This window comes from Panulirus ornatus, chromosome 73 (assembly GCF_036320965.1).
Source record: "Panulirus ornatus isolate Po-2019 chromosome 73, ASM3632096v1, whole genome shotgun sequence".
Lineage (NCBI taxonomy): Eukaryota > Metazoa > Arthropoda > Malacostraca > Decapoda > Palinuridae > Panulirus > Panulirus ornatus.
The window spans coordinates 6,869,074-7,004,718 of record NC_092296.1 but is presented as its reverse complement, the minus strand read 5'-3'; the positions used below and the strand labels follow the sequence as shown (position 1 = coordinate 7,004,718).

Below are 135,645 nucleotides of genomic sequence, written 5' to 3'. Positions count from 1 at the left end.
TTCAAGGTTCAAAACGTATTTCATCCAAGTTCAACAAACTGACAAGTTATTAAATAAAAGAGTTAGTGCTTTATTCATTGTTTAGGAAATGATAATAAGACAATCCCACTTTGAACAGACGAAATGACAATGACGAAAATAGTTGAATTTATGGCTAACCCAAATCATAACTATTAAAGTTTGAAAACATATGATAAATTATAATTCACAACGTAAGGATAGACGAACAACAACGTAGAGAAGAACTTTTTCAGAATCTTTGTCTACAAGTTTATTGAGTATATGTAAGTTCAGAATACATAACATCATCGTATCAAAAACCACACCACCTCTGCTCACACTGATACTTGACACTGCATTCCACACCCATTATGATCTGTCTTTTTGATGCGTACGGTACGACCCTTGAGCACGAAGGTACGACCTTTGAGCACTAAGTCACGACCCTTGAGCACGAAGGTACGACCCTTGAACACGACGGGACGACCCTTGATCACGATGGTACGACCATTGAGCTCGAATGTACGACCCTTGAGCACGATGGTACGACCCTTGAGCTCGAATGTACGACCTTTGAGCACGAAGGTACGATCCTTGAACACCAAGGTACGACCCTTGAACACGAAGGCTAAGTCATCATACCCAAGGGTCGTACCGCATTACTTGACGAGGTTCATGTCGTACCTAATGATACTATTGTCGTGCTCAGAGCCGTGCTCAAGGGTCGTAGCTCAAGAGTCGTAGCTTCGTACATAATGCCAGGACGAGTCGTGCTCAGAAGAAGTTGATTACTCGTTTCAGTTTTACGTTTCACGTCCTTGTGTCACCACTGGTCTGGGCAGCCTCGGTTGTGCCTGGCTCTCACTATCACCAACTTTTTTTTTATGAGTTTTATGAACTGTCTCATAAAACTTAGAAGCCCCTCGAGAATACTCGTGAGGAGAGAGAGAGAGAGAGAGAGAGAGAGAGAGAGAGAGAGAGAGAGAGAGAGAGAGAGAGAGGCCAGAAGTTGGTCGGATGTGCCAGGTTTTCTCTCACCTGGAAAGTCATTTAAAATTGTCACTGGATCCACCGCAGACTTTCTGCATTTTTCCTTTAATAAGTATTTACTTCACATCACTAATGGTGAGAATTTCCACCAGGATTATCAGTTTCATCAGAACTTTATTTAACATATATATATATATATATATATATATATATATATATATATATATATATATATATATATATATATATATATATATATATATATATATATATATATATTCCTATGAGTCCACGGGGAAAATGAAACACGACAAGTTCCCCGTGGACTCATAGGAATATCTTGATCACGCGCAAAATTGTGATCCTTTCCAACATATATATATATATATATATATATATATATATATATATATATATATATATATATATATATATATATATATATATATTCCTTTTCTTGGGTTTTCTTTCCATTGCTCTTTTGCTTGTACATCTTTTTCATCTTTGCTTCGTTTACACCAAAAATCGTAACTTCTCGATCCGTCTCATGTTTGTATCTGAATGTCTTAAGTTACAGTGGAATGGGATCAGGACGGAGAGATAAGTGACAGTAGGACGGGGATGGATGGTAGGCCTTTGAGAGTCGGTGGATGAGGGTATGTGGGAGGGAGAGAGGGATGGAGGGAGAGAGGGGAAATATGGATGAGAGTGGCAAGGGGCCAGAGTGAGAGAGAGAGGAAGGGTGGTTGTGTGGTTGGGATAGTGGACTGATGGAAGGGGAGTGTGGGAAAAAAAAAGGATGATGATTAGAGAGAGAGAGAGAGAGAGAGAGAGAGAGAGAGAGAGAGAGAGAGAGAGAGAGAGAGAGAGAGAGAGATTAACAGTGAAAATCAGACACTTTAATTACACGAGAAACGAAAAAAAAAAAAGAATCGTGAAATCAGATTTTCGTATTCTACTGAGCACCTTGTGTACAAACGAGGCCTTAAGGCTCACTACTATTAATATTCAGTAGCGTAAAACATCATTAATGCCGGTCTGTCCCCGGTGATCAAAAGAGGTGTATAATCAGGCTTGGGTCTCGGGTCCGAGTTGTAAATGAGCCTTACTGGTCTCTGTGTTGAGGTGTGGGGATTACAGTGCAATACCAATGTACCAAACGGAGTGAGAGGTTTAACCAAATATATTTGATGTTTGTTGAAAACACCATTTTCCTTTCTTTGTTTGTATCACTGAAAAGGATGAATTCTACGATCCTGAGTTATTATTTTTCTTTTTGAATTAATTGTATATTTTTATTTTCAATTACGAGATTGCATGAGGTAAGATTGTCACATTGTGACTACGTAAATAGAAAAATAGAAATTACTTGATCATTCATACTAAATAAAGGTTTGTTTTGTTCGATATTCAGGGTCAGGTCTGAAGTCGTACCGTCGTGTTGATGGACTGTACCACCGTGTTCAAGGGATCGTACCGTCGTGTTCAAGGATCGTACCGTCGTGTTCAAGGATCGCACCGTCGTGTTCAAGGATCGTACTGTCGTGTTCAAGGGTCGTACCGTCGTATTCCAGGGATCGTACCGTCGTGTTCAAGGATCGTACTGTCGTGTTCAACAATCGTACCGTCGTGTTCAAGGATCGTACCATCGTATTCAAGGATCGTACCGTTGTATTCCAGGGATCGTACCGTCGTGTTCAAGGATCGTACCGTCGTGTTCCAGGATCGTACGGCCGTGTGCAAATACCATACCGTCGTGTTCAAGGATCGTACCGTCGTGTTCAATGATCGTACCGTCGTGTTCAAGGATCGTACCGTCGTGTTCAACCATCGTACAGTTGTGTGCAAAGGCTACCACCGTTTTCCACTCCTCTTTGCTTGGTTGTCTGCCTGGCAGGCGAAGCGGGTCGCCTTGCATGAACCCGTTTGACGTGACAGAGCGGCCAAACCCTGCCAACACATAGCATCTCACGCCCTGTCGACCCAGATCAGCTGGGAATCGAACCCACGTCTCCTGCACTCAGAACCGTTTCAGATAACATTCACGCACCTGGAAATGGACTGGAAAAGAGGAGGTGGAAATGGATTGGTGTGTAATGGGGAGTAGTTGAGATGGAATTGTAGATGAAGGGGATAGAGGGAAATTTGACTAATACATGCATAATGTAGCACATGATCAACGTGTTTTAGAAGGGAACTTGGTGAAAGAATGTTTATATCAACATGGCTCAAGCCATTTTGTGACATATATAAACGCAAGACATAAAGGGATTTTCAGATTTAGATACCTAGAGAGATGATTATATCAACATGGTTCAAGCCATTTTGTGACATATATAAACGCAAGACATAAAGGGATTTTCAGATTTAGATACCTAGAGAGATGATTATATCAACATGGCTCAAGCCATTTTGTGACATATATATAAACGTAAGACATAAAGTGGTTTGCAGATTTAGATACCTAGAGAAATGATTAGATAACGAGGCCTTGGTGTCTCACAAAAGATGGTATTAGAGAAGTAATTTGAAGTCATAAGCAGACGAAACGTCTCATAAGTGAGAGAAATGTTTGTGCAATGAAAATAACGGAATGAACGAGTAAAGAAATGTGATGCAGCTTACAGTTAAGTGTGATCTCTGCTGCTGCTACTCTCTCTCCCTCTCTCTCTCTCTCTCTCTCTCTCTCTCTCTCTCTCTCTCTCTCTCTCTCTCTCTCTCTCTCTCTCTCCGGGATATTAAAGATTTCCATCACTATGAATCAGGTAAATGTCCCTCTCGAGCCGAGCAGTTCCAAATCCTACTACCCACACTAATTGCCTTTGGTCAGGCTGCCAGCCTCCTTCTCGACTCTCTGTCATGAAACGAGCGAGAGAGAGAGAGAGAGAGAGAGAGAGAGAGAGAGAGAGAGAGAGAGAGAGAGAGAGAGAGAGAGAGAGAGAGAGAGAGACAGACAGACAGACAGACAGACAGACAGACAGAGAGGAAGGAGAATAAAAGAGAAAAGAGAAAATAGGATGGTAATTGGTATCGTAGTTTGCTGGAAACAAGTGTACCCCAGCAGGATCATCACAACACTGTCTATTGCCTCCCCCTCCCACACACACACAGGCTACCGACGTATATTGCTGAGCTCATTATTCCCAACAACCTCACGTGCTAGCGTAGGAAGGCATCGTCCCTGGGATGACCCTACAGCACTGATATCATACAGAGATGATCATCATGGTCAGTCTTTATAGATGTAACATAAAGACATCATCTTTACCAAAGGCTTGATCTTTGTGTATTTCAGCGACCATCTTTTATGACTCGATTCAACCAAAATGTTTTACGAAAAGGTGAATTTTCTCCTATGTTGCCTTATGTATTGCCATGGTCGTCAACTTCCAGATGTCTTCTTACAAACGAATAGGAGGAAGGGAATATCTAAGAGCAAAACATATTAATCAAATCCCTCTGAACTTTTCTAGTTTCTGTGATCGAACCCAGGGTTCATGAACCACCTCTGCATTGCGATACCTCTGCGCCACCGCAGGACCCTCGTGTAAACATGGGCTCGAAGTGTGTTAAAAAGTTAGCAATACTGAATTAGCTCGTAAAAACTTTTAATGAAATAATCACAACAAAAAGTTGAAAAGGCAAAGGGGTTAAACTTCCCAAAATATTTTCAAATATTCATATTTTGTTTTTTATATATGTATGTATATATATATATATATATATATATATATATATATATATATATATATATATATATATATATATATATATATATAATATATATATATATATATAAAGAGAGAGATAAAGAGATAGAGATAGGAAGAGAGTGGTTTGATGAATTACTAGGCAAAATATAAAATCTGAAATTGCTATTTCTCGAGCGGTTCGAATCTTGAACAATATTGCTTTGTTATGGAGCTGGCCCAAGTGCTTCCCCACAAACGCCATCTTCGGCTGTGTGTATCATTCATGTATGTTTCATGAGAGGAAGTCCTGGTTCAGAGCAAATTCTATTCCAAACACTGGCTATTGTGTTCGGCATTATAGCCTATACCGAATCTCCAACCTGGTATATACTCTCTCTCTCTCTCTCTCTCTCTCTCTCTCTCTCTCTCTCTCTCTCTCTCTCTCTCTCTCTCTCTCTCTCTCTCTCTCCTTACACAAACGTATTACAATTTCCCCATAACCCAGTTTTCCCCTTCGATCCTTCTTACCCCTTATCAAACCCTGGAGGAAGGGAGTAAAAGTCCTTAATATGCAGCCTCGCTCCTCACTCATTACCTCCACACTGCCCCGCGCCGACCTCGCCAGGTGGAGGAGGAGGAGGTGGTGGTGCATTATGAAGGAAATCGTAATAAATTTTCACCATTCTTAATCCGCAACGGAGAGAGAGAGAGAGAGAGAGAGAGAGAGAGAGAGAGAGAGAGAGAGAGAGAGAGAGAGAGAGAGAGACAGACAGACAGACAGACAGACAGACAGACAGACAGAGAGACAAAGACAGAGAGAGAGAGACAGACAGACAGAGAGACAAAGACAGAGAGAGAAAGAGAGAGAGAGAGAGAGAGAGAGAGAGAGAGAGAGAGAGAGAGAGAGAGAGAGAGAGAGAGAGAGAGAGAGAGTGTAACGCGAGCCAGCCTCAAGGGAAGGAGACACACACGGTGATGAAAACTATATATTGATTACCTATTCTCGTAAGGACGATACCAGCGGGAAATGTTTAGTTCTGTGTTTTGGGAATGACACAGCGACGTCGCTTTGTGAGCGTTTCTCATCACCACCTACGCTACATATACCCGTGGTGTGGCTGGGTTACATCCCTGTTACCACAGCTTTGTTAAATGTACCTAAGGAGAGGGGTAGAGTGCCTATGTTATTACATTGACTACAGTATACATTCTTAAGGTGGTACTGTATTTTGCGCTCAATACATCAGCTTCACTAAAGTAAACAGGAATGATACTGTTTTGTATTGCTAGACCATCTGCAAAACATAGGTCACTCATCCAAGGGTCGTACCGACACGTCGTTGTCAAGGATCGTATCATCGTGTGTGTGTGTTCAAAGGGCCGTAACGTCGTGCTCAATAGATCGTTCTATCGTCCTTTAAGGTCGTACTTCCCTACAATTTAATATAGACGCAGCCGACGCACCAACTTCACCAGCCAACACTATATTACCTCCACCAACACCATCCCCCAGCCAACGCCATCTTAGCCAACGGCATCTCAGCCAACACCATCTCTCAGCCAACACCACCCCCAGCCAACACCTTCTCAGCCAACACCACCCTCCAGCCAACACACCAACAAGCCACCCTCGTCACTATATTGGAATCCAGATGTCTAAACAAGATTGCCCGAAAAGCTGTCAGTTCGATCCGTGTCTAATTATGTGAACAAGTTCTCCCCTTCACCCAGCACAGAACTTGAATATATGATACACTATATGTGTGTGGTGTGTATGTGTGTGTGTGTGTGTGTGTGTGTGTGTGTGTGTGTGTGTGTGTTGTGGTATACCTATGGATATGATCGGTTCACTAATTTTCCCAGATACATTTGTCAGGGGTTTACAGGATTTTAGTTGGGGATCTACGTTCCCTATGTGTACACCCATCAATTGCTGCCGGGATTCGAACCCCCGAGAGGCAACAAAAGAATCCAGAGTTTTCCTCCTATGATTTAAGGGGTCAGCGTTAGAACTGGGAGAGGAGAAAGAAATGCGACGATCAATTAAGAAAATACGGTTCTATTTGCACGAGACGAAAGCGAGTATTGAGAGTAATCTGATAGATAACATTAGAAGAAAAAAATCTGAACTTCTTTTGGCATGGAGAGAGAGAGAGAGAGAGAGAGAGAGAGAGAGAGAGAGAGAGAGAGAGAGAGAGAGAGAGAGGGTTATCTTTCAGCTCATTCTTATCTTCATTATATTCTCAACACAAGTGACCTTTGGCCTAACCTCTGCCGGTCAGGTCCAAGGCTGCTTTCATTAAGTTCCATCTTCACTACACTTTCGACACCGATGGCCCTTCACATGACCCTCACGAGTCAAGTTAAAGGCTACTTTCAGTGTACCCTCATCTTCACTACACCCTTATCTTCACTACATCCTTATCTTCACTACACCCTTATTTTCACTACACCCTTATCCTCACTACATCCTTACTTTTATATCATTCTTTCAGGGTCAGATCAAAGGCCATAATGACCCCACCTTCATCTTTAATACAAATCTAATTTTCTATACACCTTTATCTTCGTTATACCCTTGACGCAAATGATAAAAACAGAGAGAATCTTGAAGATAGAAGCTTGGCAAGTATATCTGTTGCGTAATAAAGCATTTATTCCTGTAAAATTTATAATGATTTTAGGAAAAAGTTTTAGGGTGATTTTGAGGAAAGTGAAGGAATGGATAGAGTTAATGATGACAGACGTAATGCTATGACTGAAGAGAACAAGTACCAGAGGCTGGGGGGTCAAGCTGATGGACATTGCCAGAAGCGAATTAGAAAAGCAGTGTAAAGTAACAGAACTTGGCGAGGGTAATTATGGCAAATGTTGGCGAGTCTTTGGCGAGGCGACTAGATTATGTCATTAAGGAGTTCCACAGCCAGGAAGACCCGGGAATAAGGAAATGATGAATGAGATCGAATGGTTGCAGGAGGTCAGGAATGTCGAGGGAGTCCAGGAGGTTATCGGAGTAGACGTAAAAAATGCACTGATGGTGTCTGAGTACTGTGTGGACTTTCACTGCACACGTACGTAAATAACCGCAGACTATCGAGTAGAGACAGCTTGCAAGAGGCTGTCGAAGGAATAGCAATGTGTCGCGTGATGCATAAGGACATCAAGAGCTACAATGTCTGCTTGATTAAGAAGGGAAGATTTCTGAGCGTTAAGGCTGATCGATTTTGGTTTAGCTTCGCAGATCAACCGTCCAGTGTAAGACGGGCCGTCGGTCATCGACTTGGATTCGTTGGCTCCAGAGCTGTATAGTGGAGATATCTGTTCGATATATTCCCACACCTACACTTTCGGTCTCATGTTTAAGAAAATAATGATCAACAAACGTGTCAAATTGTCGAGAGAGGTTCGTGTGTGGCTTGGGGCGTCTACACGAACTGAACCTGATGATCGAAGACCACTGACTGATCTCATAGAAATATCTGTCTGGCCTTAAGCATAGCACGACGACTCATCCACGGAAAAGGACACGGGATAGAAAAAAGAATGAGAGGGAGGAGAGTGACTGAGGATGAAGGTAAACGAACCCTTAGGAAAAAGGAAACAGACTGAGGATGATAAGGTTTCTAAGGATGAGACAAAGAGAGGAAAACGCTGAGAATGAGGAAAAATATCTTTCTCCGTTTACCATCTGCCAATATTGAGTTGTGTGTCGTTCAGTGTTTATTCAGTAAACAACATCTCTCATTACTAGTCCAGTTCCTTGTACTGTTTCCCCTTGCTTCACGCAGGCTTGAGATTTGCTTCGAATTCTGTGAAATCGAATGATTTATTCATGCGTAGTGTACTCTCTCTATATATGTCTATTTGGTCTATCTGTTGAAACTGTATGTCTCAACTATGTTGCATCTATGAACACAAGCTGCATATATATCTGAATTACCCTTGCTTACAATCGTTTGAAGTACTAGGGCGAGATATTGGCCAATATACTACAAGCCAACTTGAAATCAGAGATCTCAGAATATTTCCACGTCTGTTCACATGTCTCATCACAACATACAGAGTCAATGACCACTTCGTTTGACTCAAGTCCACTCACAACACATCGACAAAGTTAAAGAACCGATTCAATGCCGAATCTTACAAAACGCTTAGCCAAATGTACCTGTTCACTTTTTTCCCCAGTCCCTCCCTGACTTCTGTGTTTAGTGTGTTCTTTGATTTTTCGATGTTTACCTCGGAAAATGGACGATTCCGTTTAGCTTATCAATCGCGTCAGTGAGGGGCCATACATACCCCCCGTGGCACAAGCATCCATGGTAGGTTCATTATGTCTGTCAATGAGGCCATGTTCCTGGGAGAGGACACCCGAGAGAAGAGAGAGAGAGAGAGAGAGAGAGAGAGAGAGAGAGAGAGAGAGAGAGAGAGAGAGAGAGAGAGAGCGTGGTTGCAGACCTGTTACAGTAAGATGTGATATATCTTCCCTGCCTGTAATCGTCACAGATATGGTGTATTCCCCTTCCTTCACCTCATCTCTTTCTTAGATTGTCTCTCATTTCAAATCCCCGTTTGAATCACGCCAGTGCCATCACCGTATTGCAGTGCTATCACGTACAGTGCGTCCCTATGTTGTCTGTCACGCAGTTCCTAATTTGACGTCACTATATGACGTCGTTTAATGACTTCATGGACATCTAAGTTGTGACCAAACACCTAATGATGAGACAATTATCTCCTCACTCCCCACCACACACCCTACCTTATATACCTTATATATTATATACTTTATATGTCATATTCGTTTTTATTATCATGCTCTACCATTCAAAACTATATGAGAAAGTATACCAAGAGAGGAGTCCCTCATAGGTGAATACTGGCACACACTCTCTCTCTCTCTCTCTCTCTCTCTCTCTCTCTCTCTCTCTCTTCTCTCTCTCTCTCTCTCTGCAATAACCTATGACTTTTCCAAGCCTCATCTGTCCTACCCACCGACGTCAACCCCAGCATCAATCAATCACCGTTGCTAGGCATCACATCTGAACAAAGACTTTATTGCCTCGACATCCAGACGAAGCGGAAAAACATCGTCTAATAACCGACCCATCCAACATTCTCTCTACATTCTTGCATTCTTAAATGTTCTGCACTGGTGGATAGCTCACCCTCGCTTGGAATTATTCCAGGGACATTTTTTTTTTCATTATCTTCCAGCCCTGAAGGGAACTCTTGATTTATCTTCCAGCCTTCCAGGGACCTATTGGTTCACCTTCCAACCTTCCAAAAACCTCTTGCTTTCCTTCCAGCCTTCCGAAGACCTCATATTTCACCTTCCAGTATCTCAAGGGCCTCTTGTTTACTTCCAGAGAACTCCCATTTCTTCTTCCAGCCTTCCACATAACTCCTTGTTTAGTTCCAGGCTTTTAAAGACACTTTGTTACACCTCCCAGTCCTCTATGGATTCAATGGTCTACCTTCCAGCCTTTCAAAAAACCTCGTTTCGCTTTCCAGCCTTCCAGGGACTTCGTGTTCTAGATTCAAAGCCCTCATTGACTTCTGAAATCCACACTCCAGCCGTCCTGGTTCCCTGTGGCCCACTAGCTTGGCTTGAAGCTCATCTAGGCCATCTTCCATCTCACCCTTGAGACTGAAGACCAGTAGAGAGAGAGAGAGAGAGAGAGAGAGAGAGAGAGAGAGAGAGAGAGAGAGAGAGAGAGAGAGAGAGAAGCAATCATATGAACGGATACATTAACATTCAAACCCGATTTATATCCAGTATTTAAAGACTAAAGTAAACAAATGGACGCTGCAGGCATGTGCCTGCAAATTCATTCAGGGAAAACAAACTCAAGCAGAAACATTCCTGGTAAATGCAAAGTTGAAATAATGAAGGTTTGCGTGCGTGAAGCAAAGAGCCACACACACGCACACACACACACACACACACACACACACACACACACATACACACACACACACGCACACACACACACACACAAATGTAAAATCATTCCCAATTGTGGTCATGTCGGACGAAAGGAAGAATAAGAATATGAGGAGAAAAAAATTACTGAAGAGAACAGTCTAGGCATCTCGGGTGTTTGCAGACTTGGTTCATAAGAGAGAAAAAAAGATACAGGGGCAAAAGTCCATGGCTTCTGTATCCGTGATATCATAATCGTGTCATTACAAAGAAGACATAGAATCGTTATCTAACATAGAGTCTTTATCTAACATAGAGTCTTAATCTAACACAAGGTCTTTATCTAACATAGTGTCTTTATATAATCATCTAAATATGTTCTGGAAATTTATCTATCATAACCTGAAAATACGGTATCCGTTTTAACGACATAGAACGTAAGCATGAAAATGTGATAGCCGTTCTAAAGATATCAAACAAAACCTGTAAATTAGATAAACATTCTGATAATAGTGTGCAGATAACACAGACCTGCTCTTCCTTCCTTTGACAAATTAATGAACTGTGAGGAATTTACGTTAAGGTAATTAAAACAGAAACTTTCAGGCCCCGGTCAGCTTACAGAGATACACAACCCTCAAATGGAATCTACATTAACCAAACAAAGGATTACATTACACATTCCTCCCTCCATTGACAACCTCTTATTGCATGACTAAATGACACCGTTTCCCCTTTCCCTTTACATGAACCTTTTTATGCAGTGTTTCATGATGAAGAGTTATCCGTGTACTACAGTGTACAACCTATTTACTGCCATTACAACATAGGAATATATATATATATATATATATATATATATATATATATATATATATATATATATATATATATATATATATATATATATATATATATATACGGTAAAATTCGTGTGAACGAAATCAATGGTAATTCGCTGAACATTTTTTTCACAATCTAGGAACAAAACATCAACTGACACGCGAGTGAGCAATAAAGATTGTGAACAATGCAAAGAGTGAATCACACCAAGCCACTAACTACAGGCCATTACCTAACTATCGGGCGGGTCTAAAAGCCTCAGTTTATTCCACAACGTCATAGGATTATTCAATACTTAAGATAGCATTATGGCATTTACTCATATGATATAGTGAACTCACTACATACCATTATATAAATATGGTACCATGGTCTCCTTATTGCAATGGTGGTATTACCTATGGTGCTATGACTATGGAATATATGGTGGCAAATATAGTGTTGGAGGATAGTATACAAGACCAAGCTATGGTGAAAGAGTGAGAGAATACTCTGAGTATAGTGTATCTGTGATAGTGAGGTAAAGATAATGTTTGACTATGATGTCCTCACTACAGATTATGATAAGATCGTGTTTGTCTGTCTCTCATAACATTATAGGGTATGATGATAACTATGGTGCTGGATTATGGTGTGCCTCACACAGAAGGATATGCTGAAGATAATGTTAGTTTCTTTATGGTCCATTTACCCACGACGTGAAGACAATATTGCTGAGTTACAGTTTTATCAATATAGATCATAGTTTAAAGAGGATAGTGCTTTGATGGTGTCATGAATATATATATATATATATATATATATATATATATATATATATATATATATATATATATATATATATATATATATATATATATATTTATATATATATATATATGTGTGTGTGTGTGTGTGTGTGTGTGTGTAAGCCTACGACACACACCTGAGTTATAGCCGTAGTGTCATTTATATAGTTCCAAGAAGACGAGTTTTCACCATAGGTATTGTGGTAAGAGGATATAGAGTATAGAATCCATTGAGCTGATAATGTGTATAGGTGCTTTGAGGGGGAGTTACGTGAGGGTATTGTGGTGGTGTCAGTGGCTATTGTAGTGGTGATTCTGTGTGTTGTTAATGCAGTAGTGGGGCTTATGTAAAGGTAACTAGGTACCTGTAACTGAGAAACTGGTGTTTGGCTTGAGAGTGGAAACTGGGTAGGTTATGAAGTGTTGTGATCTGTGTTGTGATGTTGATGACGTCGAACGCGTTGCGGTGATGTCAGAAGCGTTGAAGAACTTTGTGTATTTTGATGTCATGATTTTTTTGAAGGTAATTCCTTGTTATTTTCATCCCGGTGAAGTCTGTCCTCTGGCAGATCCCCCTTTTTGATTAACGACTGGTTTTGTTATTTGGATCCGGAAGGAAAGAGAGAGAGAGAGAGAGAGAGAGAGAGAGAGAGAGAGAGAGAGAGAGAGAGAGAGAGAGAGTGAGTGGAGTGGGTGGTGGGGTACACCTCTGCCTACAGCAGCCCGCCCCCCCACAGGTGAACGCGTCACCAAGACGTATATACCCTGATCACGAGCTAATGGGAAAAAGCACTTACCTGTACCTTGGGCCTCAGTATTTACCTTCAGCCATGACTCACACCTTGCGTGCTGGGAATTACCGAAGCCACAAACCTTGTCTGGGCTGCTGGCTCACTGGCTAATATATCTACCTCATTTTAGGAAGGCTTGACATCAGCATACCTTAGGTTTATAGCGGTATATGATCAAGCTATATATGACATAGATGACAAGCGGTATATGAAATATATTCAGGACTGATGTATCTTTTGGGTCATATTGATGATAGTATATGACTTGCACTCAGGAATGATATAGCATTTGGTTCTTTTAAGTATATGACAAAGTAGCTGTGATTTTGTACCTGAAGTATCACTTTGGAATAAAACGTGTTTATATTTTTGTTGGAGAGTGTTTTAGTATTTATAATATTCTGTTCGACCTTGTTGACAACTCGAGCACGACTTTGACCCTTGAGCACGACGTTACGATCCTTGAGCACGAAGGTACGACCCTTGAGCACGACGGTACGACCCTTGAGCACGATGTTGCGACCCTTGAGCACGAGGGTACGACCCTTGAGCACGACGGTACGATCCTTGAGCACGACGGTATGACCCTTGAGCACGACGGTATGACCCTTGAGCACGACGGTACGACCCTTGAGCACGACGGTACGACCCTTGAGCACGACGTGACGACCCTTGAGCACGACGTTGCGACCCTTGAGCACGACATGACGACCCTTGAGCACGACGTGACGACCCTTGAGCACGACGGTACGACCCTTGAGCACGACGTGACGACCCTTGATTATGATAGACTACCCCATTACTAAACCTTGAAGGACTGTTTATAGGGTTTATTTGAGTGGTTCCTATATATTTCTTTGCGTAGTTAGGTTGACCTTGTTTGCATAGGACTTGTAGCTTTGTTTACACGTCACTGGTAGGTTTGATAGCAGGGTTGTTGGCTTTGTTTTTCCTTGTCATTGCTGGGTTTTCTTTCGTGATTTTAGTGATTGGGTTTGCGTGACTTTAGTCAGGTTTGTTCGTATGACTCCACTTGGTTTTGACCATGGCTTCGACGTGGTTTGTTTACTCAGTTTCGTGGACTTTGTAGATATAAATCTGGTGTACTTTTTGTTGCGACGTAGGCATGGCTTTGCTGGATTTGTTTACGTGACGCACGTTGGCTTGTTTGCATGCCTCCAGTGGGTTTGTTTGCATGGCCCGGCTCGGTTCCTTCCCCTCCAACTAATTCATTAAGGCGACGCTACTGTTTGTGAAGCACTCAACACTCAGTGCCAGGCTCGTCACAAGGCCAATATTCTGTCTGTGTGATCTTTGCGCTGCTCCTCATCTGTGCCAGACCTGTAGCAGTGACAGTAGCTTCTATGTGTTTCTTGGCACTCTCTCTGGTGTGAGGTATATTCACAGCAGTACCAATATCCATCTTCTATTGTCTTGACGCTTTTCGTCGTTTTTTTCTGACCCAAAACAGTTCCCATTTTCATTTTATGTAATCTTGGCACTGCTCCTGGTGTAGTCTATAACCAAAATAATGCCAATATTTCCTTTTGTGCTGTCTTAGCATTGTTCTTAATGTTTCCCCACAACATTGCCCATACAACAATCGTTGTCTTCGCACTGCTCCTCCATTATGGACCTATGACAGTGGCAACATTCCTCCTCTCTCAATATATTGCCTCAAAAGTTTCAGATCCAAGCGTGGTTTTATCATTACTTTATCACCCTCACTCGCCTCAGTCCTTCTTCTCCCACTACACGTGACAGCCATCATAAACCACCAGTACACTGTGTACACCAACCAGTCAAGTCCAGTTCACCTGATACAAATCCTTACTTGGTTGTCTCCCTCGCTTATGTGATCCCAGAGTTGGAGGGTCAAGTTATGAAACATAAATGAGAGAGTAGATTAATCTTGAATGTCGAGATGAGACCTAATTCTTCATCTCTCTAAAGTTGTTTTAACCAATAATTATGTATGTGACGTACAGATGATTAATCCAATATTGAAATTAATGAAGATAACGTGTTTGATAGGGTTTGTGTGAACATTATGTATGATATAGTGGAACTTCTGCTTATTCTTTGGCCAGGATTATGTTATTGTAAAAACTTATCTCTCTCAGAAACGTGTCAATACATGGTATAATACTAGAAGTAGATATTGGAAGAAAGGCACTTAGATTATAAGTGCCTTTCTTTGTTTTTGTTTATTTTCTTCTTTCTTTTTTCCTCAAAGACATTTCCTCTCATTCTGAAACAGCATTAAGCCAGCCATGAATGTCTTCAATGGTTAATTACGCTGTGAACACTTAAGATGGCTTATTTTTCATCTCTCTCTCTCTCTCTCTCTCTCTCTCTCTCTCTCTCTCTCTCTCTCTCTCTCTCTCTCTCTCTCTCTCTCTCTCTCTCTCCTCAGATTACCGTCCACTACGGACGTGGACAACTCGGTCTCGATACCTAAAAAGCCCCCTGTGTGTAGATTCACGGGCACCGACGCTGACCAACTCACCATGATGAACGTCCTCCATCAGTAGAAAGAAATGCCTTGTCCTCTGCACTCCAGCTCTGACTTGGACTTCAAACATTCACTGCATAAATCCACGCTGCAGCGACTGACCAACAAGGACGTATCAGATTAGTGGAAACAATATAAATGGTCGTGAAAGTGACAGGAATATTGGGCAACATATGTTACGAGACACAGTCCATACCTCGGCTGGCTAGCTGGTCAACCCCCACTCCTGTTTATGGCGTGACACAGCAACCTGGAAATAGCACCAGAAATGGTGCAAGCAATGTAGACATGAGTAACGACAGGAATCTGGAACACCAGTCATTACGAGAAGTAATCGGAGAATAATGATAATATTTCGTGTTACTGATCAAGGTGTGGAATTAGGAAATGGAAGAGGAGAAGATATATGGAAATCAAGTTTCTCTGAAGACTCGTGGCCTGTTTACATTACCATTATGGTACTCCTGAAATTCCCCTGTTTTGTTTGTATTGACATGAGTTTCTCTTAAAGGTTTGTGGATGATCCGGAAGGAATTGAGACAATGGCACTGCTAGCTGGAGCTGCCGTAATGTTGAACAGAGATTAACTTGAGATAGAAAGGGTCATAAAGCCAAGTAGATTACGAAGAATATTGCCTAGAGATATGACAAGGGAAGTAATGGTAAGACATCGTCCATGAATGCATAGAATGATGTGAATAACAGAAAATAACCTCATAGCCATGTCAAGAAGTGTGGACAGAATAATGGTTACATAAATAAGTAGTTCTGTTGAGAGAAACCTCATCACTTTAGCATTAGGTTTAGGGACGATGACTAGGGGTACTGACCAGAGCAGCGCCGGGATGTATGGCTGTAACAGTGACAAAAGTTATTCACAATATCGCCGGCGGGAAATGGGAGATGTGGTAACCAGATACAGCTGGTCATCCTGTACCAGCTACGTAACAGAGAAACTAGTTAATGGTAATGACCCAACATAGTGACTGCTATTAGTGAATTCATTTCACATCTGTTTCTTTACTTCCCGTCTTTGACGTTGGCCGAGATGAGAAGCGGTTCCACTATTCATGATCCATAACACAGGTCTTAGAGATTAAGGCTCATGCCAAACTCCATTTTACTAGCAAGTTTTATTGAAAACATTTGAATCTGCAACATGTCAATAGATCATCTGAGTAATATGTACACGTATTTTACACAATCATAATTCACATACATATAAAAAGTGCACACTTTCACATAGACAGGGTTCTGAAAAGTTATTAATAAAGGTGTAAATATAAGTGTGAGCGCTGTAGCAGTCTCCATCCAAGTTCCCCCCCAAAAAAACTCTTTTTTTCTTGTTCTGTGATTATCATCACTACCACACAAGACGTCCCTAGTCCCACCTAGGAGGTTATTGCTAGGAGTACGGAGGCGTTCCATCTGACTTCAGCTGCAGACATGTAGGGTCGCCCTCTGGGAAGGTGCGTGGACCACGGGCCTTACGAGGCCACGTAGACGAGCTCCCGGCAGCAGTGTCCAGCCCTGGCGGTAACACGACGACGGGTTCGTCGCCACGGAACGACGTCGTCATGTCCCGCCCGTCGTAGAATGTGCCTCCATAGTAGTCAACTACCTGTGCGTGGTGATGGTGGTGCTGCTGGTCTAGAGGGCTGCTGGCCAAGGGCACGGTGATCGTGGTGGAGCCGCCCCCTTGAAGGTGCTCAGCGGCAGATAGCACCGTCACCAGAGGGCGCCGCCATCATACTCTCAGTTCCTCGTATGGAGGAATCTTGCCCCTGGGGGGAGCCGGTACGTGTACCGGTAGCAGAGGTTGAGACTCAGCAGGCAAGAAACGGGGCGGTGGTGGCGGCCGTGGGAGAGTCATCTGTTTGTGCTGCTGCTGTTGCTGCTGCTGTTGCTGCTGCTGTTGCTGCTGTTGCTGTTGCTGCTGGCTACCCACCAGAGTAGCGCTGCCGTTCGGTATCGTGGGTGGAGCTACGGCCACACAGTGCCCACCCGCCTCCAGACTGACGGGTGTGTCAGCGAAGGCGGGCGGGCACTCGGAGATGTGGGTGAAGGCCTGGGTGTTGCTCAGGGGCGAGGGAGGAGGAGCCTTCAGCGACGACGTCGCCGTCAGCGGAGGCTTCGTCACCTCCAGGTTTATGGTTGACCCTAATATAGGGCCTGACGCTGAGCTAATAGCTGCCATCTGTTGTTCGCTGCTGCTCTGGCTGTTCTGTTGGCTCTGTTGCTCCTGTTTGTCTCCAAGGCGCGACCGGTCGCGCTGATAGTACACCCCGGCGAAGATTAGGATGTTCAAGATCAGGAGCGAGACGCCGATGGCGATCGTGACCGACAGAGCGGTTGAGTAAGCTATGTAGTCGACGCCCTCTGGCATTGTCGCTTCTGCGTGAGCTGTGACATTGATCGGCACGTCTGGCGGAGGGCGCTGCCCTCCGTCACGGTACGGGTACCGCGGCGTGGTGAAGAGGCGCGAGAATACTGAAGGCGTAGTGGTGGTGTGTGGTGGCGGGGTCGTAGTGGTGGTCGTCGAGGGTAAGATGTAATGACCCGCCATGTGCTGAAGGGGTCGTACCATGCCCGAGTACAACGCGGGGTCGTCGTGGTCGGTGAAGAGGTGGTGCACGACCGACAGCTCCTGTAGCTGGTCCTCGGCAGCCAGTTCCTCAGACTCTGGATCGCGGAGGATCAAGAACTCCTGTCGCCCCACCCTCTGCAGCTGGGGCACTAGCCAGGTCCACAGGGCCAGCTGGTGCGCCCTGTAGTGGTCCCGGAGCCGAGGTCGGGTACCTGAGAGAACAGGAACATTACTACTATCTAACGACGTTAACACGACCATACAGAACGACCACACAGCCTAGAAACTACCAGTCAAGGAACGCTTACACAACCACACAGCCTGTAACCCTCGACCAGAGATGTCTCCGCAAACACAACTCTTTGAGACAACCAACCAAAGACTTCTACACAACCAGCCACACTGGTTGGAAATGCTACCAGAATTCCAGTAGAAAAAGAACAATGAATACGTGGCATATATCCTCAAAACTATTGTCATAGAGCAAGAAAAATTAATACATTGACATAAAACACTGAAACGAAACTAATTGTTTTCCCCTAATTCACTAATTTTGATCCTAACAAAGTAATCTTCACCCTAATGAATAAATTCCAACCTATCAAAATAATCTATACCATTAATAAACTAATTTTCATTGTGATAATCAAATACATTATCCAGTATTCAGGTGATACTACACTAGAAGGCAATTTCGACCACACTACACTCGTACTGGGCAGTGAGTGTGTGTGTGTGTGTGTGTGTGTGTAGGTAATGTTTACGTACAAGTTTTGTGAAAAATCATATCAGTTTGAGCCTCATATACAAGTTATGTGATTCAAAACGTTATATCAGTCACGCCTCAAAGTGTTTGTGTAAGTGTGTATTCAGTTTTCCTTTGTACAAGGTACAGAACAGTTTATATGGTCTTCTATTTTGCAAATGTATATGATCGTTAGAAGCTTCGTACTTTTAGATACACTTAAGCATATCTATATGTCTCTATTCACTCACTTCATCTGGGGTATATAACAGATCAAGTGATCTTGTACTCTGCAGAGATGTTCTATAATCATATTCGACTAATACGATTAAAGTCCACTTTGATGGAATGTAATAAGACATTGAAAGTTCAGATAGGCAATCGAGTTTCATTCAGCCAATCATATCCCACTTAGACGATCAAAAACCCCTGCAAGATAACTGAAGACCAATGAGAAAACTGAAAGATCCTAAACCATCATCCACTCAGACAGTCGTACGCCACTTACTAATTAGTAAGTATTTTTGATAGATTGGGTCGTATTTATCCCACTTGAGGTTAAGGAAGCGGCTCTTCTCTCCCACTGTGATGTGCATGTCTTGAGTCTTCAGGAAATTTGGGTTCCTGTGAGAGAGGATAAGCCACGTGAGGTCAGAGGTCACGTGAATGGAGAGGTCATTTCAGGTATCATATCATTATCATTAGATTCTAGATAAGAGTCTGCAGAACGGAGGGAGGTTGGATATCAGTGGAATTGCCTGTATTTCTCTAGTTAAACAGTCTTGGTTAAATGAGATATCATATCAATATTTACAATAAATGTGTTGGAGTTACGATTACCGTAAGTATTCATAAGAAGATCAAATTCCCTAAGCTGCTTCTGGTGATTAAACTAATGAAATGGAGGAATAATGGAAAAGATCCTAGTAGAATACCACTTTCATATAGATTCCAACAAAACATGATAAAACTACGCAAAACATCTTTATAATAAATATACAAACAACACAGTTATATGCTTTCTATATGTCATTATATCAACATTCAGTTACTCTGGCCACCAATTCACCAAAGGTCCCTGTGAAACAGCTGTAGAGGACTTAGAACACTGCCTGGGGGAGTAGGACCATTCACTATTCATTCCTCTACCCCAGGTGTATAATCAGCCACTGTGCACAACATTACTGAGTTATGACACATCGTAGACAGAAAAGTGCATCATCACCTTCGTCATCAATCTATATATTATACTTCTCCATCACTGGCATAACCAGATGCGTCATGGAACCTGTTTAATATTTATGTTAGCTCATAGTTCGTTCGCCTCACCCAGTCTTAGCGAAGTTGGTGAGGTAAGTGAGCATAGCCTCCGACACCATCTGGTCCTGGCGACTCCAGTTGCCAGCGAAGACCCCAAGTTCTCCCACCAAGGGCGCCCCAAACACGAAGGGGAGCTCGTCGCCATGTACAGCCCCCTTTACCGCCTGCTACCCATACCAGTGGTGGGGGGAAAAAAAAGGGATTCATTATCTTACACAGTTTGAACCAAACAATATAGCATCATATTCTCTAGTGAAGATAAATGATAGTACTTCAGCTGGTATGTATTGGTAGTGTTGACACAGGGCCAGTAGTCTGTTGGTATGATGGTGTTCGATACTTCCCTGGTTGAGTGTGAGCTTCGTTTAATACACTTGTTGGATGTTGTGAACCATATAATACTAATTTCTTACTGTATCGGTAACCTTATAGTCCAGACGTGTACGTATATAGGCTGATGCATTTTGATTTATCCAAGAATAACTACAAACTAAGTGAAAATTTCACTCCCACTAACCTTGCACCAGATAAAGAAAATAAAATCCCTTATTGTCTCTGTCATTATTCTCGACATCTTTAATCAGGGAAAGAGTTAGGGGCTCGTGCTGTGAAATTTAATAACAAGAGGAAAAATATGGCTTTTAAAATTGGGTTTGTCTTGGGAATTATATGAGATGAATTACGAGAATCATTACACCGCTGTTAAGAAACTCCCACAACACCGTCAGCAAGATGGATGAGTAACGTCGCCCTCGGTGTTTACCATTATTCCCAGCAAGTAATGTGGGAGGGAAGGGATAATAACGGTGTTCTCTCTGGTGAAACCTCCTGTTAGTATAGGGAAAGTGACTCAAGTAGATGATAAACTGATCATAAAGTGACTGAAGTAGATGATAAACTGAAGATGAAGTGACTGAAGTAGATGATAAACTGAACATGAAGTGACTGAAGTAGATGATATGACTCAAGTAGATGATAAACTGAACATAAAGTGACTGAAGTAGATGATAAACTGATCATAAAGTGACTGAAGTAGATGATAAACTGATCATAAAGTGACTGAAGTAGATGATAAACTGATCATAAAGTGACTGAAGTAGATGATAAACTGATCATAAAGTGACTGAAGTAGATGATAAACTGATCATAAAGTGACTGAAGTAGATGATAAACTGATCATAAAGTGACTGAAGTAGATGATAAACTGATCATAAAGTGACTGAAGTAGATGATAAACTGATCATAAAGTGACTGAAGTAGATGATAAACTGATCATAAAGTGACTGAAGTAGATGATAAACTGATCATAAAGTGACTGAAGTAGATGATAAACTGATCATAAAGTGACTGAAGTAGATGATAAACTGAACATGAAGTGACTGAAGTAGATGATAAACTGATCATAAAGTGACTGAAGTAGATGATAAACTGATCATAAAGTGACTGAAGTAGATGATAAACTGATCATAAAGTGACTGAAGTAGATGATATGACTCAAGTAGATGATAAACTGATCATAAAGTGACTGAAGTAGATGATAAACTGATCATAAAGTGACTGAAGTAGATGATAAACTGATCATAAAGTGACTGAAGTAGATGATAAACTGATCATAAAGTGACTGAAGTAGATGATAAACTGATCATAAAGTGACTGAAGTAGATGATAAACTGATCATAAAGTGACTGAAGTAGATGATAAACTGATCATAAAGTGACTGAAGTAGATGATAAACTGATCATAAAGTGACTGAAGTAGATGATAAACTGATCATAAAGTGACTGAAGTAGATGATAAACTGATCATAAAGTGACTGAAGTAGATGATAAACTGATCATAAAGTGACTGAAGTAGATGATAAACTGATCATAAAGTGACTGAAGTAGATGATAAACTGATCATAAAGTGACTGAAGTAGATGATAAACTGAACATGAAGTGACTGAAGTAGATGATATGACTCAAGTAGATGATAAACTGATCATAAAGTGACTGAAGTAGATGATAAACTGATCATAAAGTGACTGAAGTAGATGATAAACTGATCATAAAGTGACTGAAGTAGATGATAAACTGATCATAAAGTGACTGAAGTAGATGATAAACTGATCATAAAGTGACTGAAGTAGATGATAAACTGATCATAAAGTGACTGAAGTAGATGATAAACTGAACATGAAGTGACTGAAGTAGATGATAAACTGATCATAAAGTGACTGAAGTAGATGATAAACTGATCATAAAGTGACTGAAGTAGATGATAAACTGATCATAAAGTGACTGAAGTAGATGATAAACTGATCATAAAGTGACTGAAGTAGATGATAAACTGATCATAAAGTGACTGAAGTAGATGATAAACTGATCATAAAGTGACTGAAGTAGATGATAAACTGATCATAAAGTGACTGAAGTAGATGATAAACTGAACATGAAGTGACTGAAGTAGATGATAAACTGATCATAAAGTGACTGAAGTAGATGATAAACTGAACATGAAGTGACTGAAGTAGATGATATGACTCAAGTAGATGATAAACTGATCATAAAGTGACTGAAGTAGATGATAAACTGATCATAAAGTGACTGAAGTAGATGATAAACTGATCATAAAGTGACTGAAGTAGATGATAAACTGATCATAAAGTGACTGAAGTAGATGATAAACTGAACATAAAGTGACTGAAGTAGATGATAAACTGAACATAAAGTGACTGAAGTAGATGATAAACTGATCATAAAGTGACTGAAGTAGATGATAAACTGATCATAAAGTGACTGAAGTAGATGATAAACTGATCATAAAGTGACTGAAGTAGATGATAAACTGATCATAAAGTGACTGAAGTAGATGATAAACTGATCATAAAGTGACTGAAGTAGATGATAAACTGATCATAAAGTGACTGAAGTAGATGATAAACTGATCATAAAGTGACTGAAGTAGATGATAAACTGATCATAAAGTGACTGAAGTAGATGATAAACTGATCATAAAGTGACTGAAGTAGATGATAAACTGATCATAAAGTGACTGAAGTAGATGATAAACTGATCATAAAGTGACTGAAGTAGATGATAAACTGATCATAAAGTGACTGAAGTAGATGATAAACTGATCATAAAGTGACTGAAGTAGATGATAAACTGAACATGAAGTGACTGAAGTAGATGATATGACTCAAGTAGATGATAAACTGATCATAAAGTGACTGAAGTAGATGATAAACTGAACATGAAGTGACTGAAGTAGATGATAAACTGATCATAAAGTGACTGAAGTAGATGATAAACTGATCATAAAGTGACTGAAGTAGATGATATGACTCAAGTAGATGATAAACTGATCATAAAGTGACTGAAGTAGATGATATGACTCAAGTAGATGATAAACTGATCATAAAGTGACTGAAGTAGATGATAAACTGATCATAAAGTGACTGAAGTAGATGATAAACTGATCATAAAGTGACTGAAGTAGATGATAAACTGATCATAAAGTGACTGAAGTAGATGATAAACTGATCATAAAGTGACTGAAGTAGATGATAAACTGATCATAAAGTGACTGAAGTAGATGATAAACTGATCATAAAGTGACTGAAGTAGATGATAAACTGATCATAAAGTGACTGAAGTAGATGATAAACTGATCATAAAGTGACTGAAGTAGATGATAAACTGATCATAAAGTGACTGAAGTAGATGATAAACTGATCATAAAGTGACTGAAGTAGATGATAAACTGATCATAAAGTGACTGAAGTAGATGATAAACTGATCATAAAGTGACTGAAGTAGATGATAAACTGATCATAAAGTGACTGAAGTAGATGATAAACTGATCATAAAGTGACTGAAGTAGATGATAAACTGATCATAAAGTGACTGAAGTAGATGATAAACTGATCATAAAGTGACTGAAGTAGATGATAAACTGATCATAAAGTGACTGAAGTAGATGATAAACTGATCATAAAGTGACTGAAGTAGATGATAAACTGATCATAAAGTGACTGAAGTAGATGATAAACTGATCATAAAGTGACTGAAGTAGATGATAAACTGATCATAAAGTGACTGAAGTAGATGATAAACTGATCATAAAGTGACTGAAGTAGATGATAAACTGATCATAAAGTGACTGAAGTAGATGATAAACTGAACATGAAGTGACTGAAGTAGATGATAAACTGATCATAAAGTGACTGAAGTAGATGATAAACTGATCATAAAGTGACTGAAGTAGATGATAAACTGATCATAAAGTGACTGAAGTAGATGATAAACTGATCATAAAGTGACTGAAGTAGATGATAAACTGATCATAAAGTGACTGAAGTAGATGATAAACTGATCATAAAGTGACTGAAGTAGATGATAAACTGATCATAAAGTGACTGAAGTAGATGATAAACTGATCATAAAGTGACTGAAGTAGATGATAAACTGATCATAAAGTGACTGAAGTAGATGATAAACTGATCATAAAGTGACTGAAGTAGATGATAAACTGATCATAAAGTGACTGAAGTAGATGATATGACTCAAGTAGATGATAAACTGATCATAAAGTGACAGAAAACAAAAAAAGAGGTTCAGTGACAGAAAACAAGAGAGATTCAGTGACAGAAAACAAAAAAGGCTCAGTGACAGAAAACAAAAGAGATTCAGTGACAGAAAACAAAAGAGGAGGTTCAGTGACAGAAAACAAAAGAGGTTCAGTGACCCACCTAGAGGACCCAGACGATAATTCACGGTAATGACGATCACCTCCCCGTATGCAGCTAAGACCGAGCCGTCGTATGGGTTTGAGGCTCCCCATTCGAAGCTCTCGCCGTGTATGTAGACGACCACAGGCAGAGCGCGGTGGCCCGTTGTATCCGCTACTGTAGGGGGAGGGAGACAGGAGAAAGGGTTGGTCAATATACCTCTTTTTCAAACTCTTTCCTTCACCTCTTCGAACACAACGTTGTGGCCCTTGAGCACGACCGGTGTGACCCTTGACCTAACCCTTGACGTTAAGGATCAGGTCAAGAATGTGTGTCACGTCATCATACTTTGAAGGGTCGTACTATCCTGTCTAAGGGTCGTACCGATCGTCCTCAAAAGTCGTACTGTCGTATCAAAAGAGGAGGATAATATTCTTTAGCTTTACAAGGGTATTATTATAGGATTACTTTTATATACATCATATACATCTGCTTTACCATAATATAGAAATATATATAAATCTATATACATCATATACATCTGCTTTACCATGATACAGAAATATATATACATCTATACACATCATGTACATCTGCTTTACCATAATATAGAAATATATATAAATCTATATACATCATATACATCTGCTTTACCATAATATAGATATATATATAAATCTACATACATGGTAACTATAAGTAAATATACCTACCTAACTGGTTTTCCATCCTTTTGCAACACAATATCCTTAAATGACCTTAACGGGGTTCGAACCCAGAATAAGTGTATCAAATGATGCAGGAGAGCACGAAATAATAAAACTCTCCTCGCTATGTTTGTACCCTTATATATAAGTCATTCCTCAAACACTGACAGAGAAACGTTCCAAAATGAAAATAAGTTGACCAAGCCAAAAAAAATGGTGAGTGAAATTACATAATTAATGTAGCGTACTCAGCCGTAGGAAATGCTATTGAGAAGACACATTCTGGTGGAAAGTAAATATACTAATTATTCTAAAAATGTTTCAGAACTCAATCTAGAAACGCCATTGTCTGCAGTTCGTTCTGAAGTGATAAGGTCGAATATATAATAACGTCGTCTTTTGTTTTTGCATCTTCTTGTGGTCATTCTAGCTTCTCTTATCATTCACTTTCTAGCATATATAGGTACATTATAACAACACAAACACAGACGGAGACACATACACACAAACACACGCACCAACTCGCACACCTACACACACACACACACACACACACACACACACACACACACACACCCACACACACACCAAAGAAAACATCGAATATATAAGAACATCTATCAGTACAACTCACCCCATACCAACACAGCCCTGCAACAGAGCTCAAATAAGATATAATCAAGAGCGTAACACAGGATCAACCGAGCAAGATAACTAAATCACATGAGAAATGATCATTGATTTGTCCCTCCTGCAGCAATTATGTAACACTTGAACGAAATACCATTGAACCTCTTTCTATGTTTTTTCTCCTGGGATCCAGTTCGAATCCTTGTGTACATACCCATGATTTTGTAACTCATGGTTATCAAGAATGTGTCAGACGTTATCTCAATCAAGTGATTTTCTCATTACTAATCAAAAATATAGAAGTATTCTATCTTCCACGGTATAGCCAAGCCTTTCCTTAGCCATAAGAAGTCCCATTTGGTAGAATTTATGTCCTTTTTGATCTCATACGAATGCAAGTCAACATTCTAGGCACTCGCAATATACATCTGTTCAGCCCAATCCCTGGCAGCTTGGTTTACCTAAAGCTTAGCGTAGAGCAGAGATGTCATGCGGGCTTCAAGCTTCGAAGATCGATGAGTGGAGGGCTAAAAAGCTGGGCGGGCTCAGAGTGGGATAGGGGGGGTGTTGCAGTGCGCTATCACTGAGAGAGAGGGGAAAAAAAATTGAATTTCTCTTGGCACTGAGCACTGGCAGTGTCATCTAGACTTAACACACTGTAGAGACACCGTACTGGCAGTCTTCCAGAGTCACTGCCCAGCCACAGTCTTCACTGCACGTTCTATATACAATAAAGTGAGACACTGCGAAGCCAGCTCACTCACTGTGTGTTCCTTCTTTCGTCAGAACACAGGAGCCACTTTCTATGAGTTACGGTAGCTCACAGAACTCATAGAAAGAATTCTTTTTCCCCCAAGTTATGAAGTAACTCATAACTTCCAGTTTCTAGAAGGTTAGCCACAAGTTTCTAAATTCTAGATTCTATATGGGACACAAGACCTTTCAACTTTTAGACGGTGGCCAAAGTAGTCCTCGAGTCTGGGTGTTAACCTCAAAAGCTTTTCAGATCTCAACAATAGCTTAAAAAGGAAAAGACTTTCCAGTCTATGTTGTCATTTATCCGTTATGGCGTACAAGTGCAGAATAGAAATCTTTTGATGTGTGTGTGGTGTGTGTGTGTGTGTGTGGCTGTGGGTGTGGGTGTGTGTGGGTTGGTGTGTCTGTGTCTGTGTGTATCTGTGTGTGTGTGTGTGTGTGTGTGTGTGTGTGTGTTTGTGTGTGTGTACGTGGCTGTGGGTGTGGGTGTGAGTGTGTGTGGGTTGGTGTGTCTGTGTCTGTGTGTATCTGTGTGTTTGTGTGTGTGTGTGTGTGTGTGTGTGTGTGTGTGTGTGTGTGTGCGTGTGTGTTTGTGTGTGTGTACGTGGCTGTTGGGTGTGGGTGTGTGTGTGTCTGGGTTGGTGTATCTGTGTCGGTGTGTATCTGTGTGTTTGTGTGTGTGTGTGTTTGTGCGTGTGTGTGTGTGTGTGTGTGTACGTGGCTGTTGGGTGTGGGTGTGTGTATGTGTGGGTTGGTGTATCTATGTCTGTGTGTATCTGTGTGTGTGTGTGTGTGTGTCTGTGTCTGTGTCTGTGTGTGTCTGTGTGCTTTTTAATCCTTCATAAAAATACAATTTCAAAAGCAAGACGACAACGGGAGGCAGACACACACACACACACACATACACACAAACATCACCCTAACGTCACACGAACTTGCATTCCATGTCCTGTATATGACCATCCGCCCACAGGTATTACAGAAAATTAAACACTAATGCTTGCCCAAGCGGCCTCACACACACAAACAACCTGTTTATAAGCATATGACTTGGAGAAAAATTCCTAGAATATTATTCTGAGGGTCAGGGTTTCCAAGGCAACGCCACCAGAGAAAAACAAGACATGAACGAGAATTAACTTCGTTCTGAGGAGGGTTATCAGAGGCAGATGACCCAAATTTGGAAGCTGATGACCTTGGCTTACGACTCTACGACGTTCCGTGGAATGAGTGGGTGTTGCCTGTGTCTGTGTGTATTGCTGCTTTCTGGCCCCCCCTGTCATTTTGTTTCTCTCCCTTTCTCTCTCTCTTTCTTTCCCTCTCTCTCTCTCTCTCTCTCTCTCTCTCTCTCTCTCTCTCTCTCTCTCTCTCTCTCTCTCTCTCTCTCTCTCTCGCAGGAAACACAGTGAGATCTAAAATCTTTTGAGAAAACTAACCTCGCAAACAAATTTTGAAACACATGACGAACAACGAATGGAATTTCACCTAGTTTCCAGTGAATCAAAGTCACGATGTTTGTGTCCAGCACACTGAACACTTTAGAGAAAATAAATTAAAAAAGGGCAAATGCGAATTTCCCAGTGACTTTAACCAGAACACAGTAACGAATTTCAAATGCAAAATGATCACAACACTTTGCCAATAAATGCCAAAATCCTGTCATTTTCGGGGACGAATAAGCTGACACATGCTAAAACATTTTGCCTAAATTGCATTTTCATTCGTGGCAATATATATATATGCCAGCGTAGGAGCGACATAAATGCGTCCTTTGTGGCTGGAATTTATTCTCCACTCTTGAAACATATGGCATCCCTCAACACCTGATGACGCCCTTGCTGTAGTCAAGCACAACAGATGATCAGTACGAAGAAGATTAAGATAAACATTGTGAAAACAGAAAGATGAAAGATGGGAAGATTAGGTGTGAGGTGTATGGATGGCGAAGGTACTGATCCTAAACCAGTAAGCTTAGGTTTGCCTAAGACGGAAACTATGGCGAGTGATTCTGAGATATGGAGTGTGAGATGGCTCTGGTTCATCACTTCAACACTCCCAACCAAGCCAGGAGGGTAGTGCTACCCTTGGTGGCTGCTGGCCACAACTTACGACTTACTGAATGAATGGATGCAAGCAAACGCTCGAGCACAAACACACATTCTTCACGATACACACACGCAAACTCACTCACGCCCGCACGCACGCACGCACATACTGCATGCAAGGCATCATTTCTTTTCTCAGACTTCCGCAGTGATTAAAAGCGAGAGGCCTGTACAACAGAAAAATATTTTCGTCTAACTTAAGTTTAATGAGTTTGGACCATCAAAGGACGGAAGAGAGACGTGGAACTAGAAGGAGACAACATCTTATTACCAAACTTTAGCAACAAATACTTGAAATCAATCCCGCCAGAGTTCCTGATTTAAATCTTGGGGTCCCTGAAATGAACGAGATAGAATTACGATTGTTCTTTCTGGCAGTTCCTCTCTCTCTCTCTCTCTCTCTCTCTCTCTCTCTCTCTCTGCTCCACTCTAGTGCTCTTCGATCATTCAACTTTGCCATGACTGTACACAACAGTGATCCGTTGATCCTAATATCGTCTATATTGATCTCAAAGTAAGATCTTTGGCTACAACGAAATTCGTCGCTGTGTATGACGTCACGTTGTTTTTTTTCCGTGGTGCTTAAACAGCAAACCAAACAGTAGCTGTCAGGCTTGAAGCCAGTCTTATCCTTCATACCAGATTCTAGGGCCTGGAACCTACTTTTAGTGTCTGTCCTGGCAGCTTTTCTTCCTACCTTGGAATTCATGCTACTATAATTCTGTTTTATACATATCATTTAATGTTGTCTTTACCTTGACGATCAAGTTTCTGGATATCGTAGATCACCTGGAAGGAAGGGAAGGAAGTACTCACCAGGAGAGAGAAAGTACTCACTAGGGAAGGATAAACTCGACGAGGGAGAGAAAGTAGTTGCCGATGAACGAGTGGGTCATACTCACCCAGGGAAGGGACATAGACATTCAGGTAGAGGCAGTCCTCCGCTTGATGCGTCAGGTAGTTAGCCAGACGACGTATGTGGAGGAGTTGCAGACGTGGCATGGCCGCCTCCGCTTCGCTCTCCCACAGCTCCGGCAGGTGCTGCGGGCACACAGGGCCGTACTGGTCTGCCATCCTCTCCCCAGCCCAGTGACTCGGGGTCCTGGTCGGGCTGAACCGGTTCGAACCGATGGGAGGCGTGGCGTAAGGCACCCCGAGGAAGACCTCGACGGAGCGGAGGTGTTTGTTGGGGAGTTCACGGATGGAGCCCCTCAGCTTGCCGTACTTCGTGGTGACGACCCGGGGAGATCTCTTCTCGCCAGCCACCGCCCCTACCATCGTCAGCAGCAGTAGTAACATCACGACCACCAGCGGGATGCTCATGGCGTGGGGGTGAGGAAGCGCTCGGGTGTGAGGCGCCCCCACCATCCAGAGTGGGTCTCGTCTGGTGGGTGAGAACTAGTGGGGCGGGAGGCGACCCAATCATCCAGAGTGGATCTTCGTCGCAGCGCCCCGCCCTACCTCGCCTCCTCCAGCGTTGGTGCCGCCACGACTTCCTTCAGCATGGCACGGCGCCCACCTGCCTCCAGAGGCGGCACGACTTCTCCTGCAGGTCGCTGGGGAGAGTCGTCCACCCCCTCACGCCCACAATATCATCATGGAGTCTTTGCCCTCACGGGACAGCAACGAAGTGTGCGCTTCTCTGGTTAACACCAGCAGTCACATTACCCCTCACCCTCACGCGAACACAGGGGCACTTCAAGCAGGCAACACCTGGTGGAAGAAAACGACAAGTGTGAGTGGGTCTTGAGCCATTTGTGTGTACATCACCTATCTATCTATCTATACATCTATTCATCTATCTATCTAAGCGCTCTTACTATAATGAAATGTCATAATATTTTTGTTTAAATGGAATAACCTAAACGTAGAGCTTTGTGTTGTTCGACTTCCAAAGATATTTTGGTCAGGGACTAGTCCATGATAAGTGATTTTTACATAATATCTTCACCAAGAAAAAAATCCTGGGTTGATATTGTGTGTATCGTTATAACAATACGGCCATTACAAAAAATATGAAAAGATATTTAGAATCCAATTCCAGCGTCCCTTTAAACCATTTTTAATTACTGAGGACAACAGCATGGTTCAATATGACGTATAATTCCTCTCTCTCTCTCTCTCTCTCTCTCTCTCTCTCTCTCTCTCTCTCTCTCTCTCTCTCTCTCTCTTGCCCAGTCAGGTAACGAGTGGTTTAATCAACCCTCGCAAATCACCAGCCATGTTACTTGTTGGCAGTAACTGACGACGTAAAGTTGGCCCAAACATCGTCTTCATCAATGGTCCAGCCGTGTAGTCCACGGACCACTGCAATTCGGTCTATTGGTCCTGCTAAAAGCTGGCCCCCATCAGCTGCCGGCCCAACAGCAGCCAATTCGACAGTCACTAACAGTTGAGTTGACCAGCGTTATCTCTGTTGTGTTCATTTCTCCTACTCTAATGCTAATCTATTATTCTCGCTGATTCAACCAATCATTACGTCTGGCTAACACTAATCCGTTCATGACAGTGATTCGACCAATCAAAAAAGACATGAACAGCACAAATGACCATTCCATTCTCTCATTAACAATGCAGTTCCATTGTTTATCGGCGAACTATGTGTTTGTCGAGAAATAAATCAAAGCAGAATGTTACCTATCGTTCAATTGCTTGACATTAATCACTAAGGAAAAAAAAAAAAAAGGAAAAATCTAAAAAATTGGTTTAACCTTTTTTTTTGACCTGAGTGTGTCATGAATATGTGGTCATAGCAACAATTTTCTCAACTGTGACATATTACATACTAGTGAGCTTTCTCTTATATGCATATATATATATATATATATATATATATATATATATATATATATATATATATATATATATATATATATATATATATATATATATATATGACTCGAAAACACACTTGAAGAGGACGAGAAACCCAATTCTTTTTTTAATTTCGAATAGCGAGAGTTGATACAGGGAAGATAATGGTGGTTGATATCTATGATGGCGTTTCGCAAATAGCTATTATCGTCTGAAATGAAATTACAACGCTAAGTAGACCTGTCACTTCATAACTGGCTCAGAACATCCAATCAGAGAGCTTGTGACGAAGTCTGTCACCAGCCTTTTTCAATCCTGGGGTGAAAATAATGATGTACATTTTCTCTCTCTTTTTTTTTCTTTCTTTCTTTGTGCTTTTCGCTTTGATGTGATCACCAGTCCTTTGGCGTTATCGACAATTTGGCACACACACACACACACACACACACACACACACACACACACCATTAAGGATACACGCAGATCACTGGCTGCTCCCTTGATAATGGTTGAGCTCATAGCTGACACAGAAGCTATGTTAAGGTACCTCAGTTGTGCTAACAACCACCCTCGCCCATGTGAAGAGATTTTCCACCAATCCAAACTCTAAATTACAAGGCTGTTGGCGAATGGGAGGCTTGCTTATAGATATGCGAAATCTTTTGATAACTGCCAATTAAAGAAAAACTTTTGAACATCCTAAAGAGTTCTTGTTTACAAGAGGGAGTAAAAGGAAAAAAAAATTAGTTGATTTGTAGAGTAATTTACAGTCTCGTTGGTAGATAGCATCTCCTCCCCAGAGATTACATGCTCCCCAGATACGACCCATGCTCCCTAGATACGACCCATGCTCCCCAGATACGACCCATGCTCCCCAGATACGACCCATGCTCCCCAGATACGACCCATGCTCCCCAGATACGACCCATGCTCCCCAGATACGACCCATGCTCCCTAGATACGACCCACGCTCCTCAGATACGACCCATACTCCCCAGATACGACCCACGCTCCCCAGAAACGACCCCTGCTCCCCAGATACGACCCATGCTCCCCAGATGTTACATGCTCCCCAGATACGACCCATGCTCCCCAGATACGACCCATGCTCCCCAGATGTTACATGTTCCCCAGATACGACCTTCCTTCTGGTCGTGGCTTGGGACCGACTCCTTCCTCTGGCTGGTCGTCACAGCTGGCATTAACGACCTCCACCAACCGTTCCTATAACGACAACCTCTGTGCAATCTTCTCCATGGCAACGTAAGGGCCCGGGTCATTAGTACCTCATTAGCGGAGAAGTAACGAGGCAATTAAACACGCCGGTGCATATCTTGGGTAGTTGGTCCCTTATGTTTGGCGACCAGATCATTAACAAGGTAATTGTACAACTGAGTGGTATAATTCGACGACCTCGTTTGACTTTATGTTCACCAGTCATAGCAAACACAACAAATATGTTTGTTTGTTTTTTTATGCTTGATTTTCCTCATTAGAGAAGGGCCAGTTATATCTTAAAATATAATTGTCGATTTCTATGCGAATTCTAAACTATCATTATACGTTTATTGTGAGTGTTTCACTTAGCAATAGCTTTCATTCATAATGAAGAACATTAATGAAATTTCCCACTAAGAGATAAAGTTCTATGAGTCATATGTTCAGTCCAGGATGATAGGAAGGCAAATGGACTATCTATATGTGATGTAAGTCATTATCATTCTCTGTCTATGGATAGGCAGTGTGGAGCATCCATCAGACATCTTTATTGCTCAATATTTTCGTATTTGTCTCTTTATTATGAGTAATGTACATTGTTCTCTCTCTCTCTCTCTCTCTCTCTCTCTCTCTCTCTCTCTCTCTCTCTCTCTCTCTCTCTCTCTCTCTCTCTCTCTCTCTCTCCCTTCCTTCCTTCCTTCTTGGCAAAATTCTCTTCATTCTTTTTCATCTCTTTTATCACCGTAATTCCCTCCCTTCCCCCCCCCCCACCCACCCCCTGTCTGAGTGATGCTATTAGAAGTGGGCGTCGTAATTCACGTTCTTTAACAACCCTGTCACAAACATAACCTCTTATTCGATCTTTCTATAAGTCTCTTGTGAGGTTTGGCAACTTGCCTGCCTGCCTCTCTCTCCCGTGGCCACTTGCAGTGTGCCACCAGCCAGGCTTCGACTCCTCAAGACGATTCGACCCCTCAAGACGACTCTTGTTCGACTCAACTTCCAAACTTTGTTGATCCACTGAACACGAGGCGATACTTAGTGAATTCTATTCCTCTGCCTCTGTCCTCTGTCGCGATCTTGCTGTTATAGCCTTCTGTACTTCATTTAAAACTCTTCAATATTCTTAGTGAAGGGAAATATCTAAACTAGTTATTGAGTGGAGTATTATTATCAGCGTTCGAACCTATTCCCCGTATCCCACAAGATCTTAAGTTCTCATAAACTTAGTTCTTAACAAGTCAGTAGTGACTCACAACTTTGAAATAATAGCAACGAAAATATAATTTCTATTATATTTTTGTTTGATTTCGCGAATCGTATCTATATTTCAAATTCGCTTTCGAATGTACGAATTCTTAAAAACAGACTGTTCAATCTATGAGTTATACATGAAATGAAAAGATTTCTAGTACAATGAAACGAATGAGCACAAAACTTAAGATACGATAGATAATACTTATGTATTCTGCTTCTTATGAATAATGATGATAGATGTTACTGGTTCTATGTCCTCTAAGGACGCTAAAGTTCATAAGGTGTGTGTGTGTGTGTGTGTGTGTGTGTGTGTGTGTGTGTGTGTGTGTGTGTCCATTCTCCTTTCCAGTTTACTTTCCTCATTTTTACAAGCACGAGGGAAAATTTTTGACAAGTTTTGACGCTAATAGTTTGGTGAATTTTATTATAAGTTCCTCTCTCACGACCAGAAGTTTAGGTGAGGTCTGCAAGACGAAATGGAGAGAGAGAGAGAGAGAGAGAGAGAGAGAGAGAGAGAGAGAGAGAGAGAGAGAGAGAGAGAGAGAGAGAGAGAGAGAGAAGATGTGTGTTATCTATTAAAGAAAAAGCAATACGGAAGAAAGTAATGCAGCGGTAATGGGCAGTAAAGCAGGAAGGTAATAGATAGTAAAATTAAAGGAAGAAGCGTAATGGGGAATAAATTGGGATAATGGGGAAAGAATAGGATCATGTGGAAGAAATGAGGAATATATGAGGCTCAAGATAAAGAAACGCTTTTACAACATGTTTATGTGTGTGTGTGTGTGTGTGTGTGTGTGTGTGTGTGTGTGTGTGTGTGTGTGTGTGTGTGTGTGAGTGCGTTAGACAAAAACGCTGATGGAATGAGCACAGACGCCCACAAATGATGCTTAAAAAACCCGTTTTGGCTTTATAGAAAACCCTAACTCACCCATCCCATTCTAGAAATGGCTTACGTCCAACAGCCAACACCGAGATGGTTGACGATCAATGACTATGACCCAGAAAAAGGGTTTTTATGTCCTGGACAGAAAGGGACTCTGATTTAAACTCTCTTCAGGAGGGAAGCCAAGATCTGGAGTCTTGAGTACTCTCTCTCTCTCTCTCTCTCTCTCTCTCTCTCTCTCTCTCTCTCTCTCTCTCTCTCTCTCTCTCTCTCTCTCTCTCTCTCTCTCACTAACATCTATTCATCCATCTCTATATATATTCATAGCTTTGAATCTATCTATCTTTATATTTCTATGTATCGAATTCATCTACCTGTAGTTCTCTTTCTATATCAAAATCTAACTCTCTCCACCATTCCTATGTCGCCTCAGTGAATTTTGTTTCCGTAGATAAAGCAGCAAGTCTCTCTGTCTCGCTGACTCTCCCTTTATCTCTCATCATCTCTTAGCGTTGATGTCATCCTTCCTGTCTCTATATCTCACATTACTCCACCTACTTACGTTGTCTCGCTCGCTGTCTCGTAGTGTTTCACACCCCTATCTACGTTGTCTCGCTCGCTGTCTCTTACTGTCTCACACCCTTACTTACGTTGTCTCGCTCGCTGTCTCTTAGTGTCTCACACCCCTACTTACGTTGTCTCGCTCGCTGTCTCTTACTGTCTCACACCCTTACTTACGTAGTCTCGCTCGCTGTCTCCTAGTGTCTCACACTCTTATTTACGTTGTCTCGCTCGCTGTCTCTTAGTGTCTCACACCCTTACTTACGTAGTCTCGCTCGCTGTCTCATAGTGTCTCACACCCTTACTTACGTAGTCTCGCTCGCTGTCTCATAGTGTCTCACACCCTTACTTACGTAGTCTCGCTCGCTGTCACTTAGTGTCTCACACCCCTACTTACGTTGTCTCGCTCGCTGTCTCTTAGTGTCTCACACCTCTCACCGTAGCAGCGGCGTCAGGGGAGAGGAGAGACAAACATCTCTTACTGAGACGGGGTTGTGTGTGTTCGGAGGCAGACAAATGGCGTAGGTGGTGTTGTTGTGGCTACAGCAACGGCTGATGGAGTGAGTCGTGTGGGGTGTGGGTGTGGGGTGTGGGGTCGTGTGGGTCGTGTGGGGGTGTGGGGGAGTGTGTGGGAGTGAGGGGGGCGTTGTTAATGTCGGTGTTGATCAAGTTGACGTCCGAGGCGGTGTTGATGATGGACTTGTTGTCATCAATAAGGGGAAGGTGATGAGGGTAGCGCTGGTGGGCCTGTGGTTCTCTCTCTCTCTCTCTCTCTCTCTCTCTCTCTCTCTCTCTCTCTCTCTCTCTCTCTCTGTCTTTAAGGGATACTAATACCCTCCACAGAAGGGGACATTAATCGCCCCTCCCCCTTTCAGCAGGGGACAGTAATTCCTTTTCCCTTTCTATCAACTTTAAGTATACAAGGAAAGTGGTGTTGACATTAGCCAAAAGCGAGCGTTCCATAAGTGTTCGATTGCCTTCAATCTCGAAAAAAAAAATAAAAACATTAACAAAAATGAGTCAAAAATACTTTCCTTTAAGATTCATGAATGCGTATATTGTTATAACATCAGGTAAATCTGTGTGTGTATGTGTATGTGTGTGTGTGTATGTGTATGTGTGTGTGTGTGTGTGTGTGTATATGTGTGTGTATGAAGTCGCGAGCTGAGTTTTCGAAGTTTGTTTACAAACATGATCTGGCCACTGGCTGAGGATGGCAACACTGCCTCCGCCAACGACCGAGCAACTAGTTATCAGTGCTACCAATGCCCGCTCTCTCACCCAGAGCAGTCCAATTTTTTTATGAAATAGAAGAACAATTCCCTTACAAATTTACAGTCAAATATTCATATATACAAATGGAGCGGTTGTGATGTTTTGAAAGGTACTTAGACAACAGAGGACCTCAATATAAACAACATAGGGTAATTGATAACGACCAGTTTCTCCATCATCAGCAAACGACCATTCTCGGCAATGTACGTAATCACGCTCACACAACACCACCAGCTAACCCAATGTGGGTAGCGTGTTCCTTACTGGCACTCAGTTGCTTTTGAGACAGTGAGTGAAGTGCACATCAAGTAATCTCTCCCCGACCTACGAGAAATGTATATACACCAGCGCAGACCACAAGCAGTGGGGTATGTACGAGTCTCTCCCCGACCTACGAGAAATGTATATATACCAGCGCAGACCACAAGCAGTGGGGTATGTACGAGTCTCTCCCCGACCTACGAGAAATGTATATACACCAGCGCAGACCACAAGCAGTGGGGTATGTACGAGTCTCTCCCGACCTACGAGAAATGTATATATACCAGCGCAGACCACAAGCAGTGGGGTAAGTACGATATCTTTATGCTTTTATTTTTTTTCAAAAGTATAGTCCTATCTGGGTCATTCCTTGTCTATTGTTTTGTTTTAGTGTTGGGATATTATTTACTTGTGAGCCGTAGGGTTTGTAATATCACGACCGAGAGAGACTACCTCCGTTTCTTTATATGTATCCATCGCCATGTCTGAATGTATTTAACGGTAAGTAGTTGATTTTATTTTTTGGGTGGATTATCTTTAATGTGCTTAAGAATTTGTGTTTTGCTTTTATTATTACTCATGTCACATGAGAATTATTTTTAATGGTGCTTAAGAATTTATATTTTGCTTTTATTATTACTCATGTCACGTTTGAATTATTTTTAATGTGCTTAAGAATTTATATTTTGCTTTTATTATTACTCGTGTCACGTTTGAATTTCCCGCGATATTTTATTTACTTTAGATTTATACATAGACGAGGTTGTGTATATTGTACAGACACTCGTCATGCACATATTTCATGTACACTAGTCTTTTCCTTTTCGTAGGTTTTGATGATCTTGTAAGCAATTCTGTCAAGCGTGTTAGTAGAATTCATAGATATTCATTGTATACCTAGATTAGCAGGGAAAGTCAGATTGAAACGGAAAGACGTCAAAATATGCACCAAGAAGTGCAACTCTCAGCGTCCATGGTCTTACAAGACTAATGTAACATGCAAATTGAGACTTACTGTATGCAAATGACCTACTAACAATAGCCCTCCTTGCGGAATGCGCTTTTGTTTATAATCCCAGAAATTATTAATTCACAAAGATCACGAAATGACACAGCTTGACGCCCTCATTACCTAGAGCCAAAATCAGGGGATGGCAGGATTAAGAAGGATTAGGCAAAATTATCTAGTTGACACAGCGTGACTTTTGGCTTGCATCCTTATTATATATCTATATATCATCGAATTTTGAACGTGTCTCCCTTGTGTCCTCATTATCCAATGGCTGGTGTTTTTTTTTTTTTCTTTTCTTTTAGCCAAAACGTTCCACTCCATTCTTTTGCCACAGCCAGAGTTGGTGGAGGAGGTGGGAGGTTGGGAGAGGTTAGGGGAAGGGGAGAGCTTGGCTCTCTGCCACCACATACCTCAACCAAAACCCCAGGAGTCGATGGCGTCGTCTGCTTGCCTGCAGTTGTGGAAAAGATCTTAAAGACGAAGTGAAGATAATCCTTTTAGAAACCGTTATTTGTAGGTTTTGGCAGCAATAATGGATATTAGGGTTATGTTAAGGTGTATATGATTTTCATTCATGGATTACCCCATTATAGTTACGTATGACGTGTGGTATACATAAGCTTATTAACTCAAAGGATAACCATCGTCAATACACGTATGGTTTTGAGTAGAACACTGTATACGTTGGAGTTCGATCATCTGCTTCGAAAACTCGGAATTCGATCTCTTTTTTCCCCAAAACAAAAACATGCGAGAACACGAAGCTTAGAGGGACATTTAACGTTGTAATACTGCCGCAATGCAGGCTATGTATTGATTTGCACATATTTCCCACATGAAGGTAAAGGTCTTTTTCCTGACATTTTCAGCATTTAAGGTTCGGACTCATCATTGCTAGAATATTATTAGTCTGGGTTAACATATACGTAACGACGGAACGTGTTTGTGTCTAAGTCTATTATTGCACTTATTGTTACGGACGTGACTGAATTCTTTCCGTCTATTGACCTGCAGTAATGCGATAGATTATTCCAAATACAATACACCGAAATCAATAGCTTTGAAACCATGATTTTAGATCAGATTCTCTTATCAAATAGAAACGCATGTGTGTGTGTGTGAGTAACCTCGTAACTAGAACTTATATGGGTCAAATGCATAGAGAGTGTCTGTGGTCTTCGAATTACCCTTAACACCTGAAGGTGTTGAAGAATCTTCGTTTGGTACATGTAGTTTGATGTTGATGAACCTTAATGGCCCTGGGCAGTTGACAGGCTTTAAAAGCCCAAACAACCAACCAACCATGGGATTAGTATTCCACTGGAAACATGATAAAAAAAAGATATTCGGAACAAATCCTAAACAATTTCGCTAGAACTCTCTGCGTGGAGCAGAGTGCGATCAAATTACCGTGAAAAACATTTCGTCTCTCATCATTCGAAAGTCATTCATATCATTTCTTTCCCTGTGTGGGCAAGATACCGACTCAGCAAACGACCTTTCAATAGCAACCTCGTTTCCAGTCCATTACACGCCACTTTCTATCTTCCTCGGCACAATTCTTAATTGGCTCGTCCGTCAAGAAATGCATCTTTGGCAAGTGGATAACTAGTCTTGCTGTGTGACATTCTTTTAAGCAATCGAGTATCTCTTAATCACTACTCAGATAATCTTTTTTTTATCTATAGATACTATTATCTGGGTATCAGAGCACCTTCCCGATCCTCCTGCCAAAATGAAATGTCTCCATTGGATGTTCTTGTTTTTACGTTGGTCATAATGTCTGTTGATTTTTACGTTGGTCAAAATGTTGTTGATTTTTTACGATAGTCAAAATGTTGTTAATTTTTACGTTGGTCAAAATGTTCGTTGATTTTTACGTTAGTCAAAATGTTCGTTGATTTTTACGTTAGTCAAAATGTTTGTTGATTTTTACGTTAGTCAAAATGTTTGTTGATTTTTTACGATAGTCAAAATGTTTGTTGATTTTTTACGATAGTCAAAATGTTTGTTGATTTTTTACGTTGGTCATAATGTTTGTTAATTCTTACGTTGGTCATAATGTTTGTTGATCTTTTACGTTGGTCATAATGTTTGTTAATAACATCAAATGGTAATTTCACGAAACATAAGAAACACGCTCTTGTTTTGGTTTCATATACGCTGTGGCCAGTTTGTTCATTATCACTTAACCACTGTACTTATATGTTCCAATTTTTGATCACCAGACAGTTTGTTTGCATTATAATTCTTGTATGGTGTGGTCTTAGAAACAGGTCAGGTGCAATGTCGACTCCCTCTCACACACACAGATTCTCCTGCAGCTTATATCCCCAATTGATGATCATGGTGTCGAAGTCTTCTTTCACTGTGCCTCATTACTTTACAGTTGCTTGGCTGGATTTCAATGGCTATGCACCAGACCAACTTTGGAGTATGTGCGTGTGTGTGTGGGTGGTTTTTCTCCCACACACCACGGCCGATAGAATACATCAACAACCACCATGTTACAACCAGACGACTATAACACGCTGGTACATTTAGGTAGTCATGGTGGCTCTACCCTCAGAGCTACGTTCACACAAGCATCAATCGATTAAAGAACACTTTTCAATACATAAATACCTTCGTAGAATACAGGCAATGTTTCATGCCTTCCCTGTGTTGCACCCTCAGACCTTTCGCGTCTGGTTCTAAAGCAGTATTGACGCCTTGTTAGAAAACCTGTGCAGATGTTCTCAGTTGCTGGCGTTCCCAAGGCTAGAGCAGTTCTCGAAGCTCATAAGAATTGATTTTTTGATCGTCAACTGCGTGTCGGATCGTTTATAAAAGGATCCAAATATCCCTTACTGTTCTGGTTATTGATTTAACGCCCTCAGATCCCTCCATGTCTTTGGTACCCAACTTGTTCCGCCAGTTGGAACTCGCTCGCAATAAGTGTTTCGTGCGCGTGACCAGCGGGATAATTCAGACGAAATATTCCCAACTGGGAAAAAAAAAAACTATAGACACAGGAAACATTTCCAAGGGGCAAAAAAATAATCATTTAGAGACATGATTTTGTGGCTAGGGTTCATAATCCTGAAGACTAGCATACGTACGTCTACCTTAATTGTCTCTTATTCTACTGCCTGTATCACTGCCATTTGTGATTTTTACCTCCTGGTCGACGGCTACCTTAGACCACATAATTGAAGGTAAATAGAACCATCGTGAAGACTGGCTTCCGTCAAACTATTCCCAAAAATCCTTTCGTATGACGATTCAGTTCCAGATATATTTCCCTGCTCTTAGATACCAGTGGTAGAAGAAGGAAACAAATAACTGGTTCTGTTCTTATGTTCTGGGGTTTGTTTTTGTTGTTGTTAATCTTGTGTATTTCGAGATAGCCCAACACACCACTGGCGTGAGCATGGGGTAGGTGAAGGATGCAAAGTCCTGGGTGCACTGAAAAAGGTTTGGAGAGAGAGGTGACCTGTGTGTGTGTGTGTGAGAGGGGCAGAGATGAGTGTGGTTGATGGTATCGTACTACCAACGGTGATGCGTGGATGTGAACTTTGTACTGTAGAGAGAAAAGTACGGAACAGGGTAGAAGACAGTATGGGGTAAGGAGGGATGATCGAGTGGGAAATAACAAGGCGAAAGAGAGAGGTGAGATAGTATGAGGAGTGTGTATGTGAAAGAGTTGAAATGGATGTGCTGCAATGGTTTGGACATATAGGGGAGGATGACTATATGACAATGTACACGTCCGAAGTGGAGGGAATAATGAAAATGTGGAGAGTAAGGAGACTGTGTGGAAGGATGGAGTGAAAGAAGCTTAAAGTTGCTCGTGACCTGGACATGCAGCAGAATGTGAGACGTGCAAGGGACAGAGTGAATTAGTGTGAAGTGGTACACAGCGGGCGACTAGACTGCGAACAAGCATAGAAAACACACACACACACACACACACACACACACACACACACACACAGAGCCAGGGGGACTTATGTCTGACCTCGCGATGAAATTAGAAAAAACAAATGGAAACACAGACGAAGCGCAAGTGTTGTGGAGTGGTAAGCATAATGGCGCATTGCCCGTTGCTGGGGCTGGGAACGCCGACCCTAATGGACTTACTGCAGGTGCATGTGTTGTCCCAAGAGGACAACACATTCTGGAATATGTAAGATGGACGTAAAGTTTCGCGGACCTTTGTGTATATATATATATATATATATATATATATATATATATATATATATATATATATATAAAGCACACATCACAGCACACAGTTAAACATTTCTTCTTTCAAAAATGTTGTTTACATCCACACAGACATCCACTTTCTCTGGACGAACATAAACGTAGCTTATGTATCCCTTCCCTTCGCCTCGAACTGTCAACAACTCCCACTCAATGAAGCTCTAGCAATACTAGATATCACACACGACCTTATGGTAGCCACTCCTTGCAACACAAACATCAACACAAAACAAACACCTTCAGAAAACTCACTGATATCGGATGAGTAATATAAAGAGAATGTCGTAGCAAACTCTACATACATCATATCTGGTCCATCTGAAGCTTCTCTTCACACGCTGGTTACATCCAATTTGTTCAGAGAGAATATAACGAGGCTACAAACCACACACACAACACATCACTCAGATCAATCACCGATTGCCTAACAGCCATCAACATCCAACATCTGAACGCCAAAACAAAAATACATCCAGGACGATCAAACCTCAATATGTCTGACACTCGGTTGTCTGACTAGATCCCTTTCATTCAACCCGCTTCATATCCAGCCACTAGACCCCCTCTCCAAGATATAAAAGGATTACCTTTGTTTCACAATCCAACAACCTTGACTTACACTTTGTCTCTCTCCCCGAGCAAACACAACGCTGACAAAACACATACACACTGAAATGACTCAAGAGAGAGTAACCACCCTCCAGAGCAAGTTTCAAAATCCATTTGAAATGGCATCCCCCTGACATGTACGAGTTACTCTTTCTCGTGTGTTCTCTGGACACCATCCATGTCCCCAACATGACAATTACACGACAAGGAGTCTAATGCCCGAGAAGCAACTCCTAAACTGGTGACATTGAACACCTTCCCCTCCACTTGTCATGTGCCTGCCTGGCAAAGACACACTCGACCATAAATTTCAACTTGTTCACCTCACCCTCTCCATTCCCGGTGGATGTGGCTGACTTCCTGAGCGCTGTGGCAGTCTCATGAAAGGGCATCCTGGAGTAGAAGAGTACGGTAAAGCATTGCAAAAGAAAAGAGAACAGATTGCTTTATCATAATCACACACATACCCTCTCTATCATATGTAACCCATAGAAGAAGAAATGTATTAGAAACGAAGCCTGCAGACGCCCAGCCTCACCAGACACCACTGGTGGGTCTGTGTCTCTCGATCCACCGTCAGAAATCGATACGCATCAGTGCGCATGCGCCGGGTCTTCCTCCCTGATCCCCTCTTAAGACGCCCCCCTGTCTCACCCTGTCATCTTTCTCTCCCTCGATAATAATAATTATAATTTTCTGATTTGTATTCGATTTTTTCTCTCATTTTTTTTTTCATTAGAGATATTCTATAGGCATGGGAACAGGGTCGTTTGGTTTTATCGCCGTATCTGTATATATATTCTTCTTCCATACTTGAACGCAGTTTCCCGCGTAAGCAAAGTAGCGCCAGGAATAGACGACGAAAGACCGCATTCTTTCACATCCATTCCCTTAGCTGCCATGTGTAATGCACCGAAACTGCAGCTCCTAATCTACATCCAGGTCCCACAGACCATTACATGGTTTATATATATATATATATATATATATATATATATATATATATATATATATATATATATATATATATATATAAAACTCTTTTTCCAAGGATTTTATCGACCTATGCATGTACGTCCTCTCTCTCTCTCTCTCTCTCTCTCTCTCTCTCTCTCTCTCTCTCTCTCTCTCTCTCTCTCTCTCTCTCTCTCACTACACCTCTCTCCCCTACTCACATTATTTGCTTTGCATGTTGTCTCATCCAGAGGGAAGCCTCCAGGCTAAATAATACAGTCAACATAGCTGCCTAGGGGGACAGCTATACCCGTGTGCTCTGGAGTTAGCTGAGTCGTTTAGCTTTTAGAGGAGGAGCTTAAGCCTTACGCACGCGGGATATAGAGTCGACAAACCCAGCTGGTTCTGTCCAGTGTTGCAAAAAAAAAAAGGAGAATTCTATGAAAAAAATGCATTGTTTCATCCTCCCTTCTGGCTCAACCATTGTTAAGCTAACTAGAATTGTTTGTATCACTTATATTACCACCCCCCCATCCTCTTCCTTCTCTTCCTCCTCTTTACTTTGTGCATGATGGAGTACAGTGTAAATAACAGAGGTGTACTCTGATTACACCATTACAATGGTAGAGTACAGGGACGCGAGTTTTGTACACATTACAGAGTGTGGATATATGTCATAAGGATGTTTGGTCATGTGCTTTGTAAGGTATCTGACTTCTTTCCGTCTTAGTATGCAACAAGAACTGACATTACGTTTGTACTTGATGACAGAACCCCTTGCCATTCCTCAAACAGAACTTCATCATTTTTGATTATCAAAATACGGATGACAGAACCCCTTGCCATTCCTCAAACAGAACTTCATCATTTTTGATTAACAAAATACGGATGACAGAACACCTTGCCATTCCTCAAACAGAACTTCATCATTTTTGATTAACAAAATACGGATGACAGAACACCTTGCCATTCCTCAAACAGAACTTCATCATATTTCGATTAACAAAATACGAAAAAAATCTCGTCCATTTTCAACTGATGTGAACCATACACATATTGATCTACCGTCATTGTTAACCGTCACACAAACTGACCGACGGTGTATACAAAAGAATTTTGTATTCTACAGAAGAGTCATCGCTGAGAACTACAAGCAGTATAATATGCCATTCTTTCACTGTCGTGCATCTATTTTAGAAAATGAAATGTAAAAACTTGCGAGTTCTTAGGCCTTAGTTAGTCTACAAAACTTCCCAGCGAATAAATGGAGCACATTCGACGCTCACGGAATAAAGCCAAGACTTGATGAGGAGGAAACACACACACACACACACACACACACACACACACACACACACACACAACTACTCCGTTATACGTGGAAATGAAGAACACATAACATAGAACACTGGACAGAAACTGGTGCCCCCCCGTATTTTGGAGGAACAATGTTAAGACTAAAGATTCGATTGTATTTGATGACGTCGCCTTCAGCCAATCAGAAGAGCAGTCGTTTCCTCTTTTAAGATTTTGTCAGGCTGGATTCTGCGAGCCTTCAAGACGAGAGAGGCTAAATCAACGATAACGCTAAAGTCACTAGTACTTTCCTGAACAGAGTACTCGCTTTTGTTGACTCTGCTCTCCAGGATGGTCGAGATTCCAGAGTTTGAAAGTGTGCAATGAACTCTTACGGCCCGCATTGACGCAGTGAAGGATCTCAAACACTGTGGGAACGTCTGAAAGCACTTAGGGGAAAAAAAACTTCATGAGCGGAGCTGGAAGAGATATAATATAATCTCCATTGAAATGATGCAAGAAGGATTAGCTCCCCGTTCTAGAAATCGAAAGCAGACGACTCATCTTGGCACAAGAGACGTGGTAGATGGTGCATGGGACGCTAAATATTACCATCAGATCAAGTGGTATGGTAATTGCAGAAGTGGGACCAAAAATGTCAATTATCTGGTGTCCATAATGATGACTTCATACTTTACCTACCGCATTAGAAACACTATTAAAGCACAGTGAAGATATCTAAAGATACTACATATTACCATCAGATCAAGTGATATGATAATTGCAGAAGTGGGACCAAAAATTTCAATTATCTGGTGTCCATATTGATGATTTCATACTTTACCTACCGCATTAGAAACACTATTAGAGTACAGTGAAGATATCTAAAAGGTCCGAGACAGATGCCTACATATTGTGGCGAAAGTCATGATGTGGAGGGACATGTTTGACCAGCTCGAAGTGGACTGTATGAACAGAGGATCAACACAAGAGCATTGTGGTTGTGCTAGTGCTGGTCAGCCACGGAGGCTCCTTCACGACTGTTGCCAAATATTGATCTAGGTACATTATTCATGAAGACTGACGCGTTTTGTCCATCAAGGCTTTTAAAGTGATAATGAAAGAAATACATGTTTCTTTTTATTTATCATAATTGATGTATTTATCATTGATTATACTTATATTCGCTAAAGCTGGGTTGACTATGTTGTAGCCAGGGGTCACTGCCCACACACGTATTACGCCAAGTTTCACACTCTCGATCACAACCCACAGTCAGTTAGTGTTCAGTTTTTCAGTTAACATTTTAAAGTAACTGGAACAGGGATATCCTGAAGTGAAACCAGTTCGACGTACGTATTGAGTCGTAAAGTCTGATTGGTACTTGTGCCTGTCGTCTGAGGTTGTCGCTGGACAGAGCTGATAAGAAACAATGATAGATCATCTCTTAACATTTCTCAGTTTTAGTTTATTTCTTGTCAGAAGAAAGACTTTTTAACTTATCCAAAATTGGGAGTCTGTACCATCTTGTTTAGCATAGGGTTTACCATCTAGTTAATTGATTGTCTTTGAAATTAATGCTAGGTTGCGATAAAACCACAATCAAGTTGCTTCTTCCTTCTCCCAGACAACATATCGCTGCCTGCCCTGTACAGTACAAACAGGTAATTACACCCGTTAATGTTCCCTAAGTGAAAAGGAAACTTGGGTGGTTATCTTCAAGGCTAAGCTAAACCCTTGAGCATCATTCTTCCTTCCTTCAGTCTTTTTCTGGAGAAGCTACACACAGAGTTGGAGGTACACAGGGAAACTTTTCCTAAACTCCAAAGATGATTATCTATATTCTTTGTGTGTGTGTCTTTCACTGAGCGTGTATATCTTTCTGGGTTGTTAACGTTCTGGAAGTATATATATATATATATATATATATATATATATATATATATATATATATATATATATATATATATTATTTTTTTTTTTTCTTTTTTTTTTTTTATACTTTGTCGCTGTCTCCCGCGTTTGCGAGGTAGCGCAAGGAAACAGACGAAAGAAATGGCCCAACCCCCCCATACACATGTACATACACACGTCCACACACACAAATATACATACCTACACAGCTTTCCATGGTTTACCCCGGACGCTTCACATGCCTTGATTCAATCCACTGACAGCACGTCAACCCCTGTATACCACATCGCTCCAATTCACTCTATTCCTTGCCCTCCTTTCACCCTCCTGCATGTTCAGGCCCCGATCACACAAAATCTTTTTCACTCCATCTTTCCACCTCCAATTTGGTCTCCCTCTTCTCCTCGTTCCCTCCACCTCCGACACATATATCATATATATATATATATATATATATATATATATATATATATATATATATTTCTTTCTTTCTTTCTTTCATACTATTCGCCATTTCCCGCGATACCGAGGTTGCGTTAAGAACAGAGGGCTGGACCTTTTAGGGACTATCCTCACCTGGCCCCCTTCTCTGTTCCTTCTTTTGGAATATTAGAAAAAAAAAATCGAGAGGGGAGGATTTCCAGCCCCCCCCCCGCTCCCTTGCCTTTTAGTCGCCTTCTACGACACACAGGGAGTACGTGGGAAGTATTCTTTCTCCCTTATCCCCAGGGATATATATATATATATATATATATATATATATATATATATATATATATATATATATATATCCGTGCTTTGTCCAATTATTGTCTCAAGATCCAGGCAATAGCCACAAACAGCAATTTTTCCTTTGACACAAAACCACCACCAAAGCAGAACACACACACAGATATTCATCTTCAGCAAAATCCCGTCAAGAAAAACACACACAAAATTCACCAACACAATCCCAGGGCACGGCTCCTACTGCCTCCCACCCACCAACACCCACAACGACACGAAGAAAAAAGAATAAAATCCTTCCCCCCACAGAATGCCAGAACAGATTCTCTCTCCCCAAACTCTCTCCCACCCAAACTCTCTCCCACAGGAAAACACCTCTCCAGTATCTATCCCCCCCCCCCACACAAAACCCATGCCATAAAATTCCCAACTTTGAGAAACGAGATAAAATGCTGTAACACCCGGCTAAGCCCAAGGGAATCGATCCTGGAAAAAATAGAAAATACCGACGCCAACGACATAGCTATTTAACTTTGGCAATAAAACTGGTATACGAATGTATGGTCTGAAGGTGTTGCAATATATATAGTGAATGATATACTCAGAATATACTTCATGACACTGATATATTGCTCTATGAGGTTAGGATATGGTGAAGCAGAGAATATATATATATATTATGTTTTGGACAATCACATGTTTACCAAATAGCATCCTAGCTTCGTCTCTTCGATGTGTATGAAATGACTGTTATATGTCTCTCTTGTGTCTCTCCTGATGATGTGATTATTACACGAAAGTGCACTTGGGAACTTTTCGTGTTTTATTTTCCCCGTGGACTCATAGGAATATATTATGTATATATATATATATATATATATATATATATATATATATATATATATATATATATATATATTCTCTGCTTCACCTCATCCCACATGTGTGTGTGTGTGTGTGTGTATCATCCTGAAAACAGCTACAATTCCTAATACATGGAGGATTTCTATTCATCAGATGCCGTAGCCTTTGATCCTGAGGAGCTGAAGGACTCTCCACCAAGTCCTTCAGACAAGGCGGTAACACAAAGGCCTTTTTTTTTCCTCCCTAATATATCCTTTAGGCTATACACATGTGTATATAGGATGCTTATGCCTATAGCCAGCGTCTGGGGAGGTTCAAAGATGTGTTCGAATAAGGGTTCGAATCCCTTTCATTTTTATCATCGGGTCAAAGCACTCGGCGTCCAGCCAATCCTCCAAGTATTTATCCCTTGAATCTTTTCATTATTGATAGAGAGAGGAGAAAGATCAGGGATTTGCGCCTTGCCTCGAACGCTGGCTCGAAGCAGACTGAGCAAAATTGTTGTGTGTTGCCGAGTCTGGTTCAGTGCGCCAACAGAGCACGACTGCTGACCATCTTGAGTGCCATATCCTGCTCTTATATTCACTATTTCCTCCATGAATATCTTGATGGGAATCTAATCATTCATTCGTATAACGTTACGCAACAGAATGTTCCATTTCGTTAACTTTCCATATCGTTAAATCTTACTTTGAGCTTTCTCCTCTTGGCAGTACTGAATCTTTTCCATTTTTGTTTGTGTTCTAGCACGGAACACCTGCTGGAAAACTGGATCGGTCTTCCTCAGTCTCACCTTGCACGAGGTCACATTTTATGTTCTTGTTTCCAGGGGTTTGTGTATTGTCACAGTCTCTTTTTCATGTCGTTTTCATCTCCTTCCGCTCGTTCCCTCGCGTGGTTTTTCACTTTGCCTCTTGTGTTGGTGCTTTCCATGCTCTATATTGGAAACATGAAATATTAGGGGGATGTTGGGGGTGGGATACACAGACACACACACACACACACACGGGTTTCCGCGTTATAGTGGTTAGTGTTGCTGACCATGATTCAAACAAGGGCCCTCCTGGTCCGAATCCTTGGCACAACAATTAGCCCAAAGGCAACCCCATTTTTCGTCGTCCTTTTGGTACTGATTGAGAAATGGGCACCTGGTGTAGGATTGGGTGTGTCTGTCAGTATACACACATAGGAATAAAGATCTGGTATACATATATACACGAGGTTGTGAGATGGGGCAATACGAGTGGCTAACACTCTCTCTCTCTCTCTCTCTCTCTCTCTCTCTCTCTCTCTCTCTCTCTCTCTCTCTCTCTCTCTCTCTCCCCTTGACACACACACATAGGAATCACAATCATTAATCACACAACAAGAATCACGACCATTCGTCACACACACAACACGCCAACTCTTCACAAGTCAGTTCCCATCCAGCTTGCTACACAGCTTCCTCTAGATAACTTCTCGTGAATAATTCCCCACTAGATTATTCCCACTATATATACCCACTGCCAACCATTTGACCAGTGGACACTTACCAACTAGGGAAAAAAATTGAAGGAACAAAACCTCACTTCATTTTCAGTGCAGTTTGAAATCGAGGCAGGACAATCTCTTGGTGTATAATGCTACACCTTCCAAATTACCTTACGAGTTAAGTCTTTCTAGGGATAAAGGCTGTGAATAATGATGGTTTGTTGATTTTTGAGGGAAGACAGTGTGGGGTAAAGCTCGAGAGAGACTATAAGGGTCAAATTTCACCATTAATCATTGAACTGACACTTTGAATATTTGATCACCCAATAGAAGATAGCATTAAACATTCACCTCCAATCAGAACATTTGATATGTTACATAGTTCCACCTGTCTTGTAACCATCCTTTCACATTATCAAATCATATATGTAAACCTCTGCAAGAGCGGAGGGGGGTTGTGGAAGTCCTCCCCCCTCCTGTATTACTACTTCCAACGGATAGGAAGACAAAAAGGATCCAAGCGAGGATATTTTTTTTCGTTAAAAGCTTAGTCATCTGTTTTTGGCGCTACCTCGCTGGGGAGGGAGAAGCTGAGCGGGTATAGAATTAAAATACATACACATAGATACCCTATTTACATAGACAGGATGATAGAATGAACGTGTTATCTTCCATGTCAAAGTGTGAGAGAGGAGGAAGATACCTCTCCTTCGTAGATCATGTTAGAATCTCACTCTATACCCGAGATTAACAATCTCCCTCACAAGTCCTCATCTCCCTAGCCCCATCCCAGCCTCCTCCTAGGGAGGAAGGTAGGTTGGAGAATTGATGATAGAGGTGGTCCAATTTTTCCCAGACGTCATTGGCAAGGGGTAGCAGTACTGGCAGTTCACATGCCTCGACCAGCGACCAACACACGAGGTCAAGCGACAGCGCAGGGGGAGTAGACAAACGAAAGTCCCGTCAGTCTGCGACTGGGGAGAGATGTACAGAGTTACGTAGACACAGACGTGAGTAGGAGAGAAGTGACACGTCGTCATGAATCTGGCCATAACTGGATGGTTCGTTTTGAGCCACCCAATCACGTGGATGGACCTCCTCCTCCTCTTACCACAGGGGCACCATGTGGATGGACCTCCTCCTCCTCCTCCTCCTGCCACAAGGGCACCACGTGGATGGACCCCCTTCTACCACAGGGGCACCACGTGGATGGACCACCTCCTCCTACCACAGGGGCACCACGTGGATGGACCTCCTCCTCCTACCACAGGGGCACCACGTGGATGGACCTCCTCCTCCTACCACAGGGGCACCACGTGGATGGACCTCCTCCTCCTACCACAGGGGCACCACGTGGATGGACCACCTCCTCCTCCTACCACAGGGGCACCACGTGGATGGACCACCTCCTCCTACACAGGGGCACCATGTGGATGGACCACCTCCTCCTACCACAGGAACACCACGTGGATGGACCTCCTCCTCCTACCACGTGGGGACTTCCTCCTACCACGTGGGGACTTCCTCCTACCACGTGGGGATCTCCTACCACAGGAGCACCACCTCCTACCACGTGGGGATCTCCTCCTACCACGTGAGGACCTCCTCCTACCACGTGGGGACCTCCTCATAGTCTAATGGTGAACAGCGGAGGTCGACTCTTCTTCATTTCCAACGGTGAATTTCTGACATATGAAGATTTTGCCAATTATCATGACGACCGGAAATAGTTTGAAGCGACGAAGGAAAAAAAAAAAAAGGAGGGGAAAAAAAAAAACCATCGTAGATGATTAAAAGCCAGTGACGAACTCCTATGACGGTATAGGGTACAAAACATTGCCTATCTCCACACGCAACCCTCGCCTGAAATCAATAAGTATCTAGGAGAGAGAATACGTCTGTCTTGCTCATGCGTCAGGTCTTGCTCCGACATCCTCTCACAATCTCCCTCCTCTTCCTCCTCCTCCTCCTCACAGTCGTCCTCTCCCTCTCCTCATCACAGTCCTCTCCCACTCGCCCTGCTGAGGATCCGACGTCTGTCACCTCCCTGGAAATGAAAAGGGTAGGGTGATCTGCGCCTGCAAGTGGTAACACTGCAAGATGAAACTAGTCGTCAGTGAACAGATAGGAGAGTACTGAGACCATTGAGGACTTTCCTTTTCACACTCGAAAGGGGCCTACATGACCCTGTGTCGGCGTGAGGCGCAGCCTTGACTTTGCAAAAGACGAGGACGAAAAAAGGATCCTGGGAATTTTCTGAACAAGTTAGTAGGGCTAGTGACGAGTGAGGGACGAGTACGTTCATACGTTCGTCCAAAAAATATAAGATTTTACCTGATGGATCTCCTTGATGTTATCATGGATCTTCCCATCTAGATGCTCTCTCTCTCTCTCTCTCTCTCTCTCTCTCTCTCTCTCTCTCTCTCTCTCTCTCTCTCTGTAAACATCCCCACCTCCATCAATCATGAACGCGCCCCTTTCACTAACTCACACCACACCTCCCTCACAAATTCACAGGATCCATTTCCCTTGCCTTCCACACACACACACACACACACACTCCTTTCCCTTGCCCCCTTAATGCCCTCATCCCTGACTTCTTTTGCCCCTTAGTGCCCCAGCTCTCAATGCCCTTGGTCATTATCGTCCTAATCCTACTGTCTCTTCTCACTTCTTTCACGAAAGCCTTAACCTTGCCCAGTGTAAACATCCTTCCCTCTCAACCTTGTTCCTTCACCACTGGTGTTTTACATGAAGTCAGTTTCTTTGCACATTGTGTCTAGGATCGCTGTACAACTTTAACATTAGAGCTTCACTGTAAAAATCTTTGTCAAAACAAGAGCTGTATTTTTTTTCTAACGTTTTCTGATACAGTGTTTTTGCAGAGTTCGGATTTTTTGTATGCAATTTTTTCCATCTTTATTCTTTTTAGTATCGCATGTAATATATCTTTGATATATGTATATATATATATATATATATATATATATATATATATATATATATATATATATATATAAGGACGTGTATGTATATACATGTGTATGTGGGTGAGTTGGGCCATTTCTTTCGTCTGTTTCCTTGCGCTACCTCGCTAACGCGGGAGACAGCGACAAAGCAAAATATTTAAAAATTTATATAAGGAGAGAGAGACAGAAATAGATAGATAGAGAAATAGATAGAGATATAGATATATATACTCCTTAAACTTGAGGGTACGACCCTTGAGCACGATGGAACGACACTTAAACACGACTTCACGACCCTGAAGCACACCGGTACGACTCTTCAGCACGACTTTACGAGCCTTTGGGTCGTGCCATCATCACTGTACTAGACATTCTATGTTAGGATTCTAAGTGACGTTAATCACTCTCTTGCCCACGTAACTGAGATAACTTGGTTCTCGAGTCGTTAACTTGGTTCTTGAGTCGTTCTATGTAATCTTTCGACTCTTCAAATGGATGGTCAATTAGCAACTTCTCTAAAGGTGATTAAAGTTGTAGATGATCTTTGGGTAATTAGAGGAGAGAAGAGGAGGTACTTGGTGATGAGATATGAGTCTTGTAGGAGAGACTTTAAGGAGTGACCGACGTTGTAGGATTTGGAGGATGAGGAGGAAGAGGAGGAGGAAGAGGTACTAGGTGATGAGATCTGAGTCTTGTAGGAGAGACTTTAAGGAGTGACGGACGTTGTAGGATTTGGAGGAGGAGGTGGAGGAGGAGGAAGAGGTACTAGGTGATGAGATCTGATTCTTGTAGGAGAGACTTTAAGGAGTGACGGACGTTGTAGGATTTGCAGGAGGAAGAGGTACTTGGTGATGAGATCTGAGTCTTGTAGGAGAGACTTTAAGGAGTGACCGACATTGTAGGATTTGGAGGAGGAGGAGGAGGAGGAGGAGATAGGAGTGTGGAGGCCTAGGAACCAAAAGAGGATTTTCACGAGCATCAGAAAGACCTTCCAACTGTTGCTCAGTGTTATCTTGGAGTTGCTCCTTCCTGCTATCTTGTAGTTGCTGTTGCTCAGTGTAATCTTGGAGTTGCTCCTTCTTGCTATCTTGTGGTTGGTCAGTGTTATCTTGGAGTTGCTCCTTCCTGCTATCTTGTGGTTGCTGTTGCTCAGTGTTATCTTGGAGTTGCTCCTTCCTGCTATCTTGTAGTTGTTCTGTTCTATCTTGAAAGAGTCTCTCTGTGTTATCTTGAGGTTGCTCGTTGCTTGCTGTTCCGAAGGGAGGGAGGTTTTCATGCTATCTTTGAGCTATCCCTTGTAGTCTTGAAGAAGCATAATTATATCTTTGGGATAGCACCATGTTATCTTAAACCCGCTCCACTCTATCTTGAAAGAGATGCCTCACACTATCCTAGAACTTTTCTGTACCGACTTTGATGGCGTTACTCTGGTACATTTTGATATCCAGTTCTGAGGGAATGTTTTAGGTATATTAATTACCATCTTGAAAGAGATTTCAACCTTTTGAATCCTTTGGTTCATTGCTTCATGGAACAAGGTTCATATTTCATTTATTTGTGAACTAAGAAATTGTGTAAATGAAGCAGGTAAAGTCGAATTTTTGTAAGTAAACCATATCAGCAGGGGATTTTTAGAATAGATCAGAGAGAGAGAGAGAGAGAGAGAGAGAGAGAGAGAGAGAGAGAGAGAGAGAGAGAGAGAGTGTGTGAGAGAGAGAACAAGAGGGGAGTGGGAGATATAGGAAGAGCAGCCTTCTAGCACCCTTAGAGAGACGTGACCTGAATTAACTGTGTGATATCTCACCTTTCCCCCAGTCATATACCCTGTGACATCATCTTCATCAGCATGACATCACCTCCATCACCATGGCATCCCCCTCCATCAGCTTTACGTCACCTCCATCACTGTGACATCACAATGATTACTGTGGCATCACCTCCATCACCCATGACATCATTTTCATTACTGGAACATCCCCTTCACCATGACGTCAACTCTGTCGTGCCATCACCTCAGTGACTGTGACATCCTGTCACTATGATGTCACCTACTTCACTCTGACATCATTGGACGTCACGTCCATCCGTGGGAGATTACTTCCAGTGATGTGACATCATTTCTCTATGCTAGAACATCACTTGTATCCCTATAACAAAACCTCTTGTTATTTTAAAGTCGCCTGTATCCCTGTGACATCAACTCCATCACCATGACATCATCAAAGCTGACAGTTCTTCCCCTCAACGCTTCCCCTCAACAGTTCCCCTCAACGCTTCCCCTCAACACTTCCCCTCAGCGACTCCTGACCCTTCGGCTGGTGGGGCAAAATGCGAGCTGATTGGCGAAGCAGGAATTTTATTTTGTGAGGAAGACGAAGGGCGGGAGGAGGGAGAGAGGGGGAGAGAGGGGGAGAGAGAGAGAGAGAGAGAGAGAGAGAGAGAGAGAGAGAGAGAGAGAGGGGAGAGGGAGAGAGAGAGATAGAGAGAGAGAGAGAGAAGCAGAGTATAAAATGACAGAGAGGGAAAAAGTGATGAGAGGTTGAGAGGGAGAAATAAGAGAGGGGGGAAAAGTGAGAGTAAAAAATGAGAATGGGGAGAGAGATCTTGATAAATATAGATAGAAAACAAAAAGGGAAATTGAAGAAAGGAGAGGAGGAAAGTATAGGATAGAAAAGTAGACCTGGCATGTTGAAAATGTACACAGGGAGACACCTACTGTCCACAACCACAGCCTGGCTACTGACCACAGCCACAACCTGGCTACTGACCACACCTACAACCTGGCTACTGACCACACCTACAACCTGGCTACTGACCACAGCCACAACCTGGTTATTGACCACAACCACAACCTGGCTACTAACCACAACCACGTGCTATAACCCGATCCCCCCACCATCTCTTCACTACAATCGATCGCCAATAACTCGTCTGGTCAACCACAGACATTCCTCCCCTTCACCGATGATTGGCCAGTCAACCAATCTCTCCCATTCGCCAAACACTGATGGTTTCCCTTTATCTTCCTTTTCCACATTTGTTCATCTGGATGCCCTGTCCCATCATGTGGATGCCCTGCCCCATCATGTGGATGCCCTGTCCCATCATGTGGATGCCCTGTCCCATCATGTGGATGCCCTGTCCCATCATGTGGATGCCCTGCCCCATCATGTGGATGCCCTGCCCCATCATGTGGATGCCCTGCCCCATCATGTGGATGCCCTGCCCCATCATGTGGATGCCCTGCCCCATCATGTGGATGCCCTGCCCCATCATGTGGATGACCTGCCCCATCATGTGGATGCCCTGCCCCATCATGTGGATGCCCTGCCCCATCATGTGGATGCCCTGCCCCATCATGTGGATGCCCTGTCCCATCATGTGGATGACCTGCCCCATCATGTGGATGACCTGCCCCATCATGTGGATGCCCTGTCCCATCATCTAGATGGGCACCATGTACCATTAATGATCAGACACTTACATTATTCCAAAGCATCCCTCCTCTTACCTTTTCCTTTCCATAGCTTCCCGGTTACATAATTTCCCAATTTCAAAACTCAATATCATTCCCCATATTCCCTCTACAAAGGTTTTCAATGAATTCTTCTATCTTTTTGTTTTCCATTTCCTCCAATTTATCCCCTTTCCTCCGTTTTCCGTTCCAGATCTTCATTAGATCTTTGGCATTGTACCATCCGGCCGTCCTCCTGCGTGGTTGTAGTATGTGTTCTTTGCATCAGACTCTCTCTCTCTCTATCTCTATCTCTCTCGATCTCGATCTCTCTCGATCTATATCTCTATCTTCTCTCTCTCTCTTTCTCTCGATCTATATCTCTATCTTCTCTCTCTCTCTTTCTCTCGATCTATATCTCTATCTCTATCCTCTCTCTCGATCTCGATCTCTCTCTTCCTCTTCGTTAATGGTCCAGCCTCGTTCTGTATCTAGTTTGGCCTGGGATTGTATGGTTTCCAGAGTATATCATATCTTATCCACCGGTTCATTTCCAGGGTAAATCCTTCTCCTGCTGGAGTGATGCTTCATTCTTCTACTGGAATGGCTGCTCCAGTGGAATGGTGTTGCTTTACTTTTCCACCGGAGTGACTATCCTGCTCCAGTTTTTTTGTTTTTACCCCCAAAAAAGCTTTAGTTTATCCCTATTTTGTTTTAGAGTTCCCCTCAGTTTTCCTTCATCAAGCCTTCTTCTCTACTCTCTCAGGTTCCCTGGAATCACCATTCCCAATTTACTTTACTCAAGGTCGTCTTTTTTTTTTTCCCCTCCTGCCATTTCCCTTAAAGCGTCACCCACAATTTTTTGCTCCCACTTGGAACGGGAAAGCGAGACTACCTACCACACGAGGTCTCAAGTGGGAGGAGAGGGTAGGTGTGAAGCACCTCTGGAGAGCTGCCCGGAACTTCTATTTCTGGGTTCACCTTCAGGTATTTGACGACGAGTGAGTGAGTGAGGGAGTCTCTCTCTCTCTCTCTCTCTCTCTCTCTCTCTCTCTCTCTCTCTCTCTCTCTCTCGTCAGCAAAGTCGTAGTCTTGGGCTGGGTGTGCTGGACTCGGGTAGGGATGAACTGGAGTGGGGTCAGGTCAGTACATGGATGATGTGTGGGGAAAGTAGCGACCATCGTTCTAAAACAAGAAGGGACCTCAGTGTAGACACATATGAGATTCAACAAAGCCACTCTGCTAAGATGGTATGGATGGAGAGCAATGATTATGAGATGGTATGAGATACGATCCTAAACGAACGTCTTGTAAAGCAGGTTTAGGTTTGGATCATATCTAAGGCCCATAGCAAATGGGTTTGAATTGAGCCAGGCCCTGGGCGAGGTGCGACAGCCAATATATGAAATTGGAAGACGAGAAAAAGATAAAGGAGCGAAGAAAGAACATTGATAAAACAAGGAAATGTAAAGACGGGTGATGAGTTAAGGATTGAAAGAATTGAAGCACAATGAGGTACTAAATGAGAGAAAATGCCAAAGAAAAATAATGAAACTGCTAATAACTTTTCGAAATGCAAGTCAAAAGTTTATTAAGAGTTCGAGGAAAGTTTCGGAAGTACCTGGAATTGATTTCCCTCAAGTTTTGGGGACATATGATAAAATCTGACTTTTATTGGATACTTTCAAGTGGCCATCTTGGCAAATACGAGAGCAGAGTCGCCTTCCAGGATATGCTGAGAATGTCTCGGTTGCTTCCAGTCTCTTTATTGCTTCATATACGAGAAGAAAAAGTCTTTAAAAACACTTTTGGGTAATGAAATGGAGAAACGTTTTCGCTTACTTGGGTAGAAGTGGAGGCATCCAGGGATGTAATGGAAACATCTGGCTTTACCTCCTCCTCTCTCTCTCTCTCTCTCTCTCTCTCTCTCTCTCTCTCTCTCTCTCTCTCTCTCTCTGATACAACGTAAACGCAGATAAGACCTGTTAGGTCAATATACACAAAGCACAATAGCAACATCTTGCAAACATCTTGCAAGCTTACATCTGAACACAAATAAACATTTGTTCGTCAAACTCTGGGCTGCAAGAGAGTCATATCTCCGCCTCCCACTGCAAGGTTCTACACACCCTGGCAGCGTGTTATAACTACTAGGCTGGGGAGAGACTGGGGAGACTTGGAGAGATACTGGAGAGACAGGGAAACTGGATAGAGACTTTAGGAGACTGCAGAGTCTTTAAGAGACTGGGAGAGATGGATGAGCCTTAGAGGAGAATGGAAGAGACTTGAGGAGACCTAGAAAAACTGGAAGAGACGATGAGACTTAGACTTGAAGGTTAGAAGACACTTAGGAAAACTTGGTTGTTTTTGAAAGAGACTTAGAGAAACTAGGAGAGACTTGGGAGAAGCCTTAGAAGACGTGGAAAGACTGGGTAAGGTCTGAGAGTGCTTGTGAGACAAGAAAAGACTTATGAGAGAATTGGAAAGTTTTGGAGAGAAGCTGGAGAAGAAATGGGAAGACAGAAGAAGGCTTGGAGAGACTGGGGAGGACTTGAAAAGACTGGAGAAAATGAGGGAGAGACTGCATGAGACTTGGAGTGAATGGTAGAGACTTGGAGACGGTGGTTAAGACTTAGGAAGATGCCAGAAGACCTTTTTCACCATACGCGCACTGCCCGACGATAAAGCCAATTGGGTCCTTGCTGGAGACCTTTGGATGATGAATTCAAGGGACACCTTTCCTTTCGGTTACCGACGATGAATCCAAGAAGCTTCAATTTTGTATCTTCGAGGAAGCCTCGAGAGCGGTGCCTCTCCTCTCAAGATATTCCGTTCCATATAGATTGCCATCATGTCGATCATTCTAAAGCCCACAACTCTCCCTTCTAGACTGGTGATAGAGACCGAATCTCTCTCTCTCTCTCTCTCTCTCTCTCTCTCTCTCTCTCTCTCTCTCTCTGCTCAAAGAGAAGCCAAAACGAACTCCCTCTCCTGCCAACGATTGTTGGCAGAGAGGAACCTTTTGCCTCGGCAAGTGTCAGATACAATGACAACGTTTGAAAAACAAAGAAAAAAAAGGGAATGTGACTGACGGAGGGCTGGCAAATGCGCACAGTTTCCCTGATGACTCATGTGACGCAGCTGCCAGAGAGAGAGAGAGGGGGGATAATACCACCTCATCCAGTATATCAAGCTTCTATTCTTTGAGCGACAGGGCCCCATGGTCTTAACGCCCTCCAGGGGCCTGGAAGAAAGATCAACCTGAAAACAGAGGAACTGCCTCAAACAGGGTTTCCAGGAATAATTCCCACGCCCTCTGAAAGACCCTGGAAGCATGTCAGCCTACAAGCATTCCAGCCATCCAACATCCCAGCCTTCCAGAATTCAGGCTCTCCAACGTGACAGCTTTCCAGGACACCAGCCCTCCAGTATTCCAACCTTCCAACTTTCCAAAATTACAGCCTTCCAGTCCTCCCAGTATTCCAGCACACCAGCCTTCCAGAGTCTTAGAGTAGAACTGGGACCTTGCTTGTGTGAATAATATTTACATTTTTCCAGTCAAACTTCATTTTATGACTGACAAAGAAAGACGTCGCTTTCAACGCACAAGAATTCGTCTTCTGGATTTCTTAGGATAAAGCAGAACAGAAGATAGATATGGTAATGACGTTTTCCCAGGAAAGCAAAGAACGTCTATCATCAAGGAAGGAAAGATATATATATATATATATATATATATATATATATATATATATATATATATATATATATATGAGAGAGGGGGGGAGGAGAACGGAAGTAATTAATTCAAGTAGAAGCCGTTTGTTGCGAAGTATTTCACGTTTTCTTTGCTGCTGAGAAGAAAGAAACAGAGCTGAAAAGATATATATTCTTCTCTGCCGGGAAACACATTTCCATTTTTCTACTTACATTCTAGAACAAAGTGTATTAACATAAATATTCTCAAGTGAAATAATACCCCGGGCGAAGCACATCTACAAACATTTTCTGACGATGATGTATCCTGGAGAACATTCTTGTTGGAGTCTGCTCCACTCACTAAAAACACGATGAAGTTTCCCAGTTATTATCTCAGACTGGCTGAAGACAAAGGAGATTCCATGCTTCTGTGTAAATCCTTCTGAATAGAGAACAAAGTTACCATAGCAGCAGTCTGGCGGCACCAGTCCCATGGCTGACGAAGGAGCAGGTGGAGGGCTGGAAGCAACATTGCCTCAGTCTTGAGGACATCTCCCCACAGCTCACGGACGCAGCCATGTGAGACCTGAGTATCTTTCTGGGACTGTGATGCCTTTCTGAAGCAGGAGTCTTCGCTACACACTCCCGAAGGATCTTGATGCTCATAGTACCCTCCTGTAGGAGAACCGATTACCACAGTCCTTCATCAAGGTGCTATAGACATCAACCAAGAGCTCACCCAGGACAAACCAAACAACAACTATCTACCAAACCAACAACTATCTTCAGCACCAACAAACCAACAGCTATCTTCAGCACCAACAAACCAACAGCTATCTTCAGCACCAACAAACCAACAGCTATCTTCAGCACCAACAAACCAACAGCTATCTTCAGCACCAACAAACCAACAACTATCTTCAGCACCAACAAACCAACAACTATCTTCAGCACCAACAAACCAACAACTATCTTCGGCACCAACAAACCAACAAGTATCTTCGGCACCAACAAACCAACAAGTATCTTCGGCACCAACAAACCAACAAGTATCTTCGGCACCAACAAACCAACAACTATCTTCAGCACCAACAAACCAACAAGTATCTTCAGCACCAACAAACCAACAAGTATCTTCAGCACCAACAAACCAACAAGTATCTTCAGCACCAACAAACCAACAAGTATCTTCGGCACCAACAAACCAACAAGTATCTTCGGCACCAACAAACCAACAACTATCTTCAGCACCAACAAACCAACAAGTATCTTCAACACCAACAAACCAACAACTATCTTCAGCACCAACAAACCAACAATAATAAACCCAAAGCACCACCAAAATAATGACACTCAGGCAACCGTACCAAATCAACAACAATTAACCAGCAATTACCAGAGAGTGGCAGTAGCTCTCCTCCACCATCAGCTCAAAAGCGGTCTAGCAAGTCCCACCAAAACAACCACCACAACCACAACCTCACAGTGGTACCAGAACAGTAGAAAAAGAACAGGGATCCTGCAGCACCCCAGGGAAAAAGTACTTTTCATTCAACAATCCCCAGTACGACTGACTGGGAACTCGAGGGAGAGCGGAGGGACGTGAGGGAAGGTCCCAAAGGAGACGGGAAGTTAATCTGACCAGCTGGGAGGTTCCACGTCATGACCCATAGGATCAGGAGGCTTCCCCTGCACACCTGTGGTTCCATTTCCTGACCCAGGGAACTTCAGGGGTTCATCTACCCAGCTGGGATCCACTTTGAAACACCTCAACCACAAACGTATGCGACAGAATGATGAGATAAGACGTGGAGGGTCGTTTGAAAGAAGAATATTTGAAAAATATAGATGATTATGAATGAAATAGTGATTAAAAAAAAGAAATATGGTAGAAGAAAATATAGAAGAGAAAAATGCAAGAATCGAAAGATGCAACAAGAAGGTTGAAGAAGAAGATAGAGGACAAACATGAATGAAATAGTGACATAAAAGAAATATGATAGAAGAAAATATAGAAGAGAAAAATACAAGAATCGAAGGATACAAGAAGAATAAGGTTGAAGAAGAGGATAGAGGACAAAGGAGGAGGATGATAATGAATGAAATGGTGATAAAGAAATATGATAGAAGAAAATATAGAAGAGAAAAATGCAAGAATCGAAAAAACAAGAAGAATAAGGTTGAAGAAGAGGATAGAGGACAAAGAAGGAGGATGATAATGAATGAAATGGTGATAAAGAAATATAATAGAAGAAAATATAGAAGAGAAAAATGCAAGAATCGAAAGATACAAGAAGAAGACGGTTGAAGAAGAGGATAGAGGACAAAGAAGGAGAGAAGGAACAAATGGTACAAGACAAAAGTAAAAGCAAAAGATATTTTCGTGGGAACGTTTCCATAACCATTTGTTTGACTCAGCAGAGAAAGAGCATGCCAACGGCCTCTACAACGTTCCGAAGACGTTTAGAGAACGTTCCCTCGCGTTTACCGATCGAGTACGTTCACTTTTGTACCTGAAGAAGCTAAACTTTGCCTGGCGTTTGTTGAGCCAGCACCCAATTTACTGAACCAGTGCTCAGTTTCAGAAGTGCAACGTTTCCTCGAGTTTATCTAAACATGTATTTTCACACAATTTTTCTTCGAATGCCTTGAGCTGGTACGTTCACTTCCTTACGTTCGACGGCTCAAGTTTCAATTCAACTTCCAATGCACGTTTCTTGCCCATGTTTTCACAATAGGTGGCGTTTAAAGTACTCTGAAGAAGATTCCAGTTTCTGAGCATTTACCGATAGACTGTTTCAATCAAACACGTGAGGCACTGAGGGCATACACGTTGAAGCTAGAGTATAGATCCACCTCTTAAGGTATTTTACTATAGGCATCTATTCCATGGTGTACTAGGCAAATGTTATGTGTTCCCTACAGTATCGTACGCTTCTCAAAGCATACCACATATCGCCCAGTCGCTGATATGTGAGGGAAAATGTATATATATATATATGCAAATGAATTGGTTTCACATAAATGCATATTTTGGAATTGAGCGATGAATCAAATCTTCAATGCACAAATTAATTCTGTACCAATTGTGGAGTTGGCAGTCAGTATGTGTGGTTGGATAAGCTGGTTCTTGCTGTAGTGCCTTTACAAATATGAATTTGTTTATATAATTCACATACTATATATATATATATATATATATATATATATATATATATATATATATATATATATATATATATATATATCCCTGGGGGTAGGGGAGAAAGAATACTTCCCACGTATTCCCTGCGTGTCGTAGAAGGCGACTAAAAGGGGAGGGGACGGGTGGCTGGAAATCCTCCCCTCTCGTTTTTTTTTAATTTTCCCAAAGAAGGAACAGAGAAGGGGGCCAGGTGAGGATATTCCCTCTAAGGCCCAGTCCTCTGTTCTTAACGCTACCTCGCTAACGCGGGAAATGGCGAATAGTATGAAAGAAAGAAAGATATACAATTTCATTTCAATTTCACACGTTCACCGCGTTAGCGAAGTAGTGGCAGGAGCAGACGTAGTAAATGTCTCATTTGGTCATATTCATTCTGTGGCTGTCATGTATAATGCATTGAAGCCAGACCCACAGAGCTTTCCGTGGTTTTCCCCGGACACCATCATGGATAACGAATACAAGTGCTGTGTCTTGTGAAGCGAGAGCAACATACTGTTATCAAATATAAGTGAAGAAGGAGAAGAAGACAGACACGTGCAAGAATAGGGTAGGTTCCTGGACCAGGGACTTACATAAGACCTAATACTATTAGCTATTCAGAATTCATGAAATAACCTAGTAATACGAGTCATGAATAAAGAATAAAACGAGGATTGTCACCCTTTTAAACCTGCATAACATTATGTGTCTTTCTGGGAAGACAAACATTGAGAATTATGTCATGAATATTTGGGTAACATCAGACGAGGAAACAAGTTTATGATGTCAAAGCCAAAGTAACATGAGCTCAGAATGAGAATGCAAGAAGTTAACTAACATGGCGATGGAGTGCAACGTCTATTCTATATCAAGTAAACCTATAAAGATATAATCATAAACTATAAAGCTAAGAAATTTAGCTCATGGAGAGGAGACGATATTATCTTAAGCGCCTCAGAGGGTCTCATGTTGCTGGTAGTGAGGATAAGAAGGCTTTTTAAGCCTCATAATGCGACAGTGAAGCCAAGAGAAGCCTCGACCCTCGACCTTTGACCTTACACTACTGACGACGTAGTCAAGATATTCCTTGACCCTTGTCAGACCTTATGTTCCTGGTGGTGAAGCCAAGGAGGTCCTCGACCTCTGCCCTTATGTTGACCTTTTCACGCCTCGAACTTCCTCCTCATTCTGGAACTTTTATACTCCTGGAACCTTCATGTTCCTGGAATCTTCATACTACTAGAAGCTTCATATTCCTGGACCCTTCTTACTGCTGGGGGCGAAGGGGTGAAATTTCCTTCCTGTTCTGTCGAAGATGAAGTGGGGGGCGAAGACCCAACCCTCCTTCCCTACCTCTCTCAAGCGTTTCAGGTTTCCAGAGGAGACCAAGATGATAACAGCGTTGGCAGAGCCATTGTGGCCCGTGAGTGTGTGTGTGGGGGAGAGGAGTGTGGTTAGTAAAGGCTCGGTGTTCCAGAGAGAGAGAGAGAGAGAGAGAGAGAGAGAGAGAGAGAGAGAGAGAAAGAGAGAGAAGAGAGACAGAGAATGGGAGGAACGTAACTCCTCTTCATCCAGTATATTAAGCCTCTGTTCTCTGAGCAACAGACTGGATGGACGCGTAGGGTCGCTGAGCCTGAAGGAATCCAGCCAGAGAGAGAGAGAGAAACAGAACCCGACGACGCGAATTCCTGTAACATCCCTGGAACCTCTTCCTCCTCACCCTCCTGGAAGCAAGCCAGACTTATCCAGATCATGGAAGTCAAAGTCGGTCTCGTGCCAGAGTATAAGAATGATGTTTACACCATCAAGACCTGATGTGTTCATCACCCAGAATTAACTTGCTTTTATCTTTAAGTGAGCAGAAAAAAAAGTTTTATAGTCTCCCCCCCAAAAAATCAAAGTTGTTGTTTCCTTTTCGTTAATCTATTTCCTGACGAATTTCTATACCAAAAGAACTATAGTAGCGCTATGTGATTTAAAGTTGCTATATGTTAGTATATTTTATATCCTAGTGAGAATGGCCCCAGAGAGCAGCTGGGTAGGGAAGAAGAAGGAACGTAATTACGTCAAGTGTGAACATATGGATGTTTCGTTTACTGGAAAGAAAAGAATCGTTGCTCACGACTACATTTTCATTTTTTGAATCAATACGATTTTGCTGCTGAGAAAGTTGATATATGATATCTCAAGAAGTCATGAATTAGTTTAGTCTTGTCACTGAGTGGCTTGGTAAACAATGCATGACTGATTCAGTGAAAATTGTGCCACTGAATTGATTTATATGTATAAAATGAAGCGAAGGTCAAATTCAGTGTAATGATAGGATTGACAGAGCTGTAAGGACGATACAGCAAGGTCCTTGCACACTGTAATAGTGTGTTAGAACTTACAAAAAGAATACAGTGAACCCTTCCTGTAATGTTATCTATAAATTGGTCAACCGAACACAACAGAAGAACCGACTCACTGTATGTCTATCACTGATTAGTTAATAACCAGAATCTGTCTACATAAACAAGGATGTGTGTGTGTGTGTGTGTGTGTGTGTGTGTGTGTGTGTGTGCTGTGTGTGTGTGTGTGTGTGTGTGTGTGTGTGTGTGTGTGTGTGTGTGTGTGTGTGTGTGTGTGTACATGAGGGTTGTGTTTATAACGGCTGATAGAGAGGGAGGGAGAGGGTGTCGTTCACGCTTGACGGGACGACAATAGACTTCAAGCTGATAGATGATGTGTGTGTGTGTGTGTGTGTGTGAATCAAGGGCCATGTGATAGACTGTGTCGTGGCGTTGTTCATTCACCATTCAGTCGACCAGCACGACCGAAACGACAAACAGTCAACCACCACGACTCTAAGAGCAGCTCTCGACCAGCACGACCCTAACAGGCAGTTCTCAACCAGGACAACGACAAGCAACGGGCATGAGCACGACAGCAAAATTCACCACGACTGAAACATATCCCAACACCACGACGAACAACAGGGTGGGTACGACCTCACCACGACACGTACGACCTCACAACGACACGTACGGCCTCACAACGACACGTACGGCCTCACAACGACACCAACGGCCTCACCACGACACCAACGGCCTCACAACGACACGTACGGCCTCACCACGACACGTACGACCTCACCACGACACGTACGACCTCACCACGACACGTACGACCTCACAACGACATAACAGCCTCACCACGACACGTACGACCTCACCACGACACGTACGGCCTCACAACGACACCAACGGCCTCACCACGACACCAACGGCCTCACCACGACACGTACGGCCTCACCACGACAACAACGGCCTCACCACGACACGTACGGCCTCACCACGACAACGGCAGGACGAAGGAGCGAGGGGCGACCGATCTAGGCTTTCTTCTCTCGCCCAAAAGAATTAATGCAATGTGAGGGAAAAAAAATGAAGGTCTTCCTCCTCCTTCGTGGGCGGCAGTCATAGTGTTTTGGTCTGGAGTAGAGGGAGGGAGACCAGGGCACATGAGGATGAATGATGGAGAAGAAAGAAAGAAATGGAAGGAATGATGAAAGAAATGAGGATGAGTGATGGAGAAGAAAGAAAGAAATGGAAGGAATGATGAAAGAAATGAGGATGAGTGATGGAGAAGAAAAAGAGAAATGGAAGGAATGATGAAAGAAATGAGGATGAATGATGGAGAAGAAAGAAAGAAATGGAAGGAATGATGAAAGAAATGAGGATGAATGATGGAGAAGAAAGAAAGAAATGGAAGAAATGATGAAAGAAATGAGGATGAATGATGAAAAAATAAAGAAATGGAAGAAATGATGAAAGAAATGAAAGAGAAATGAGTAGAAAAAGAAGATAAATGAAATGAACGAGGAGAATAGAAAGGTATCAATAAAACTATGATGGAGGACAAGAAATGAAGGAGATTTGCATGACGAGAAAGGCAAGAGATAAGATATAAGAACAAACACGAAAGAGTAGAAACAAAAGGATATAAACCAGAAAACAAAAGACTCAAACTTGATATAGAAAGAGAGAGAGAACAAGAAACAAGAATAACACACACATACGGAAAGCTAAAAAACAAATGAAAGCAGAAGGAAGTCTGCACTGTGATACGATAAGATGAAGGACTGGAGCATGACTGTAGTCTTCCATTAGCATTCTTAGCCTGCAACACAGAACACCCCCAGAATCCACAAGAACCCAGAGGAAACATTAAAAGGAGTTTATCTAGTTTACTGTGATAATATTTTCCCCGTGACCTTTGACCTCCAGCGGAGCTTTGGCTTCACGTAAGGAAAGTTTTGAGAGTTTATCGTCTGCAAGAAACACTTTTTGTTTATATTGAAAGTTTATATGTATTGTGCCATAGCGAGGGGATATATCATGCTGTGTTGGTGTGTGTCTGTGTGTGTGTGTTGTATATGTAAGAGTTTACGAGTGATAACACGCCTATGGTTAGGCTGCATTACCCTGCTGCTGTAAGCAGCTACAAATGTGGTTTGCAGGAGCCTCTGGAAGAACAAGTAGATTGCTGAAGAACAGTTATGCCACTGAGGAACAGCTACATCACTGAAGAACAATTACATCACCGGAGACTATCTACATTGTCACCAAACGATAGTTAACATGATCCCTTAACAAGGCTATGAAGTTTAGTTACGAGACGTGACGTCACTTAACTCTCGAAGGACTGGCTCCTAATTGGGACCATGGAAGGACCTATTGAGTACTGAAGTGAGATCATAATGTGGCTTTCAAGTTCCTTCAGTCGACGTTAAATTGAGTTTATGTTCACCAAACAGGATTTGGAGGGGAACAGAGAGGTGGGGTAAATATCATACGAATATGATATATATATATATATATATATATATATATATATATATATATATATATATATATATATATATATATACATTTCCACTAACTACACCACATAATCTTTTCTACTATTTCCAAAACCTAGTGACTTAATGATACATAAAGATAAGATCACCTTCTTTTAAACGAAATATAAACGTAAATATCTACTCTTTCTGTCAAAATGGATCACATTCCTGTGCTCTCCTAACATTTGACCCACAACATCCAAGGGAATGGTAGCAATACCTTTACCCGACGAAGCGAAATCAAATTTTGGGAGGTTGAGCGAAAGTGTTCTTTTGGTTTAGGCTGGAGAGAGCAAGATATCCCAGTTGCATGGACGTGGGGGGGCACTTCGATTCCCAGCAAAACGCAAAGGTATTTCTCGTATGCTGTCATCTGTTGAGATCGCCTTTTCGTTTGGATCAGAAACATGAGTTTACATAAGTACCGCCAGATTTGATATTCCTTTCACTCATGATTTTAGAAAAGTGATAATACAGAAGGGAAGACTTTTCATCCCCCACATCCTTGCAACCGTCATATACAAACACCACAGAATCAATCATTCATGGAAGTAAACTGAAAAAACTTTGGCCAGTTTAATGCTATTCTTGAGTATTAAACTTAGACAATGGTCGACAGTTAATGATTCAGACAACAGATGCAGACGTATTCGCTCCAGGAAGATAGAAGTGCAAATTTCCCTGCTAGACGTCTGTCCAGAAGTTCCCTGCACGGTACATTTTCCCCGCCAAGACTACCTTTATGGGGAGAATACGAGTCCAAGTTACGGAAATTATCTCGTTCCTCCCCCGCAGAGACCCTCATTTTCCCCCAACTATCTCCATCTTGCCTCCCCAACTATTCCTTCACCTTAGTGAGCTTTCTGTTTTACTATCCTCTCTCCATCTAGGTCTGAAAGAGCCTAACTCCTGACTGTTCTGTCTCCATCTATATCTGAGGAGACCTTGTACTTTACTGTCCTGTCTCCATCTATGTCTAAGGAGGCCATGTGCCTTACTGTTCTGTCTCCATCTATATCTAAGAAGACCTTGTACCTTACTGTCCTGTCTCCATCTGTGTCTAAGGAGGCCTTGTACTTACTGTCCTGTCTCCATCTATGTCTGAGGAGACCATGTGCCTTACTGTCCTGTCTCCATCTATATCTGAGGAGGCCATGTATGTGCCTTACTGTCCTCTCTCCTTCTCTCTTTAGTGGTGGGTGGGGGAGATCCGTTTGCTTTGCTTTCCTCTCTCCCTACCTTCAGATAGGAATTTAGGATACCATTACTGTCCTACAGCAGATAAACTCATGATGACAGGCCATCAGGTCTTCTGTTAGCTGGTCTTCTCATGTACTCTGATGTATAACCTCATGATGACAGGCCACCAGGTCTTCTGTTAGCTTGTCTTCTCATGTACTCTGATGTATAAACTCATGATGACAGGCCATCAGGTCTTCTGTTAGCTGGTCTTCTCATGTACTCTGATATATCAATCAGGGGCGTACCCTCCCAGTCTGTAGCCCTCCCCAACCAACTCCCCCTTGCCTCCAAAATAATCCCTGACCAAATCTCTTACGCCCTCGACTCTCTCTCTCTCTCTTTCTCTCTCTCTCTCTCTCTCTCTCTCTCTCTCTCTCTCTCTCTCTCTCTCTCTCTCTCTCTCTCTCTCTCTACCAGGTCCCTGCAGCCACCAACTTTGGCGGAAATTTGCCGCGATCCACATTTAGATATATATATATTTTCAGTCATTATCATTCAAAGCGACGTTTAATGCCTCTGTCATGTCTGGGCTCTGGGTCGGTGAGAATTATAAAGTCTCAGCAACTCCTTTTTCTTTTTGGATTATTTGCATAAAAATAAGTGAGAATATTTATGCATATCATTACCGGGCGACGGACGACACACACACACACACACACACGCACACACACTAAGGCCAACATCATTTTGAAAAGAGATGTTGCCTGCGTCAGTCTTTCTTAGAAATATTCAAATGAATACCCACCTACCTCTCTCTCACCTGCCTCTCTCTCTCCCACCTACCCCCCTCCCACCTGCCTCTCTCTCTCCCACCTGCCTCTCTCTCCTACCTACCCCTCTCGTATACTCTAATGGTAGACTCCAGCTCAAAAGAACAAGATGGACAATATTCTCTTTTTTTTAACCATTTAGCTTTTGAAAAACTGAATCTCTCTCTCTCTCTCTCTCTCTCTCTCTCTCTCTCTCTCTCTCTCTCTCTCTCTCTCTCTCTCTCTCTCTCTCTGCGTCTTGGTTCTTGACATCATCATCATCATCGCTCCTCCTCCTGGTCTAGGACGGTCCGAGACGCACCCATCAGCTTAGTCTCTGAAAACATACACATTCAAGTCAAGTGATACACTCACCAGTTAAGTCTATGAGGCACAGGTCACCCCCGTGTGTGTGTGTGTGTGACCATCCATTAGCGTCAAGATACGTATGGCCACCAATTATATCAAGGGATAACTGACCATTCAGGAACAAAGGGGTGTGTCTTAGCCCGTCCCCCCCGTAGCTGAACCTTAAGTAAATGACTGACTCGTCTCATAGCTACAACGTAACAGTGGTTCACTCACCCCTCACCTACTCCCTCATAGAAAACGGTTCACTCGCCTATTATCTCTGCCACATATAAAGGTTGTATCATCATCTTTTGCAATGGTTAACTCACGAAAGAGTGAGCTACCATCCGCGACAAGAGGGAAAATCATTGTTCGATTCAAGAACACAGTCAGTCTTCTGCTAGACAACACACACACACACACACACACACACACACACATACACACACACGCACACACACACACACACACACACATGCATCATTCCAGCTTGGTAAATGAGATGTTCCATTCCAGCAAGGACCAAACGGAGAGTACCAGCCATGAGGACACTAATCATTCCAGTCAAAGAAACACGTAAGGACTCCATTCCATAGAATGCCTCCGCCCCTCCCACCTTTTCCATACCCTCTCTATTCCACTGGAACGGCACAAAAAAAAACCATTCCAGGAAAACGAACACCTTGACTCTCCCGATAGAATGACACAAAGATCATTCCGATAGAATGACCCCCTCCCCACAGCACCAATAGAATGAAACACGGACCATTCCAGCGCAACGACGCACTCACTCTCCCACGGAATGCGGAACTCGCCATTCCCGTAAAATGACACCAACCCCCATTCCATTTGAAGACTCTCACAACAACATTCAGTAGCGAGGACATATTCCCTGCTTCAGTAAAGGCCTCTTTCACTGCTCAGCTTCCACAACGCTCTAACCATTTCATTCCCGGGGTCAAACTTCAGATCTGGGGGTCCATTTACTTGTCCTTCACAAACTACCGACTGGAACACTGGGAAAATTTGTTCAGCTGTTTAACTCTTCCTCTGGAAGAAATGTAGGTCTGGAAACTGAGACCAGAAATCCTTTACAACCGCAAGAGGAGAACGATCTTCAGTGGAGCGTCCTCAGTAAGGCCGTGAGGAGCGAGGGATGTGAGATGGTGTCTGTACAAACCCGTTGATCAAGCCCCTGACTATTGGAAAGTTACATGTCTTGTAATACAGTGATCCTGCATGATACAAGAGCACAACGCCCCCCTAGCCGAAGCCATGTATAAACTCAGGCCTTCCAAGTGCAAGGTGTAGAGGAAGAGAGAAAATTTACAGGAGGAACAATTCCAAAGTTTCCTCTTGCGAGAGTAGATAGATGGATGTATCGCAACGACTAATGCTCGAGGGGTTGATATACGCACAGAAACTAAGGCATGCAGTAGCCAGACTTCCGCCACGGATCCAGATCTTAAGGGCTGGGGAGCACGGAGACAGTTGACGCGAGCAGAGGCCGAAACAGTACCTGTAGATCAGAGGGCGGGAAACAACCTCACGGTACAGAAAACGAACACTAGTGGAGAGACGCGCTATCCGGAGAGTTGAGCAGGACTCCATACGTGGTTCTGTGTCTGAAATTCTGTGAAGTACGTTACGTGGCTTTCAAGATAGAGTAAAGGATATGGTAATGCCCAGTGTGTTTACGCTACTGGACGGGTGATGTGAGATGTTTCGAAACTTGGTAGAAGGAAACGAGGAAGAGAGAGATATGGGTAGAAAATGCTCTCCACAATTCAGAGATGATGAGTATATGTATGTCGGAGTTAAGAGAAGAAATTGGTATGTTCAGTTCGAGAAAAAGCAAGAGCTTTGGTGTGAAGATGGGACGTAAAGTGAACGAAGGCGACAGAAAAGAGCCTTAGGGAACACCACTGTTAACACGAGAAGACGCAAGATGTTCCATCAACATTTGCATCGGTAGAACGGCAAGAATGAATGACGCGCGTTGGAGAACATAGCGAGGTGGATAAACCAAAGGGAGGAAGATCCACAAGTGAAGTCGTCACGTCCCTAAGAGAAGAAGACCAGAGATGAGTCATTCAAGAATACTATCAAGTTAGAAGGACCAGAGATGCCTCATATAGCAGTGATATCAAGGGAGTTCTACGATATCAACAGTTGCCAAAGGTTTGAGTTGTGGGTATTGAAGTTTATCTCTGCCCCGGGGCCAGCTCTAAGTCTATTATTTACCGTCATATAAATTCAACGATCACAAATTGTTAAAAACAAAAGTTGATCGCTGGGAACGTTACGTAAATCATTTATTCATTCAAAATGGGTTTACTGATTAATATGCATATGTATGTATGCATGTATGATTGTGTGTGTGTGTCTGTCTGTCTGTCTGTGTTAGCTCTCGGGATAGGGACGAAAGAAAACAACCCCGTCTCTTGTGCAGATGGTAGAAGGCGAGTAAGAGGTGTGGGGAGAGAGAGAGAGAGAGAGAGAGAGAGAGAGAGAGAGAGAGAGAGAGAGAGAGAGAGAGAGAGACTAGAAATCCTTCTCTCCTGTATTATCATTCTCTCGGTCGTCTTTTCCTGACACTGCTTGGCTAAGGCGGTAAACTGTGAATAAGTATGAAAAAAAAGATATATATATATATATATATATATATATATATATATATATATATATATATATATATGTGTGTGTGTGTGTGTGCATGCATATCTGTACATATATGTAGGCATATACTGTATATGAAATGTTATTTCTATATGATAAAGTTAACATTGTGATCTTCAGTTTTTTCTTTTCAAAAGTTCTGTTTCCCACGATATCAATGTCAATATCAGTTTATTAATACTTCTTACGTTTGATCTGCCTCGCGTCCTTACTCTCCTTTTAATCTCCTTCCTCAAAAGAGAAAGAGTCTTATCAAGGGACCATATCCTTCAGAAGGACTCCACTACCTACAGGTAGGAGAGACAGCAGGTGGCGCCCCTGTGAGCCAGTAATTATGAGAGACAGCAGATGGTGCCCCTGTAAGCCAGTAATTATGAGAGACAGCAGATGGTGCCCCTGTAAGCCAGTAATTATGAGAGACAGCAGATGGTGCCCCTGTAAGCCAGTAATTATGAGAGACAGCAGATGGTGCCCCTGTAAGCCAGTAATTATGAGAGACAGCAGATGGCGCCCCTGTAAGCCAGTAATTATGAGAGACAGCAGATGGCGCCCCTGTAAGCCAGTAATTATGAGAGACAGCAGATGGCGCCCCTGTAAGTCAGTAATTATGAGAGACAGCAGATGGTGCCCCTGTAAGCCAGTAATTATAAGAGACAGCAGGTGGCGCCCCTGTAAGCCAGTAATTATAAGACACAGGCTAATCCTAATGTGAGGCTATTCAAGTCTCCTCCTTGATGATTCCCCCTTTGACACTACTTTTAGGAGATCTCGAACCTCTTTTCTGAGGCTCGGCAGAGGTGATCATCAGATGAATTTCCACCATATTTCCAGAGTCTATGTTTACCCGCTGGGGGTCTGGCATGTTCTCTTCAGTTTGTTTTTTAAAGTCTTCCTACTTTACAATCTGGCTTTAATGTTGTATACTGAGTGTTTCTGTTTCAAGTTATTATAAGGTTTTTTTTTTTTTGTCAATTACCCTCGTTTCTCTTACTTTCGTCCACCTCCAGACCGTTCATATTCAAGCAGTTTTCCTCGTTTATCTCGTCTACATGCTTGTCTCTCTTGTTCAACTCTAATTCCATTTCCCTGGGTCGGAATTTTCTTACAGACCCGGTGTTTTGAATTCGAAATGCTTCTCCACTTCATCCAATTTACAGCTTGTTTGACAACTTGTTGTGTCACTGATTAAGTTTCGTGATTAGCCACTCTTAAGTCCCCTGATTAGCCAATCTCCTCCACTGCCATCCATCCATTCAACTTAACAGACATTCAACTGGAGTAAACCCCCCCTTCCCCTTTCCCCACCACCTCCTCCACTCCCTGTAACCCCATCAATTCAGCCCTAATCACTGGTTCCGTCGCTATTGACGTGACCTTATCTTGACCCGGTAATCACTTCCGGCACCAGGACATCAGTAGTTTCCTTGACCCGTCATGACCCCCCAATATATCACCCTACCGTTTTCTATAAGTTCCTACCCACACCCCGTCCCCCTCACCTTTTCCTTCATTTATTGTGAACTGAGGCATACCACCTCTCGTTTTCTACAGCATCCTCTCCCTTCGTATCCCACCATAGGCAGACTCAACTATCTATGTACCGTTAGGTTTCCAGGATCGGTCATATGCCACAGTGGTGCCACAAAGGTCTATTGTGCCCAGTGCTTGAATTACTGACTCGACAAAGGAAATAGGAAAGTTGTGAGAAGTTTTCGAAACAGCAGTAGGAACGAAATGGGTTTCAGGGGCTCTAACCAATTTGAACTGCCCCTATTAATCTGCTATTTATCCTTTTGAATAGTTTACGATCGAATCCTTTTTTTTTTCATTCGTGCATTCGTATCCTTTAAATGGTTTACAATCGAATCCTTTTTATTTCATTCGTGCATTCGTATCCTTTAAATGGTTTACAATCGAATCCTTTTTTTCATTCGTGCATTCGTATCCTTTTTTTCTTAAATATGCCTCATTACCTAAGTAATCCTCTTTGTCTCCATTTTTGAAAACTACATCAATACACACATCATGAAACAATTACCAGATATAATTCGTAAGCAAGAGGTAAATATGTTTTCACAAGCCTGCTTAATGAGCATAAATTACTGGCAGCTTTTAATTACCAGATGATATACTTATGGCAATAATAAACTCTCCAGATAGGCATTTTCTGCTTAATTAAGATATTAACTTTAGCTAAAACTCGAAACAAGAAAACATAAAATGCAGTTTTTCTCTTTAATGGTGTTAACGACTGTGTGACTTTCATCTACGTCATTCAAATTACCTAATTAGATTTACTCATTAAGGACAGACTTCGTTCTTCACAATGTTCATCAACAACCCAAGACATTGTACTATATTTCTAATCAAATTGTTTCTTGTACATTACCTAAATGACTGATAAAGTATTATCATTAAAAGTATTATTATTCCTCAGTGATTCGAAAGGTAAATTTTTTCAAGTTTGCTCTAATTACATCCTGAATATAATTGTTGTTATACAGTGTAAGATATTACGAACCAACATCAGACCTTCCTCTGCAGTTAGGTGGCGTTCAATAAGTGTGAAAAATCCCAGTTGTGTTCGATTTTTCCAGATAGAAGTGAGATCAAAGGATGAAATAAGGTTTATTTCCTGCTTTCCAATACAAAAGCCGAGAAATGGAAAGAATCGTTCATATCTCGTGGAATTTAAAAGATTCAGGGAAACAATAAAGTCGAAAATTGGCGAAAATCCAAACTATCAATCTTGATTAAGCTATGGTTGAGGGGCTGTCTCTCTCTCTCTCTCTCTCTCTCTCTCTCTCTCTCTCTCTCTCTCTCTCTCTCTCTCTCTCTCTCTCTCTCCCCAGCACCCAACGGACCGGGAAAGAAAGAAAGATTTGTATCACTACAGTGCTAACAACCTCACAACCCCAGAGTAACATAATACAGTGTTGTTGTGGAGTTGGGGGGCTCATCACCCCACAAAAAAAACATATACACACACACACACTCGCTATGAGGCACGCCTGGGAATTTGTGGGAATGTATCTTGTGCCACTGGGATTCTAATTCTGTTTTTATATGCCATTTTTTTTTAGCTATCCAACCAAACGTCCAGGAATCTATGTATCGATTCATCTATCTAGATGTACATATATTAGACATGTCTGTATCTTAATCTATCTAAGTGTTCATTTACTCATGCTTTTATTCATGTCCCCGTCTATAAATGAGTAAATGTGGCACAAGAGCAACGTAGCCTTACGTGAAGAATTCGAAGTAATATGTATAGAACAGAGAGAGAGAGAATCCATTGGGCAGGATGTAAGATATGGGTCAAGTTCTGAGGTCAGGCTAGGAAAATGGACAGATCGGACCGCACCTGTAGTCACCTTTCTCACCTCAGATGTGAGAGCAATTCTCTATACAAGGATGCGTCAGTTCCTTCTATATAAGCAGTGACTGCAACACAGGGGAACGAAACTTACGACATTTGAAAAAGACTTGTAATTTTACAAGAAAAGACTCGACCATTTGTGTAATGTGGGTTTTCCAAGATACGTAGATTAAAAGTTTAGATGGTGGAATTTTATAGCCATCAGAGGCAATGGGAAAGACATGGGAATGGTTTAGATAGAGAAATTGGAAGAAGTCGGGTTGAACAGGCGATCAACTTAATTAGGCTAAAGCTGCCTCACCGGGAAATCCTGTTCATTTATGTGTATAGAGTACACACCTACATATACAGACCTACATATACACTCCTACATATACAGACCTACATATACAGACCTACATATACACACCTACATATACACTCCTACATATACACACCTACATATACAGACCTACATATACACAATTACATATACACTCCTACATATACACACCTACATATACACACCTACATATACACACCTACATATACACACCTACATATACACACCTACATATACACACCTACATATACACTCCTACATATACACAAATATTTTTGTTTGACTTCAGTATTGTTTGCCTTTCCGTTTGTTAATTGTCTACCTTCCAGTACCTGATAAGACTCGAAAAGAAAACTATAAAATTTCAGCAATTGTTATCCAAAAGATATATCCAGAAGATACTCTCCAGTGAGTAAGGGAAAGATAGTGTATTATAGACTACAATACAAAGAATAGTGTATTATAGACTACAATACAAAGAATACACTATTGTATTTCCATTCATAGGACTGACAGAAGCCATTAGAAGTCCCTGCCTGAGGCTAAAGTGGTGCAGAACTCGAAGACAAACCAAATCTTCCTCATGTTATTCTACTTCTATTTCTCGATATATATATTTTTCTTCTATCAGTTCTGAATCCCATTGCGTGTGAATTGCTCACGTGATTCTATCCAAGTCCTAATGTTTTTATAGCGAGTCAATTTACCTTAAGAAAGGTTTTTGTCAATACCACACGACCACGCATTCTCTCTCTCACTCTAACTCTCTCACTCTAACTCTCTCACTCTCTCTCTCTCTCTCTCTCTCTCTCTCTCTCTCTCTCTCTCTCTCTCTCTCTCTCTCTCTCTCTCTCTCTCAACTTTAACTTACTCTAACTCTCTCTCTAACTCTAACTCTCTTTCTCTAACTCTAACTCACTCTAACTCTCTTTCTCTAACTCTCTCTCTCTCTCTCTCTCTCTCTCTCTCTCTCTCTCTCTCTCTCTCTCTCTCTCTCTCTCTCTCTCTCTCTCTCTCTCTCTCTAACTCTAACTCTCTTTCTCTAACTCTAACTCTCTTTCTCTAACTCTAACTCACTCTAACTCTCTTTCTCTAACTCTAACTCACTCACTCTCTCTCTCTCTCTCTCTCTCTCTCTCTCTCTCTCTCTCTCTCTCTCTCTCTCTCTCTCTCTCTCTATTTTCCGCATCACTGTCTTCCCTGTCAAGGTTCTAGGACCCTTTTTTCCAATTTTCTTATCCCACTTTTTGGACACCTTAACCAGACCGACCTTTCACACTTGCATTAAAGCTATCTCACTAATGCAGCTTTTAACTTTCTCTTGACTTCGTCCCGCACCTCGTACCCAGACGCAGGATATTTTTACAAGGGAATGACGATACAATCCACTGATGGAGACGACGGAAACAGACATCCCGTTTTCACTCTATCTTCATCCTTCACTCCAGCCACTTCGTTAATGCGTATCCAAGTAGTTCCTCTTCTATACAACGAAAGGATAACGATCTCAATTCTCCCAAGATTTTCCCATCTGACCTTCACAACTCCCATTTTTGCTCCTTACGAGATATTCCAGGGCTCCGGCACCTTCTCTGGCCTTCACACCATCTTAAACACCTTGGCATCCAGTCCTCTCTCTCTCTCTCTCTCTCTCTCTCTCTCTCTCTCTCTCTCTCTCTCTCTCTCTCTCTCTCTCTCTCTCTCTCTTCGTCAGGAATGCACTCAAGACATTTGGAAATTCTGGACCCTTTCCAACGATTCGCCATTTAACCATTTCTCACAAACTGTGCTCTCTCTCTCTCTCTCTCTCTCTCTCTCTCTCTCTCTCTCTCTCTCTCTCTCTCTCTCTCTCTCTCTCTCTCTCTCTCTCTCTCTCTCTCTTTCCTCATACACCGACGTCTTGTTCTTGTTACTATTTTGGCTCACAATACTCTGTCTTAAAAATTTTCCCTCTTATTTCCCTTTGTAATGTCTAGAAGTTACTTGATCTTGAGTACATTGGCATACTGCCACAATGACAGTTACTGAATGTGTTTACAATTGTTACCCTACACACACACACACACACACACACACACACACACACACACACACACACACACGTACATATATAGATATATCTGGGAGGGAAAGTTGGGTCACCATCATAGACACAGACGGGATTACCTCTTCCCTGGGTTGCTATATCTTCGCTTTGTTCAACATTACCTTACATTAAGGCCCATTAGGATGACGGCCCCAGGTAATGAAGACCCTTTGAGAGAAACAAAAAAAAAATCTGCTTCTCTACTGAGAGAGAGACTAGAGAAATCTCTCTCTCTCTCTCTCTTTATCTTTATCTGTCTCTGTCTGTCTCTGTCTCTGTCTCTCTCTGTCTCTGTCTCTCTCTCTCTCTCTCTCTCTCTCTCTCTCTCTCTCTCTCTCTCTCTATATATCTATATATATATATATATATATATATATATATATATATATATATATATATATATATATATATATTCTAGCTACTACTTTACTCCTCGTGTAAACTTCGACGCAGTCACCACCATACATTCACGTCTTACTGCAAGAGAGACGCAATGATAACATATGATAAGACTCGGTTAGAAAATCATCTTTATCTCTCAGCCACGCCACAGATTCCTCCAGTCACGCGCCCACATGTCGACGCAACGTCGTAGGAAAGGTTGTTCTACGAAATTTATGACAGATGCTCCCCCCAAAACACACACACACACACACACACACACACACAGCTTTGCTCAAGCCCATCCCTCACACACACAAACACACACCAGGTCTGGGACGTATTTATTTCTCTAACAAGATGCTAACTTCTTGGCTCCCTTGTGAACCTCCAACCAATTCATCATCTCCCCCATCCATGTAAACGCCTGCATTCGTCTTTAGACTAAGGCGTAAGGTCTGTAGCTGAACAGGAAGTCAAAGAATCCTTTGTTAACTTCCTCCAATAACTTTTCACAATATTTTTTTTTTTCATCAAAGGTCATTCTGGTATTAAGTCTGTTAAAGCTGGAAGCCCACCTACCTTCTGGCTCGTTTGATGTCTCTTCCCACTAAACAGGAAAAGACAGACAGACAGAGAGAAAGACAGACAGACAGACAGAGAGAAAGACAGACAGACAGACAGAGATACAGACAGACGGAGAGACAGAGAGAAAGACAGACAGAAAGACTGAGAGACAGAGATACAGACAGACAGAAAGACTGAGAGACAGAGATACAGACAGACAGACAGACGGAGAGACAGAGATACAGACAGACAGACAGGCGGAGAGACAGAGATACAGACAGTACAGACAGACAGACAGACTACAGACAGACGGAAAGAGATCTAACGTTTCCAGGTCACCATTCCCAATCTCGGTAAATGAAGAGTTCGAGATAATTTGGTACATCTGTCTTTCAAACCCTTCAAACCCTTCTTTCCTCTTTTCTTCTTTTTCGTTGTAGGAAAAAAAAGGATTTCCATACATATCTTCCAGCATAGGGAAAAGAATTCGTCAGACGTTTTTATTCTTCTTAGAGAAAAGAAACATTTCCCATTGTTCTTATCTAGTACACTTGAACTAAATCTCTTAGGCAATACCTTAATCTTCTTAGAAAAAGGAATTTCCATTCATCTCCTCCATCATACAGGCGTGAGCACTCTCAGTGTATTGGAATGTACTCACTTGGGCAAGTTCATCTTTCTCATAGGAGAAGAAAAACATGGAAATATTTCCATCTACTTCTTTCCAGGAATGTTCCCTCCCTCTTGGGTAGGTTGTCCTTCTTCAGGTAAAAGACGTTTCCCTCTACGTTCACTGGCATATGGAAAGGAATTCTGTCGACCAACTCCTTCCTCTTCTTCTTCATGAAAGGAAAAGAAAAAAAGGACTTCCATCTAATTCCTCTACTGTACGAAAAGAAATTCTTTCGAACGAGTCTTCCTCTTCTTCTTCTTCCTCCTCCTCCTTCTCCTTCTACTTGAAAAAGAGGAAATTCCCTCTACATTCTCTGACACAGAGAAATGAACTTGCTCGGGCTAAACTATGTCAATCGAGGCAGACCTGCGGTTAGGTCTCCTACGTTTGTGTGTGTGTGTTGTGATCCCCCTCCTCGTGCACTGTGAATATCCAAGCTTATCTGTATTCTTATTGGATCTCTCTCCTCACCTTGCCTACCACCTTACTACCTAGCTCATCTCCCTCCACTCCTTCCCTAACATCTTATCATATATATATATATATCCCGAAAATTAGAAAATTAGAAATAATTTTTTTTTTGGATTTGTTTAGATATTTTCAGGGAAGGTAAAGAATATTTGGCAGTATTGTGGAATATTTCTAATACTTTGTAACGTTTATGTTGCCGGAAATCTTACATGATTGTATTCTTGCTTCACGCATCTACTCGTGTAGGTTACTGTAGTCTTTCGCTGTAAGGCATTTCCCGTATCACTTCCTGAAATGAACAAATCTCTAAATTTCATAGGAGTCTCCTTGTGAGGAAGATTACCGAGTGGAATGAGAGAATATACACCAAGAGCCATCATGGGAACTGAAGATGAGGCTTTAATGTCTTGGTTATTGTATCGAAAACTAAAAGTTGTTCAAGGTATTAGACGTAGTGATAGCCACAAGCGACTACCGTCTGTTTCGGATATGAGTTCGTCTATCATACCTACGATAAGAACTGAGTAGAGGCATTGGATATGACTTCATCTATCATACCCACGATAAGAACTGAGTAGAGGCATTAGATATGACTTCATCTATCATACCCACGACAAGAACTGAGTAGAGGCATTGGATATGACTTCATCTATCATACTCACGACAAGAACTGAGTAGAGGCATTGGATATGACTTCATCTATTATAAACACAATAAGAACTGAGTAGAGGCATTGATATAATTTTTTGATATTTCATATCTATAAAACTGTCATCTATTTCGTCGTCCTCAGATAGAAATTCATCGTATTTTCAAGTCACAAATATTCGTAACCTTTGTGATGAATTTTTAATGTTCTATCAACAGATGATGGACACGTTCAGTCGTTCCAAACACCGCACGTTTAAAAATGTTATCTGTCGTCAGACCAGTCGAATATCTTGACTGGTACAGTTAGTCCTCTTTGTCATGATAGCAGGGAGCTCCGACAGGACCTTTTCCAGCCAGAATGACAGACTCACAGATGTAATCAGATTTTCCGCATCGTTCACGATCCAGGGAGCAAAGGAGGTCCTTTTGAACCTCTTCCACGAGCCACCGGAGAATCTGCAGGACTCTCGTCCTTTCCCTTTTTACCCCGTGGAGGATACTATTCCAGTGACATTCCACCTTGGCCTTAACCACAGAAGGATATCCCAGCTACCCGTCAACCTCTTAGCCTCTCACATACAAGAATTTCTGTTCCAGTGTCTTTGACCTGAACCGAGTTCTTCCAAGAATCTTTTCAAGTACTGTCGACCTGTATACCTCAACCATCCTAAAGTCTCTTCCAGTATTTTCGACTTGAACCATCCAAGATTCCGTTCCAGCTCTAAGACTTCCTCTGCCACCTACCTTCCCAGCACCCATGAACCTCAACCTCTCACCCGTCTGAAGTTTTTATCCAATACTCTCTCTCTCTCTCTCTCTCTCTCTCTCTCTCTCTCTCTCTCTCTCTCTCTCTCTCTCTCTCTCTCTCTCTCTCTCTCTCTCTCTCAAGATTCACGTCTGATGCAGCTCTGCAAATTCCACCCAATCATTCTCGAGGCTTCGGCCTTACAATCATTCTCAAAACGTTTAAAAATGATGAAAAATGGAAATACAAAAGACTGTTCCAACTGGATATGTATATCAGGTAGAGTCCAGATCACAGACACTTATATATTCCAATATATAGATTTTTTTTTCTCCTTTATTCTTATTGTCAGGATTTATTTAGACTAAGGTAAACAAACACACTTGGGCCACAGGCACAGTGAGAGTGTACATGGCCCCAGACTTACCCATAACGCCATCTTCAGGTGATAGGACTATTTCAGTCAAAGGCTTAAATTCATCCATCTTGGATGAGAGAAGTTTAATGGGTGACTTGATCACAACATCTATGCTTTAAAATCAATTTCATCTTACTCAATACTTTTTCTCTCACTTCTTCACTTTCGCGCATTATCCTCCTTCACTCTCAAAAACTCACTTTTCACACTTACATTAGGCGTGCCAGTCCCACCCCATATATTCCTTCAGAACGCTTGGATAATATAAGCACCTTGAACCTCCTTGCGAAGTATTCTTAATCCAGCCAAGTCTCCTCGCGTAATTAAACATTTAAGTCTGAGTCAGATTCTAAACCCGTATTCCTCAGTAAGATATCGCTTAACTACGTAAAACTAGGATATATGTATTTGACCCGACAGTCTCCTTTAACCATTTCTTGCGTTTTAGCATCTTCTTACTTTACTTACAACCATTTTCTACATCTCTCTGTGTTTCATCTTTAGGTTCAATACTACATATCCCGTTCCTTAAATGACGGTACATTGTTCTAATCCATAACGTGAAAACTGTAGTAAAGCCACATTTCACTAAGTCTCAAATTTTGCTTAAAAGAAAATAACGTTTTCTCTCCTCTCATTTGTATTCACACTCCCTCGTTCTTTCCCACAGCAACACCAACTCTTTTACTTAAGTTTGGCGACCTTTCCCGATAGGATTGGGTCATGGGAATACAGAAACACTGTTCCATAATTCAACCTCTTTTTCCTGGCTGCCTCCTACAACTTCTCTCAGTACAAAAACAGAAATGGGGAGGAACTAGAGTAAAATACATTGGAAACTACAACTTAACTGGATATTTTTTATCATTCCACCTTCAGCCTCCATCTCAGTTGCTATTGAATTGACTCGTTCCTTTCCTAAACTTCCTCAGATTCTCTCGAAATACATCTTCAGTGTATTACAGTATCTATGTACATCGGTTCCTAACTAACAGATGCGTTTAGTTTCAAATATCTTTTCCTAAGTTCCATTTTCTTATAGGAATCAGCCTCGCTTTTATACAAACTTATGAGCTGAGGAAATATCTTGTTTGCGCAAGAAGTAGTGCAAGTAAATAAGCTTGTAAAAGAGACCTGTTAGCAAGGAACCAAATGGAGGTTCCCTGAAGACTTAGGGCGGGAGAGGAGCGAAAGGTATTTGAAGAAGCAGCGTCTACATGTGCAGATGAGGTATCAGGCATGCGGACGGTGGGATACGGGTGCGTGAGAGAGGATAGTGAGTGGTGAGAAAAGGAGGTTAGATCGCCAGTGAAAGAGAAAAGTGCTGTGTATCGACGGGATCTGCAGGGAACGAGTGCGTGTGACTGGGAGGAGGTTCGAGAAAAAATATGTTAAGAAAATGAAAAGAAGAGCGAATTAAAAATGGGGTAAGGGAGTATGAGTGAACTTCAGAGAAAATAAGAAAATGTTTGAGATGGAGGTGAACAGTGCCACGAGAGCCAGAGAACATACGTGGATGCGACAGCGATGGAATGAAGGAGGAAGTGGTGATTTGCAAAGAAGAGGTGAAGAAGAAATGGAGTGAACATTCTGAAGGACTTTATAATGTGATAAAGGAGCAGCTGTGGGCATTTGGGACGAGGTGGCATATGTGAAGTAAAATGATCATGGCGAATGGTGTGGTGAGAAGAAAGGAGGTAGTAAAACTATTGTGAAAGATGAAGTATGGCAGAGCGCCAGGAGTTGACATAATTACAGTTGAGTTTCTAAAGAAATGCAATAACGGTGTTATTGATTCGTTAGTCAGGCTTTTCATTGTATCTACGGCCCCAGGTGAGATACCTGAAGACTGATAGAATGCTCGTATAGTGTCTTTATATAAAGTAAGGGGAGACATGAGTGAATGCTCCACTGAGGTATGTATCTTTTGAGCATACCTGGTGAGACGTGATGAATGTGTTGATTTTGAGGTGGTGGCATGCACAGTGTATCAGCCTGGGGAGAAGTCAGGGTCGTCAGCACAGTCTGATTGAGAGAAGTGACCCGGATGTACTGGAATGGTGGGGGAGATGGACGGAAGGAACTTTGGGTTATCTGGGCCCGAGCGATCAGGAAGGTATGAGACTTCCATGAAATAGAACGAACTGGATCGATGTGGCATGCGGGGAGCGACGTGCTATCAGTAGGCTCTTCCCGGCGTTTTTCTATAGCACTAAGAATTCATTGTGTATCATCATCATCACCATCATCATAACACCCCAGACTTAGCACAACCCAGAAATAGATTCATGGTCAATAATTCACATTGAAGTTGTGGAGTCACTCAGTTAAATGGTCTTCTCTTTATTTGGATTAGAAAAACGAGAGTTTCCTTGACCCGTTCCGCCACTTAGCCAAGAATGTAGCGTCTTGTCTTCATTCATTATCTTGATTTTTAAATCCCTGTGTTTCTCACCAGATTCCTTTTCAGAATTTTCTTTCTTACGAACATTTATTTTGTAGATTCGAACCCCAGAACACTATAGTACGATCATGAAGCACGATTGCACGACCAGTGAACATCACTGTACGACACTTGAGCACGATGGTATGACCCTTGAACACGATGGGGTGACTTTGGATACGACGGTACGACACTTGAGTGTGATGGCCTAACTTTGAACTTAAAATACCAGGCCATAATATCTCTAGAGTTCGTGGTCAAGGCCGTCCTGTCGTGTTAAAGGGTCGTATGGTCTTAGTGAAGGGTGTTAGATTGTACATACATCGATTCTAATCGTATACATCTTTCTTGTTGTTATCCCAGACCCTGGAACATAGTCTAAAAGGATTAAACTTTCGGGGTTGACATCTACAAAGAGTTAGATCCAAAGTTGGGGGTCACGAGCAAAGACAGATGAAGGTAAAGGTCATAGACACTAGAAGGGGTTAAGGGTTACAAGAGACAGAGACCTGGATTGAATAGTTACATGATACTTTAATTAAGTTGTTGATAAAGAAACATAGACCAAGAAAAGAATCAAAACATAATTGAGTTAATGATTACGAGACGGACCAAGAATTATCTTCAGTTCGACTTTAGCACAAGGAACATAGGTACATACAGACAGACAGATGATAAAGTATAAGAGTCTGCAAAACAGTATATATGGATTGTGATCGTGGCTCACAAAAATATTAAATGATTGAATTCCAAACAATGAGCAAAAATATAAACACATGGTAAACATGGCACTCACTACAATACTACTGCGTCATTATTTATACAAACAACAGCACATAACATAGAATAACAACCAGCGAACCAAACACAGTCAACAATTCATAACAGTAACAACATTCTGTAGATATTACAACTCTCTCGTCAGTTATTAGCAGGTATGTTATGATATGAACCGGAAGTATGCTCGGAGTTATGTACTTGTGTGTGGTTTTCTCATCCAGTTCAGACATTCTTTTAAAGTCATCTTCACTCATTGTCAGAATCTTGCTCAGGTAACAAGGCCTACCCACCCGTGCCTGTAATTATTGGCCTTCTTTCACATTCATCCAGATTCCAGTCACAAACAACGACTCCCTACGTATTTCTTTTTGCATTTATAACTGGCTTAATCCAATAGACCTTGTGGCGTTACAGGAATATTCACGCAGTTTACTATCACATCATTTCCTACAACCTTCCACTCACTACCGTGATGAAGGAACACAACTGGTCCACTATCTCAGAAATGTTACCAAAGAGAAACCTGGTTCCTTGCACGCATCACATGCTTATCACATTGACCCTCGCATGTGATAATTGGCACACATCACATGCCTATCACATGCACCTTCGCATGTGATGGTTCACACACGCAACACATGTTTATCACATGCACTCTTGCTTATCATACACACACACACACACACACACACACACACACACACACACACACACAAAAATATGCTTGTTTGGTGGTGATTTATTCAAGTTAGGTATACGAGACTCAGACACATAGAGGCTTACCTCCTCAGCATTTGGCTCTTCACGATAGCCAAGCAATTTACAGACTCGACGTCCAAAGTTCGTATCAGCTGCTATATATGATCTACCTCTCAAACTGTCGTGACATTTCGAAAGTTTGGATCACATCTAACAAGTTTTCAGGCCTTCTCTCTTGCCCCCACCCGCTATCGACACAGATACAGACAGTGAATGGCTTGTATTTTATCACAGCTTTGAACGCTTCTTCTATGATCCACATCAAGCAGAAAGAAGACTGTTGTATTCGGTATCGTATGCTTTTTTATTAGGTATTTCTGTTGTTGCTCTATCACGGCTGGCACCTATAGCAAGTACTTCTACATCATAATCTGTTGGCTTGAAAGCACCTTTAGTTACAATATGGACAACATGAGATGGGTGTGTGTGTGTGTGTGTGTGTGTGTGTGTGTGTGTGTAGAGGCATGAAGGTAACTGCTTCCTCCTGTTTGAAAGATATCAGCACCTATGCTAGCATCGATCTAGGCACCCACAAAGGGTAACAGTTCTCCCAGCCAACCATGTCAGTGCCTTATTCACCTCTGTCTTTCTCCAGATCTTTGAGCACTGAAGCTTCAACTGTTCTAACACAAGTTGCTGTCTGATGCTGATACAGACCTTGGGTAAGGGACACAAGAAATGCTTGAATAATTCAGTCAGTGAAATGTTTATTTTACGCAGACCAGTCAACATCATATTATATATTTGCCCCCCAAAACCTCAGAAATGATATTCAGAAATGATATCTGTTGAATGTTCTCTCATTTTTTTTCTTATCACATTGGTTTTGAATGGTTATATATTGTGGGAATGCATTGCAGTAGTTTAATTCCGCTCCTAATACGTATTTCATTGGCGAATTCCTCCAAACACTTTCTCCTTTGATGTTCTATGAGGAAATTCTCCGCGATGCCTTTCGACAGTTTTTTTTACACGCTCCTGGAATGGATTTACCCAGTTGCTGAACGGCACATGATGACAACAGACTATAATACTCTCGGCTTTAGTTTAGATCCAGACTCCGTCTTTCTGTCAGTTCCCTTTTTTTTTTCATTTTGCTTTTGGTTGTTGTTGTCAGAATCCATCTGTCCAATAGAATTCCCTCGACCAAAGCTCGAGAATTATCAATTTATGATCATCTCTCGACACCAGCAGGCGTCAGTTCGCCAACCTCACCAGTGGATCTTAGTGTCTTTGTTCTTAGAGTAACAACACTGCCTCAAAATAAGGTTTCACATCTATTTTTAATTTTCCAAAAAAAAGGGAACAGAGAAGGGAGCCAAGTGAGGATATTCACTCTAAGGCTCAGCCCTCTGTTCTTAACACTACCTCACTAATGCGGGAAGTGGTGAATATGTATATGAATCACATGACTGGAAGAAAAGAAACAGACATTATTCTCCAACTTCACACTAAATGCAGAAACACTAAACATTGTCTGTCTTACCAGGTCTTAAGGCGTAGGAGACTCTCCCTACATCAGTAGATCACCTACGTCTAGTTAGCTATGATGTAGATTCAATATCTACTTTCAACATTCTCAAGTAGACAGGGCGTCGCTTACAATCTCTTAAACCTACGTATGATAATCACTAATCGCAGTAAATGCCTAAAGTAAGAAGTGAAGTAGAAATATTACATTTGTATTTTGATCTCTTGCTATATACTATCTACATCAAGGGAAATTCTGGTATCTACATCAAGGGAAATGATAAATCATAATTTCAGAGAATATACATCATATATATCAATACACCAAGTGTGTATTGGTTACGGGAACTCATGGGTGGTTGACAAGTCAGGTGGGGAAAAGGGGACACAAAGGTTAGCAAAGCCACTTCTATCAGTTTATCCATGTTCTATGCTTGCTATAAATGCTATGTCAGGAAATTGGGGAGAATCTCATTACTAAAGTACGCTATTAATCGCTGGTGTCAGGTTGTGTATGTGTGTGTGTGTGTGTGTGTGTGTGTGTGTGTGTGTGTATACCCCGAAAGAACCCCATGATTCCACACATTTTCCCAGAAGATTAGCATATTTCCGTACAACAAGCATGTCTTGGATGCAAAAGGACATGTCTCTGTTACAACAGACATGTCTACATGACACTGGACATGTCTACGGCGCAACAGACATCTCTACTGTACAATGAGGCATATAGAATATACACAGACCATGTTTACATCACGAATATCACTGTTTACTGTATAGTGTTCAGGCGATTACAGATGTGTCATATGAGGGTGTGTAAACCGCTTGATACATAAGTTTTTCTACTTCTCTTATTGGTGTCTACTGTTCCTACAGCTCTCATCCTCTCTACACACACCTAGAATAACATTCTTTTAAAGGACGTACATATAAAGGAGAAAATAAATGCTGCATCATTCATTAAAGGAGGATCTCTAAAGATAACTCATTTATGAAAGTATTTATCCACATATAAAGCAAGGGATGCGAAGGACTAGATTTAATATCATCACTGCTTTTGTGGGTTGGCTCAGCTTTTGTTGTCACTTCCCAACGACCCTGAGGACGTGAAAAGCTCTGGCTGACGCTGCCAGTGGTGTAGGTTGGTGTCAGCAGCATCATGCTGACAGCGTCAGTAATATAAGGCTGACGTTAAACAAGAAAGGCCATGACGGGTTTGAGAAAGCGTTCCACGTTGGCTTCACCGTTATTACTGTTACAGACGGGCGTAAAAAATGAACTTAAGCTGTTAGGACCCCTTTCAGAAGTGGTTCACCTGACCGTTGATGTCGTTATAAACGGATGTAAAAAGTTAAACCCCGTAGTTCCGTTTCAACAGTGGTTCGGCTGATCTACAATACCGTTATAAATGGTTATAAACACAGTCAAACCGTTGTATTCCCGTTTCAGAACAGAGGTTAGGTTGACCGTTGGTAATATTATATCGGAAATAAACGGAGTTTAGCCGTTGTAAACTCGTTTAAACTAAAAGCATTAGAGATAAACCTTAAAACCTAATCAGTCTTTTGTTAATGATTAAAAAAAAAAGAGAGACAGAGCAAGATACATAGACAATGAAAACAAAAGAGTTATGGTAAATGCTATTGGATCTCATAAAAGCCTCATGATAAACTCCTAACCTCCTTGGAAACCTCTGAAACCCATTCTGGACCGAGACAAACACATAAACACAAACTGGAATCTCTTTTGCGTTGGTGGAAGGCTCAGGATCCTCCGTGGATTCGATGAAGTCAATATTTCTTACCTCACCTGCCCGGCAACTCGCGTCAACAGCTTCTCAAACTTCCCCGAACTCTGCAAACTACCAATAACGCTTGGGCCTGACGAGCCCAAACGAGCTTCTCGTGGGTTAAACAACGCGTTACAAATGGCATTTAGACAAGAGAGGAAACTCCGTCAGTCGCCGGGGTGACGCGAGTGAGCATGTGCGCGCCATCTGTTGACGCGTGTGGGAAGTTCAGGTGTGTCTCTAGATCCGGGTTTCCCAGGTAGTGGTACGGGAATACGCATAGCTCACCTGACGAGTCGTAGTAGATGAAACGCACATGATCTTTCCACTCAAACGACTTGGGTCTGGTGCAGAGAACACAGAAATACTTTACGGGATGAAAAGAAACATTCCCCACCAAAATTTCGTCGGTATGAGATCTCACTACGTAAAAATGTGGGGGATGGTGAAAAAAAACACTTTTTTTCGTACCTGAAGAATTGTTTCTCACATCCATTTCCTATTTAGTTTCCCCACACACTTTGTATTATATTTTTGTGCCTTGTATTGGTGCCACACTGCATAAGGCTGGCAATACAGTATGCTGAATTATAGTCAGAGGTGAAACGTAGTTAATGGAAGCCACATATTATGGTTAGAAGTCATTTGGTATAATCACTATACAGGTATATACATAACGAGATAGTTAGGCTGTTATATTGTTGTAATTACATATGATTCTCGCTCTTTCTTTCTACGTGGACGTTCATCTTCATCAGTAACTGTTGGAAGAGAAAGTTTTTGCTGCGAGTAATTTCAAAGTTTTTCTCTTTCATTAAATTACTCCATGTCCGTCTTCATACAACGCACTTATGACCCCTTCATGCGTATATGTGGCGTCTGGGTGCGTAATGTTACGCACTTAACTAAAAAAAAAAGTTTCCTCTTCCTTTGGGGGAAGTCATTCAAAATTCACCAAGGTTTATGATTACAATTTGATTAGCTTAATTACAGCTGGTTAAGCTTTTATCTATCAAATCATAAATTAAAACTAACATTATTTCAGAACAGAAGGTGAATAGAACACCTGTGAATCAATACATGGATAGCAACTACTATTCAGGGAGAGAAATATATGACGTATGTTCAAACTTGTTCACTTTTCTTCCCTCGAAGATCTTTTGTTGACTCCAAGGATCGAGGAGTACCTGACTGATTCACACGCTGGCAAAGTTGTAGGTCAACTGGTATGGTTGTAATGTATCGAGGTGATTCATAGAAGTTGTGAAATTGGATGACGACTCATAAGGGTGCACAATAGAAGGTCGATTCGTGGGTTTATAACATAGAAAATCAACCCATACTGGTGTTAACATAGGAAGGCTATTTCGTAGGGTTGTAATAATAACGGATCGACTCGCTGAGCTTTAGCTTAGCAATTTTACTCGTGCAGATATAACACAGGAGGTCGACTCACTAATTCACAACATAGCAGGGCGAATCATGTGGTTATAGCATAGTAAGTCGACTCCGTAGGTTGCAACAAAGCAAGCCAACTCAGCCCGCGCACCGAAACATATAATTTTTGCTTTACCAAACGTAAAGCCAGAAAATAACAAATCTAGGTAAGGTTTGTGTGTCGTGAAATAAAACAAAAAATACGTTAGCATTTTTGCAGGCTATGCGTTTGAAGGAGAAATAGGCACAAATGACAGGAATTAGTATGCAAATGTCTTGGCTGTTGGCAAATGTTAGTTGCATTTCACTTCATAACGACAGAGAATAATCAAATTTGTTTTTATTCCCCTCTATGTCAGATGTGAATACAAATCTCGACTTGATAACCATAAAGAATTCATTAACCTTTATATCCCAATGATACACGTATATGAATTCTATATATTACATCAAAACATCTTGTTCTCGTAAAAACCTTTTATGTCGTTATGGACTCTAGCTTTCACGATATGCCATCAGTCAAGAGCCAATTAATCCAGCAACATATGTCTATTGCAATCATGATTCTGTTGCAGTAATTGAAGCACTGTAGCCAGCTGGGCTTTCCAGATTATGCTAGATTCATTTAACAGTCGCGTGACTATAATCATGTGAGAAGAAAAACACATGAATTCCGGTTGGGAATTGCTGGGTGTGATTTCAGTCACAATTTCGACGTTGGAATCATTTTTGGATTCTTCTGTCTCGTTTTCCTATGTGAGTCATGTGCATGGGTTATGTGCTTTATCATATACAACCTTTTAATATGTCCTCTAATATCTATCCATCGTTAGATAAGGCCATAGTTGGTATAACTTTCTTATATCACTGAGAAAAAAGAGACGAAATATTCGTCACTTCAAAACAAGAGGGGAAAAAAGTTGCATTATCCCTCAAGTAACGACACATTTCATAAAGACAAGAAGGATTGAAATCTATGACGTTGTTTATGAATGTACTTACCTCACTGTGTAGTGGGATCCAGGATCATACTAATCCAGTACAGTTTATCTTACATTCCACTTCTGCCGATGTGTCATCAGCATAAACTTTCTATTTAGGTTCTGCCAGATCACAGAATATACAGAGGTATTCACTTTAAAATCTTCGACAGCACTTTCCTTACAAAAAATTTGTCGTCCCATTGGCACAATACTGCTTCTCAAAAGACTGGTAGTGACTCAAAAATATATAGGTACGTATATATAGATAGATATATGTATATTTCTATTTTCTTACACCAGAGGAGTCATAGTGCATTAATGAATCACACTGGAACACTCCGAAGCAACGAGAGGGATGAAGATATGTTTCAAACATGGGCGCATCATTTCGTCTTGGGTGAGAGAGAGAAGGCTTTTGAGCGGCTAGGGCTTGACATGGGGGTAAGGAGGGAGGGGTAGAGAGCCGAATATCTGGCGACGTCTCTTGGAGGTGGTTTGAGCGAGCGGGGGGGTGGGGGGCTGGCACTTGAGGGGGAGACACACAGACCAACCTCTCCAGGGCCTGGTTGAGGGCAGACTGACACTACTGCTTGGCGCTATCCGCCATGAATCGATATGTGCTAGAGCGCATGCGCCCACCTTCTTCCCGGCTTCTCTCTAAATCTCTCTGTTCTCACGGTCTCTCCTGCCATCTCTACCTCTTATCTCTAACTCTAGATTTATTTTATTTTTTAATCATCTCTATAAACAGTAACTTCTTTGATCTGTTTTCCAGCGAGAGTATGAATATTTTGGCAACGACAAAGGTCGTGCAAAGTAAGAGAGAGTTCGCTCCGCCCTGACGTACTACCGCTTCACTTTTGCCGTATACCTGAGCATTCATCCGTAAGACGTACACACACACACACACACCTCTCTCTCTCTCTCTCTCTCTCTCTCTCTCTCTCTCTCTCTCTCTCTCTCTCTCTCTCTCTCTCTCTCTCTCTCTCTCTCTCTCTCTCTCAGTCTCTCTCACTCTCTCTCACTCTCATTCTCTCTCTCTCTCATTCTCTCTCATTCTCTCTCATTCTCTCATTCTCTCTCATTCTCTCTCATTCTCTCATTCTCTCTCATTCTCTCTCATTCTCTCTCTCTCTCTCTCTCTCTCTCTCTCTCTCTCTCTCTCTCTCTCTCTCTCTCTCTCTCTCTCTCTCTCTCTCTCTCTCTCTCTCTCTCTCTCTCTCTCACACACACACACATATAATGCAAGCATACGTTTGAATGTGAAAACTAGCATTCTCTCTCTCTCTCTTTCCTTTCCTCACTATACCTTGGTTAGACAAAACACACAAACGTATATGCAAATATTGACATTTTGAAGGAACCTTCAAACCCCAGGTTTCTCGTGTCCCACCATGATCTGTGGCATGAATAACAGAGCCGCCACAGTGGAGAGGACTGTCCTGTCATGGCCTGTGACAGACAAATACAACTGGAGTGGAGAGGATAAACACATTTCTGTCTTCATGTATTCCTCCCAAACGGGATCTTTCGCAACCATATTATATGAACAGTAGTGTGTGTGTGTGTGTATGTGTGTGTGCGTGTCTCTGTCTGTGTGTGTGTGTGTGTGTGGTGTGTGTGTGTGTGTAAAACCTTGGTCATAAAAACCACGATGGTCGGGTGTTGCGTCCCTCCTAATGTTGACTTTCAGCTCTTGATGTTGTTGCTTGACTAGATCACTGTAAATTAGAAGATAGTGCTAACCAACAGTTTTGTAAATGCCATGTGTTCCTGTAGAGCTGATAATCTTTCATGTCTTGATCATTTGATAACCTTTCATGTCTTGATCATTTGATAACCTTTCATGTCTTGATCATTTGATAGATTTGGTACTGACGTAGAGAATGCCATTAGAAGATAGTTATTTCTATGGTGAATATAACTGATGTAATGTGTACAGATTTCATTAGTTACTCCACCACTCTCCGTTGCCCCTCTAATAATTCCATTATCAAATAATTTGTTAAGTAAAATGTATTGTCATATGTATAGCAAACTCCGCTACCTGTCACGTAATCAGTCAAGCTTAAACTCTTTTTTTACGTCAAGTCGATCTGTGTTACGAGTCAAGTGGCGAATTACTTTAAGGTAGTCAAGATGAGTCCCTAATTACATTCTATGCCAAGTCTCCTGTGTTGGCAATATCATTTTAATCATATTCATTCATATATGGAAATTACTATATTTGTGTGTGTGTGTGTGTGTGTGTGTGTGTGTGTGTGTGTGTGTGTGTGTGTGTGAGTGAATATTTTCAGCATAAAAACAGGTCTAAAGTGTTTTTATGTCAGACGTCGATAACTGATAAATCGTTGGATATAATTGACGACCATTTAATGACCTGGAATTGGCTGAATATCTTAACGCTCACCCTTGTTCTCCTGAGCAATTCATGGAGAGGTCATGCATTCACGATCACTAGCCAATGAACCCAAAGTATGCACCGTGGACCATATCACTGGACCATCTACAGGAACAGTTTGTTTTGGTCCATTTTCCTTTAAGAAGTCTCTCCTAGTTAGGCCACTGTTGCAACCCCAGGAGAAGAGGTCCATCCCCCTCGGGTTTCGCTGGGAGGACGAAGTTGTGTGTGTTGAGTTAGGTGGTGTGTGGGTGAGAGAGAGGGCTGGTAATAGAGCCAACCCTCACCTCTTGCATCTGCCAGGTGTTCGGTGACTCGAGAAGAATTTCCGACGTGGTGTCTGGTTCCAATACGAACCCGCCTCCGACGTCGTCTCCAGGGGGTGTTGGTCGCTTGCATTACTTACAACTTCTTTGGCTGTTCTTATCCCCGTCAGAGGTTAGAGTCGTGGGTAGAGGAGGAGGAGGAGTAGGAGGAGGAGGAGGAGGTGATCATTCCACAACTAAGGGCAGGCGGTACTAAGATGAATGATGGGGGGAGAGGACGGTTTGGGAGATGAGGCAATGAGGAGCGGAGAACGTCTCTAACCTCCCTACCACTTCCACCTCCTCAACCAGAGACTCTCCGGCTTGAACGAACATTCTTACACTTTCCACTCCCTCCGCCCTTCCCTCCCTCTCTCTCTTCCCCATCCCCGAGTCCCTGAACCATCCCAAGGGGGGGAGGATATCCTTTTCAAGGAGGGGTAACCCCTCCCTCCTCCCTCCTCACCCTCCCTGCATCCTTCCCCTCCTCATTAGCGGAAGGAGTAGGATCTATTGCTCTTGGAAGTACACACTCGACCGCGTCCCCACAATCGTCTTCACCACGCCAAGGACCCTACTCGGGCCCTGGCAGCGCCACTCGTAGCACAATGTGACGAAATACAGGGTTAAACATACCGTAATGTTGGTCATAGTATGACAATAATATGGTTTCGTAATTCTGCCAGCCATCTGGTGCTCTTATCTTAGGCATTGAATCCTGGTAAAGCTTAAGTTACTAACGACCTTACAGTATGAATATAATTAGTTGCTTATTAACAGGGAAATGAGAGGAGTTAGTGCAGAGTGGTACTAACCTTTACAGAAAGGCAGACGAGACAAACCACAACACATAGCCAAGCTACACATCATCCTACTTCACTATAAAAGTGGCGCAACATCACATCACCGCAGTCTATCATACATCACATCAAATCGTCACACATCCCCTGATCACACACCATCACACATCACCAGATCACACACCATCAACCATCACCAAAGACATCGCCGCACGTAACCAAACACACACACACACACACACACACACACACACACACTCCCAGATACACCATTGCACTATCCATCCTTCACCACAAAACTTCACCACACGTCTCTCACACGCCACGCTTTTTTTTCTATCCATCACTGCTCACCACAGTACCAACACATCACCACAGTCAACCACACTCTCCACCACACTCAACCAGAGTTCTTGGTGGGCTATGGCAGAAGCGCCCGTGTGTCCTGTTGCCCAGGTAGGACATTGCGCCTCTGAGAATAAAGGCCTTGGTCTGCTGCTGGGATGTGCCATGCAAGCCTTCGACAAGGACTTGTGGCCCCTCTGCCTATAATTCTCCACCCTCGAACCAACTACTACTTCCATAAGCTACAGAAAACCAACCAGATGATTTCGTTCAATAGAGAGAGAGAGAGAGAGAGAGAGAGAGAGAGAGAGAGAGAGAGAGAGAGAGAGAGAGAGAGAGAGAGAGAGAGAGACAGACAGACAAATAGACAGACAGAGATTTTGCCTCTACTGGGAGAATTTTTTTTTTTTTCAAAAGAAGGAACAGAGAAGGGGGCCAGGTGAGGATATTCCCTCAAAGGCCCAATCCTGTGTTCTTTACGCTACCTCGCTATCGCGGGAAATGGCGAATAGTATGAAAAGAAATATATATGATATATATATATATGTGTGTGTGTGTGTGTGTGTGTGTGTGTGTGTGTGTGAAAATGTCCTTCCTGCTGCCCTAGTTTACCACACGACAAAAGAATTATCACATCTTAAGTCCTTCGTCCAGCACCCTGGTCGTGTATTAAGGGAGTCGTGTATCAGGGAGGTCCACGTAACAAGGCAGTAAGACAGTAACACGTCGCTAAGTCAAACACATGAAGATTAATGGGTAAATAAACCCGTCCTCTCTCCTGAGTAGATGGATACTACGAAGGTTATTACGGTGTAAAGTAAAGTAACGCCACTATGTCTTGAGAGCAAAGATGCAGGGAGAATGAAAACTTTGTCCAGAAAAGGCTAAAGGAACCAGAAATTTGTTCATGAAATGCTAAAGGAATCATGAGTTTGTCCAATGAAGTGCTAAAGGAAATTACTACTTCGTCCTGAAAATGCCAAAAGGAATCACAACTTCTCTGGTATATCCTAAAGAAATCATAACTTTGCCTCAAAAATGCTCAATAAATCACAAAGTTTCCCCTAAGATTGCTAAGTTAATCACAACTTTGCCTAAGTAGATGCTAAAGGGAACACAACAGTGTCCAGAAAATGCTTAAGGAATCAATAGTTTTGATAAGAAATTGCTAAAGATACAACAAGTAATTTTCAGAGTATGCAAATTGTGTATAATCTCTATCCGACAAAATGCTAAAGGACTTAAATTTTCGCCTGGAAAATGCTAAAGGAATCACAGGAAATTACACGTTTTCGCAACATAAACAGAGCTAGCATTGCACTGTATTATTTCACTGTTAGCGTGGGATTCACCGTCCAGAGTGTCAGCTGACCCAGCCAACCGTATATTCAAAGACACTGAATGGGCCAGCACACACCAGAGACCTTGCAATATAAACGTGAAGTGCTTGCTGTTGCAATAGTCCTTTTTGCAATCTGTTGTGTGTCTGGGGGGGGGTTTCCGTAAAAATTCTCTCAATATAATTCAACTCTAACGAAAAAAATGCACGATATTTTTTCTCTTATTCAAGATTTTTTTTTTTTTTGACTGTACTTTAATTCGTTATTATAAAACGATATCAATTCAATGGATTTATGATATGATCCTAAATTGAATTCTATTCATAAAAATTACATCAATTCAATGGAAATGAAATATAATCCTTATAATATATAATCCTAAATGGAATTCTATTCATATATTGTCAGTCCAGAGTTCCATTTACAAGATTAGCCACAAGAAGTATATAAAAGTTTGCTTACTGCTCTCATACGCTTAAGCAAAGAAAAACCCTAAAGGGCAAACCAAATATCATACAGGTGGAATTGTAGAAAGGCTTCAGGGGCTGTGAGAGACGTCCCCCATGAACATGGCGCAGGGGTCCGGACCACAGCTCTGATAGCTTACGCGGTGGACAGAAAAGAGGGCCTGGAGAGAGAGAGAGAGAGAGAGAGAGAGAGAGAGAGAGAGAGAGAGAGAGAGAGAGAGAGAGAGAGAGATTACAGACAGACAGACAGACTGATAGACATATAGACCAATAGACAGAGATGGAAGAACGAGGAAAAAAAGAAGAGTACAGAACGAAAGAAATTAAAGACAGGGGACTGAGATAAATGAAATCGTCAAAGCAAGTAATTTACATACATTATTACCACACCAGATCAACTCGGGATCTTGGTGACATAATTACCCATTAATGACGGTCACAATGTATTCCACTATGTATGTAGCTTATAGTAATGATGACCTGAAGGTATAGGAAGGTATACTGTATTGTTCTATCCAGATAAACTGTTTGACTGCCTAACATTTAATCATATATACATAAGAATTTACACAATCTTACCTTTCTCATTATATATATATATATATATATATATATATATATATATATATATATATATATATATATATGTTTGCGTGTATCTCTCTGTCTGTATCTCTGTGCCTGTGTGTCTGCGTATCTGTGTGTCCCTCTGTCTGTATCTGTGTGCCTGTATGTATACCTATGTGTTTCTATCTTCATCTATTTGGCATTAACATCCCCAGTTATGGCCAAAGTGCATGGCAACCTTGCTATCACTGACGTGAGTATGTGACGACAGAATGCAATCTGGTGTTGTGGAGAAACACTTCAGCCTCACACCATAATGCCGTGGGTCAGGGAGAGGATTATTACACCTTATATCTCCCTTCCTCCTCCCTCTCTCTCTCTCCCGGGCGCATCCTAGACGCCTCCTAATGTAACACACATGAGATAAGACGACCCCCTGAGTCAGGGAGATAAAGATTAATAGGGAAAGAAATGGGATTTTTGTGAGGGCAGAGTGGATGGCTAGAGTGGAATTATGAGGTTATGAGAATCACCATCTCATGGGCGTCATGAAGACGGTAATGTGTGTTTAAAAGGGAGGGAAAAAGTCTATATAGCATTAAAGCTGGCTTTACAATGGCTATAGCATAACTGCTGAGTACAAAGACTGTAGTATCAGATATGATCCTTTCAAACACTCTGGTATTACAGCTGACTTTATATAGAATATAGCGTTAGAGCTGACTCTATCAAAAGGCTATAGCATTAACCTGAGTTTGTAAAGGCTAAATCAATAGAGTTGACTCTACTAAAAGGCCGTAGCTTTAGAGCTAACTTTACAAAAGGCTCTATCACCGGAATTGGATTTAAAAAGTCACCAATGTTAGAGATAACTTTATTGAATCTAACAATAGAGGTAGCTTTATTAAAGTGAAAAAAGAAAAATGGATCTGAAATGCATTTTGAAACTGAAAATTTTTCACACGAAATGTTATATATTTTTCTTCCCTGAAAAACTGTGAGAGATAATGTGGATTAATGTAATTAATAAATTTTATATTTTTTTATTAGTTATAGCATAATGTTGCATGAATATTAGTGTTACAAAATTCTGGTTTAATGATACAACATTTTATCAAGAATTTTGTGTGTGTGTGTGTGTGTGTGTGTGTGTGTGTGTGTGTGTGTGTGTGTGTTTGTGTGTGTGTGTCTCTGTTACAGTTCTAAAGAAGATGCATTGTAGCACACACACACACACACACACACATACACACACACACACACACACACACACACACACACACACACACACACACACGTACTCACTTTCATGCATACATGTACATACATACATTTAAATGCAGACACAGATTCCCACACATACATACATACAGATGCGCGCACATGAAATCGTATATACAAAAACAAAGAAACAAAGACTTTCATACGGTATTTAACGTGAAACAAACAAAATTCAACAAACGAGTCTCCATAAACCGGAAGTGTTCTTGCACAAGCTATTTACACCTTCCCAAACAACAAAAGCGAGTTGGTAATTGCTTTCATGCCGAGGTCACTGGTAACAAGCACGAATCAATGTCACGAACATAGACGAAGAAAAAAAGACATGTTATACCTGTTTCATTATCGTCTTGTGTGTGTGTGTGTGTTCACGTATGTAGTTAGCTGGCAATGTCGGCGATACAGATATCCTCCTCTGGAGTTTCTGCACCTATGTACTGCTTCTCTTCTTGCCTACCTGTGTGTGTGTGTGTGTGTGTGTGTGTGTGTGTGTGTGTGTAATGTATAATGTACAACGTATTGTGTATAATGTGTAGCGTATAATGTAGGATGAAAAAAAGAATATGTAGATAGGGGAAAATTATGGGGGTTTTCTCAAAGTTCCTTAGGCCTTGGCATAGATTACAGAGGTCTTAAGAGTTCTAAAAAAAGAAAAAAGGGTAGAAAAAAAAGTTTTGAAGGGCGAGAGTTGATAAGGTTAAAAGAGACCCTGGGAAAAAAATATGCCAAGATGGCGATTACCTCAAGATGGTGGTGGGTCTGGCCCAAACGAAGGTGGAACTGAATGTGACGGTACGACCCTTGATCACGACGGTACGACCCTTGAACACGACGGTACGACCCTTGAACTCGACGGTACGACCCTTGAACTCGACGGTACGACCCTTGAACTCGACGGTACGACCCTTGAACTCGACGGTACGACCCTTGAACACGACGGTACGACCCTTGAACACGACGGTACGACCCTTGAACTCGACGGTACGACCCTTGATCACGACGGTACGATCCTTGAACTCGACGGTACGACCCTTGAACACGACGGTACGACCCTTGAACACGACGGTATGACCCTTGAACACGATGCTACGAGCCTTGAACACGACGGTACGACCCTTGAACACGATGGTACGACCATTGAACACGATGCTATGAGCCTTGAACACGACGGTACGACCCTTGAACACGATGGTACGACCCTTGAACACGATGGTACGACCATTGAACACGATGGTACGATCCTTGATCACGACGGTACGACCCTTGATCACGACGGTACGACCCTTGAACACGATGGTACGACCCTTGAGCACGACGGTACGACCTTTGAACACGATGGTACGACCCTTGAACTCGACGGTATGACCATTGAACACAATGCTACGAGCCTTGAACACGACGGTACGACCCTTGAACACGACGGTACGACCCTTGAACACGACGGTATGACCCTTGAGCACGACGGTACGACCCTTGAACACGATGGTACGAGCCTTGAGCACGACGGTACGACCCTTGATCACGACGTATACATCCATATATATATATATATATATATATATATATATATATATATATATATATATATATATATATATATATATATATATATATGAACACAATAATGCTAATAAACAAACAGCGAATACCACCTTACTGGTAACATACAAGACAATAAAGTCTACGGGGTACGCCAGCCGTGTTTCACTAACAGAAAAGTCTACGGGCTTACCAAGCCGTGTTTCGGTAACTTTATAATGCTTAGAAATTATCTTCATTTCCGTGTTTCTATAACAACAATTCTTGACATGGATAGTTACTATATATATATATATATATATATATATATATATATATATATATATATATATATATATATATGTATATATATATATATATGTTGTTTGGGGAAGAGCAGTGTGGTTTCAGAAGTGGTAGAGGATGTGTGGATCAGGTGTTTGCTTTGAAGAATGTATGTGAGAAATACTTAGAAAAGCAAATGGATTTGTATGTAGCATTTATGGATCTGGAGAAGGCATATGATAGAGTTGATAGAGATGCTCTGTGGAAAGTATTAAGAATATATGGTGTGGGAGGCAAGTTGTTAGAAGCAGTGAAAAGTTTTTATCGAGGATGTATGGCATGTGTACGTGTAGGAAGAGAGGAAAGTGATTGGTTCTCAGTGAATGTAGGTTTGCGGCAGGGGTGTGTGATGTCTCCATAGTTGTTTAATTTGTTTATGGATGGGGTTGTTAGGGAGGTAAATGCAAGAGTTTTGGAAAGAGGGGCAAGTATGAAGTCTGTTGGGGATGAGAGAGCTTGGGAAGTGAGTCAGTTGTTGTTCGCTGATGATACAGCGCTGGTGGCTGATTCATGTGAGAAACTGCAGAAGCTGGTGACTGAGGTTGGTAAAGTGTGTAAAAGAAGAAAGTTAAGAGTAAATGTGAATAAGAGCAAGGTTATTAGGTACAGTAGGGTTGAGGGTCAAGTCAATTGGGAGGTAAGTTTGAATGGAGAAAAACTGGAGGAAGTAAAGTGTTTTAGATATCTGGGAGTGGATCTGGCAGCGGATGGAACCATGGAAGCAGAAGTGAATCATAGGGTGGGGGAGGGGGCGAAAATCCTGGGAGCCTTGAAGAATGTGTGGAAGTCGAGAACATTGTCTCGGAAAGCAAAAATGGGTATGTTTGAAAAATAGTGGTTCCAACAATGTTGTATGGTTGCGAGGCGTGGGCTATGGATAGAGTTGTGCGCAGGAGGATGGATGTGCTGGAAATGAGATGTTTGAGGACAATGTGTGGTGTGAGGTGGTTTGATCGAGTAAGTAACGTAAGGGTAAGAGAGATGTGTGGAAATAAAAAGAGCGTGGTTGAGAGAGCAGAAGAGGGTGTTTTGAAATGGTTTGGGCACATGGAGAGAATGAGTGAGGAAAGATTGACCAAGAGGATATATGTGTCGGATGTGGAGGGAACGAGGAGAAGAGGGAGACCAAATTGGAGGTGGAAAGATGGAGTGAAAAAAATTTTGTGTGATCGGGGCCTGGACATGCAGGAGGGTGAAAGGAGGGCAAGAAATAGAGTGAATTGGATCGATGTGGTATACCGGGGTTGACGTGCTGTCAGTGGATTGAATCAAGGCATGTGAAGCGTCTGGGGTAAACCATGGAAAGCTGTGTAGGTATGTATATTTGCGTGTGTGGACGTATGTATATACATGTGTAAGGGGGTGGGTTGGGCCATTTCTTTCGTCTGTTTCCTTGCGCTACCTCGCAAACGCGGGAGTCAGCGACAAAGCAAAAAAAAAAAAAGAATATATCACCACTTTGTCAGTAACTATCCATGTCAAGAATTGTTGTTATAGAAACACGGAAATGAAGATAATTTATAAACATTATAATGTTACCGAAACACGGCTTGGTAAGCCCGTAGACTTTTCTGTTACTGAAACATGGCCGGCTTGCCCCGTAGACTTTTTTCGTTAGTGAAACACGGCTTGCTTGCTCCGTAGATTTTATTGCCGTGTGTGTTACCAGTGAGGTGGTATTTGCTGTTTGTATTATTAGCATTATTGTGTTTACATATATATATATATATATATATATATATATATATATATATATATATATATATATATATATATATATATATATATATATATATATATATATATATATATATATATATCATTACTTTTACAGTATCTTTAAGGGAAAAATGATAACAATAATTATCGAAAGTTCAATTATTAACTGGTGTAACGAAAGAGATAAAATGATGCTACTTGCAAGAATATTAGCCTCGTGGAACAAAGTCAATTTGGTACTGAAGGCAAATGTAATAATGAAAGAATATAAGTTCAGGAATGTTCAAGGAAGATTTCCGACATCGTGAATGAAGCGTGAGTGCATCAATTCTGAATGAAGATTGTGGATATACTAAACGAAGTGAGGACATACTGATAGCACTGAGGATATAGTGAATGAAGCGAAGACATACATATTAGAGTACGGAAACACTAGATGAAGTGGGATCATAAGTTATGAAATAGATGAAGTGTGATCACAAGTTATGAAATTAAGACCAAATGAATGAAGAGTGCGAACATAATTGATGAAGATTTTTGGAGATAACGAGTGATAGAAAATAAGATTAAGGATGTACAACTTACAGTGTCCAGGAAAGTTACTGAATCATTACCATACGAAACGTCTGGGGGATGAGAAAAGTAAACATAAAGTTTGAGGGAGCAGAATTAATGAGTCCTAAATGAATTTACTCGTGTAAGGAGGAGACTCAAGTTGCCCAGGTTATTCTGTTGCAATGCAAATGATGAAGAGATATTCATTTGCACGTCATATTGAGGGCAACGAGAACATTACATGTTTATTTCAAGATGGATGTATACATATATATTTGTTAATCATAAACATTCAAAACGACGATTAAAGTATTCATATTTATTTTTTTTATCTATTCGGGTGTAAAGAAAGAACTTCCAGGGCAAAAAGTCATTACTGTAAAAGCCGATTTCTAAATCTATATAAAAACTTCAAAAAGAGAGATAGTGAGAAGTATAATTCTCATTCAAAATCTACATCAATACGTCAGAAAAGAAAGAGAGTGAATATCTCAAAGGTAAATATATATATATATATATATATATTGTTAGAAGGAAATATTAATCCCATGAAAAACGTAACCGATTGAAAAATTAATAAATTTGCAAAAACGTATTGGAATAAAAACGACAAACCAGTAAGGCCCAGTGGCACATCTGTTATCATTTATAAAAACAACCATACATGCAGAGAACCATTGCAGCTTATTGACAAAGATAAATGCATGAAAAACATGGGAAACAATCAATTATTAATAATCTATTGATAAAATGTGATGAGCTTGATGAATTTATATGAAAATGTTAAATATTGTTACACTTATTCATCAAAAGATCTTATGGTAATGTCTCTCATTAATTGAATGTGTAAAGGGTTTTCAAAGAGATTCTGTACTGATATCTCGCTCTTAAGATTATGTCTCTCATTGAATTAGTGTTCAAATTACCCTAATCTATTGAAAGACGTCACTGGAATCTCTCTCATTAAACGTACATATTTCTTCATTGTTTTAAATCTCTCTCTATTCATTTCTATTCTCTCTAGCCTTCCTCCTATACTCTCACTTGAGTCTTATCCTGTAAAGTGTTGGTAAACTTTGGATGTTTTCTCCTACCAAGTCTTATCAGTTTCATTGTAAACTCGGGGTAAGAAATTTGACACTGACAATATCTTTATGCAAATGAACTCCGACCTCATACAACCCGTTCCTTTCCCTGTGGTATATTGATCCTCGTCTCCTTGGCTCGCTCCCCTGTGTCATCTGCTTGTCTCCTGAGGGCATCGGAATGATCCAGTGTCATTAGAGAGGCAGGTACGACGCGCCCTCAAGACCACAAGGTCGAGGTTGGGTGTTAAAAACCTAGACGGCAGACATTACAATATACTTTCTCGTGATGCGACGTTACGAGACTCTTGGGATTAGGGTATAGACGATCCTGGGATGACTGTCCTCTATAAAGGATACGATACAATGGTCTGAATCCAATAAGAATCCAATGCCACGAACGACTCACAATGTCGACTAGATATTTTTCCCAAACTTGATAACGTTTAACTAGAAGGACGAAGATTGTCGACATATGGTTCTCCCACGGAGTACACCAGTGCTCAAGGGTCGTACTGGTCGTGTACAAGGGTCGTACTAGTCGTGCTCAAGGGTGGTACCTGTCGTGCACAAGGGTCGTACTAGTCGTGCTTAAAGGTCGCACTGGTCGTGCTCAAGGGTCGTACTGGTCGTGCTCAAGGGTCGTACTAGTCGTGCTCAAGGGTCGTACTAGTCGTGCTCAAGGGTCGTACTGGTCGTGCTCAAGGGTCGTACTAGTCGTGCTCAAGGGTCGTACTGGTCGTGCTCAAGGGTCGTACTAGTCGTGCTCAAGGGTCGTACTAGTCGTGCTCAAGGGTCGTACTGGTCGTGCTCAAGGGTGGTACTGGTCGTGCTCAAGGGTCGCACTAGTCGTGTTCAAGGGTCGCACCGGTCGTGTTCAAGGGTCGTACTAGTCGTGCTCAAGGGTCGTACTGGTCGTGTTCAAGGGTCGCACCGGTCGTGTTCAAGGACTTCACAAGAATGAGAAGCGTCAGAGTTGCCAAGGCTAACCTTTCCAATCATCATGAAACTGTATCGACCCCCTGGACCACGGTCATGGGCCGTTAGAGCACCCTGGGGTTGACAACCCTGCCCCAAGCCTAATGGATCCAGACTCTCACCAATTGAAAAATCTCTTCATACAAGTTTCACCGAAGTTCCCTTACTTGTACCACCGACAATAACGTGTTAATCAAGAGTAAAAAATAGATATATTTATGCACACACACACACACACACACACATACACACATGTGTATATATATATATATATATATATATATATATATATATATATATATATATATATATATATATATATATATATATCCCTGGGGATAGGGGAGAAAGAATACTTCCCACGTATTCCCTGCGTGTCGCAGAAGGCGACTAAAAGGGAAGGGAGCGGGGGGCTGGAAATTCTCCCCTCTCATTTTTTTTTTTTAATTTTCCAAGAGAAGGAACAGAGAAGGGGTCCAGGTGAGGATATTCCCTTAAAGGCCCAGACCTCTGTTCTTAACGCTACCTCGCTAATGCGGGAAATGGCGAATAGTATGAAAGAAAAGAAAAGATGTATATATGATACTATATTCAAAGTTGTATTCAAATATGTTTCCTCTTTTGATATAATATTTCATTAGAGCAAGTTACCAACCAGCATAAGTCACAGAAGAAGGGGAAAGGGCAGGAAATATTACGTTGTCTGGATGCGAACCAACGCGCTTAACGTCTTCGTATTTTTGTGGGTGCAAACTTGGCCAGTATTATGGACGGTGTTGCCGTAGCAGCGGTGGTCGAAGAGAGTGTTAACCCTCGTCTGTTGAGGTCAAGGGAATAATGTCCATAGATGAAAGGGTAAAGGTCTGTCTACCATTGTATAGGTTCATCAGTCTGGAGTGGCTTAGACACGAGGACCTCTGTGTGTGTGTGTGTGTGTGTTGGTAGAGCCACATGCTGGTGAGCCTTAGCTATTGTGTGGTTGTGACAGGCCCAGGGCCTGGCAGAAGGTTGGCTCATTGTGTCGTAGTGACGGCTCCTTCTGTGGTTGTGTGGTTGTGTGGGGGCGCGCCCTCTGTCCGGTGCAGACGGAGGTGGATCTGGCACTTCTTGCCATTGTCGCCTTCTATCTCTAGTGTCCTATCTCTCCACGGTCCTATTCCCAGGGTCCTGTCAACAAGGTCCTATCTATAGGGTCCTTTATCTCCACGCTCCTATTCCCAGGGTCCTATCAACAGGGTCCTATCTATAAGGTCCTATCTCTAAGGTCCCGCCTCCAGAGTCGTACGACCTGGCAGTACAAGAGGATGTGACCCCTTGGGAACACATCCTATAAGGACCCCCTCCTGACGTGAAATAAGGTCCTTACGGGAGGGTGAGAAGGCCAGTATTGACTCAGTAAGACCCTCTGCTGACATGGTTAGAGATCCTGTTATTGACTTATGTCCCGCAGACCTTCAGATCTTCCTGAGTGTGCGTGTGTGTGTGTGTGTCTGTGTGAGTCTCGTCTTGTGGGACCAGGAGTGCGTTAGGGATTGAGTGAGTGTCTTGTGACACTTGAGTGTGTGCGGTGAACGTACCGAGAGAGAGAGAGAGAGAGAGAGGGAGAGAGAGAGGAGAGAGAGAGAGAGAGAGAGAGAGAGAGAGAGAGAGAGAGAGAGAGAGAGAGAGAGAGAGAGAGAGAGAGAGAGAGAGAGAGAGAGAGAGAGTGTATATATATATATATATATATATATATATATATATATATATATATATATATATATATGTGTGTGTGTGTGTGTGTGTGTGTGTGTGTGTGTGTGTGTGTATAAATTCAAGAGGGAGAGAGTGGAGGTAGGAAGTAACCTCTCTTGGTTTTCCTCTCCATTTGGTCTCACAAATTACTGTAGACAGCTTCACCTCAGGCGGAATCCTCCACACTCTCACTACCTCACCAGTATAAACTTTGCCAAAACGAAAAATTTTACAAAGTTTCAAAGACGTCCACAAAACTAACTAGCAGAAAGAGAGAGAGGGAGGGAGAGGGAGGGAGAGAGAGTGAGGGAGAGAGAGGGACAGAGAGAGAGAGGGACAGAGAGAGAGAGGGACAGAGAGAGAGAGAGAGAGAGAGAGAGAGAGAGAGAGAGAGAGAGAGAGAGAGAGAACTTGAATAAAGTCATATAATAGCATAGCGTACATAACCAACAAACACACAAAACTAACTAGCAGAAAGAGAGAGGGAGGGAGGGAGAGGGAGGGAGAGAGAGTGAGGGAGAGAGAGGGACAGAGAGAGAGAGGGACAGAGAGAGAGAGAGAGGGACAGAGAGAGAGAGAGGGACAGAGAGAGAGAGAGGGACAGAGAGAGAGAGAGACAGAGACAGAGAGAGAGAGACAGAGAGAGAGAGACAGAGAGAGAGAGAGAGAGAGAGAGAACTTGAATAAAGTCATATAACATCAAAGCGTACATAACCCACAAACACACTTTCCTTATTGATCTACAAAATGCTTCATTTCGAATGTCTTTCTTAAGTCTGTTTGTTTAGTCATTTGACCCCAACTTCAGATTCATTACGTGTATGTAAAGATGAAGAGCAGAACGCTTAGCTGGGCCATCCGGATCACAATCTTCGCTGGAAGCTTACCAGCCAAGAACAGCTTGATTCATATAATTGAAGTTAATACTTGACCTGAGGACCAGGTCGTACTACCCTCAAACTCAAATATTCTACCCTATTTTCTCCGGGTTTTTCTCTGATCATCACACTCCCAAATGCCCTCCAACAGATCTCTCTCAGAGCCTTCAACCCCTTAAAGAAACCATCCCCTCCGTCGACACTCCTCCAAAAAACCCTCTAAACATACCCTCCTCGATCCCTTTTAACTCCCAGAGTCCGTCCCTCCAATAAATACTCTTAGGAATCCCTCCAAATAGCCATCTTCCAATTTCTTCAGCTCCTGAAAGACCCCCCGTCACTCAAGTCAGGAGTTAAGAACGAGATCCATAGCTTCATCTCCGCCATCTGGACCTTGTCGCTCTTCTCCACCTATGTCTTTCTATACCTCAGGACACTATGATCTAACGCTCCTCAAACCCATTGACCAAATCGTTTCTCTTCGCCTGATTCAACACCATTTTCTCCCGTCCTTTGATGAACCTTTTCACACCGTTCTAAAATATAGCGAAACTCTGCTTATATATCATGGGTCAGTAACTTTCCTGAAGCCACAGTACTAACCCCTCCTTCCACACTCTACATATTTTTTTTCTTCTCTCTCTCTCTCGTTAAGACTCTCCATCATGTCCTCTCTGACACCGCCGACTTTTCTTGCTGCATTTGTCATCATCCCAACTCTCCTCCGTCTTCATTTGACCTCCTCAAGGCCAGACGGGACGACCCTCAACCACTTTGTGGTATCCTTAATGCGTCGTCGAGAGAGAGAGAGAGAGAGAGAGAGAGAGAGAGAGAGAGAGAGAGAGAGAGAGAGAGAGAGGGACGGGACGAGAGACGTAGGACTTCAAGATTTTTCCTCCGACAGACGAAGTTGAGGGAACAGAAGGTAAACTTTTCCCTCCATCCACCATGATAACCCAAGATCCATCACAGTGATACTAACTGTTCACATGACGCTCAAGTTGGTGACCAAAGCGCATAAATCAGTCAGAGTTCACCTGATCTCCATCAACTGTTTGTAATGGATGAATTATACCGCTCTATTGCACCTTGAAAGCTGATATCAGAGTCGTGCGTGGCAAACGATGGAAGAGAAAAAAACCTCGCCCCGCGACTTCACGGACGGTAATCTAACGGAATGGAGTGGAACACTCACCTTTCTGGCTCCACGCGTGGACTGAGGATTTCATACCAACACTTTAATTGGGACAAGGTCCATTACAAGCCATGTGTCCTCCTTACGGAGGTATATAGATACAGCCACAGTGACCCCAGAGGGGTTATCTTTCATGGAACTCCGTCTCCCTCGTTGCTGTGGTGCACCATTTCTTCTTACCTTGGGAGAACAAAGTGGCATCCTTCACTGTTCGTCTCCAGCGGGGTCGGACGCAAGTGGACCAATCGAAGTATGGGACTTGTTAAATTGTTCCGGTCCAGAGATAAACTCCAGTTCTCCTTGAAGGGAAAAGGGATTGATGCTTGTATCAGTAGACAGGGTAGAAAACGGGTGTAGAAGTCACTGTCTCACTGATCACTGGTACGGGTCTCGTACACGTCTGTTACAGTCTCCATAAAGTCGCGTTTACCGGATGTTTTTTTTTTTTTTTGGAGAAAAGGAAAACGGAATTTCGTAAGTGCACCAAAGGTCAAGGTAGAAATCGAAACTAGGGGTAACTACTTCTTTACTCACTGGTACGGCTCCTTGTAGTACCGGTTTGTAGTAGTAGAAGTATTCCCCTGGGTGACCCAGGTCAGGTTAGGTTCAGTGACCTTTCCATTCTGTTGGAAATTCGTTCCTTTTCCCCAAACTCTTCCTCCCTGCCCAGATTGGAAAGGCTTTAGTCCACCCCTCCTGCGCCAAGATGGGTCGACACATATCCCTCTGTCTCCTCGTACGTTTTCCACTCGGAGTTGTTACATGGCACCTTATTGCAAAATGAAATTAACAGCTAACACATTTCGAACGAGACGCAAAACTTTGTGCTTTTGAACGAAGTTCAGTGGTGGACTTTATCTCCTTATTTCTACCTTTGGTACTCTATCGTGAGGTCACCTTATAATGCTGGTACTGAAAGATTGTAATTCATCTCCAACCCAGTTCAACTTTAATGTCACAACCCTGTCCATCTTCCTTCCAGTTTAAGAACTAGACATTTTCTCTTCCCAGGGATAATTTTGCGATACATTTCCTATAATCATGATATGTTTTTGGTGATCGACACTTACCATCTTTCACTCCCTGGCTTCTCACTCCTCTCCTTCGTCATCTCACTCCTCTTCTTCCTCCTCCCTTTCTCACTCTTCTTTTTCTCTTCTCCCTCTTCCTCCTCCTCCTCCTCCTCCTTCTCTTCTTCTCACCTTCCCCTTCTTCCTCCTCCTCCTCCCTTTCTCACTCTTCTTCCCCTTCTTCTTCTTCTTCCTCCTCCTCCTCCTCTCCATCGATTTTTCTTGACGTATTACTTTTCATCTGCTTCATCTCAGCCTCTGAGGGGACTGATCTGGTTCCATTACTGAGGCCTCCTTCTCTCGGACGCCCGCGGCAAGTGTGCAAGACGACGTGAACGTGTAATGATCTCCTTCATCCAACACCAGGTCCTCCCGCTGGAGGGGTTCTCGAGCAGTGCCCCCTCTTTCCGTAGCCACACGAGACCCAGCCAGATGGCCTGGAGTGTTGGCATCATGGTTGTACGGAGGACATTAACGTGAAGCCCATGGAAAACTAAAATCCTGTACTGTGCCAACAAAATCTTAAACTCTGTTTAGAACAAAATACAACAACAGTTTGATGGGACCAGTGTCTTACGGTGTTTGGAAGAGAAATTTCTTACAGTAAATGAAAAACAGAATATCTTACAGTTTACTCAGAACGAAATTTTTTTTTACAGAGTATGGAAAACAAAATAGTTTAGTTGTACAGTGAACAAAATGTTACGATGTTTTGAGAGCTAAATTTCATAGTTCACTGAAAACAAATACAGTAAATCCCAAATCATTTTAGTTTTTAAATCCTAAAGAGATAGTTGCAAAGCAATCGAAATGGGCATTTGCATATCAATTTACTATCTATTTATTCATCTACCCGTGTACCTGTTTACTATCCATCTATCATACATGTATGTATTCACATTCACTGGGACGGATCAATTGCATAGAGCCATGCCCATCACCAGCCCTATAGATCTGGGGTCCCCATCACCAGCCCTATAGATCTGGGGTCCCCATCACCAGCCCTACAGATCTGGGGTCCCCATCACCGACCCTACAGATCTGGGGTCCCCATCACCGACCCTATAGATCTGGGTCCCCATCACCGGCCCTACAGATCTGGGGTCCCCATCACCGACCCTATAGATCTGGGGTCCCCATCACCGACCCTACAGATCTGGGGTCCCCATCACCGACCCTACAGATCTGGGGTCCCCATCACCGACCCTACAGATCTGGGGTCCCCATCACCGACCCTACAGATCTGGGGTCCCCATCACCGACCCTTACAGACATGGGATCCCCATCATCAGAACTAAAGATAGATTATAAGGCCTGTGTTCACACATATCTCTTTCCGAAGTTGCTTTTAACACCACCTCACCACCGTTGTCTCCTGCTACTCGAAATCCCTCGTCCCCGAGTTGCTGTTTAGCACCACATACCTACCGAACTCATCCGGACTAGTACAGTACAAGAACAGTCCTGCATCACATTTTGCTTCTCATTGAGAAATGCCCATGTACATTGAGAACGCTTTCTACGAATATAGACATATATGTACGTCTCAAACTATCAGTTATTTCCGGATTATCGAACCGTTACGTCCAACTCAACTTAGCTGCCCACAGTGTTACTTGGAATAACTGTGACAACCATCAGCTACCTTCTTTTTTTTTGGCTGTCGCAAGATCTATAACTATAACCTGTCCTTCGACGTTTCCCTCTCATACCTTCACACTCCTGGAAAGTTTTCTGTCTGGTCTTAACCCATTTCCCACGACGAGCGGCTAATTTCCACCATGTCATCCTGCCTCCATTTTTTTAATCCGTTCCTTTCCTCCCGAAGTCGAGTCTTTGCACCTTTCCACCATTGATTTCTGGCCTCATTAACCTCCTTTTTTTTTTTTATCTTATATCACTCATCAACTCTCCTATTGGGCTGACAGGGTCATATTCCTCCATGAGAAAACCTATAGAAATGCACTGCCATGGCTGTAGGAAGGTCTGTGATATGAGAGAGTAATATTTCATCTAGATTCAACACAGCTGGAAAAAAAGCGAAGATAAATATAATTCTTTATGAGCCACTACATTAGGCGTACGTGTAGTATGAGTCATATTCACCAGTCGCAATACTGACCCAAGTATACGCCAGAGAAAATAAAGAGAAAGTATATCTAGTAGACATAAACATTTACGACTCCTGAGTCTCTTGTGTCTGTCGAAGCCAGAGCAGAAATGCCCCTTGCAAATTCACCAGTCGCAATACTGACCCAAGTATACGCCAGAGAAAATAAAGAGAAAGTATATCTAGTAGACATAAACATTTACGACTCCTGAGTCTCTTGTGTCTGTCGAAGCCAGAGCAGAAATGCCCCTTGCAAATTTGGCAATGATCTTTTATCTTCCAGCCCCACTGGTGAAGCCTTTGATCCCAGGCGCCGAATGGAGCGTTCTCGCATTTTAACACCAAACTTCACACGGTGGATTTTTTCCCTAACACCCTCTCACGCCAAGGAACTTAGAGAAACCCGACGTTTTCATTTCATGGAAACTAATGTCGGAATTCAATCAGCCTCGATGTTCAAGTCTCTCTCATCATGATATATTCTGCATCTTTTTCCTCCTCATTTCCACATGTATCACATCCTTTCTTCACTCATTAACTCCTCTAACCATTACACTAATGGGAAATGAGATGCACAAATCTAATCATTCTTTAACTCTCTGTCGTTAGAGATATCTTGCTGTAGAACCTGAGTTTCTCAAGATAATCATTAACAATGTTGTTTCACTCTAATGCCTCATACCAGTCATTACTCATGGTCACCTATGTTGATACTCCATGATAATGATCAGCTCATAACTCATATATGATAACCTCCCATGCTAATAACCTTTCATACTAATAGCCATCCAAGCTAACAGCCTCCCTTGTTTATAGCCTTCAGTGCTAATAATAACCTCTAACGTTAAGAAAAAATATTTCTGTTAAGTATTCATGTTTCGTGTGTTCCCTTAACTCCTAGACTTGTATGAACGTATGATACAATGCATCTGGTATGCAAGTTGTATATATGTATTGACCCATACATTCTCGTACACACATGATAACTTTATCATACACAAACACATACATACATATACACGAACGTAATTACATACAAAACAACAAATATGATATATATAAAAGCCATCACGATAAACATTCCCAAAGTACATCCTGAATGAGAAAACTAAAGTGAAAAATGTGAGAAGTAATCTCAGAGACCTACACTGAAAAGATAAAGATACAGGGAGAAATTTATCTTAAGAAAAGATAGAGAAAAAATGCTTCCATTAGATGTTTAACATACAAGAGGAAAAAAAAAAATGGAATTCCGACGCAAGAAATGTTGTAACAAGAGTAATGGATATAGCTATACAAGGGCGTTGTAATGGCCCCTGGAGTGTTGTCTTCCCTCTGGCATCAGGAAGACTTTTCTTGGATGGGAGACTCAGCCACTGTTCTAGGCCAAGATGCTCAGACGAGATGTAAAACAAGAGAGAGAGAGAGAGAGAGAGAGAGAGAGAGAGAGAGAGAGAGAGAGCGTCGCCTCCTTCATTACGTTATGAGAAACGCTGAGTAGTTCGTTAGAGCAGACTACTCCCTCAGTACTGGCTGAGGAGGATTTGAACGAAACACATCAGCAGTAAGTACTGAGGGAGAGTTTGGTATATCAGCTCACGAGCAGTGACAAAGAAGAGCTCAGCACAGGGCACTTGGTAGTCGCTGAGAGAGAGAGAGAGAGAGAGAGAGAGAGAGAGAGAGAGAGCTTGGAAGAAGTTCGTCTGATGTGAATAGACTTGGGTTTGAAACTGGTTCTCCAGGTAGAAAGCTAGATGTGTTTTTCAAAAATGCCAAGGTGAAGCTTTGGGGACCAGTTCTCTCAGCAGTGACATGGTCGACTTTGAAAAAAAAACTAGGGGTCTTCAGCTGTGATGAGTTCCATCTTGAGGCAGATGTGTTAGCAACGTCAAGCGTTAGTTCAGCACAACAAAACAGCATTCTCTTGTGCTATAACAAAGCTCATACATTTCTCCTTCTTGCTGCGCTGAGATAGATTCTCAGAATTGCCACCCGCGTTACAGATAACCACCAGTTTAAGCGTTAAACCACAAGCTTAAGCATTAAACCACAAGCTTAAGCATTAAACCACCAGCTTAAGCATAAAAGCAGATATTGCATCATCTCTGCAGATCTAGACAGAAAGTAATTTTTCAGGTTAAGAAAGATAATATTTTTATATTGATCATTACGTTTTTCACAACACCGAAGTCTCTATATATCTTGTTGGGTTTACAAAATCAAATACCATTCTTTGAAATAACAGCAAAATAGAAGTATATGTGTGTGTTTGTGTGTGTGTGTGTGTGTGTGTGTGTGTGTGTGTGTGTGTGTGTGTGTGTCAAATAAACTGTTTCAGTCTTCATATACACAGCTGAAGACCGACCCTGTAACGTCCACCTTTTCTTAAGTAACTTATTACTCTCGTTACCAGATGTTACGTAGAATGTTTCCCAGGATATTAAACCTTTCTGTGTAGGCCTACAGTCCTGCAGGCCTACAGGCCTACAGTCCTACAGGCTTACAGAGCTACAGGACTACAGTCCTACAGGCTTACAGGGCCACAGGACTACAGTCCTACAGGCTTACAGGGCCACAGGCCTACAGTCCTACAGGCTTACAGAGCTACAGGACTACAGTCCTACAGGCTTACAGGGCCACAGGCCTACAGTCCTACAGGCTTACAGAGCTACAGGCCTACAGGCCTACAGGCTTACACGGCTACAGGCCTACAGGCCTACAGTCCTACAGGGCTACACGGCTACAGTCCTACAGGGCTACAGGACTACAGGGCTACAGGCCTAATGTCGCCTTCTCTTTAATCAAGTTACATTTCGACCACCTGGGATCGCCTTCATCTTTTCTCACCAGCTCCATGGGACGGTCTTGGTGCATATAGGCGGCCCTTCGTGATGCGTCCCCGGTGGGATTGTGAAGGATTCGTGATATCCTACGTTCGTGCAGACCTTCTCGAGGAGGACAGGAGATGGGTTCTCCATCCTTCGTGCCCTTATCACGTGAACCGTTCTCGACGCAGACAAGTTATAACGGTAATAACATTAAGCCTTGTCATGCTAACCTCTTTATTTGTCCCCTAAGACATCTCAGCCTTTTTAATAAAGAAGATATAAAGGCACACTATTATTATATATACATCCCCATAATGGCTGTGATATCATTAATCATCTAGATTAAGATGTCAGAATTAACGTAACCCTATGTCTCTCGTGGCCTTCCTCTGTCCGTTCCAACTCAACGAGGATTATCTAACCCAAAATGAAACAAAAGAACATCAGAAATATAAACGAATACAAAATGAAACAAAGGAACATCAGAAATATAAATGAATACAAAATGAAACAAAGGAACATCAGAAATATAAACGAATACAAAATGAAACAAAAGAACATCAGAAATATAAATGAATACAAAACAGTGAAAAGGGGACACGCCTTTTGGTGCTTTCGATGCTAAGTATGACGGTAGAAGTGATCCGACACACTGACTGTAGTGTTGAGAAGGTACAGGTAGTGTGAGGGTAGGAGAGATCAGAGACATGGAGGTTAGTGTACATACACACTGACAGTAACTGAGCAGGGGGGCCGTCCAGGATTGGGTCCCTTTTGGGTTCGAATCCTGGGCTCACCATTTGGCCCACACCCATCCCAGGTGTCGATCCTCCCCTCAGGGCTAATCGATATATTGGAACGTAGTTTAGGCTGGGATGTGTTTATACACATATTCATGGATTGAGAGACGGGTCAACACGAGTATAAAACCCCTATTTCTATGACACAAAAATACTCTAAAAGGAGCAAAATCGAATTCTTTTTTGTTGCTATCAAAGTTCTTCTTATGAAGAGATCGTAGAGAGTTTAAGATGTTTGACCAAATGTGAGGTTATCTTTATTAACATAGAATCTATTATCTTCTCTCATACATTTTCTAGATACGTTCCACCGTGTACTAATTCACGATCGTAGTTCAAAAGCACATCAACCGGAAACTTGAATAGCTAGCAATTTTGTATTACTATAACAGCAGTTGATGTACCCTCTATCATTGTGCATTTTGTCTGTTTTATCACCACTCTCCCTTGCTTGATGGTGTACCTCCATCATCATCATCATCACATGACCATCATGGACATCATCATTTTTCCCCCTCACCTCTCATGTCTTCCCCCTCACCTCTCATGTCTTCCACTCATCACATTATTGCAAATTGTTTTTGCATGTCTGAGGGTTCACAGTGCTCGTCTGATCTATGCTCAAGATGGTTGTAAACACGGGATCTCCAAGGCTCTTTTTGAGGTCTCGTCATGGCCTCTGGTATACTTCGTGTGTGTGTGTGTGTGTCTGTGCACAGAGGTGTAAAGACATACTGCAAATGTAGAAAGTTAATAGAGGGGCAATACGAGTGGCAAAACTCTCCCCTTGTAATTGGTAATCACAATTAGTAATCGCACACGGGAGACAATGCCTCCAAAATATATTTCGATGGTTGTTGGATATTTCAGAATAATATATATACATATATTCATATTATTATTTATTTTGCTTTGTCGCTGTCTCCCGCGTTAGCGAGGTAGCGCAAGGAAACAGACGAAAGAATGGCCCAACCCACCCACATACACATGTATATACATACACGTCCACACACGCAAATATACATACCTATGCATCTCAATGTATACATATATATACACACACAGACACACACACATATATATATATATATATATATATATATATATATATATATATATATATATATATATATATATATATGTATGATGTTCGTTTTGCTGTTTGAAGGCTAGACCACTGTTAACGCAGACCGTCTTGGTTCTTCACCTGTAAATGTACCATGTCTTAATCACATCGTTCCGAGAACTAATTAGTAGTTTGATACGAGTTTCTTGGTAATTCCTCTGTTCCCTGGACTAAGTGCCTCACCTTTCCTAGTACGGCTCACAACACTCCTGACAAGATGATCGACTGAAAGAATTTTTAATGTAATCAAGTTTAGATTTAAGATGATATAACATTCTCGAAAACCATGGCTCTTGATGTTTACTCTTATTACCCTAATTATGTTGCTGTTCTTCTCCTGCCTCCCTTAGTACATTAATTACCCAACATCAATTCATAATCATGTTTCCCTTCTCGAGTCTAATGGACGGATAATTTGTATTATCCAGCCTCGGTAACAAGATCTCAAGGTACATGTCTCAGGGTGTCTTAACCTCTTCCTCGTGTTCACATCCACACACACACACACACACACACACACACACACACACACACACACACACACACACACTCCAGCTTTGCTCAAAGAGCTTGATGCCATCTGCTGTGCCCAGCGAAGGCTACAGGATACATACACACACACACACACACACACACACACACACAACTTGACATTTTACTTTCTGAGTGTGTGTGTGTGTGTGTGTGTGTGCGTGTGTGTGTGTGTGTTTACATCTGCACGAATGGCAAGGAGAGAGAGAGAGAGAGAGAGAGAAAGAGAGAGAGAGAGAGAGAGAGAGAGAGAGAGAGAGAGAGAGAGAGAGAGAGAGAGAGAGAGTCTGTGTATCTTTCTCAGGTCCTGTATTCCGCCACGCTTATCTTAAAGCTAAGACAAGCAGATCGAGACATATGTTCGAGAGGGATCCGACTATGTCTCGAACATTGCCTATGTCACGGCGGAAGGAGAGAGAGAGAGAGAGAGAGAGAGAGAGAGAGAGAGAGAGAGAGAGAGAGAGAGAGAGAGAGAGAGAGAACTTTAAGATTAAGTGTTATCTCTCGTTACTCAAATAGTCTTTCATGACTCAAGTTTACTCGTTCATTTAACTGGTAATTACTGAGATGTAATCTATGTTTATACAGTCGTTTGGCATAATTGTGATGGTGGGGAGGTATGTTGATAGTACTAAGTATTCATGTAAATTCATTAGAAAGAGAGAGAGAGAGAGAGAGAGAGAGAGAGAGAGAGAGAGAGAGAGAGAGAGAGAGAGAGAATATGGGTAATGGAGAGGAATAGAGGAAGAGAAGGTACGAAGGAACAGACAGCGAAGAAGAATCTGAATAGGTTAGAAAAGAAATTAGATAGATAGAATAATACAAAATAACAAAGAGAAACATCATTAAAAGATGATAAGAAAGAGAACCAGATACAAGACGTTTTCCATCCCGGCATTACACAATACTAGTTAAACCCCCTTCCTAAGGCTCCCTCAAGGATTGAAAGGGGCGCGTTCGAAGTTCACAGCCGTAAACCTACCACAAAACCACTAAAGTCCAGCCAGGACCAGCTGAGACCAGCCTAAGCCAACCAGATTCAAAGATGATAACTGAATTAAACCCGCGAAAGTTGTGGGAATTTCTCTCTAGTTGCCCAAACTGGTTGTAGGTTAGGTGAGGTAAACATCCTAGAGTATTATCCTTGTATTTTGCCTTTAGTTTGGAAATGTTACACGAACCTGAATAATATTTGTTTGAATTCTAATAAAAGCGAAATATTTCGTGCTATGACAGAAAACGAGACACCTTTTTTAATCTGTCATTCCTTTATCTTGGTTATTTTCTAATTATCATTAAAACTTGATGTTTTTGATCATTTAAGTTCAATATAATCTATAAGAAAGAAACCGAAAATCTTAAATATTCTTCTAATTTAATAATCTCATTAATATTCATATCAAACCACCAGAAAGGATGATTTAACGAGCCAATGAACTACCATAAACTGCTTGTTTTATCGTCATTTTTTAATAACTTGTTTATCCTGTTTTCCATCTTAATTAAAAAACGCCAGTCAATTAATATTATAATGACAGAAGATAATGATAGCAATTGCCCTTAAAGAGGAGAAAGCATATTAAAACTTTAGCAAATCACGAAGAGGCGAAAGTACTTTCTTTTTTGTTGCGAAGATCGACTTTCCCAACTAATGATATATGGGAGTTTATATCTGTCTTGCCTCGGGATTTATGATGTCATGGAAGACACATTGGTCGGTGGTTCGTCACTGTCTTGCCTCAGTTCTGATGCCAGGGGTCATTATGACCTTACTGTCGGCAGAACAAAATATGTGAAACATTTCTGAGTTAACATTAAGAACCAGTAGATAAATATTGATTTCTAAATCACATTAGTTTCGTTGTTCTAGATTTCAGAACCATATTTTCATATCTACAGTCATATTCATGTTTACGTTTACATTTACAATTATATCTCGACTTTTACATATGAATTTTCAATTGTATTTAAATTCACAATTCAGCTTTCTATTTACATTTAGCTTACATGACTTTTACATTCACTATGACATTTACACTTACACTTTAACATCTGAGTTTACATTTACACTTACACTTTAACATCTGAGTTTACATTTACACTTACACTTTAACATCTGAGTTTATATTTAAACTTACACTTTAAACATCTGAGTTTACATTTACACTTACACTTTAACATCTGAGTTTACATTTACACTTATACTTTAACATCTAAGTTTACATTTACACTTACACTTTAAACATCTGAGTTTACATTTACACTTACACTTTAACATCTGAGTTTACATTTACACTTATACTTTAACATCTAAGTTTACATTTACACTTACACTTTAAACATCTGAGTTTACATTTACACTTACACTTTAACATCTGAGTTTACATTTACACTTACACTTTAACATCTGAGTGTACATTTACATTTACGGTTGCTGTGCCAGCCGGTTCGCGTATCCTCGTAAAACAGACGCCAAATCCGGATATCAAGGATTGTTTACACTTGCTTAAATCTTTTTCTGACGTTTGTTTACGGATGAGCCCGAGCCGCTCAACTCACGGGCCGTAACCCAATCACCAAATTATGGGTCAATAGAACGTCCTCAATCCTTATTCAATTAGGATTAGGCTCTACATCCCTTGGATTTCCATCTCGTATGCAGTTTTTGGAATGCCTTTCGAAGAGACATGAAAGTAGATCTATAGACGAGAAAACATTTAAGCAAAGTATTCGATTTATCTTCCTTTTAACATGGGACTTACCTTTAGCCGTAAAAGATATCTTTTTTCTCTCTCACCAGCTTAGGAAATTATCTCTAATGATGATAGATATGTAGAGAACTCTTTGAGAAATGTTGAGTCTCTTGATTTTAACTTCCCTTTTCCCTGCTCTAGTGAAGGTACGAAAGATGCATTATCAATACTGTCTCTCAAAGTCTCCTTCGCTCCTCCTGTGCCTCGTTACATTAATTTCCAATCATTTACCAAAAGCAATTGATGAATATTTAATTTCAAGTACTACAATCTGTTCTCTTGTATCATTATAGGAGGAACTGGGTGTTCATGCGTGGGTGATGAAGTTAAAGATAATATTTCATAGAAACAGAATGAATTCACATAGAACTCCCAGTTATAATTTCTATATATCATCTATTCCTATGACTCTATTACCATAAGTTCAATTCATGTAGAACTCCCAGCTATAAATTCTATATATCATCTATTCCTATGACTCTATTACCATAAGTTTAATTCATGTAGAACTCCCAGCTATAAATTCTATATATCATCTATTCCTATGACTCTATTACCATAAGTTTAATTCATGTAGAACTCCCAGCTATAATTTCTATATACCATCTATTCCTATGACTCCATTACCATAAGCAGAGTAGAGAGTTTCCCTGGTATATCGTGATATAGAAGTAAGCATTTCTATATAAGATTTCAACATAGCGTCGAGTATAGCCACTTAGAATTCTGGTCAGGTCACCACCTCTTTCAGAATCTAAAAAGGTCTCATCACACAAACGTCTTGCTGATTATTCCAAGTGGAATTAAATTTTCCTTCCTTGGCCTTTTCAACCTTCAGCCAAAGCCCCCGAGGTCTGCTTATTCTTGTTCTAGTGGAGATTAATGGTCGGATATCTATGTATTTCCTATTTTGAGACTGAAGGTAATTCCTCTCCCACGTATATATATATATTTGCCATCCTCTCATTGCCTTTGGTCTTTTTACTCTCAAAGTCTCTATTGCTGGCTCGGGCCATCTACGTAGAATTTAATTCTTCATTATGACATTTTTTTTGGTCCTATAGACCCTTAACCGTGAGGTTATAGGTCACGCAATCCTACCCAAAGGTCATATTCACGTACTCAAGAATCGTACCTTCATATCGAGGATCGTACCGACGCACTCAAGGATCGTACCGTCGCGCTCAAGGATCGTACCTCCGTGTAAAGTATCGTACCATCTTGCTCAAGGGTCGAACCGTCGTGCACAAGGACAACAGTATTGTACAACCGTGCTTAAAGGTCGTACCATGGTGTATGAGGGTCGTACCATCGTGCACAAGGGTCGTAACATCGTGCACAAGGGTCGTAAGGTCGTGCTCAAGGGTCACATCACTGTGGTACCAATGGATCGTACCGTCGTGGTCAGGGGGGAATAAGTGTGCGATATCGGGGATGTATGCACGTTCATCTCTCTCTTAAGTAAGAGCCAAAGAGCTGTGACAGACAGGGAGGTTCTCGACCATGATGAATGATCCTGAGGACGAATCTCTCACTATTTTCACCCCCTCTGAACTCAGCCTTTGGTCTCTGGGCGTGATGGATGACTGGAGCCACGCTCCAGATCCTAAGGGGATGGTAACCACCTCTGGTAATTCGAAAATGGTAATCAATGTGTGGTTACCTTAGACACACACACACACACACACACACACACACACACACACACACACACAGAGGTAGGGGGAGGGGAAGATTTTGGTTGGCCAGGCCTGGCGTGAAGCACCTCGTCCACTCTCGTCCATCAGCAGGCAGGAGCCCAGCTGGTTGGCAGGTCCCTCGCTCATACGACACATGACGTCAATCTGGCTGGCTCATACGACACATGACGCAAGTCTGGCTGGCTCATATGACGCGCAAGAGGCCGGTGCGAGCAAAGGGACGTTCATATCCCAATTTTATAAAACGGAGGAAGTGGAGAGGAAGCTGACCCCGAGAGTCTGTGAAATGTGAGGCCGTCTTTGCTGGTGTCATTGCTGTAATTAGTGCCTTGTTCCCAGGGGGGAAGGTCAGGTAAGGTCATCCAAGTCATGGTTAGTTAGTGATGTAGAAGCCTTGGTTTTGCCATGACCATCCATGATCATGATCATAATATAACAAAAAAAAAAAAACAATAATGATAATGATGATAAAGAGGTTTCCTCAAGTAACTGTAGCAGATGCTACAAGCACAGGGGGAAAAAATCATACATCATCAACACAGGAGTTATAAAAAATGCGAATAAGTAGAGTCTTGACAGAAACAGAGACGTGGTTGTCTACTGATAAGAGTGAGTTCACAATGGGGGCTGTCAGTGCAGCTGTTTGTCGCGAGTTCGGTTTTCCATTGTAAGGTGTTGATGTCGAACTACAACCCTGGAACGGGGGATCTTATAAGTGGCGGGAAATGGCGGTGGCGAGAATTGTCAGAAGTGACTACATCAGTCTATCTATGATAGTCAATGAGTAACAGACGCTCGTTAGCTGCAAGAAATTACTGTTATTAGTGAGTGAGAACTTTTAGTGTCTGATTTCTGATTGGAGAAGGTTGTGTGGTTGAGAGGAAGAGAGAGCAGGTGAGGGATGGGTCCTACAGGAAGTAGAGATGAACAACACAGACTGTGAATGATCCTAGACTCACAAAAGCGTCCAGGGTTCTCTGTTGATCAGCCACTGGTGGCAGTGTGCCGAAGCGGAGGGGGAAAGAACTTCCCGTGGTTGGCCAAGGACGCCTCAAGCCGCCCAATGGGTTGAGGATCTTGTCGAAAATCCTCATAAAAGAGGAGGGGTGATGACCGTTAAGGAGGTAACACAAGGGCTGGTGAGGACTGGAAGGAGTGGAGAAGGATGCCTGGTTTAGAGAAACCCCCTTCCCTTCCCCTCCCCCTCCTCTCTCTCTCTCTCTCTCTCTCTCACTCTCTCTCTCTCTCTCTCTCTCTCTCTCTCTCTCTCTCTCTCTCTCTCTCTCTCTCTATCTCTCTCTCTCTCTCTCTCTCTCTCTCTCCTTTCTAGTTTCCAGACTCCGTCTCGTAAATTTATTGCTTCCGTTCTCTGTCTTAAGAACAAGGGCAAAAGAGAGCGAGAAAGAGATAGAATAAAAGAGAGAGAGAGACAGATAAATGGAAAGAGAGGAAGGCACACCTATAAACAGAGAGAAAAACAGATGAATAAGAGAAAGAGAAGCAGAAAGATACAGAGAAAGGTACAGAAAGAGAGAGACCGATAGAGAACGGACAAAGGGAATGGTAAAGAGACCAAGAGACAGACAAAAATATATGAAGACAAACTTTTGCTATATTTCTCATTTATATCAGTAAGATACCATTCCAGTCTCACTTCCTCATGAACACCTTTCAAATATTGCGTAAGGTGACGTATGGTAACACCTACACGTCCATGTACTTCCGTGATCATTAGGATATTGTGTTTATATTGAACTATGGCACAACAGAGCCACAGGAAATCAAACCTTCATCCCAGTCTTCTATATAAAAGTCATTCATCTATTCATCACTAAAAGCAAAAGGGAGAAAAAGAATTATTTCCTTGTCGTCTGGAAGACTTCCTGGAACAAGGGAATTTAGTAATTTGACACTAGATTGTGATTATGAGGGGAAAAATAGATTAATAAAGGGGGAGGGAAATAATTATATGACTTGTAGAAGGGAGAGAGAGAGGGGAGTAATTAAGATGGGTGTGTGCAGATGGTACACTCCACAGGGTGGAAATGACTTCGTATACATCATAATGACATATTCTTTGGTGATTTTCTACGTAGTAGGTGAAATCATTTTATATATGTGACGTCGCTCATCTGCATATAGGCCTTCGCTCCGATGCATATTAAGATATACAGTTCTATATATGCAACATACATTACTTTTGCTATATATATATATATATATATATATATATATATATATATATATATATATATATATATATATATATATATATATATTAGATAGATAGATAGGTAGATAGATATTTATATATATATATATATATATATATATATATATATATATATATATATATATATATATATATAATTTTTATTTCATGAAGGTTAACCCAATTTTGTGTTCCCAACTACATTATACCATTTAACTGCATCTAATGGTTTTCTCTTTCTTATTTCGTTTTAGGACTTCTTAAGATGGCAGTCAACACTGCAGTATAATTGAATCATTATGCATAAATCATTGATGGGTGGTTAATAGCTTGTGTCAGGTCATAAAGATCTCGTTAGCTTTGGAGAAATTTTGTCTAACACTTCACGTAAGTTTTATGCCGGGAAAGAATGAGCCATTATGAGCATCTTATGAGACGGGGATGGTGGGGAGTTTGTCTCACAAATATTCATTGTATTAATGTATTAAAACGTTATGCATGTGTTGCTGCTCTCCCGCGTCCAGTCAAGTTGGTACCGGAGCTGTAATGAATTAGGTGTATGTTGTTACCAATATTCTGTTTTCTGTGTACATTTATCGTACTGTTTCTTTGATTATTGATGCGTCTGATCTAGCTGCGTTTGTGGAGACACCTCCCTAGGCACCACTGTCTTGTTTACATCATCATTGGGTGAGGGAAGAAAACTAAGACATCATCAGAAAACAGATGGTTCGTGTGATCTTTGAATAGACACACGAGAACGTTATGTTAGCTTCATTTCTACAGACTGAAGTTGGAACGGGTAAGCTTCTAAAACATGACACACACATACGCACACTCAGACACACACACACACACACCCACAAGCACACACCATCACCACCAATAGATCAGGAGCAGAGTACCACAGACTGTGCCAACACACACGGTAATATTGCGAGAGATTGTTGCCCTGGGCAAAATCACTCGTCACTCTCGCCAAGTTATTGGACGCTGCAGTACAGCAGCTCTGCTGCAGAGAGAGACCCCCCACACACACAGTGCTCCAGCACCCTGCTAGGGTGACAGAGGAGGTGGATGTCTGGGCTCCAACCTCTTCGTCCACAGTGTAGGAAGAACTAAGGGTATTGAATGAATCTACGAAGTATATATTCCATTCATATGACGTGGTCCGTCAGAACAGGGAATTGTGGATGTGAATCTATTTCCTGAAGATGAAGAATTATATGGATTCGTAAGATGGTATAACTGAAGGAAAGGAAATTATACAACTGATGGAAGTAAGCAGTATAACTGGTGGGAAAATTTCAATAGATTAATGTTTATTTTGGTGACTTATTAGAAGAAGAGTGGGAACACACACACACACATATATATATATATATATATATATATATATATATATATATATATATATATATATATATATATGTATATTATCTCTCTCTCTCTCTCTCTCTCTCTCTCTCTCTCTCTCTCTCTCTCTCTCTCTCTCTCTCTCTCTCTCTCTCTCTCTCATATGTTTGCTTGGGAAGGAAGAGAGTGTGTGAATAGAGCACATCATCGCTTGTCTTCGTATGTTTGCTCGGTTAGAACACTGGTCTGAGGTGAGAGTATCGGTAAATCTGTGGTTTCTCCATGACTTACAATGCCACCATGGCAGACATTAGGATATTGCATCGGATGTGGTGCTCCCACGAGAGCTGGGGATGTGCGCCGCCCAACCACCACCACCAGCAGGCAGTACTGCCATGGGACGAGGGAGGAGGGCAGGGCTTTAGACCGTTGTAGTACATCCATGGATGGTATGGGTCCTCACACACTTCACACGACGCGTCCTTGAGGGGTGTGTTACATGAACTATGTCGTAGCTGTAATTACACACATTAGATGAAGGGACGAGGGAGCACAAGGGTGTATGTCAAGATGCCTCCTCGAGTGTCATCTTGAGTGTAAACTTGAGTGATTATCTGTAATCAGGATGACAAGGACTAACAAGACGTACGAGGTCTTTAAAGGTGGCCTGTAATCAGAACCAGGGGAGAGATCTGAGTGGGAAGATATGATAGAAAGATATTCGATGTGTAGACGTTTCATTAATCCTTGGAAATCACAATACACATGATCAATTGTTAGAAAAGACGACCAATCCTTTGAATACTAAAGGATGCCACATTTAGATGGCAAATGTTGGAAGGATGAGACACTGGTATGTAAAGGTGGAGACACATTGTCGGTTTAAGTCTGCGACAACGTCGACCCCCCCTGAAGAGCCTCGCCATGAGGTCCTGAAGTCGCCCTCAAAGTTTGGATAAAGTCGAGCAAAAACTGCGGACGACGCTCGAGAACAAAGGGGGCCATGTGTCTGGCACACAGACCAGCGACAAATGTCAACCCTGGCCTCCACAGGTTCCATGTTGTACCCTCACCAGACAGATACCTATTCAAGACTTCAGGAAACCAGATGTAGTCTTAGTACTCCTTCTTCAGGAGCCCTGACGAAGCAATGTAGCCCCCCTGCTCCAGGAACCCTTTTAGAGCATTAGGATTTCAACAGCCCTTAGGGGAGTATTAGAGTTCCCTACTGCAGGAATTCTTGTAGAACATTATGACCCATTCTGCAGGAATCCTTGTGGAACATTATGACCCATTCTACAGGAATTCTTGTGGAACATTATGACCCCATTCTGCAGGAATCTTAGATCTTTGAGACCCATCCTGCAGGAATCCATCTGGTATCATCAAGACTCATCCTTTAGGAGCCCTTGTGGATTATCATGACCCATCCAGCAGGAGCTGCAGAGGACCTAATGGAGTATCAAGATCACCCTTTCACGAGCCCTGATGGATCGTCAGAACCCTCCGTCAGGACCCCTGTGAGATCATGGCAAGTTTGGTTGAAGAACAAACAAAAGCTGATGAGGGAAGTGGAGCACAGGCAGGCAGACAAAACCCAGATGAAGGTACTACCAGCTCTATGATAGTGGGTCAAGTTTATTGAAAAGGTTGAATGGAAAAACCCTCACAATAAACTTTTCAGTGATAAGAATTTCCAGCGAACAGATCCTCAAACCTTTCATCTTGGATATTTTTTTTTTTCTCCGTCCACTTGGGACTTAGACTCGCCTTCAAAGGCGAGTTAAGCATCTTTTATCTCAAGATGTTGTGAAGGGCCGACCTCTTCCCCTCTGTGTATCACTGCTGAGGCTGGGTTACTTTAATACCAGAGATTCACTTTTGTTTTGTGGTGGACTACATCGGCATGTCAACCAGTCTATTGTCAAGACCTGTGAAGGACTGTGATTGGTTCTACATATCATAAGCGGACGAAATACATCATTCGTGCGGGTTCATGATGTCGAAATAAAGCCAGTGATTACGGCAATGGAAAGGAATTATCTTGTACTTCAAGCTGGCTTGGTGATTTCACCACACGCCAGCCAGAATGGTGTAAATTCAAGCAATTTAATTCAATGGTTTAGTGATCCGTATCGTAAGCCTAGTATGACTGGTAACCACACACACACACACACACACACGCACACGCACACACACACACACACACACACACACACACGCACACACACACACACACGCACACACACACACACACACACACACACACACACCCACACACACACACACACACACACCTCATGTCAGTTTCTCTTGGTATGAAATATGTTCAACATGATCGTTAGCATAACATCTGTAAACACACACAAAGAAGCAGAACCAACATTAAGAACGTATGTGATCAAATCCTCCCATTTGAAAGACGATAAAAGGCTGACTAAACCAATTCCTGGCTTGGACGTTCCTCCCTAGCCTTAAAAGGCTATATCAGGGACTTAGAGAAGGATAAAAGGCTTACTAAATCAGACTAAAAGGCTTATTAAACCAGTCACTGCCTTCCACTCCCGCTACAGTGCCAAGTTGATGATCCAGAGAATGATAAAAGCCAACATAAAAGGCTTACTGAGCCAGTCACTGACCTGAGTGTTTCGTCTCGCCTTTACAACCGTCCTTTGGGCCTTTACACTTAAAAGGAGAATGTTTCTCACAATTTACGCGCCGAGTCGCGATGTAAAGTGCGAAAGGAAGCCGTGTTTCTTCCGGTATTTCAACGATGAAAAGCATTTTTCATTTTCACAGATTTTTCGTTTTTTTCCCCCAAAAGCAAATTCTGGGAAGATTTTTCAACTTCCCAGATATTTTCCTGTATTTCATAAGATCAGCTATAATATATATATATATATATATATATATATATATATATATATATATATATATATATATATATATATATATATATATATATATATGTATTATAGCTCACACACACATGGAAGCAGGTGCAGCAGTAGGAGCCATGCTGGCTGGAGGAGACCCCAAGCCTAACTTGTCTTGTGTTGAAGTTACTAATGAGACCACACTGGTCCCACGCTACCACAGGCCACACACTAGGTGCTATACACACCACCCCCCGGGTGCTATACACCTTTCCCCGGATGCTATACACCTGCCCCAGGGTGCTATACACCTCCAGTGTTGCGATTATCCCCCGTCTCCATTTGTTACACGTACAGATGAGATAACGTCTCCTTCTTCTCCTTCATTCTCCACCAACACAGCATCCTGGAGAACCCTAGCTGCTTCTCCACCACTATCCTCCACCACTGCAGGTTTGTGGAGGACTGCTGTTGTCGCTTTCAACCATCATTCTCCACCACTATGGCCTCACAGTCCCATGTCATCCTTCGTGTCCCATAAATCTTAATTCCTTTCCCTTTTTTTCAGGAAACAATTTCATTTATTCTTTTTTTTTTTACAAATCTTCTTTGTTGTCCATGCATGGTGGTCCTCTGCATGGTCACACACACACACCCCCCTTGCGTGGCTCCTCCCCCCCATGCACGGCTGCCTCTGCGCCCCCTCCCCTTCCGTGCATGGCTCCCCCGTGCATGGCTCCCCCCATGCATGACTCCCCCATGCATGGCTCCCCCCATGCATGGTGGCTCCCCCATGCATGATCTTAACACTGCCCAAGCTACCCTCCCATCTACACTGCTCCAAGCCACCCTGAATGACTGTCTATCCCCCCATTCATGGCTGTATCCCCTTCTTGCATGGCTGCCATCCATCCCCTCCTCCCATCTCTCCATTGCATGACTGCCACACACACACACACCACCCTCCTCCCTCTGCATGACTGCCACACACACACACCACCCTCCTCCCTCTGCATGACTGCCCCACACACACCCCACCCTCCTCTCTCTGCATGACTGCCACACACACACACACCACCCTCCTCCCTCTGCATGACTGCCACACACACACACACCACCCTCCTCCCTCTGCATGACTGCCACACACACACACCACCCTCCTCCCTCTGCATGACTGCCCCACACACACCCCACCCTCCTCTCTCTGCATGACTGCCACACACACACCATCCTCCCTCTGCATGACTGCCCCACGCACACCCTCCTCCCTCTGCATGACTGCCCTCTCCTCCTGCCCCCTCTTTCTGCGTGGCTGTCCTCGTAAATACATCGACCTGTCATGCGGGGTCTTCCTTTTTTCCCTCATTACTTCCTTCTTTTCTTTTTTTTTCCACCCACCTCTCCTGCTGGACGTATTTCACCACCTGGTTGCCTGCTCTCTCTCTCTCTCTCTCTCTCTCTCTCTCTCTCTCTCTCTCTCTCTCTCTCTCTGAGGTTTGGTTGGCTCTGGTGCACGTGTCTTCGCCCCCGCCTCCCGCTGCTTCCTGCAGATTCTTTTGGGGTAGGACCGACCCATCGAGAGTTGACCGTTAGGCCATCGCCCTTCTTCCCTCGCGCAGCTAAAACTTTGGCATTCTCTCCCAAGCTTGCCAGGTGAGAGAGAGAGAGAGAGAGAGAGAGAGAGAGAGAGAGAGAGAGAGAGAGAGAGAGAGAGATTCAAGGTTTATGTTTCTTATTCTCTCCCACAGCCCCACTAGTGTGGTCCAACCCACCCCCACACACATCCCGCCCACAACCCCACCCCACAACCCCCTTCAGCACTCAGGGGAGGATAGCACTCTCATGGCAGGTGGCTGTGTGTCCAGATGGTCGTAAAATAGTGCTTCTGGACTAGCAACATGATGCATTACTGCAACACTTAAAAGTAAGTGCCACGGTGATGGCAACAGCTAGCCTAGGCGGAAGGAGCATAGTAAAAAGAAATTAGAGATGATGAACCACAGAAATTGGGATGAGGGTAATGACAATAAGGAGATAAGAAAATGGCAATAATGATGATAAGTAGAATAGAAGAAGGAGAAGAAGAAGAAGAAGAAGAAGAAGAAGAAGAAGAAGAAGACGAAGAAGAAGAAGAAGAAAAATGGTGGAAAAAAAGAAATTGGCTGTTATGTTACATGAAGGACATGTTGTATATACATTCTTTCATCAAATGTCTTCGTGTTAAAAGCAACATTATATTCTCTGGACGTAATCGAACATCAGAGTTAGGTATAGAATCTGTTCCTACATCATCCTTCCCTTGTCTAAGCTTCAGTCAACGAAGAAAACCTTTCATTAAAACCCAGACTCTAGAGGGAAAAAAAAATGAATGACGTAAAATTGCCTCACCATGTTCATCACCTGTGTGTGTTCATTATCCACACGGAGTTCACCAAAACGAGATTTCCTAAGCTCCGTAAAGCCACAAGATCCACTGGCCACCGATTTCCCAGATTCCAGGATCATTTTGTTTACCGACACAGCGTTCGTTTGGCCTCACGACGATTTTGGTCATAGAAACATCAAACACGTCCAGCGATGATTTTTCATAACAACCGACACTGCTGGCGCAGACTTTCTCTCTTTGCTACAACGCTCACTATTTTGTGTGACCGACAGAATCCTTCTCATTACCAGTGAGTCTGTTAACTCACTTAGGATAGACTGTGTGAGGCAATATGTAAATCATGAAGGAATATTTTTAAGGTTAATATGACGACTGAGATAAGATTGTGGGGTTATCTGCTCTCTAGATTAGATTTTGAGTCGTCTTTATTCCATTTTCATTCTTGTGAGACGTTTATAGTCCATCTGGGTCCTTTTGAGTCACTTGTACATCAGATGGGACCTCGTGAGTCGCTTGTGCGCCAGTTCTAACCATGAAGAATCACTTGTACTTTAAAAGTGACCCAGGTAATTAACCTAAGCAAGATAAGTGATCATATATACATGTCCTCTGACCTGGTTGTACAGCCTCCGTCGTACTCTGGGACGCTTAACATATCATATGACCTACTTTACATAGGTCACCTGTGGGATCACCTACTCCCACACGGACGAAATTTATGGGTCATACATATTCCCTAGGTCCCCCTAATGTGATTGCCTCAAGGGTCACCTCCCTGCAAGAGGTCAAATTCTGGGGCGATTTGTACGCCAATGCTGTGATGTCATGCGGGTTCACGAATTCCTAAAAATGTATGGAAAAACAAAAAGGGGATTTCATTCTTTGAAAATTGGTATAATGATGGAAAATCATTTTGCCATCTATGTACATATGAACTATGCTTCACATGGTAACTGGGTGGTGTGTAGAATTTCCGGTGGGATTTGAAATTCTTCCCCTAACAATTCATAGTTTATATCATTTTCATGCTCAAGTGACGGGTGGCATAAACAAACTGCGGATGGATACTTGAACCTTGACCTTTGACCTTATCCACAATCCACAAGGTTATGCCTTTCATGAGAACGATTCGAACAAAGCAACAGTGTGGACTGGCCAGACCCACTCCTTCGTAAAGACAACAATTAATTCACCTTCGTGGTTGAGGATGATTCATTTCAACTTCATCCTTCAGCCCACACACGACAAATATTGAAATGAAAAATGCAGAGTAGGATACGTAGAGCCAGCAGTCTATGATACATTATTTTTGAGAAACGAAATATGATAAAAATGCCATCAGTCATTAATGAAGGAATGGCAATGTAACAATACAAGGAACAGAGAGATGAGTCAAAATTCGAAAACTATTTCAATCATAGAAAGTTTTAGAAACAAAAAAAAAATCTCATTTACATAACTCGTATTGAAATCCTCGAATTCACAACACGGAAACAATTCTGAATAACAAAAGATGAGGATAGCAAGTATAATGAAAGCAAAGTTCGACCGTATATCTGTATGGTTTTAAAACCTTTGGTTAAACATGGGGGTAAAAAATTTAAGCATCATAAAGCAAGTGTTAAATCGCAGCATTTACCAAGCTGTAACAAACACGACCCTGTCCCCCACCGCTACGCCACTCGGATATAACAGCCACGACAGAAATGTTGTCCCTATGAATTCTTCGTGCGACACAAAACGTCCCTCTGAATTCATTTCACGACAGCCAACGCGTCCCGTCGACATTCCTATACGACAGGAATGGGTCACAGTGGATCCACGCCTTTCAGTCAGTCCTCCAGACTTCTGGAACATATCCTGGAATGCCTAAGATAACACGTCATTATTACAGGAAAGTAGAGGGTTATTGCTGACACAAAGCATAGTATGTGAGGAAGGGCAGAAGAAGGAGGAGGAGCCACACACACACACACACACACACACACACGATAGTGGGAGACCCCGAACTCGGTAATTTTTTTGTTCATTGGTTTTATCTGGAACATATCCTGGAATGCTTAAGATAACACGTCATTATTACAGGAAAGTAGAGGGTTATTGCTGACACAAAGCATAGTATGTGAGCTGGAGGAGAAGGAGGAGGAGCCACACACACACACACACATACACACGATAGTGGGAGACCCCGAACTCGGTAATTTTTTTTTGTTCATTGGTTTTATCTGGAACATATCCTGGAATGCTTAAGATAACACGTCATTATTACAGGAAAATAGAGGGTTATTGCTGACACAAAGCATAGTATGTGAGGAAGGGCAGCAGCAGGAGGAGGAGGCCACACACACACACACACACACACACACACACACGATAGTGGGAGACCCCGAACTCGGGAATTTTATTTGTTCATTGGTTTTATCACAGAACAAAAGACTTTTCCCCGAGACACAGGAGGTCACCATAAGCTTTAAGTAAAGCCCCTGTCGCTTTTGTTTACATGTTATTCTTGGCCTCGTAAGTCCTCGTACACACACACACACACACACACACACACACACACACACATCTACCTGGATATGTGTGAGCGTATTTTCCTTCCTTTCATATTAGCATATCTCACTTTATAGGTAGAAGATCGTAGTGGTATATATATATATATATATATATATATATATATATATATATATATATATATATATATATATATATATAGAATATAAAAATCCCTAGAAAGAGAGAGAGAGAAAGAGAGAGAGAGTTGGATAAACAGAAAGACAGTTGGTTAGATCATTCAGACAATATCAATTAAGTGTTTTGTTCATATAGAACAACTAAATATAAGCGATATTTCAGTACCTCAGCTAATGCCTTACTCTCAAAGGTTTTATGTTTGTTGAGATTGTATAAACCATTTGTTAAACCTACCAGCAATATCACAGTCATTCATTTTTTTTTTTTTTTTTTTTTTCCAAAAGAAGGAACAGAGAAGAGGGCCAGGTGAGGATATTCCCTCAAAGGCCCAGTCCTCTGTTCTTAACGCTACCTCGCTATCGCGGGAAAAGGCGAATAGTATGAAAAAAAAAAAAAGAATATATATATATATATATATATATATATATATATATATATATATATATATATATATATATATATATATATATATATATATATATATATATATAACCCATTTATCAATATTGCCAGTAATGTTTCAGCAGCTGTAAACAGGTTATTAATGAGATTATTCGAACCAATTTGTTAATATTGTAAGTTATGTCTCACAGCCTGGGTAGGGTTTAACGCACGAGGCGTATAACCTGAATAAAACCACTTTTTCACGT

The 135,645-nt window shown here is 42.0% G+C and overlaps 1 protein-coding gene across 1 annotated transcript; it reads right to left on the bottom strand.

The window, feature by feature from the left end:
* Window positions 1-16,660: 16,660 nt before the first annotated feature.
* LOC139748211 (neuroligin-4, X-linked-like) lies at window positions 16,661-93,561 on the bottom strand. The gene is made up of 7 exons (XM_071661035.1): window positions 93,060-93,561; window positions 30,006-30,816; window positions 24,927-25,082; window positions 20,958-21,022; window positions 20,204-20,361; window positions 19,383-19,498; window positions 16,661-18,341 (listed from the first exon to the last, which is right to left on the bottom strand). Exons 2-7 carry the CDS (start codon window positions 30,469-30,471, stop codon window positions 17,290-17,292), a joined length of 2,013 nt encoding a protein of 670 aa, XP_071517136.1. The 5' UTR covers window positions 30,472-30,816; window positions 93,060-93,561; the 3' UTR covers window positions 16,661-17,289.
* Window positions 93,562-135,645: the final 42,084 nt, after the last annotated feature.

Excerpts from the sequence above, each read along its gene's own strand:
- LOC139748211 (XM_071661035.1), bottom strand. The coding sequence starts at position 30,471 with ATGGTGGGGGCGCCTCACACCCGAGCGCTTCCTCACCCCCACGCCATG. Across the intron at positions 19,499-20,203 it reads ACCAACTTCGCTAAGACTGG|GAACCCAAATTTCCTGAAGA; the intron begins GTGAGGCGAACG and ends CCTCTCTCACAG. Across the intron at positions 18,342-19,382 it reads TCAAAAATACTTACTAATTA|GTACCCGACCTCGGCTCCGG; the intron begins GTAAGTGGCGTA and ends CTGTTCTCTCAG.